Consider the following 144,179-nt stretch of genomic DNA (forward strand, 5'->3'; position numbering starts at 1 on the left):
TCTTTTATGGAAAATCCTTTCCTTAGGATTTTTTTCTCCCGAGAAGCTGGGAGGCCTCAGGAACAAAATGTAGACAATGATTATCTGCTGCTGTGGAATGCAACAGGTGCATCTGTGATTGGTCTCATCTGGTTGTTTTTAATTAATGGCCAATCACAGTCAGCTGGCTTGGACTCTCTGTCCAAGACACAAGCTTTTGTTATCATTCTCTCCTATTCTATTCTTAGCTAGCCTTCTGATGAAATCCTTTCTTCTATTCTTTTAGTATAGTTTTAATGTAATATATATATCACAAAATAATAAATCAGCCTTCTGAAACATGGAGTGAGATCCTCATCTCTTCCCTCATCCTCAGACCCCTGTGAACACCGTCACAGTAGGGCAGGGACCATCAGGAACCCAAACTCCTCACCTCTGATTTTAAAGGGTAATTTCCCATCCAAAACACAGTCCTGCCTCCTTCACCTTGCTGTTCCTTCCCCTCAGTCCTGCAATGGAAGGGCTCATGCAGACTTGGAGTAGGATTATGATGAGCTGATCTTTCTGAAAACAAAATAGATCTTTGATTTGAGTAATAAAAATGGCTGCTACTTCCAGCAGCGATAGAGCCCTGGGAATGAGCAAGCAGAGAAAGGAGAGATGCTGGGGCTGCCTCTCTCCATAGTGACTTGGATTGTGGATGGACTGGGCAACTACAGACTGAAGTGTGGGTGAAAAAAAGCCACTGGAATGAGTGGCTCCTTGGGGAATGATTTGGACCTTCACAGGATGGCTGTAACAAGAGGGGCTCACCTGAATAACAGCTTTCATCTCCCTTTGATGAAGGAAAATAATGTAATATCTGAGGGGGAGGCAAATAACAGTTATTTCACCTCCCAATTGTTAATCAGCACCTACATTATTGACCTCCCTCAGTCACATATAAATAATTTCTTTTTTGTCTTCTATCCTCACCTCTTACAGGCAACACAGAGACCCTCCTACCACAATATCACATATTTAACACCTCCTCACTTACTTGAGGAGGTGTTTATGAACAATAAACGTAATCAAATTTATTCTCCCGGGCTGGCCCTCCCTCTTATTTAGGACTAAGGACATCAGTGTTTCTTGACACCTTTGCCAAACTAGCAGCACTTTGCAAACTTGAGAGAGAAAACTTTGAGCTCCTGAACATTATTTTTTGATGGAAAGTGTTAACAACCACAGCAGACCACGGAGAGCAACACCACAGAAAATAAACATGAGCGGCAGGAAAGAGGAGGAAAAAAAAACCCCTCTAGTGTGATTCCTTCATTGGCTTTGCAAAAACTTGCACTTGATACGTGAAGAGCTCTGTCTGAAACCATTAATAACAAAAACAATCACTAAATGAAAGAGCAGCCTTGCAAGCAGCCATCCATAAAAAGAAAGCCAGTTAATTAAACAAACCACAAGCTATCTATGGACTGTCTCTCTCACTTTAAAGTCCTCAGTGCAGAAAAGAGAAGAAAAAAATCTCATCAAATGATATAATCATAGAAGCCTCAAAATAACTCACACATATTTCCAGATAAATCACTCCTGAAATACTAAGTGCCTAGAAAAGCTTGGAGGGAAATTGCACCTCAGCTGCAATTCCTGTGTCTTGGAGGGGCTTTGGAGAATACTGGATCTTCTATCTGTTCACTAAATGTTTATTCCTATTCCTTAAATTGTCAATTTTTAATATAAAACTTTAATTAATCTCTGGATTCATTTCACTTAATGTTGCAGGGCCATTTCACTGTGTCTCAGAAGGCACTTAATTGGAATTGAAGGCTCAGGGTTAGAAACACAACATTTTTCCCTTGCCAAAACTTTGCAGAGCTTTGTGGGAAGGGCCAGGAGCCCCATGTGAATGGGGAATTGGCTGTGTGAGGATGGCTAAAGGCACTGCTGACCCCGAGCACATTATGGCCCTGATGGAACAGATAGCAGTGAGCTAATGGGACTCGATGTGCATTAATTTTTCTGAGATTATACACAGCCATGAGATGCTTTCATCAGCCTCTGTGGGTCACAGCAGCTGGTAGGAGCCTTAGCAGCATCTTTCCATTATAAGGCTATCATTGATCCAGAATCTAATGTGAAGATCAATTTGGATTGGAATCAGAACCCAATATGACAATGATTTCAGAGAGGATAAGAGATAATTTACTCCTCCGGGTGCCAGAAATCAATTTTTGTTTTTCTGAACAGACCCAGCGGCCAAAAATGAAAGGGGGAAGAAGAAAAAAAAAATAAAAAGAAAATACCTGAGGATAATGTGCAAATAAAGGATTACAGTAATCCAATCTGGAGGTGATAAAAGTATAAACCTGGCTGCAAACCCATCTGAGGTAAACAAACATTTAATCCCAGCTAAATATCTGTGATAATGGCAGAAAGGCTTCATGTTATTTTTGATGCATTTGGCTAATACGAAATACAGCTTTGAATTCAAAGCAACTCCTTGCATTTCTCACGTATTGCTTTGTGGCAGTGAACACCTGGGAAGTTTCTGGAGAGAGAGCTGTTTGTGTTCCAGCTGTGCTGGGCACATGGACACATGTGCATTAAAGGGCTGGGATCCAGACTCACCCAGATGCCCTCATTGTGAGGTGCCACAAGGGTTTTTGAGGCATCCCCACACATCCAGTGTCCTCCCAGGGAAAGGGAGGATGCCCAGCTGGCTGCCATCCCTCCCTTGATTTTCTGTGTGCATCCCAACCCCTCTGCACAGGAGCAGGGACCTCCCATGGTATTCACAGAGCATCCCTGAGGGAGGAGGGAGGATGAGGAGGAGTCCATCTTATCAGACTGCTAATTAATGACTTTATTATACTATATTATTATATATTATATTACATTACATTGTAACTGAATCTGCCAAGCACTCAACTCCAACACACAGAATCTCATGACTGTCACCTGGCAGTCCACACACACAGACACTTGGCCCTGACAGGACAAGGAAACAAAACACCATCACTGGGTAAACAATCTCCATATTGTGCCACAGACATCTTTTATGGAAAATCCTTGCCTTAGAATTTTTCCTCCTGAGAAGCTGAGAGGCCTCAGGAGCAAAATATAAACAATGGTTATCTGCTGCTGTGGAATGCAACAGGTGCATCTGTGATTGGTCTCATGTTGGATGTTTGTAATTAATGGCCAATCACAGCCCAGCTAGCTCGGCTCTCTGAGCCACAAACCTTTGTTATTCATTCCTTTCTATTCTTAGCTTAGCTAGCCTTCTGAGAACCTTTTGTTCTATTCTTTTAGTATAGTTTTAATGTAATATATATAATAAAATAATAAATCAAGCCTTCTGAAATATGGAGTCAGATCCTCATCTCTTCCTTCAACATAAGACCCCTGTGACCACTGTCACAATATTGCATTCTACTTTGGCATAACACAGGCACAGCAAATGAGATAAGAACTGTCCTTCCCTTCTCTGAGGCTCAGAAAATGTGAAACCCAGAAATATTCTTGGGAAGTCGTGCCCTGCTTTTCTCTGTGAAGGGAAATGTGGCTGCAGGTGTGCAGCACCAGGAGCCTGGTCCTGAGCTCCCCAGGGTCTCAGGGCAGAGACCTCCTGCTCCACACAGGCACTGCCCAGCCCCACTCTGCTCCAGCACACAGCCACACTCCTGGGTCTGGGCCTCTCCTGAGGGGCCATGGAGAACTGAAGGGACTTCTGCTCAAAGTTGTTGGCAGAGCTGAGAATTTTCTGCTCTCTCCAGGGTTGGCCCTTAAACGCTTTTCACTTTTATTAAGTGCAGATGTACTGCAGAGATGCGAGACTTAGTTATCTACAGTGAAACTGGAAAGAGCTTTTTCTTCTTCTTTTTTTCTTTCCTTTTTTTTTTATTCCTTTTCCTCCAGACAACCACAGTGGAATTAGTTTTATTCAGATTTGGCTGTAATTGGAGTGAGGCTCTCACTGAGTCTAATTTCAGCTGGAACTAATTATAGGGGGAAAAGGTCACAAATGTAAGATGGCTGCATAACTATGTTGGAAGAATATTGACATCATATGGTATTAACTCTGCTCCTGTTAAGGCCATAAATACTTAGAATAAAAACAGCCATTAAGAGACAGAACAAAATGTACCTATTTCTTCTTATTATAGGGGGAAAATAAGGGAGGGAAAAATCTCTAAAGGGAGATTTAATAGCATACACTCAAGAAGTGCTGCACACACACACAAAATAAATCAAGAAATAGAGATCAACTCTCTCAGATGAAATACTGAGCCATACTAGAAACAACCATCACTGTTACATCTGGAATGAGTCCTGCTCAAAACCTAACAGGAAAAATACAATAAGAGAAGCAGCCATATGGAATTGCCAAGGCTGAGAACCAAGTTAGAATGGGCAACACTGATTCCACAGGATCATAAAATATTTGGATGCTTCCCTTCCCTATGGTTCCCACCAGAGAGGAGAACCAGCAAGTGTGACAGGGAGGGATGAGCCCAGACCCCATGGAAATTGTCCTGATTCACCTGACCTTCAGATGCTTCAGGACATTTCCTGTGAGCAAAGTCCCAGCCAGGACTCCTCACTGGGAATTTTACAGATCTCATGGACATTCCTGATTTATTAAATGAAATTCAGCATTTTTTTCTCTACATATGTTTCCTTGTAATCAACACACCACCAGTACAAGCAGAATAACTTTCAAATGAGAGTAAATTATGCATGCAGCCTAAATTTTGTCTGCTCTGGTACTTAGATGACAGAAGCTTAATATTAAATGGGTTACATGGTCTGCTTTAGCCCCCAGGCTGAACTGCAGGGATGACCTGAGTCAAATTAATAAACACAGAAACCTGCCAGACATCTCATGATGAGCTGCACTGCGATGAACCTCTGGAGGCTCTGGAAGCAGCTGAAAGGCATTGCTCAAACATCAGCTGAAATAAGTCAGTAATTAATATTTTACCTTTCTCTCTCAGCAGCCCCACAAGTGGGGTTGTGCAGTCAGTGGCTCTGCAGGGTCTCACCAGAGCTGTGTGACACAGCACCAAAGGCTCAGCCTCAGTCACACTGTGCTTTATGTGCCTTTATTCTGACTTTATTCTCCCCTCCCTTCAGCCTGAAGCAAATTCCTTCTAAGCTGATAGAAGAGCATGAAGACATGATGAAACCAGTCTGCCCTTGGCACAGCAGTGTTTTCCTAAAGGTGTTTATTGTGTTGGTGAAGGATCCCATTCCTCTGGTCACTTCCCACCACTGAATTCCAGCTGATCTCTGATTTGCTGCCTTTCAAGCAAGGCCTTCTCAGTCACCATCTACTACCATCAGCTCAGCACACCTTCATTTTGTCTCTCCACAAGGAATGGAGAGACGAAGTTCTTCTCAGAACTCATCCTTCCCCCAGAAAATGTTTAATAAAAAGAAAGGACACAATGAGCAGCTTTTCAGAAGTACCACACCAGACTCAGAACCAGATCATCATAAAAGAAATGCTAGAAAAAATGGAAAGTCAAGACCAAACCCTTCATCATGAGAAGGAAGAAAGCATTTTTATCCATACTTTGCTCTCCAGTCATTCTACTTGCTGGAACATTAGTTCTTCAAATTGTTTTTAATTACACAGCCTAGAAATAAATATGCACCCCTATTAGCATGCTCTCAGGGTGAACACAAAGGGTTCTCACTTCCATCCCAGTCAAGGCACCATTCCAAGGTGATTTATACTCTCATTAGAGGCTGTTGCCTTTCCTATGTAAATTTGTAATCAAATATTCTAAACACTTGATGATAAATACCTTCAGTGGGTACTGTTCACAATCCTTCCCATAGCCCCAGGGCTGCAGGAGCCCTCACACACACAAATACACACATGGAAATGCACAGAAACAGCCCACACAGGAGCTCTGCCATGCTGGTAAATCTTATAACAACTTTGGGTACACGAACCCACCCTATGCCAAACTGCTGACAAAATTTTTTCTTTTTTTGCCATGCTTAATTTAGCAAACTCTCCTCTCATTATATAAGTTATTAGGACAAAAGGAGCATTAATTAACTTACTGAATTATTGATCAGATGTTGCAATGATACTTTATCATTTTACTAATCTGTTCCAGAGTGGCTCTTTTAGAAATGTTTCAGAGTGAACCAACAAGTTAATACAATAATTATAATCCTTTCACATCATTCCAATATTTTGCATTACTCTGTGTTGTTTAAACATCCTTTTAGTGCAAAAGTCCAAGGGAGAACATTTTTCCTACATATAACAAATCCTTTACTGATACACTTTAAAATACTTCATGTACCATCCCTTAAGATTTTCTTTTCATTTAATTTCTGAACAAGTCACTTGGTTGAGATTCTAGGCTTGGACATCCACAGAGTGTTTGAAATGTGGTAAATATTGTTATAAACTTTATTTGGAGGGGAAAACTGAAGAGAATCAGGTGGGTTAACCTGTTGCCTTGCAGCCAGCCCTGTTTTCTGCCCCATCTAATCTTAGGGCAGGACAGAATTCAGGAATATTAGCATGCCAAACTCTGGAAAACTTACACTGAGCATATCTGGGCATTACAGAGTTCCATAGAAACAAAAAAGGAAGAAAAAGATTGCCTTTTTTAATGGCACAATACAATTTGTACAGAACTTTGCTGACCAGGTTTGACACTTCTCACTCTTGACTCTCTGCCTCTGCATGCAATTGCCAGTCTTTTAAAATTCCAGCCTAAATGATATAGGTAAGCTTTAGAAAAGATTAAGCTGAAAAATACAGCAGGAATACAGAATGAGGACAGGTGATTGATCTTTGAGTGGATATCCAACAGTGCAATGAAATTCTCAGGCTGGTTCTTCTTTATTTCAAAATGGTTTTGATTCAGAGGGATTTTATAGCAGCTAAATCATGCAGTTGGCACAGACTGTGCAAGCTTTTCAGCATGTTATAGTCTGAAAGATGTCACATTTGGCAGAGGCAGCAAAGCTCCATGAATTTATTGTTGTTTTCCATTGAACACCAAAATCCAGGGCACTAGAAGCAGATACAGCACAGGTTTCCATGCTATTGTGTGGAGTCATCTGCCATCCTGACCAGCACTAACCTCTGGGGGGATGCTGTGCAATTTTTTTGGCAAAAAAAAAGCCAAATGGGACAGCTTGAGGCCAAAGCAGTGGAGCTGTGTGGAGCAGAGGGGGACCATGGCATGCTCAGGCCCTGCACCCCAGCAATGGAACTGATTTGCAAACCCAAATTCTACAGGGATGCACCCCAAGGCTGCTCTCTAAATAACAACCTTCCTTCTGGGAAGAGAGCTTTCAGAGTCTGTAGGACTTCTCAGAAATGCCAAATAACAGATATGTTTAAGCATTCCCAGAATCAGAACCATGCATTGGCTGTTTAATTACTGCACCTATTTATTATGGATTATTGCCTTGCTCGGGGTGGCCAAGGTGCAGTTTTTTTGAAATTTCAGCTTGAACACACTGCTAATTAGCTCTGTACTAAGGTGTCTAAAAGCACATGAAGATCAAAATATTACCTTGATATTTTCTTCTTCTGTCCTAAACCATCAATAAACCACACCAACTGAAATTTCATCACAGCTTTTTAATCTCTACTAAATCCCAAGTGAAACCCAGTCCATTTTCAGTCAACAGTAGAGCAGATTGTGGTCTACAATTGTGACTAGGAAAAAATAAATTGCAACGAGAAAAAAACTAGAATGGTGTTAAGAAGCCATTTTTCTTTTCCACTCACTTGAGCTAATTGAAAATATTGCAGAGAATGCTTGAAAACTATATAATGATATATTCAAAACAACAAAATAACAACCCCACTTTTTCATAGACCAAGATGTTCCATGTAAACAATCAACAGGAAAAACACTTTGAAAATTTATCAGGAATCCTCTGAAATGGATATGACACAGCTGCCCTCTCATTATTTCTGATGAATCTACAAACTCAGGAAAGGAAAAAAAAAAAGCTGCCTTTTAAGATTCTGGAAGCATCCTCTTTTAATAATTAATGTTGGAAGCTATGAGAGATGTTTAAGAAGCTTTTTGCTTCTGTTTTCCAATTCTAAATATCTACTCAGGAATTCAGTACCTCAGCAAGTACATGGCCACCACCTCAGCAGCTGCACTGTGAGAAACTGCTGCAAGAAAGTTCAAAAGAGTGCTCTGACCCTCAGTTTAACCTTGCAAAGAGTCTCTTCTCCCTGCTGCTGGATATACAAAAGCAGCATTAATAGAGTTCGGGGTGTGCAATTTCTCTGTGCATCAAGAGCATTAGGAAGGTTTTACTATGTACATCACAAATAGGTAAAGCATATCCCACATCCAAGTTTCTCATTATGGGAGATATTATATTAGATTGTTATTCACCACAGGAGAATGTCACACTTTTCTGTGTACTCTAGTTCAGCACTTTTCTAATTTCACGGACCTCAATTTACATTTGTCAGTGTCTGAAGCTGGGTGATATTGGTCTGCTCAGGAAATGAGTTAAAGGGGAGAGAGGTCTTTCACCTTTTGGGCAGTGCCATACTTTGATGATGCATAAATAAAGCACAGCACAAATGTGTCAGCAAAAAATGGACGTCCCAAAGCCCTTTGATGCAAAGGATGATGTTTGCTGGAAACAGAAGGTGAAATAGGTAGAAACTGGGAGGCTGAAGAGTGGATATGAAGAAAACCTGGCTGATGTCCTAGCAGAAATCCACCTTGTCTTTCACTGTGGGTGTGCAGACATGGAGGTTTCAATAGATTACCAATGCTGATTAGTGAATGTATATGGAAATTATATTTCCAAGTTCAGTGATGTGAATGCCAAAGAACTGGCATTCCCAGTGGCCCTGATCCAAAGACCTGTCAGTTGTATTTTTACTACTTTAATGGGATTCAGATAAGCCCCCCAGGAGCTAATCTCCCATAAAGGGGCAGCTGTGTTACCTCCACTGACAGGTTCACACTTCCAGAGCAACCGCACATTGACACCTGTTAATTCAGGTGAGGAGAATTTACCAAATATTTTGTTCTAAGCATTCAGAAACCTTTTCCTAAATCTGAATAACAGGGTTAAGATGAAAATCCTTGGCTGTTTAATGAAATTTATCCAATGAAAGTGTTTGAGAACTCTGCTGATTTTTGATGCAGCTTCATTGACATCTGTGGCGGCAGTTTAGACTCAGCTGAGGCTAAACACCATCTTCCCCAGGCATCTCTACAAACTTATTCTTATTTACCCTCAGAGCTTTGACAGAGGTTTGAATGAACCCCAAAGTCCAACATCAGAGCTGACATGCCCAAAAAAATCAGCCACATGTCAAGGGTGAGCTACCCAACAGTACAGGGCACTCAGTCTCACAGTTGTAACCTTCACACTTCAGCTTTTTTAAAATCTAAAAAAAATAAAATATTTTTTACTTATATACCACATTTTCCCCTCTTTTGCACAGCAATTTAGACTTTGCAAGAGGAAGCAAAATTTTAAACCACGCTCAAAAGTCAGAATAATAGTCAGTGAAGCTTTGAGGGAGAACAATTAATTCAATAAACCCAACCCACCAAACAAAACCCTAAAGTGTTAAAACAAGGCATTTGAATAGTAACAACTGCTAAAATGAGCTCTGAAACCTCCATGCAACATGAGATTTTTATTGGCAAACAATTAAATCTCTCTTTAAGTGCACTTTCTCTGTAAAACCTAATTTATAATCTTATCAGGCATGTCTCTCAGAAGAATTTGCTACTAGTCTGTGTCTTTATCTGCACAATGCAGAATGCTAACAATTGTCTTGTATGTTTGTTTCCAATGTCAAAGACTGAAATTCCAATTTAAGGTTCTGGCTGCTTTCAGAATTTGATATTATTTTTAAAGTGCTGTCACTTTTGTTCACTTGGAGTGTCAGACAAACAGAATGCAAGAATAAAAACCCTGTGTGAATGGTATGAGAGGAGGAGAAGGGCACTGTTTGCTGTAGCTCTCTTGCTGTTCTGTCATTTTCCTGGTACACTCCAGGGCCCTATCTTCTTTCAGCCCGACTTGTCAGAATTTAACTTTTGCAATGAGCATTAAGGTGCAGGGAATGGGAGCAGGGTGGAATCAGCAGTGTGGAATCAGCTCTGGGTGCTGCACCAGGCAGGAATTCTGCAGCCTGGGGTGGATCTGCCCTGGCAATCAGCAGCAGCTGAGCCTTTCCTGCCCCCAGACCTACGCCAGGCTGAGCATTTCCAACTGCAATAATAAATAACAATTTCAACCAAACCCTTTTAATTCTGAGAACTCCTAACCTAGCTCTTTTTTCACTCTAGCAGAATTCAAAAGAGAACAAAGAGGGTTGGTTTTTTTCAGCAAGCAAATCATACCACTCCACATTATTATTTCCTCCACTCCCCCCAGTTTAACTTCTTTAAAAAATAGAACCACAGTAGTCACACACAGTACTGGCCTAGAGAGTATTTGTTTCATTTAACTTTTTTTTTTTTTCAATCCCACATAAAATTCTGCTAATTCTTTCAACATAAATAGGACACATTGCTATTCCAAGTTTTCCCTCCCCTTTTATTTAGCTCAGAATACCTGATGGTTAATTCCCAGTTGAGATAATTAGTCCTTGGTTATCACCAGTTATTGTCACCTGTTCAACTTGCAAATGTCTACAAATTTGAGTTTTCCAATTAGCAGCATAAGATCCCTATAGCATACAGCTAGAATGTACTTTTTTTTTTTCCACAAGGCAAATCACTTTTCACTTACACACTTTGCCTATTGAGTCTCATTTGGTAATAGTGTTTTAAAAATTATAGTGTTTTTCACAGAATAGACTTGTCATTGCCCTACCTCCTATCAAGCCCAGATGGCTGCTTCTATGAAGGAGAGAAAAACAGAAAAGGGAATTAAATGAAACCCTCTCCCTAATAAGTATCCAAGTCAATTTAAATAGTTTCATTTCATTTTTACATCAGAGCCCTGCCCTAGTATTAAGGCATGAAGAACATTCTCAGTGTGCTAATAAGCCCCATGACATGTTGAACTGACTTTTCAGTAAGTGGAATAAGCTGTAGTTTATTTTTAACTTTTATGGTAGGTAAACTGCATTAAAGGCAGCAGCCCAGTGCATTAGGTCTGGGTTGATTTCCAGCTGAACATAATAAGGTGGCCCTCTGATTAAACCAACACAGAATAATGGTTGGAATGTGGAGGAGGCACCTCTGGAAGCACCGTTCTCAATCCCACAGCACACGGTAACAGATCTCTCAGCATCTCTGCAATTCCTGGGCTTTGTTTTCTGCAGGGGATTTATGGTGCTCCCAGGGAGCTGCCCAGGCCACCTCCCAGGAGGAGTTCTGTGGCAAGAAACGAGCTCCAACACCTTTTGTGGGAGTAAATCATAGAAACTGATCACATCTCTCACCTTTGTACAGTTCCTCTGTAAGTCTGAGAGGGTTTCCCAGTGCAGAGCGTGCAGACTGCAGGCCCGGAGAGGTGAAAAGGGTTCTGCCATCGGGGAAACAAATTCCTCCACTTCACAGAGAGCCTTGGGGTCAGAAGAGACTCTTAAAGGCCACTCAGACCAACCCCCCTGCAATGAAAAGGGACATCTGCAGCCAGATCAGGCTGCTCAGAGCCCAATCCTACCTGGCCTTGAATGTGTGCAGGGATGGAGCAGCCACAGCTTCCCTGGGCAGCTTGTGCCAGGGCCTCACCACCCTCACAGTAAAAGAAAATCTTCCTTATTTCTTGCTCTGGATGTGCTGAGAATGGCCAATGCAATCCATGAGTCCCAAACAGAAATGGCAAGGAAGAATCTCTCTTCAGAGATGTGTGCAGCTTATTATTAAGATTGAAACCTTTTCTGTAACTCCCCTGTTCTGATTGACTCATTACTCCATGTTTGCACATATTCCCCCTACATGGGGATGTCTGTGAGGATATTCTTGTGCTGCTGGCTGTAGCTTTGAGACAGGTTTGGTGACAATGACAGTCCTCTCTAAAAACACTGTTGGCTCTAAACAGAAAAATTTTAACGGCCACATAATTATACCTAGCTGTGTGAGATTAGGGTGCATGGAATAGCATTTACAACATTAAGATAGACAGGTACTGAAAGGCAAAAATGCTCTGTTCTGTGCCTAAAACCAAACAAGCCTGTTTTCTTACATATCAAGAGTTCTATCATCATTATGGTGCAAGGCTTCCATACCGTCAGAGTTTCATACCTCCTCAATGTTTCTCATCAGTAGTTCCTCTAAGCACCAACTGTTCTTGGTCCTTGCAGCAGCCATCTGACTCCAGGTCCCACCAATCCACTCTTTTATACCACTGTTCTTATTGGCTACAGGTGTGGCCTGTTAACATCAGGCCTGCTCCTAATTTTTAGTAATAAGGTCCAGCTGCAACTCACTGGGGGATAAGATTACATTCTACATCACCATCATACTGTATCCCCCTTAACAACCCAGTGAAAGATTTTCTAAAGAATACTAGAAAACAATTTGTGGTGTATTAGGAAAAAAATATTTTCTTCCAAGCCTATACTAATGACAAATCACAATGCTGCTGGCTGGAGCAGGTGTTAACAAACTCACCTGCACTCTTCTCTTGTCTCTGGGTCTCTGTCTTGGGACAGGGACCAGAGATCAGACTCTCAGACACATTTGGGCATCAAATTCCTTTGAAATTGAGTTGTTAGATTCCTAACTGTTTTTGAGAAGCTGGGTTTAAATGAGGATACAGTGTCTGCTTATTGCTTTGTGTCTGGAGCCCATGAATCAGGCAGACTCACACACAGTGGAATAGGATTATTGCTTCATGGCTTGGGCAGGCAGGAGCAGCCACAACCCAGCCCTTGGAGATCCAGGCAGCAAGAAATTCATGAAGATTTAAAGTAGTTAAAGGAGTTTATTTTCCAGGTGGGAAATCCAGGTGTCAGAAGGAAAGCAACTATAAATTTTCAACCCAGCTTTGCACATAAAGTGTAAAGCCATTTGGAGCACACAGAAAGCTCAGTATGAACTATGGCTGGTGCAAGGTATGGTCAGTGGTTTTAAATGATTGATAGAGCTATCTCTGCACTAAAGTACTAAGGTTGGAATAGAAGGAAAAAAAATTGAGAGCTGCTATAATGGTGCTTTATACCGCTTTTCTTCCTCTGATGGTCAAATAGAGTTCAGCTGTACCAAATGACTGTTACTTTTACCAGTGATACCTATGGTAGCTCTCCATACATCTACCAGAGCATTACATTCCAAGAAACACAACAATATGACATGTGGAGATGGTTTTAAAAATGTCTGATTTATTATTGTTTCTCTAGAAAATAGACAAGGTAGAGCATATGCAAAGTAGCTTAATTATTTCAAGAGGAAATGCATATGTGAATAAATATTTAATGCTGTGCTTTATTCCTATTTAAACACTCCAAAGGGCTTTATGGAATGTCAGTGAGCCATCTTAGCTCCATGGATTGATTCCCTTTCACTTGTAACACCTAGGGGTTTCTCCCCAGAATATCCTGTAAAACATTTTGGTGCAGGAGGGAGCTCCGAGCCCTTACTCAAACAGCAGCACCCTGCAGGCACACCAGAGAGCTTGGGGCAGTCACTGCTTCCCTCTGCTCTCCAAACACCACAACCAACACCAGATCATCTTAATATCATTTCCCTGAAAGCTTCTCAAGGACTATTCTGCATGACAAAGATGTGGACAAGTGCAGAGGGAGCAGAGCCTCTGAGGAGCCCTCCCAGGTGCTGACTGCATTTGTACTCAGCTCTCAGATCAGTGCATTAGCTGACTGGCATTGCTCTTGCTGAGAAAAGATCAATGAAGAAAAGATCAGCTGAAGAAAGATCGATGGTGACCAGACAAACCATTAATTCATAAGAAAAGAGACTTTGCTTGGAGAAATAGGACATTTCCCTGAGACTCAAGCTCAGACTTGATTGTTCCCATGTCTTACACGCTGACCTGAATTCTCCCTGCAATAAACTGCCAGCCCTGCAAGGACAGGGTGAGAAGGAGCCCCTTGCTGCACTGAGCTGCACACAGACAGAGCAGCTGGGAGGCAAAACAGGAGAGAGGAAAATCATAGACAGTCCTGCCACATGTGCAATGGAGCCCTGCATTTTCACAGGTGGGGATTCCTTACATGCTCCTGTAACAAAATATAGCTATTCCTCATAACTTAGAATTGGGTGTTCCTTCTGTTTGGAGGTGTGCAGGCTCTTCTGCAGCTGTCAGATCTGAAGGATGTCTTGTAAGAGCCTAAATGAGAGATGCAGGACTCCAGGGGCCTCTCCAAAATGCAGTTTATTCCATCCAAGATGTTACAGCAGTCCAGGGCTGTGGGTGACAGAGCCTGTGCCCACAGCTGTCAGCTCCAGCTGCAGGCAGGCCTGGAGACCCTTTGGTTTTAGTTACAATGCATTATATACTTTTCTTTGCTGAGCATCTTAATACAGTAGACCCAATCTATACCTTAACTTTTATCTATAGCCTATCATAACTACTGTAATTACCATATTCATGTTGCTATTCTCCAATCACTAAAAGTTAGTACATTACAGTTTCAGTCAGAAGCTGCTTTTCAGTTTTCTTGCAGTGGAAAATTCTCAGATCTCTTTTCTACTTGCAACTTTGCTGACTTGTTTGCCTGTGCTATCTTTCTGCTTGGTAAAAACATCTTGTTTGAGGTGGGTTTATCCTTTGCTCTAAGCCATAAAAACCCCCTCTAACTAACACACCCTTTGCCTCCTTGGTTATCCAGTAAGACTGGCTCAGCAATTCTTTTCTTCTATATCAAAACTTGCTTCCATCTCTATTCCTTCATCAGATGCTACATTTAAAAATCTTTCTGCTAAGCACACATATCTGTGAGACTTTCTTGTCAAACTTTCTTCCTTCCCAACAATGTCTGGTTTCTGTTTGAGTGCTGTCATGAGCATCTCACTCCTATTTGTGGGGAATGAATGGAGCTGCACTGCTGGATCAGTGCATTGCTGGAAGAAGTTGTGTGTGGGCACTGTTCTGTTTAGTTCTCTCCCACTGGCACTCCTCAGACTCTAGATGGTCATGATTCTCAGATTGCCTGGAAAAAAAACCCAAACCCAGCTCTTTCAGTGATACATTTTTTCAACCCCCAAAAGATAAGGAATAACTCAAGTAAATAAGAATATATGACACAGTTTGTATGAGTGTATATTCCCAACAGCATTCTGTGGTAACAGAGACATGAGGTGCTCAAAGAACACTCCCAGGTGCTGATAAAAGAGCTTTGATGTTGTTGAGACATTAAAGGAGCTGTTAAAGAGCAGCTCACCTGTGGATATTGCCAAGGAGAGGTAGCACTGCTGTACTGATCATATTTTAAAGCGCTGCTCCGTGTGAAGCATGAACAGCACAGCAGCTGCAACCAAAGTGTCCTGCTGCTGCCATGGGAGAAAACAGCTGGAGATGAGAGTAAAACCTCAGATGGAGCAAAGTTCCAGCTTTTCCAGAGTAAACAAGGAGTTCTGCTGTGTTTGTTTGTGCCTACTGTTACACCACCCTCTCTTGGAAGTTGCCCAGGTTCACACACTGTCACTGTCACTATCACTGCCACTGCCACTGTCACTGTACTGCTGGCACAGGGGAGAGTAGAAGTGGGTCGCTTGGGAGGAGCCCCTAAAAGGTATTTGAAGCTGTGTTTTGGTTGAAAAAAACAAAAAAAGGATTTTGACAGAAAAGCATGCAAAACTCCCCCACTGAAGAAGCAAATAACCCCCACTGAAGTGGTAGTAAGTAAAGATGTACACTTAGCAATTAGAATTTTCCAGAGCAAAAGAATAATTTCAAAATAATGCCTGCCTATTTCCAGGATGACAAGAACCAGGTTCTGGAGCACTATGAGCTCAGCCTGATGGATTTAACAAAAAAAACCCCAAAACAGAACATATGGCACAAGGCATGATCCCATGTAAAGCCACTGTCCTTTGCTGATTGTGCTGGGAACCAGATCCAAAATCCTAACCTAGTATTTATTTAGGATGGCAGGCTGCTGATTATTATAAAGCAATCTTTGGATACATCTTAATATCTACCTGGAGCCAATAGTCACTGTCTTAATGGACTGCCACATGTACCCAATGAAACTATTAATTAAATGAAGCCTCAGTGACTTCTGTGGTTAAAAGGAAAGTAACCTGGTTTATAAATCTAACCTTAAATCACTAGGTAATGGCTTTCCCTTGCTTATTCGATTTTTGCTACTGTCATCAAAAGAATAAAAAAAAATCGGATTAAATTTGAAGTATTGCTTTAACAATATGTTTCAAAAATGCTTTTAGAATATCTAAACCTTCCCCATTGTTTCCTTTCATTTTGAAGTTTCACGAGAAGAATGGAAAGAAATAATTCAGTATTATATGAAGACAGTTCAGAAAGCGCATAAATGTGTCATCCCAAATTCTCTTCCTACTGCTACCTTTTTCCTTAGAAATGTGGGGTAAAAAATCTTGATATATGAAGAATTCCCTAAACAAAAGATAATTTTAAAATGTTTTTTATGTGATATATATTTGAATATATGTGATATACATTTGAACATATAATGCAAGTACCTTCCCCATGAAACAATGAAGGATTGGGCAGAGTTAAGGGAGACCCATATTTGCTAAAAAGCCAAGCTCTATATTTTCCCTCCCACAGCCCTGCTGCCACTGTTCTGCTGTCTGCAGTGACCCTGGTGCCAGCTGTGTGCCCCAGCTGGGCACTGGACCCCAGGGGGAGTTCTTGTCCCTTGGGGAGAGCAGCAGTGTCCCAGGGGAGACTTAGGGAGAGCAGCAGTGTCCCAGGCACCTCAGGGAGGCACTGGGATCATCCTCACAGTGGTGTCAGTGTGGTTACCTCAGCTACTGACAGTCTCAGATTGCTTTAATAAATGACTTTTGCATTTTGGGGGAGCTGCTCCCATTATGAGAATGGGTCTTGCTGGTGAATTTGAAGGAGGAGAATACACAGCTTTGCTGCCTGTGAACTGTCAGAATATGTTTTGCTTTTGTTCAGGTTTCAGCAGAACTTTGTGGGTGAAATCCAAACCTCTTTCAAGGCAGTCGGGGTTTTCTCATGGATTCAAAGAGGCAGCCCTGCTTTGTGAGGATAAGCTGGAGCTCCATTTTGCCAAACTCCACATGACCAAAATACATTGTTAATTTACACCTGCCTTTATCATAAATATGCCTCATTTTACTTTATTCTGAATCACTCCCCTGAGATTTTAACTTACATATTTATTACTGATTCAGAAATATCTGGCTAAGAATGACAGCCAACACAATGGCCAACACAATTTAGACATCTGTCATTTTTAAGCAGAACTCTAGAGAGAAAAGCACTTAATAAAGTTCCCATTGTTATAGATGGGTAATGAGATGGTTGGCTCTCACAATTAAGGGGTGAACATTCTGTGTATGTTAAGAGAAGTTTTGTAGATGTAGAGTTATGTTACTGTAATAAGTCCTCCCCTTGCATTGTTATCAGGGAACGGCCTTGGTACTCAGGGCATTTGGGAGGGTTTGCTGGTTACTGTGGTGATATCTGACCTCAAATCAAGGTGTGAGAAAGTGATTTCCACCCCTGGACAGAAAGGACTCTAGGAGAGGCTAGAGGTATAAAAGGTGGAGCATCCATTTTGAAGGAGTGCATAGTCACGAGGGCTCCCAGTGCTGTAATTTTTCCTTATTTAGTCCTTTTGTTGTAGCTTTTGTTAAAGTTTAATAAAATTTTAACAAGTGAGCAGTTGTTTCTCACACTGTGCTTCCTGGGTAAAACTCCAGGCTATCTAATCAACGTGGCTTTGCACTTCTTGCAATGAGTTATTTCCATGCTCTGGGCCACGAGGATGGGGAGGGGTCTTGTGAGAAACAACTGCTCACTTTGAAAATTTAAAAAGGTTTATTAAACCTTGACAAAAATACACCAAAAGGACTACATAAGGAAAAATTTGCAGTGCTAGGAATGGCCCCTCATGGATACCACATAGTTGGTTCATCTTCAGGATGGATGCTCAGTCTTTTATAATCCTGGGGGTTGCTTCAGCCAGCCCTGGCCCCTCCAAAGTCTGTCAGTCAGCTCTTCTGTGCCATTTATCAGTGCAGACTGCTTTCTTGTAGCTGGATTGGATGGCAGCTGTTGTCATGCCCTGCCCCAGTGACATCTTCCATCCCCAGCTGCCCCATGCAAGGCACACCTGTGCAGCTTCTTCTGCCTGTCCCAGACAGCCCAGGCTGTCTGATGGCAACAATGCAGGAGGGGGAAAGGGAACTGTGGGGAGAACGGAGGACATCTAAACTACAATAACATCACTATACATCAATAAAGCTTCTTTTAATATTCACATAATAGTTATTTTTAATTGTGAGAGCCAATTGTCTCATTATCCATCTGTAACAGGATGGGGACAGCACCCAGGGCATGCCGGAGAGCAGGGACATGGGGAGGCTCAGGCTGTGTTCAGGGCAAGGTTCTGCTTCCTCCAGAGGTGCTGGCACTGCCCAGGCTCCAGGGAATGGGCACAGCCCTGAGGCTGCCAGAGCTCCAGGAGGGTTTGGACACCAGGGATGCACAGGGGGCATTGCTGGGGGTCTGGGCAGGGACAGGGGTGGGGTCAGTGAAGCTGTAGGGGATTGCTGGGGGATCTAAGGGACAGGAGGTGGCTCAGTGATCCCTGTGGGTCTCTGCCAGCCCAGCCCAGTCTGTGCTCTGGGGCTCTCTCAGAGGTTCCCAGCCCAGGCCAGGCTGTGCTCTGTGGCTCTCTCAGAGGTTTCCAGCCCAGGCCAATGTGCTCCCTGGCTCTCTCAGAGGTTTCCAGCCCAGCACAGGCTGTGCTCTGGGGCTCTCTCAGAGGTTTCCAGGCCAGGCCAGGCTGTGCTCTGTGGCTCTCTCAGAGGTTCCCAGCTCCCTGGCTCTCTCAGAGGTTTCCAGGCCAGGCTGTGCTCTGTGGCTCTCTCAGAGGTTTCCAGCCCAGGCTGTGCTCTGGGGCTCTCTCAGAGGTTTCCAGGCCAGGCTGTGCTCTGTGGCTCTCTCAGAGGTTTCCAGCCCAGGCTGTGCTCTGTGGCTCTCTCAGAGGTTTCCAGGCCAGGCTGTGCTCTGTGGCTCTCTCAGAGGTTTCCAGGCCAGGCTGTGCTCTGGGGCTCTCTCAGAGGTTCCCAGCCCAGGCTGTGCTCTGTGGCTCTCTCAGAGGTTTCCAGGCCAGGCTGTGCTCTGTGGCTCTCTCAGAGGTTTCCAGCCCAAGCTGTGCTCTGTGGCTCTCTCAGAGGTTTCCAGCCCAGGCCAATGTGCTCCCTGGCTCTCTCAGAGGTTCCCAGCCCAGCCCCAGCTGGGGTTCCCTGTCAGGACCCCCAGCCCATCCCTGCTCCGGGCAGCTCTGTCGGTGCAGCCCAAGAGCTGAATTTGTGTCAGACACTTCGCAGAGCATCTCACTACAGCACCCAGTTTAATTAGCATTCGGGCGATTCCTTTTGTTGTCGGTAAACAACGGGAAGGTTTGACAAGGCAGAGAAGAGAGCGCATTTGCTGCTTTCATATGTCACTCAAACTAGACCATCACCTTTCCCAGACTAATACTTCTTTACACGAACTTGTGCTAAATAGTGTTAGATTTCTATGCCTAAACCTGGCAGGTTTTCCCAGGGTTGCATCTGATATCAAAATCAGGGTTTATTAACATTACAAAGAGCACCGCTGTCCTGTAGTGCCCCTTTTATCATTCTAAGCAGCTGCCTTGAGGCAATGCGTTTAACCTTGGGAAATGGGAGAGGAATGCTGGGAAGACAGAAATCTTTGACAGCTCGAGCCTTTACCTCCGCCAAAATCTGCCCTCCTTCAGCTCGCACACAGAAAAGAAAAGGGAGACCCTTATTTGATGTTTATCTATTCCTTTCACTGTGCTTAAAATCGAAAGAGAGGGTGGCATTTCCTTACAGTGATCTCCCATTTGTGCTTCGGGCACACTGGGGATGAGAATTTTCCTTTTTTCTACCAAGATTCATATTAGAAAGACAGAGCTGGTGAATAGGGGGACACCAAAAGTAACCCCAAATCATTTAACACAGTGCAAATTTTTAAAAAACAGAATTGTGCAGGTTATCTTATTCCTACATGTTTTATGTCTTATAAATTTCACATTCCATTCACTATTTCATCACCTGTTGCAATAGCAAAGGAGCTGTCAGTGGCTCAGTTATAAGCCTTTATTTGTCAGGGTTTAGGGCTTAGCTGTAAAAATAGAATTCATTTTGATGTTTCACATATCAATTCTCACTTTATACACATCTTTTTCTTTCAGAAGCTCCCAAAGCATTTCCTAAGCTCTACATGAATATAACCTTTGAAATGCAGCTAATTCTGGTTTCTGGTTGGCCCTTGGCTTATTGCAAAACACCAAAGGAGTGAGGATACAAATTAACTATCAGATATTAAACAAACATTTCCACGTTTAAATGTTGGTATCACACCTCTCAAATAATAAACAAATAACCCACCTAAACAAAGCAAAGAAACAAACAAAAAAAAAACTCCAAAAAAACCAAACAAAAAACCCTCCTAACAACAACCACAAAACCACAAAAAAGAAAAACACCCACAAAAAATGAAAAAAAAACACCCCAAAACCCAAAGCCAGAAGTCCTCTTTTCCCCCTCAAGTTTCTGACAATAAAGTATATAATAAGCTGTACTCTTCAGGGCCAAATTCAGGAGGGATCGTGTGCACATCATCCAAGGATTTAATGACACCTCTGCTGTTCTGGGGTGTATTTCCATGGCACTATGCACTGCTTTTCCCCCTCAGCAGGCAGCCCCAGCCCAGGCAGGAGGCAGAGCTGGCTCAGCTGCAGCAGTCAGGTGTCTCAGAGCAGAGCAAGGCTGATCAAACCTGGCATTTGAGCCCTCTCAGCTCAGGGGACACGGGCCGTGCTCCCTCTCTTCAGAGCCGTCTCCATCTAATGAGATTTTGCTCTCATTCAGGTGAATTGCTCAGCTGCTCTGGCCATAAGCAGCTTAATGTTTTACTTCAGCTGGATGAAAACGTTTCATGCAGCCAATTCCACTGTGACATGTGTTAGTGGTGTCTGGATTGTGGCAGAGCACAGCCTCATTCTAGCTCTGTCAGGATCCTGCTCGCTCAGGGCTCTGCAGGGCCACAAGTCCCTTTGGAAATCACAGCACTGAGACATTGGCTTCACAGGGAGGCAAGTGTGGGCCTGTTTGTGTTTGCACCTGGAGCTGGATTCTACCCTGCACACAGTTTATGCCCTCTCTGATGAAGAGGAGGCAGACTGTCAAACCAGAACTGCCCTGTGCAAGCAGTGCTCACCTTCTCTTGCCAGGGAATGGTCCAGCTGCTAAGGAAACTGCCCATTCTGACCAGCCTGGTGTGGGAAATGATGCTCTCTTCCAGAAATTTAAAAGGTTTATTGAAACCTTATCAAAAATACAGCAGAAGACTGAATAGAGAAAATATTACAGCACCAGGAGCAGAGGATTTTCCCCACCATGTGCTCATCCACACAATGGATGTTTTGCCTTTTAACCCTTTAGCCCCTCCCAATGTTCTGTCCATGGACCCCTTCTTCACTGTCCAGTGGTGGAATTTATTTCCTTAAATCTTGATTGGAGGCCAGGTGTTACCATAATAACAATCCCACCCTCCCAAATGTCCCAAACCCAGGCCACCGCCTGAAAACAATGAAACATAACTATAAATCTATAAAACTTCTCTTAACATATATACATAATAATTGCTTTTTAATTGTGAGAGTCAACCATCTCATTACCCATCCATCACACAGGGGACCCTCTGCAGTCCCCCTGAGCTGGACCCAGCCTTTGGCAGCTGCCCCACACTCTCACCAGGCCTCATCACCAGGTTTCCCATGGCACAGTCTCAGACATCCTGGTCCTTAAAATTATTTAATCCTGGTACAATAACTAAATAAAATCCCAGCTCAAGCTGGTGCCTGAGAGGAGGAACCCCTTTCATCCCCTCACACTTCTGGTCTCTCTGTCCAGCTTACATTTCTATGGACTATTAACAAGCCCAGCTCACTAGCAGGGGAATGTTTCTGCTAAATCTGAAGTCCCAACAGCTGCAGTGTATTAAATATAATTCAATATTTTTGCAAGTAGCAGATTACTTTCCAGCACCCTGCTAAATCATTCCATACTCCTGGTGTGTGTAGTTCCAACCAGCTAAGTTATGGCTTTTTCATTACCCCTCTTAAAATCAGGTCTGCTCTGAGTTTGTACATCAAAAGTGATGTGTGTGTGCATAAACACTCAATGTCTATAAGGATAACTTGTTGTCACTGTTGTAAAAGTGTATCACTGATTTATATACCAGCAGTGCATTATAATAAATATTTACTGTTTTATTCACATACTCATATAGCATATAAACAAAATATATTTAAGGAAAGCTGAGGCTATGAAATTAAACATTTGAAAGTTGTTATTCTGCTTTCTTTCACTTGTCTTTTCAACCTTACTCCAGCCCTTTTGATGTGTAATATATCTTTTATTTGCATCATTTCACAGTGCTGATGTCTCATTCACAGAACCCACATTTGTTCTCCAAAGGCACCTCAGGTGCAGTGATCACTGCACAGGGACAGCTGCAGCCTCACACCTAGGGCCAGTTTTGCATCAATTACCTTGATAAACACAAGGATCACATTGTTTCTTGCTATATGGACATCAGGGCCCCCAGCCTTGCTTTTGGTCCCCCATGGAACCTGCTGCTTTCTCTTAGTATCAGGCACTTTGAGCAGCCACTGCTGGGACAAAGATCAGGAACGCGGTTACTGGGCCAGCAACTTTCACTTCAGCATTTTATGGGGATGAAAATGACTGTGGGAGCCTCAATTAGGGGTGTCCTTTAGCTTTCCCAGGTTTAATTTTGGTGAGGCTGCCATCCCCCTGCTCAGGGATGCTGCTCACATTGGCACCTCCATTGGTGGCACTTGTCTGCCCGGTCAGACACGGAGCTGTGCTGCTCAACGAGGAGCAGGGCTTTGAGCCTGACATTTGACACATTATCAGGATATCTTATTACCACTTCAGGGATGTGACCAGACTAAAATGTGGGCTCTCACATGCATATGTCAGGATTCCTGTTCGTGCTGTCATTATGTCCAGAGTGGAGTGGTGCAATTCACGTTTCTCTTTTGTAAGGGACAACGTGTCTGTGTCTGTGTCACATCCTTCCTAACTTGATTTTTACAGAGATTTATGGCTGGACCCTACTTCATGCCCCACACATTCCAGAAATATCAGTTACAGCAGACTGGAATATTGTGAAGGAATTGAATGTGTAACAGAGCAGAACATGCAAACTTCTTTTCCCTTTTCCTATTTTTTGTGATTTTATGTCTGTCTTACACACATAGTTGGTCAAACTTAATTTGAAATCAGTTGTCTCAATGGCATTTTACTAAGACCAGGAATGAAATTGTTGTATTTATTACATAGGCATTTCATATATACTTTAAGTGCTTTAGTGATAGAGCACAGTCTCTTAGGATTGAGCACTTCATTATCATAGCCTCTTATCAAGAAAAGACATTTAAAATTTTAAAAAGAAATGAACTTTCCCATTCCTCCCTAAATTCTAGGCCCAACTTGCATGCCTGGTTCTTGAATTTAGAGAAAAGTTTCAATTTCGGGAAAAGTAATTAATTTTGTTGCCTCTAACCTTGCCCTCTTTTGATGGAAGAGTTAAGATACCACTGTTTTAATTCTTTGGCAAAGCGTTCCTTTGACTAATCTCTGATTTGGAAGATATTGAGCTTACATTTTCCTTTGTTAAATCTCACCTCATTAATCCTAGCTCTATACCTTGTGACAGTGTGAAACAATGGCTTTCCTTCTTTGAAGATGGCAGCTCTGTAATACTGGGAGATAATTAACTATATCCCCCTTAGTCATTCTTGGACCAAGAAGTGCATATTTAGTACTCATAATCTCCCCTTATTAATCCCCTTACAGCTCCTGTTACTCATCCTCCAAACATCTCTGCTCTGAGCAGCCTCCCAAGCACTAGAAAATAAAGCCAGTGCTCCAAAGGCAGGATTTACAAATGCTGTGGACACAGGGGCTGTTTCCCTTCAGCTGGACACACCAAACTGGGCCTGGATGTCTCTGCTCCTCCCAGAGCTGGAACCCAACATTACACAGCTTGGTGAAATGCTTTTGGTCCAGTTAAAAATTCCTCCCTGCTGCCAATCAGGCAAAAGTTTTTCCCTCCAGGAGAGCCTTTTCTTTGGGAAGTTCAGTCAAGAGCACTGTGACAAAGAAATACCACTTTCCTGAATAAGGGCAGATTTTCACAGGAAGGAGAAATCCTGGATAGAAAAGCAAAATTGAAATTTGTGTTTTGATGGGGAGGAGCGAAAATGACACTAATTTGTCTTTATTGTTTAAGTAACTTTAGCAAATAGGAGTCTAATTATTAAGCACTAGCTTGGATGCTAGGAAGGTACCCTTAAAAGCTGGGATTCACTGCAAACAGAATATTGGACCCTGCTGCCATGTTCTGTTATTCCAAAGGATTCATTTAGCGTTGTTTGTGTTCTGGTATGGGCTGGACTAATCAACACCAGGCTGATTGGGAACTGCTGGGCTCAAAGGTTAATTAGCAACCAGTTACAGGTGATGCTAAATTGGAGGAGCTGGCTGGCGTTCAAACCCCAACCTGCCACTTCTCAGGGACCCAGAGAAAGCTGACAGTGAAGCCAGCAGGAACCTCAGTGGAACTGCAGGAGTGCAGAACCCTGCAGCCTTGGAACCACCTGATGTTGCACCTGTGGAACCACCTGATGTTGCAGCTGCTGGTTCAGAGGCTGGGCACCAAGTGGCTGGGGAAGAACCCAGGGTGGCAGTGTGTTCCAGATTGCAGTGCAAGTTGTTTTCCATTACCATCTGTAAGGCATATTATCTTTTGTCAAGTGGGCAGTTTGCTTTATCTCTCTCTTTGAGTGACCACATTCACACCTCCCTCAGGAGGGAACATCTGCTGATAACAGCTATTGAATGTCACCGCATGGCTGATAACAACTATAACATCCCATTGTGAGATGTGAGCCCAGAGGGAGGAGCCAAGCATTGCTGCCCAGATATAATCCAGAGGTTCTGAGACACCAGCACGGCTTCTCCACGGGATTCCCCAGAGGAACAGCAGCTGCCTCTTCCACTGGATCTTCAGAGGAACAATACATCCTTCTCTACAGGATCCCTGCTCCAGCAGAGCCACCCCTGACACTGCAGGAGGGCTGCAGCCACATTTCCAATTGGATTGCTACCAACACCCTGACCCACAGGGTGTCAGGTTGGGTTCTGACTCTGTCAGTGTTATTCCAGTGCACTGCATTGTTTATTTTATCCTTTTTTTTCCTTTTCCCTATTAAAGAACTGTTATTTCCTGCTCCCATATTTTTTGCCTGAGAGCTCTTTAATTTAAAATTTATAGCAATTCAGAGAGGTGGGGAGGGTTTACATTCTCCATTTCAGGGGAGGCTCCTGCCCTCCTTAGCAGACTCCTGCCCTTCAAACCAAGACACAGTGCCAGGCTGGGTGGCACCCAGCAGAGGGGACACCCTGTGCTCAGGGTGTGGGAGCAGCAGCAGGGCCAGCAGAACGAGCCAGGACATTATTCCCTGCTGCTGGGCACTGGCGGGGCCTCACCTGGGGAAGGACACACCTTGCAAGGCTGCCCAGGACAACAAGGGTGTGAGAAACTGGGGAGAAACACCTGAAAAATGACCAGAATTATGTGGCCTCTAAGGAGAGACTCAGGCTTGCTGAATTTGGCGTAGAGGATGCTGCTAATAGCAGCCTAAAACTGTTTTAATGGAAATTGCAAAACAATGGAAGCAAACCTCAGTGGTGCCAGATGGTAAAACAAGAGTTAACAGCTACAAACTGCAACTCATGGGGCTCCTGCTGGGGATTAGGAGAAATTTTTTATCTTTGAAGGTTCTGCAGCACTGGAACAAGTAATCCAGAGATAATGGAGACATCATTGTGGAGGTTTCAAGGCTTGGCCAGGAAAACCTGCAGCTCTCCTGACCTGTATTAGCAGTAGCTCTGCTCCAAGCAGGAGGTTGGAACACATAACCTCCAGAGACCTCTGCCAATACATATTTTTCTGATTCTCTGTGTCTACATTAGACTTACGGGGAAGGGCCTTTAAAATTACCTTTCATGGGTTCTACAAAAGGAAGATCAAAATGACAACAAAAGAATTCTGCCCCAGGAAACTGAGCCCTGTGGCAGTTCAGGCCATGGCCAGATGTGTGTGTCTCAGCTAGAGCTTACCCCAGTCATCATCTCCTGCTGCTGATCATCCTCATCTATCACTCAAATTCTTCACTCTCTCTTGGAAAATGACACCATTCCTATTGGATAATTTAAATACCAAAGCAGTTTCCCTAACCTGCTTGTGTGGGAATGAGCCAGGTTAAAACCCCCTTGTTATTAGGCATGGTAAATTAGTCTAGATCATTTTAACAAAACTGGGCAAGAGAGCAAGCACACATGCAGTGATGTCGTCAGTGCCAAGGGATTGCAGCCTCTGGAGGAAAGGGGAGAGCAGCAGTGAGCTGGATGGAAAAAGTGCTTTACTGCACTGAGCTGCAGTTAGAGCAACACACACACCAAGGAGCCCATGGGCAGGACAGAAGGCTTTGGTAAAATACTTGAGGGATTGTGAAGTCATTGTATCACATGAAGCAGCGCAAACAGCTTTTTGTGCCTCCCATAACCTCTCTTTTACGTGGAGAATTTCAAACGCTTAAGGTACAAATGGAATAAAAGAGGTAATAGGTATAATTCATGAGGCATGTAAATTATTTCTGCTCATTTCCCAATCAAAAAGTGTGGGGCTGTGTTGTGTGTGTCAGGAGGGAAATTCTTGACCATCCTGGAGAGAGGTAAGAATGGAATCTAAACCAAAGAGGAGGTTATAAAGAAGGGATGGGGATCATTGTTACAAAAAACAACTGGTTTATTGAACTGGTGCTATTGAGACATCCTTCCATCTGCACAGAACAGGAACCCTGAGCCTTACTGAGAAGATGAGTTCTCTGTTGGGTCTTAAAGTTTATGCTTTGAATTACTGCTTCAAGAGAAGATTCATGAAACAAGGCACGAGTCCAAAAGGAAGATCTGCCTGGAAGGTTTTATTGCCCATGTGCAGTTAGGGGCTACCTGGAGGTCCTTGTTGTGGTTTGTACAGAAAAGCTGTGGCATGAGCAGAGCGTGAACAAAGAGGTAACAGACCCGCTGTTAGGAGAATTTGGTGGTGTAGATTTGCCCATTTATTGATGATGACACCACATTTTCATGGTTTGTCAGGAAACAGGATGGCAAGATCACGTGGATCCTATTTGAGGTGAAAACAGAATGGTGCAAGAAGGGAGAGCTTGCCCTGCAGATAGAGCATCTTCCCTGAGATGAGGCCAAGCTTCCCAAAGACACCCAGCACGAGGCAGAGGACTGGGAGCATGGCACTTGTGATGGGAATGTTATTCATCAATCAAAGGCATGATCTGAAGTGAGTCCCAGCCAGCAAAGCAGCAGGATAAAGGAAGGAGCCATGGCTCACCAGGCAAGGAGATGTCTGCTTTGGCAATAAAATACCTGGGAGGGAGGAGCATTCTAGATCTGCTCCCAGCTGGCTCCTGTTGGAACAGAACAGCTGACATGCTTCCTGGAGCTGTTTCCCCCTGCCAGTCGCAGCACAGACTCTTTGAGGATGATGAGAACCAGCACCACAGGAGAAGCCAGGCTGGATTATTTGGGGATTTTCTGGCATATGTGCAAGGTGGCTAAGAGAAGCATATTCTGATGGATTACTGAGAGCAGAGAGAAATCCATGGCATTTATAAGCCTCTTTCCAGTTCAAAAACTCTCAGTGATGATGGATGAGTGCTCCCTTCATGAGAATTTCCCACTGCAATGAGTAGCATTACCTAGGCTCCTGGGCCACTGCCAATGAGGATATAGCCAGGGTGTCTCTTTTTTTCCTTTCTCTCTGCTAGAAGGAGCTGTAGCACAGCCAATTCAGTCTCTTACACCACAGGGGTTACAACACAGGCAGTACATGCTCAATTCTTGTAGATCTCTCAGGAGATGGTAAAGTTTCAGAGACAAATTTTTGGAACTAGGAAGAAATTCAGGCTTTGAGGAGACAGTAAGGAATTAAAAGACTCCAGAGGAGGGTATTGCTGGAGAGTGTTACCAGTAAAGACCCAAGATGCACAGATACTAAATTAATCACGTTGTCTCAGAATTGTGTTGTTTAGACGTGTGCCATGAAAAGGCATTTCAGGATGAGACAGAGAGGCTCTGACTGTGTTAAAGCAGGGGTAGCAGCAGATAAAAAACCCCTGATCACTTTTGGCCACAGGTCAGGTTTCAAAATGCTGTTGGGCCAATATAGATTGAATATTAAGACAAATTTTTATTTTTTTTTAAGAATGACATCACACTTTCAAATGTATTTTCACTTTCCAGTCACTTTCTCACACTCCCCTTGTTATCATCTGATAGGAGTTCAATACATTCTTTATTAACTTAAACAAAGACTAACATCTTCCAGAACATGTGTGGCATTTGCAAGATTTTAATTCTTCCTAATTGGCCCAACTGATTTTGTTCCACTTTTTCAGTGGCCCTGATTCTTTAAGTTAGATGTCTGCATCTATCCTAGTACAGCAATTGCTGTTTCCCCTTCTTTGTTTAACTCAGATCTGAGTCTTTGCTTCTGCTGCTTTACCACTGCTCTGTCCCTATCCCTGTGTTCTCTCCACACCTTTTCTATTCCACTGCCAGTTTTCCCTATTCCAAACCCACAGCCAGGTACACTCCAGCATGATCACCCTGGCATAACTCACCATTCCCCTCGTTACACCTGGGGTGCCACATTTCCTCATTTTCCCCTTTCAGGTTCAGAGACAGAGCTCTGACACAGACTCAGCCTTCCTGTGCCACTCCATCCTGTGTTTAGGAGCAGAAGGCCGTCCCTGTGCTCTGCCAGCTCTCCTCAGAGCCCATGATACATGCTATTTCCTTTAGTATCTCGTTACATGTGTCAGCAATGCCTTGTTTGGCCTGCAGCCACATGGCAGCCTGACAGCCTGGGCTGCAGTTTGGCAGCTCCTGTGCAGGGCACAGCTGGCAGCAGCTCTTATCCTCCATTTCAGACAATCAGCTGGTGCTGGCAACGCATCATAAGCTGAGACTAAGCACTAACTGTGCATCCTTTTTGAGCAAAGCAGAAATGGGAAAATCATTCAGGGGTTCGTTTTCTGTCCTAGTCTTTTTGGCAGCCCTTTCTTACTGATGGCAAATCTGATAAGCTCCTTCTTTCTTTTTTATTTTTTTTTTTTTTTTTTTTGTGCCCAGAACTTCATATAGAATGGGCTTTCCTCCTTGTCCCACTTGTTGGAGATGCACAATGCTGAGGAGTACGTGAGGGGCAGGCTGCTCATTCCATGTGTGAGCATATGCTCTGCCTGCTCAGAGCACACAGCAGGCCACTGGCAGGGACACAGGAATTAGCCCCCTGCAGGAGGAGGGGAAGGCTGTCTGTCAGGCTGGCTAATGTCCCACTTTACTGCTCCATGGCAGAAACTGTGAGGAGCAACTGATGTGAATATGAGATCGAAGGACAGAGGAGACGAAGCAAAAAGAGGAGAAAGCAAACAAAAAAACCCCAGCAGCAAAGCAAAACAAAAGGAATTAAAATCATGAAGAAATTATTTGGAGAGAATGCTGAACAGCACCACACCTAGTTCGTTTAGGGATGATTTCTTTACCTCTGTTTTTTATATGCTGGTACTTAGAGAACTGAGCAGGCAACACAGGGGAAGAGGAAATATGACTGTCATGCAAAAGAAGGAGATAATGAATAGTGAGGATGAATTCAAGCAAAGGAAAGTGAAGAAAGGTGGGAGTTCTGGGTACCTATAGCTGAGACTACCACTGCACTTTACCTAGAGAAGCAGGCACACTGAAAAGGCCAGATAAGTCAGGCCAGGCTTGTCTGTGTGAAAGTGATGTTAGAGTGAAGATAAGGGGGTGCTGAGGAAGCCAGGGGCAGGGTGACAATGCAGAAAGGCCTTGGATCCCTGAAGGCACAGAGCAAGCCCACAGGTGGTGGGTGCCAGACTTATAGATGTGATGTGGGTATAATTGGTGCCCTTAGACAAATAATTATTCATCAGTGCCAGCAGGGGAATTGCAAACTGGCCCATCACTGAGAGGCACAGGGAACACATCTGAGTGATCTGAGTGCCTCTCCCTCTGCTGGTGAGCACAGACCTTCTCCAGGCAAACCTGCACAGGGAAATGCCCCTGGAACATCCATTGCTGTAATTAAAGTGGATTCTGAGACCCATCCCCACAGGCAGGGATATGTTTACACACCGGATAAACAGGTTTATATACCTGATAAACATATAGTTGTCTTCACTAACATCACTTCCACACAGAAATCAGATGAGACTGTGGCCTTTAAAAGAGAAAACCAGTGCTCCTCCACCAGGACAAAGAGGAGCTGTAGGGTCAGCCCCAATCTGTCCAGCTGCTCTCCTTGCAGCCCCCTCACAGCACAGGGTTATCCACTCCTGCATGGGGAGGAGCAGGGAACAGTCCCACAGAGTCTGTAAATGGGGTTGCAAGGCAAATTGCCAGTTTTGGAAGGAGCTTGTTAAATATTTATCCCTTACAGAAAAGTTGTGCTGTGGGATATGTTTCTCACCTTGATTATTTCTTACTGGAATTGAACCACATTTGCTCTGTGCCTTGCTAGAGGGATGCACCTGAATCCCTGCAGTGTCACCCTGCAGTGACAGCAGTGGTCAAAAGGAAGACTTTAATAGGTATCTTTTTCATCCTATAAGTTTTAGACACATGACACTGCTACTAAGACTTGTTTTCTCCAATATAGATTTGTCTCATGTCCTTGCCTTCCTTCTCATCCTTTTCACGCCGTGCTTTGTACAGGGTCACCTGTGTAAGGAAAGAAAAACAAGGAGTGGATCAAGGGCAGAGGAACAAATCCCCATGGTGCAAGTTCTGCTCTGATGCCTGGCAGGAGCACTGCAGAGCATCAGTGTGAGGACTGAGCTGGAAGAGGTGATGCTGAAGCCATGAAAATCCATGTTTCAGCATGGATTCATGACCAGACACCTGGGATTGATTGCTTCACAATGTTATACCTCACAGAAATCAAGGTGTTGCTTCTTGAGAGCTGCTGTTAAAACTTCCTGGTAAGTTTTTTCCATGAGGCAAATTAAAGCAGACGTCCTATCTGGGTAATGCTCAGGAGTTCTGTTGGTTAGGTCATTATGACAAAGAGTCCCAAAATAAGAGAGTTAAGAACTTAGCTAGAAGGTGTTTGATTTAGCTGGCCAGGTATTCAGCCTGACCCCTCAAATCCACTGCCACTTTTACACTAACTTTTATTATTAACTTATTATTACCAGCCTGGTGTAGATGCACACACACACACAGAGTGCTGTCAAGCCATGTTCTCCAAAGATGTGCAAACGCCCAGGGCCTCTCAGCCTTTATTTTGTGAAAATCAGTGCCAAAAGGTGACAACTACAAAGATGTTAAAACAAAACAGCCCCTGTAAGCACAGCATTCATTTTAATCTCAGAAGGAAAAGATGACAAGACCTGAAATCTTTCTCTGCCTCAGTACAAACCAAGTGCCACAGGGAAAACCCAAGAGCAGAGCTGGTATGAACCTGCAATACCTTGTGGGAGCCAGGGGTATCAGGTGGAAGAAGCAAGATCATACATTCAATCTACATCTCCAAAAGCCTGTATATACCTAGATCTCTTTCAAAAAGATATATTTTTATCACTTTGATATTTCACTTGCAATGAGGGAAAAAAAAGAAACTTCAAATTATTATAGATCTAATGTTCTTTCCCAAATCCATCTAAAGTCTGAGATCATAAGTGAGCTTTTCTAACTCAACAGAACTCTCTTGAAACCTTAATTTTGCAAGATACTTAAGAATGTGCTTAATGGTAATCACCAGCTGAAAGCAGTGGGACTACTTACATGCTTACAATTAGAGGGAATGCTTAAGCACCTTGCATAAATTGAGACCTATTATTCTCAATAGGTATTGGGAGCCCATTGGGAGATGAGTTTCTTGTGGCATTCTGCAATTCCTCCTTCCCAGCTGTTATAATATATACTTGCAAGCTCACAGATTCTGAAATACATTACTATTATGTCTGTAGCTGCAATGAAAACTGAGCTGGAGCTTTAGAGTCTGTTATTTGTCACTCTGATTTTTGTCTGCCTTGGCAGAGAATTGTCTCTGAATTTTTTAAGTATTTCCACATCTCGTAAGGAAAGTAGGGCTTATCACATTATCCCACAAGAATTAAATATTTACTTGTGTTTTGGATGGTAGATGCAGTCAACAATATAGGAATTGAATTCTTCAATTAATGGCAAAACCTTGCGATTGTTCAGTGCCTCTATGAAGACCTCAGCAGTGTGATCAGGACGTTGTCTATCATTTCCATCACTCCAAAGCACACTATCTGCCCTGACAAGCAGAACTGCCATGGCTCAATCCTGCCACTACTCTTCCTTGACATTTCCAGGGAATCATCAAGGGATACTCTGAGAGCAGCTGCCAACATGTCTTTGACAGGCCACTCATGTTTTTTGGATTTCTTTCTCATTCAGCTCTGCTTGTGCCACTTCAACCAACTCCAGACATCAGTCTGGGTTGTAAATAAGTAAACTGAAAAACATCAGGAAAATCTAAATGGATCAGAGCCTGACAGAAAGAATGCGTTTTGAAGAACCTGTGCATGGTGTCACAATTCACCCATTTGGGGTGTTGCAGGTAGAGCAGCAATTGGCACTGGTTCATGCTGGGCATCACCCTGTCTCTGTGCTGTCAAAACCATCAGGAGAAAATTCTTCATCTCCAGCCAGCAGAAAGGCTCTTCTTAATCTTCTCAGATGATGGCCTGGCTTGTCTTTGTTCCAGGCTGATACACTCTAATTCAGTCTGCTTGGGTCTGATCCAAAGTTCTGGGGAAGGCTGCAGCTAAATCTGAGTTCAGTGGGCTATTTCTGATGAGGCAAGAGTGAAAGACAGTGCAACACTCCAGATCTTCCCATCTGCCACTGTCTGCCTTTCTCTGCTCAGAGTTCTGTCCTTTAACTGAAGTAGGCAGCACCTGGGAAGATTGGCAATTTTTGGAAATATGTTTTTTTTTGTCATGGACTGTGATTGTGCAGGGCTGGGGGAGCAGGCTCTGGGTCTCACAAACCCCAGGGAAGGAGGCAACGTGCTGCTGGACACAGGGCACACAGAGGTGGGGGATTTCTGCACCTCACAGCTGCTCTGTAGGAAGTGATGACATGACTGCAGATCACTCAAAGGCTTCTTTTTCTCATCCATCCTGGATAACAAGTAGTGATGAATTCTGGGCTGAAAGTTCACGTTCACATTAATTTATATTACCTAGACCAGCACACCTGGAGATATCACTCCACCCCAGCCAGCTCATGGCACTGAGCATTCCATTGTAGCCCTGATCCTTGGAGTGGGTAGGGCTGGTTTGGGTTTTACAGGATGGAGGCTGCTGTAATTCCTTCAGGCAATGAGGCATCCCATCACCAGAGCCTGGTGAGCAACAAGAACCTTGCAGGGCTCCTTGGTGTGTGTCCTGTGTCTCCTGAGCTGGGCCAGGATGTGACCAGCAGCAGGGAAGTGTAGTGCACAGGTAACTTGTATACCTTATCTGTGCAGGGGGAACTCTTACAGGTGCTAAACAGCAGCAAAGGGAGCAGAGCAGGACTGAAAATCTTCCCTTGTTTTAAAGTTAACAAAGCCTAGGCGAGGAAAAAGCTGTGCCTCATACTGTGCTGGCTTATGTTACAGCAGAGCATTCCAATCCATTGTGGATTTAAATGATAGGTGTACTCTCTGTCTCCAGGTATCTCCAGCACATCTTAGAATGGGGAAGAATATCCAACTGTTTGTGCTCTGCCAAAGTTAACTATTATTGCAGCATGGAGATATAATATTAATTTTGTTCCAGTGAAATTGGCTGGCATATGTGTTTCTGTGAGCCAGGCAACAGGTCATTACTGAAACAGCAAAACAAACCCTAATTCACCATTCCTGGTCCAGCACATTGCATTTAGATTTTAAGATCATAACTGTTGGATACCTCTCCTGCAATGATGTACAAGATCCACTCTGCCAGAAGCTATATTCTTTCATAAAATGACTTTTCTGTATCTTCCTTTTCCAGACCCATCTCAATATAACAAAATTTAACAGTCCTGCAGACAATGCCAAATATCTTTCATTCATAATTAAGGTGAAGGCAAGTGGTAAAAATCTCTAATTATCTTTTATGTCCTATTTATTCTCTAGTGAATTATTAAGTAATGATTTATAGCCCAAATTCCACATGTGTACCTGCTACTTCAGGGGGAAAAATATCAACCCTTCATGCTCATTCAGCTAATGGGCATCACTAATTGAAAAAATGTTCTTTGCACATATCACTAACTTTCCAATCATTTACTTGTAGAGAAGTTTGAAAACTAAAAAGTAAAACAAAAAGAGAAAGATTCAGTGGAACTTTGGAAGCTGGGTATGGTGCTATCTAAATTCTCCCTCCCCTGTGCAGGCAGCAGGCACAAATCAGTGACTGAAATATTCTGTCACCTCATATTAGCTTCTGCCAAAGTAGGAGTTGTCAGGAACAACAACTGAAGTTTGAAAGCAAAGGTTCTATCCCATGTATTCCAGTGCTCACTGTGCTCTTTTCTTTCTTTCTTTCTTTCTTTCTTTTTCTTTCTTTCTTTCTTTCTTTCTTTCTTTCTTTCTTTCTTTCTTTCTTTCTTTCTTTCTTTCTTTCTTTCTTTCTTTCTTTCTTTCTTTCTTTCTTTCTTTCTTTCTTTCTTTCTTTCTTTCTTTCTCTCTCTCTCTCTCCTTCCTTTCCCTTCCCTTCCCTTCCCTTCCCTTCCCTTCCCTTCCCTTCCCTTCCCTTCCCTTCCCTTCCCTTCCCTTCCCTTCCCTTCCCTTCCCTTCCCTTCCCTTCCCTTCCCTTCCCCCTTTCTTTCTTTCTTTCCCCTTTTTCCTTCCCCCTTTTTATTTTTCCCCATGTCTTTTTTTCTCTCTTTCACATAATTGAAGTTTTTCTGCAAAAGAGGTTTCCCTCTCAGAACTAAGGCTGCCTCCTGTGCTGGATGAAAGTCCTTGCAAGAGTCCCTTGCAAGGACTCCATCCTGAGCCGCTGCTTTTGTATAAGGAAAGATCCTTTGATAGTAGCAAGGAAAATACCTGAGCACCACGAAGCCAGAAAAAGCAGAATCAGAGACAACCTGCTGCAAGAGCTACAGTACCAAACTCTTTCTTCCCTGTTTTTATATTTTTCATTTCTGTTGTTTTCCTCCTAGGTTGTTGTGGTTTAACCCCATCCAGCCTCCAGCCCTTCAAAGCCGCTCACTCACTCCCCGCCAGTGGGATCAGGGAGGGAGTCATGAGGGTAAAAACTGGAAAACCCCTGGGTTCAGATAAAGACAGTTTAATAGAAAAGCAAAAGCCTTGCATGCACACAAGCACAGCAAAGCATGGAATGAATTCCCTGCTTCCCACAGGCAGGCAGGTGTTCAGCACCTCAGGAGAGCAGGGCAACATCCCATGGAAAGGGAACCTGGGATGACAAACTCCTTCTCTCCAAACATCTCCCCTTCCTCCTCCTTCCCCTCACTGCATATCCTGAGCATGATCCCACAGGGTCTGGAGCATCCCTTGGGTCACCCGGGGTCCCCTGTCCTGGCTTCCAGGCAGCCCCAGCCTCCTCTCCAGCATGGCCCCACAAAAAGCAGGAAAGGCCCTGGCTCTGTGTGAGCCCTGCTCAGCAATGACAGAAACAGCTCCATGTTATCCACCCTGTGCTCAGCACAGACCCAAACACAGCCCCACACCAGCCCCTGCAAAGGGAATCCCAGCCCAAACCAGCACACAGCCTGAACTTTTCCCAGTGCAGGTTCTGCTCTGTGGGCTAAGGTCAGAAAGCTTGGCTCTCTCTGAGATGCAGTTTTGTATCTTCTTTTGTATACCCTAAAGATAAATTTTTTGGGTTGAAAATACAAAATATTTCTATGTGCTGACAAAGCAAAGAGGAGCCTCAAAATCTCAAACCATTTTGCCTTTCTTTCCTAAATCTCACAGTCTTTGGAGAACTGGTTTATAATTTTTGGCCTGTCCTGAATGGCAATATTGAGAATCAGTCCTAAGGACCCTGCCCACCCTTTTCACCATTCCCTGGAGCATCTGTGCAGAATAGCTGGGGTGGAAATAACATGAGGCAGACTGGGTGCTTTGCATACTTGCACCCCTCTGTATCTACCCCTGAATATTAATTAGCATCTGATAATTGTTGTGTGAGCTGACACAGGCAGGCTAGTGGAGCAACCACAAACTCATGGCTAGAAGGCAAAGAAAGAATTGATTTCTGTTCCCTCATGGGCTGGGGGATGCCCAAAGCAGCCCTGGGCAGTGGAGACAGAGGCACCTCCAACTCAGTCCAGAGGCTCCCTGGCTGCTGCTCACCTGGGCTGTGCCCACTCCTCCCAGCATGAGCTATGCACAAAGCAGCTGTGGGGGCTCCTAAAGGATTGCTGCTCTCTGCTCTTGGGGTTTTAGCTGCTCACAGTGGCTCCAAGATGGGTTGGAAAGTCTCTTTTCCCAGTCTGGAAGTCGAAGGAATCAGAAATCTTCATTTCTCGGTCTCAAGGTTGTTTATTGTTCCTTATCTATAAAATTCTTTCTCTTGTCCTGCCAAGGTCCATTCAAGGTCAGACAGAGGCACTCTGACACCCTCAGGGCAGTGTTATCTTTTATACTAAAAACTACGTGTGCAATGTTTACAATTACTTTCCAATACCTGTCACCTATGTTAGGCAGTGAGCTTCTACTCTAAACCAATCTGTCAGTGCCACCATCACAGCAGAAGATGGAGGCCAAGAAGAAGAAGGAGAAAGGCTGGACACGCCCAGTTCCCTCCATCTTGTCCCCTGAACTCCCATTCTAAAAACCCCAAAAATCTATATTTCACCCTGTGATAAATTCACTATCATTCTACTTCAACTTTTGTGGCTTGTAATTCTTCATATAAAGGTTGGTAATTGTTTATCCACGGGTCAAGATCAAAGGCACAGGGGTCTGGGGCTCTGTGCCAAGGTCCCTGAGCCCCCTGGGCAGGGGCTGGAGCCCCCCAGGGCAGCCAGAGGAATTTCCTGGGTTCTGACACTCAGGCAGCCCCTGCAGCTGATATAATGCCAATCCATGCTCCTCTAGAGGAGAAGCACAGCAGAAGTTTGTCCCATCTAGCTTTGTACAGCATGACTCCAAAGCTGTTAACCAGCTGTTGCTCTCACTTAGATCTTGTTTTTCCCAGTGTATTTGGCTGCCATATTCATGCGCCCAACACTGGCCTCACAGCCACTGTGGATTTTGTGCTGGAGGATGTGATTATGACCTAAATGAAGCCTGAAAAACTGCTCTACACTGAGAAGAAAAAATAGAGGAGCAAGTATTGCTTTGCCAACCCCTTCAATAAGAGTGTAAAAACAGACTATAAAATACACAATATTTTTTTGACCCTAAACTTTATAGTAATTTAACTTCTCATTGCTGACACTTTACAAGTGACTTGGAATAATTTTCAGAGAGGAGAAAAAAAAAGAACTAAAGTTTAAAATTTAATTTAAAGAAGAGAATTGCTCAGTTCATAAAGTGGCATACATTAACCTCATTGTCTGCTTCAGGAGTGTAACCTCTAAAGTTGATTCAAAGGTAACCTGAATCCCCCCTGTGAGGACTATTCATATCCATTAATTGTTGCAATACAAGACACTGGAGGCTCGAGCTGGTTGCCAGTTCTTGAGCATCTGAAACGTTCTCTCAGCAGACTGCAGGACAGCACTGGGACTCATTTAACTCTGACTTTCACATTCATTTTGCTGTGCTGTGAAGAGCAAAGACAAAATCAATGTCTATCAGTGATTATGCAAGGCAAAATATCTAGTGATATTGAATACCAATGGCAGTGGTGAACATTAAACTTACTTAAGGATTGTGCAGTTGACAAAGCCATTTATTCCAGTTTCACTTAATTTTCAATGACACGAGGAAGTTTAGAAAAATATAACAATTACAATGAAAATACTGGATTGCAGTTCCTGGCAAGCTAGACTTTAAATCAACAAAATGTATGGTATATATATGTAATTTTGCAGTGCACAGGTCAGGGAAGGTTTGAATCATGCAAGGACTGAATCTCTGCAAAGAACATTTTGTGACCAAGAAACTGGCCTCTGTCACACTGCATTATTTCTGGCATTGGATCACCTCTTTGTGCTTCAGTGCTCAGAGGATGGGCAAAAAACTGCAGATAATGTGACACTCTCCTACACCAGCACTCTTCTCTCATTTTCCCCAATTAACCATGTCTGAAATCCTCATTGTGGAAATCAGACTTTATCAGATTGCATCATACAACTTAAAACTTTGGAGTTATAGCAACAGAGTCATCACAGGAGTTTCTACTGAGAGTTGTTATGAACATTGTTGAGGTTTTCCCCTGAGATTCTCATAAAATCATTTTTCTTTCTTCCCTGGAATTTCCCTGTTATTGTTCCAATACTATTGCTCATGTCCCACCTTTATCAGAGCTCTTAAACCACATTTTAATCAGAACTTTAAAATCACAGTTTACATTTACCCAGGTAAAAAGATAACTGATATTCCAATCCAGCTCTCATGTAAACCACTGTCATCTAATCAGATCTATTATGCTTAACAGAGTCTTTAATATTGAATTTCAATGGAAACTATTGTCTTTTATCCTTCCCAATGAAATTTTAAGATAACAAATACCAACTCAATAGAAACAATATTTTGAGAAGAAAATCTTGACAATTCTTTAGTCTTGTTTTACCCATGGCACATAAAGGAAGGTGGGCAGCTTTCAGACATGAATTGGTGTGAAAATCAAACATGTTGTTTTTAGGAAAATGTTTAACTAATCCTCCTATTAAAGCACAGGGAACAATCTCAAGACAGGAGAACCACAGCAGCCAGTTTTGGTTGTCTCCAGGCACACACCAGCAGAGATGCTGAGAACCACTGAGTGTGGCCGTGTGGCCAAGAGGTTTTTTTCTTTGTTTTGGTGGTTTTGTTTTTTAGTGTTTTTTTTTTTGTTGTTGTTGCTGTTGTTGTTTTTTGGTTTTTGTGGTTTTGTGGGTTTTTTTTTGGTTTTTTTTGTTTTGTTTTGTTTTTCTGTAAAGGAATCCAGTACAATCAAAAGGCCCAAATAAACCCTGAGGAAGTGAGTCCTTCCTAAAGAAAAGACTAAGCTCTCAACAGTGGTGAATGCATGAAGAACCACCAGCCAAATAAGAAATGCCACTAAAAGGCCCTAATAAATTGTTATGTCTTTGATTTTCTTGTTTCTCAAGCTGTAAACAGCATTCACTGGCTTTGACCTACAATAGAATCTTGCTCATAAGATGCAGAGGAAAATGAAATGAGACTCACACAAACAAAATCTTCTTAAAGACATAAGCCACAGAGGGGACAGAATTTCTCTCCTATCTTCAGTTTACACTTTGTCTTTTTATTCTGGCACCAACATTTTTAACTAATTGCATTCTTTCCCTGATGAAAAATTCCCACTGAATATTTCTTTCTGTTCCAATGATGCTCTTTGTAAAAGTTTTTGCATCTAGCCATAAAAGACCAGCAGATTTGATCACATTAATCTGTGCAGTTAAGCAGACAATAAACACCACAGAGCCTTTTTTGTCCCACAACTGCTCCATTGTTTGAGGGAGCATTGTTTTCCAGTGCAATGTGTGTGCTGCACGAAGGCTGCCCCTAATCCTGGACTGTGATCAGCCCTGGCAGAAAATGCATCTGGCCCAGCTGTCCAAGCCCAGAATGCCTTCAAAGTGTTACAAGGGTTACTGTACAGACCCACTTAAAAATTGAGTTTAACAGGAGCTGAGTCAGAACATCCAAGTACAGCTAGAAAATGACAAAGCCAATGAAAGCAAAGAAGGGAAGAGGCAAAGGCTGACACTGGGATAATAATTAGCTATATTCAGGGAATGATACATCTACATTGAAATTGCTGGCCACAGTTATTTGATGTTAATGCTTTTTAATTGCTCATTTATTGGTAAAGCATGCTGATATGAATGCCTCTAGTTCAGACACTCAGACACAAAGTGCCTTTCCTGAAGTGACAGTCAGTCCCAGAATCAGAGCTAGGACCAGCTCTCCTGCCTCCAAATGCCATGGCCAATTAACTGCACCACAGCTCCCCACAGGAGCAGAATCTGTGCTCACACAGGATAATCTGCGTGCATGCTACTCAAGGAAATTAAAGTGCAGCTATAAATCTCAGCTAGTAGCTGCTGTCTGGCCAGCTGCCCAAATTAAGGCCAGAGGTGTCCTCACTATGAAAGAAAATATTTGCTGCTTGTAAATTGATTTTTGTTTCTTCTTCCAAAGGAAAAAAAAAAAAAAAAAAAAAAAGAAAGGCAGCCACACATATCCAGCCTTCTCAATTTAGAATGTCACACTATACAGCCTCACAATCATTCAGGTGACACTCTGAGTTTATCTCATGTGATGCATTGTGAGTCCAAGGGACACACCAAGGACAGTTCAGTGACATGTTAATTATATCTCCAGCAAGAAAATACAGGTTAAAAAAAATGCTGTGTGGGGATGTGTATCCCTTTAGAAGGACAAGAGACCAAGGAGATCGTTCTTTTGTTCTTCTCTGAGAAGAACCATTACACACCTCTCACTAACCAAAGAGGTAACAACCTTGACAATACACACTTAGCTCAAATCCACTTGCTGAAAAAAGCCTGGAGAGTGTCAATAGAAATATATGTACAATAATTACACTGATGGTCCTGCTCTGCTCAGCTAGGGCTTTTGAAATGGAGATTAGTGGCTGAAGATGATAATGTTCAGGTTCAGGATGTGGCTTTTCAAAAAGTAGTTTTGAAAATGAATGCAATGTGAAACAGGTTCATTGGTTCAGATAATTTTGAATTATATCTCTTCTGTGAAGGGAGCAATTGGACTCAACTTCTGTTATTATTAGTCAGAGCACTTATGCCCCTGCTGCTGAAGAAAAGTTCATAAACTCAGGTTTCTCAAGATGGATGAGCCATAATGTGCTTATCAGAAGTTACCTACTGTTTTATCTTTCATTATACATTTGCAGTGTCTCATTTTTCTGTTGCCATTCTCGGCTGTTAATGAAGATGGCCAAATGGATCATGTCAAATTGTATCCCCATTCATATAAAAAATGCAATATGTCACCACAGGAGAAAAACAAGTCTAGTATCAGCTTATCATCACTGTTACTATAATCTGTATGGGTTTCTGCAAGTGTCTTTATCAAAAAAGTTTAAAATGGTTCTTCTGGCATCATCTGGAGAACTATATTCTCTCACAAGCATATTTCTGTCCCTTCCAAACTGATGACAGATTTTTAACTACGAGCAGCAATAAAACAAATTTATTTCCAGCACACAATTTCCACTGAAAAAACCTTCCAAGCATGTAGTTTCCCTAATGTTTGACTGTCATTCCTGCATCATAATGCAGAGGGAAATGTACTGTATCATAATATATACATACCTGAGAGGATGGCTTTAAGCTGCTGGGTCTGGGGGTCAATCACACTTTATCTGTGGCAGCAGTGAATTTGGGTTGCATTGGGAGACCTGTGGGAGGATTTAGGCTCAGACTTGAGTGGTTTTCCTGTCCTGAGCTCTGAGTTGCTCCTTAGGTCACCTAAAGGGATCCCAGCTCTAAGGGAAACCAGCTCAGTACCTCCAGCAACATCTGCTGTACACCAAATGTGACATAAGGGAGAGTGCTGCCCTGAGCCCCATGGCCAAATCTTGTATCACATTAGGAAGGTATTCAAGAGACAGCAGCTGATGCAATTATTGGTATTATTAATTTAATAACCTGTCCTCCATTTCAGGCCTCCCCACCAATATTACTGTGTTCTTTGCAATGCACATCTTTAAAAATCCATTTGTTTCATTAGGAGTCCCCCCAGTGAACAGAGCAATAATACTAAAAGGGTTTGTGTATTGGTACTTACCCTAAACTACTGCAGCTTTTGCTGAATGAATGGGGAGAGATTTGGATGTGACTTAGGAAATTAGCTTTAATAAATTGTCAGTCCCTCATTTCAGTGAAATGTTTGCCAGAGATGAATATTTGCTATCATCAGTACTTGCTCCACATCTCAAGGGCAGAACTAACACACACTTCTAACTCAAACTGACATAAATTGCAGGAAGAATCCTTTCAAAAATGAAGGGCTGAAGGCCATGCCATAAAATGCCTCTCCTACTTCCTGCTCTCTGTTTTTCATCTTCCCAGCAAGGTGAGCTTTCTGACAAAACCTCCTGTGAGTGCAGCCAGGAATGCAGAAGAGAAAGCTGAAGTGGGAGTCACTGCCATTCCTGTTCTGGGCTGGTTTTGCTGGGTAGGTGCCCAGCCACCCACTGGGTTTGAAAATAGCACAGAGCCCAGGCTTCTTGGGCCTTTTCTTAGTACCAGAATGGAATAGCCAAAATGTTCTAGCCAAATGCTCAGAGAAAGTTACCAAATTCTGACAAATTCCTGGCTTTTCTCTGGGGCTTGAGAGCTCAGGGTCAGTGAATTACAGAGCCAGCCAGGACACACAGACACATCTCTGTCTCTGCAGGAAACAACTGGATGCCCATCACTTGTGAGGCTCCACAAAGAACAGACAGCTAACATACATTTTACTCCATCCACTGGTTATTTGCACATGGATGTAAGATTGTTCACTTTGATAAGAGTTGGCTCCTGAAGGGTTTTGGTTTTGGAGACCCTTAAATATTCCCAGTATCCATTATCTGATGGAATACTTCCCTCTCACTTCCTGCTTATTATCCCAGTAACTTTAACCCTACCAGACAGTGTTCCAGCATAGCTAATCCCATTTTGACATTTCACACTGTTTTCTTCACTCAACTGGACAGGACCAAAAAATATATGGATTTATTTTTCCATATGCTAGAATGCCTGGAACACTTTTGTTCAGTGAAGATCTTGGATATACCCTTGCAGCCCAGGTGTGGAAGCTTTCTCTCCCCTGACTGTCAGGTGAAATCTCCCCAGGACAGGGCTCCCAGCACATGTACAGTCCCTCAAGTAATTTATTATCTCATGTATCACATATGTTGTGGCATAAATAAAAATCAACTTGGACATTCTCAGAAGATATACTTAATTTTTAACTCTGCAGCTTTAATGGTGGCTGTATTAATATGCATAACCAAGGATGTAACCAGTTATTCACAGAAAGGAGTGTTATATTCACAGAATATCCAGAGTTGGAAGGGACCCACCAGGATCATCCAGTACAACTCCTGGCCCTGCACAGACACCCCAACAATCCCACTCTGTGCCTCAGAGCATTGTCCAAATGCTTCTGGAGCTCTGGCAGGCTTTTAAAAATTGAAACAAAGCCTAAAATTATTAAAATTCTTAAAATTCAAATTAAATAAATGTGGAAGTTGATTTCTGCTAATCTGGTGTGCTGTGACCTTAGCAGCAGGGAGCAGCTGTGGAAAGGAAGAAGTGGAAGTAGGTCTTCTAAGCAGGACATAGCAATGCCTCTCCTTCACAGGAATATCAAAAATGTATTCAAATACTCAAGCATTTGTGCATTGTTTGGCCAATACTTTCCCTTCTTTGTACCAGGAGTGCAATCCTGTGCTGGAGGAGGGCCCCGGCAGGTCTGTGGTGCTGTGGCTGCAGTAGCCCCAGGGCAGGGATGTAACCCTGGAAAGGTCCTGCTCAGCCCTCACTGGGGCTGGGTTCCCCTCACAGGCAGGGACAGGCTCAGCCTCTTGGCCTCTTTTCCTCTGAGGAGCTCTTGGGTTGTTAGGTTTGCATTTTGCCCTCTGTGATCTCAGTTCCTGCTGTTCTCAAAGTTCACATTCCCACCATGAAGTGCTGTGTTTGTAAGCCTTTCTTTAGGCATGGATCAGAGATTGGGTTTATTTTTATATCTGCCACGAGTTCCAGGTTGCATAAACGTCTGCAGGGGCTTTTTCTCTCAGGGGAGTCTTCTCTTTCCATTTTGGGAAGGATCTCTGTCTATCATCCAGCACAAACTCTGGATCATTTGTAAGCACACTTAATATCTCACAAGGTGTACTGACCTTCAGCTGGGCTTTTACACAAATACAAATCCAACAAAGGTGTCATTCAGGCAGTTACAGGGGGACAGAAGTGATAGAAGAAGTAACTCCTTGTCTTATTTTACATAAAAATAAGGTATGCACAAATACATTATTTATTTCTTGAATCACCTGTAAAATGTACAGTTCTTGTTTGTGCTTTGCATTATGCACCACCAATTTATTTTCATTACTGACAGAGTATTTACTTTTGCAGAAAAAGTGCTTGGTACAAAAAGAAATAGGCAAATGGCTTCTGGTGCTGTATTATTGTTTGTGAAGCTCCAAAACACAAAGCAACAAGAAGGAACTGTTTTAATTTGCAAAGAATTCCTTGAGTGATTACTTTGTTTTCCTGCAATTTGGATCTGCCAGCTTGGAAATGGCTATTTAAAGGTTTGTGAGGGTTGTCAGCATCATTTAAGAACTGCATAGCTTTACATTAGTGGTAGGTGCTTTCACAGTCAGCTCGTATCTCGACTGTTTAAATCTCCTACTTTTACTAGGCAACACAGATACCTTGGGATAGATTTTCCACTTGGCTGAGGCTTGAAATCCTTTTCTGGTGGTGTAAGTTGCCCAGTAAAATGTGTGCCTATTAAATAAATTGCACCCACAGTTCAATGAATGGTGCAAAAATGTATATCCCGCAAGGTTTTAATAATTAAAAACCCCTTTAAACTCCAAGCCAGCTTATTGCTTTTGAAATCCGTTCACTTTCCCTCATGGATCACATTTTGATAAAATGGACTTTTTCATGCGTAATTTTAATTTTATTTTGTTGAAGTCACATTTTCAGCTGAAGTGGTTGAAAGGGAAAAGGTTCAAAGCAGCTCCAGCCAGAAGTTTGCAATCTCAGTGATAAGGCCATCAGTCTGTTAGCATCACCTTCAAGGACTGAATTGTTTTGTGCTGCTGGGGAGGGTGAATCAACACTCAAAACAACATAAGTCAGTGAGATTAATATCTGTGGAGAAAGGACATTTCTCCTAAAGGCAGGAGCCACACCTTTTGGGTTGTCCCAGGGAATTCTGGTGACTTGGAGGAGTTTTTAAAATGGCCCTTGTGAATATTCATGGTTCATCTCATTTCAATGTATGAGGCACCTCAGAAATTTTTCCATGCAGTTTCACCCTATGAAGGGAATGTGTACTTTTGTGTACTTACAGAGCATCTGAGGGTATCTGAAAATACCCACAATGCAGATTTCCCTGCATTTAAAGATCCACCTGCAGGGTTCTTTAAAACTATAAATTCTTGAGCACTGTCACTACAGGCTTTGATACTGCCTGTCATTAATTCTTCTGCCTTTTTCAAACACCTCAACCATCACTTTATTTTTGTTTTACATAATACTTTTTCAACAGGATGTAGCTCACATGAACTTACCATCTACATTAAAAAAATAAAGAAAAGAAAGAATTTTTTCTATATTACCTGATAATTTTTTCACAGACTTCAGCAGAAGGAGCGGAACCCAAAAAACACATATGGAATCTGGTAGCAGCTGAGCTTCCTGGGGCATTCTGAGGTACCAGCTATTGCCCAAATGGGCATTAAAAATCCTTTTTGATCCTCAGGGTTTTCTGATTTAATTATTGTGCCAGCCATCCCCCAATGCATAAAAAAGGGCATCTTGTTTTTTGTCTATTTGTTTGTTTTCCTATGAAGTCACAGTTTCCCTTTTGTCATAAATAATGCTATGGAGCCATTTAATGGGGGACGAGAATGTGTGCATTCTTATAGTTACTGAGAATACAATAAATTGAATATCTTTGTACAGAAGAACACTGACCTTCTCTTCAAATCTAAGCTTCACTCAAGAGGATTTGCCAGACCAGGTCCCATTTTTATGCCAAATTGGGGTACAGGGGCAGTACTTTGTGATGTGTGTGTGAGGCTGAGGTTCGACAGCACTGGCAGCACAGGGACACACGTGGTATGCTTGAGAAGCCTTCAGAGATGATCTCCTGCCTCAGAATGCAGCTGAGAAGAGATTTTTATATGCTTTGTATTGGCTGTAAGCAGCAAAAAGTAAACAAAATTGGATGGAACTTATTTTAAGGGGTTGCAGGAAATTTGTGGGAGCCCATAATGAAAAAAGATGGAATGGACAGGGATGTTTTTTCCAAGAGTCCCATTCAGCAACAGCAGGCTGGAGAAGGGACTGCACCAGCTCTGTACAAGGCAGAGCAGGCACCTGCTTAGGTTCAGCTTGTTTGATGGAGAGGACATTTTGGCCAGCACTGTTTCCCAGCACTTCACTCCTTGACCTTTTCCTTGGCATTTTTATGTGCTGCCTAATGCTCTACAACACACAAGAACAGGGATCTCATTCCCTGCTTGTGCTGTAACAACAAGTTTGCTGTTTCTATTAGATCAATTCATAATGTAAAATATAACTTATCTGTAAAAGGTTGGCTTGCACTGTTTTTGGGACTGAATTTGGGTGCAACATGCAATACAAAGGTTTCTGTGCCTGGAAGATCTGTACCATGTCTTACTGTAGCTTCTGTATACATTTGTCTACAGTGAAAACCAAAATATTTTATTCCACTAAATAGTGGAGTAAAAGTGGTTTATTCCATTAAATAGTGGAGTAAAAATAGGTTAGTAAAAGTGGAGTATTCTAAACAAGAAGAGACATAGAAAGAAAAAAATAATAATAATAATAATAAAAAAAGCAATGGACCTCAATAGTCTAAAAGGCTGGACATTGGTCACTGTTGATGTGTAGGATACAGTGAGTCATGAATAATGAATGCCAGCTTGCCCAGCAATGCCCAGCACCGTTGTTCTGGTCATAATAACAAAATACCAGAAATGCCAAAATAAATCCAGGCCAGTTTAGGTTTGAAACAAAAGGGACCAGGCATTTTTCTTTGTTTCTTGGCAGCAGATTATTGCAATGCCTTCCATGTCACTGTCCAGCCCAGGATGCCTCTGCAGTGGACACAGCAGCAGAGCAAGGCAATCAGGGCATGGCAGGGCCTCCCATATCCCTGCAAAGAGGACCAAATTTGGGCTTCCTACACCACCAACCTCAAAGAAAGCGTGAGCACCTTCAGTTCCTGGGGAATAATCTGTGGAATAAAAAGGAAATGGACAGACCATGTCCATTAACTCCAATTAATGCAGCAAACCTCCCCTGGATCTTTTCCATTTTCAAGTCCAGGTGTGCAGCACTTTCCCTTATCAGTCTTTCCTTCAAGCTATTAGAAGGAGTCTGTATCTTTCTTTCCCCACAAATGGAGATTCTACACAAATGTGGCCCACAGCAGGAAACTATACAGTATGGTATAAAGGAACCTTTTATCAAACTTAAAAGGATTAATGCATTTCTTTCAGCAAAAGCTCTGCATGTCTCCCAACTCAAGCAGTTTATAAAAGGAGAAGGATTTTTGTTTAAAATACAGGTAAAGCCCAATTATCCAACATGAAACCTCAAGCTGTTTATTTGGGATCAAAATTGAACGAAGCAGCTCTCTTAGTACCATGGCCTAGAATGTTAGTGCATGCAATTTGTGGACAAGGAAACCACTGGAAAAAGAGAAAGATTTTGGTGTTTAACATCTCAAGCCAGCACTGTTTGCAACTTTTTGGGCCAAGGTAACTGAAGTGCAACAAAGGACCATGCCCAGCAGAGCCTGTCATGATTTCAATTTTCATAACGAAGGATGTGAACAGCCCTTTTCAGAAAATCTTTTACCAGCTGTTTGTCACTGGGCTTTTTAGAGCAGTGCAATTAAAATTCGAATTGATTTCTTGTCATTGTTACAGGACCACAGCCCATGGAAGCTCTGGGTGTGACACTGCTGCCTCTGCAGAGCTGATGGTGCTAGGGGTGCTCAGCCTGGAGAAAAGGAGACTCAGGTGTGACCCTATCACTCTCTACAACTCCTTGAAAGGTGGTTTTAGTCAGGTGGGGTTGGGCTCTTCCTCCAGGCAGCACTGACACAACCAGAGGACACAGTCTCAGCCTGCACCAAGAGAAATATAGGTTGGATATTAGGAAAAAAGTGTTTTACAGAAAGAGTGATAAAGTTCTGGAATGGCTGCCCAGGGAGGTGATGGTGTGTTTAACAAAGCCTGGATGTGGCACTGGGTGCCAGGGTTTAGTTGAGGTATTGGGGATGGATTGGACTCGATGTTCTTGAAGGTCTCTTCCAACCTGGTGAATTCTGTGATTTGTGATTCTGGGATTTGTGTTTCTGTGATTCTGTGATTCTGATGGTGGATGTGCAGCTCTGTCACACTCTGCTGTCACAGCTTCAGGAATTACTTCCCCAGCTGCCCTCTCTGCCCCATCTGCATTTCCCCACTCCCACAGCAGAAGGAAATGCTCAGTGCTCAGCCACTGCAGTTCAGAGGCTGATGTTTAACACAAATCTCCCATTTTGGCTGTGCAGAGGAGATGTTCTGACTCAGGAGCCTTGGTGATGGTCTAACATTGGTGTTTGCTTCACTTTTCCATCCTGAAGGTGCTCCCCACAGCAGAGGCAGATACACTTTCTCCTCAGAAAAGCAGCTCCCAGGCCATGATGCTTGCTCAAATTACCAGTGAAGGTAATATTCTGAATAACACACTGCTACCTTTTAACTTGACTCCTAATAAAATTGAGGATTAAATCACAATTACATTAGAGAATTATATGCATAAAGAGCCGTAACCAGAGAGTTAAAAATCCTGCATTGACATTGAATCTAAAATTAAAAACAAACAAGACAAATTGTAGCCTGAACGGACTCCTACATGATTTGGAATTTCAATGCATTACTTTGCTGTTAATCAAAGTCCCTTTCTTTTAACCTCAAGTGTTTGAATATCTCTCCTGTCTGAATGTCACCACAAGGCAGCTCTGAAGGTCGAGCTGCACCCAGCCCTGCGCAGTGTGTCCTTTATCAACCTGTGCCACTTGTTCTTTCCAGGCAAAGGCAGCACTCAGCACAACTCACCTCCTTGAAAGAGATTTTGCTTTTAATACATTCCAATTAAATCTGGAGGGGGTTGACAGGCTCTGTGAACTCCCCTTGGAGAGTGCAGGGAGCACTGGGAGCTGGGAAATGCCACTATGTGTACCTGGGCTGGGTGGCTGTGACATGTGTAAAGCAGGATCCCATTTTGCGGTTGGACTGAAGGAAATTCTCCCTCAAGAGGCATTTTGTTGATAAGCAGATATACAATAACGTCAATATTTTAAATTAAATGTCAAATTGGCCCAGAAGGTTATGTTGCCAGCAGTACCAGGGCTGAGTATTGCATTTTCTAGGGCTGATGGTGCTCAGCAGGAGTGAATATCAGCTTCCCTCTGAATCCCAGCCACAGTGCTGCTCACAAGGAAGAGAGCAAGAGATGGCTCAGCTACTGCTGCCCTGGCCCTGCCATGGTATGTGAGAATAACAGAGGTGCTCCCAGAACTGGGTGTTAAACTGCTTGAGTTATTTCAAATACTCTACCAACTTTGTCTGGTTTTCAGACAAGGAAAGCAACCCTCATGCCAGGAAATTTGAAATGCATGACAGAGTGGGCTACACCATCATAGGAGGGAGACTGGGAGCTATATATAAGAATGGAAAATGTAAATAGTTTGTGCATATCCTGCTCCAAACATATTTCAAGCTACTCTCTTCTGTCCCCCAAGTAGCTTGTTAATCAATCAGTGACCCTCTTGTTCTGTTAGTCTGCAGATATTATTTGAGTGTCACCTCAGTTATTGTGATTATTCACTGTCCCCAAATCTCCTACAACCTTGTGTGCCTCATCATGGGCTGCTCCTCTCAGTGTTCAGTCAGCAACCTCATCACTCACCACTGAAATGTTTTATGGCAGATTCCTGATTCCAGAGATGAGGGATGGGGAGGGCAAGCCAAGGAAAGGCTCTCACTCAGATCCCATGTTACCTTGCTTTGCCTTGTCCTCTTGGGGCAGGAAATGCACAAGCAACTGTTTTTCCCCTTTTCTTTCTTCCTTTATTTAATTAATTAAATAAATTTAATACAGTTTTTTAATATTGACAATACTGTACAATGTAACATGTATAGGTAAAAAGTGACCAAAGTTTTGTACATTTTCTTAAAAATCTTTCTAGATCTAAAATGAAAAATCTGTAACTGATCTTTCAGTTTCCTTGTCATTTTTTGTCAATTCCTTATCATCTGTCATGACCATAAAAGGGGAAAGTAGATACTAAAAACTGCGAAAAATCTTAATTATGGTCCCTACTGTAAAGTATCTTTTCAGCTTTTCATGGTGCCCCTTAGATATCCCTGTTTAAAATGTGCTGATAACTGCATTAAACATGGCAGGGAGGTTTGGGGAGCTCAGGGGTTCCCTCTGGGTGGTGACTGTGGCACACCAAAGCAAGCTGAAGACATTGGGTATTTTTCTGAGAGGCATTCAGAGCCTGGCATTACTGTGCCCAAATCCAGTTTTGGATGTTCTCCTAGGAATTCAGAAGAGGTTAAAGACAGTGAGTCACTCCCCACCTCCCTGTGCCTTTTAAAAATCCTGGATTTTGTAAGTAACAGAACCATAAAACCAATTTGAAAAATCCTGACAGACAATCCAGCAGAACGAGGCAGAATTGGGAAATATTTGTTTGCCAGTGTTTTGTACATTTATCTTAAAAATCTTTCTAGATCTAAAGTGAAAATCTGTGACTGATCTTTCAGTTTCCTTGTCATTTTTTATCATTCCCTTGTCATCTGTCACGACCATAAAAGGGAAAAGTAGATCCTAAAAACTGTGAAAAATCTTAATTATGGTACCTGGATTTGTTCCATGTGTAAAGCATACAAACAGAACGAGCTCACTCAGGTCTGAAACCCTTGTCTGCAGTGAAGGCTTTTATGCAGTGAGGTGCCATTATAATTAAAGCAAGCTCCTTTGGTTCTGCACAGTCTGCATTCAGGGCCTCCTGGAAGGAGCATTTAGTCAATTAACTATTTTATTAACCAATTGATTTTTCCTGTTAGTCCTTAACCTCTTTGTACCTCTTAGGAATGGTTATGAAAGCTGAATAAATTGGCTTCTTTCACCTCTAAAAGGCAACAATAAATAATAAAACAGGTTGAACAAGGTTTCAGTGGGGAACCCAAACACGAAGAAAAACACCTGCCGTGTATCATATAATATAAAATACTAACTGCTAGGAGCAGCACAGCATTTCAATAAATCACATTGTCACACTGACCTTTATTGATATACTGTTTCTCAACTTAAAGGATTGGTCCTGGTGCTTTAGGAGATCTTTTGTTGTGAAGGACCTGCAGATTCATCACGTAACAAAAAGATTATTTGCTCACCATGGGGTTCACTAAGTCTATATTCTGAGCAGAAGCAACCCCGTCAAATATTTTAGGGACAGTTAATGTTTGGAGATTTATTTAGCATCACAGGAGAACAAAAACACGCATTCCTGAAATAAGCACAAAATATGATTTATATTATCACTTAGTACAAAGTGGAGAAAAAAGGCAGAATAAAGAAAGGCAAAGCTCTTTCATTTCTGCTAGATAATAAACAGCTTGATTTTATGGAATGTTACACTACCTTGAAACTCTGCAATGACAGTCCAGTGTTGGAAAATTAAATTCACCACACTGGCTGAAACCCAGCAGAGTTATTGGTTCCTCTGTCCCAATGGCTGGAATGGAAGACTAAGAGGGTGTGCAAAGAACACATTTCTGCAGTGACAGAAAATTCCTCACAGTAAAAAAAACATATGTGCTCCTCTAAAGAGCATTCCCTGCTCCAACAAACACAGCAGAAAAAATCCTGATTCACATCCAGAGCATAACAACTGAACTTGTACCGCCTGTCTAAAGAAAATCCAAGTTATAGTCTGGAGATTCTTCCAACACAGAGCCAAGAGTTGTAGAATATTCTGTCCTATACACAAGATTTTGCAAAAATTATGAAGGCTAATGTTCTTCCTGAGGTTTCTTCTGCCTTAAAATATATGGATATCCTGGGAACATGTGTTCCTGCTACTTTTAATGTTGACTTATGCTGGTTTGAATAAAATTCAGACTCTGGGTGCTGTAATCCAATGGGGTGAGAAGTTCTATGGTTTTGTAAAACATGAACAACAACAACAAAAAGATTTGTGTGTCTCTTACTGAAGAAGTAGCTTGTAATTTCTCTGTTTTTATGTAGCTGTGTAATGAAAAAGAGGTTGAAAGCTAATCAAGAATACATTTAAAGAGCAGCCCACTAGTGTAATTCAGTGACTGAGCAGAGGTCTGTGAAGAGAGGTGAGGAACCTGCCCCTGAGTGAGCCCTTGTGCTCTGACTCCTTTCCTCCCCTGGTCCTGATGCTCTTGCCCAGAGCAGGAGCAGGACAGGCACTGATTGCTGCTCCTGTATCAGGAGCCAGTAGACTGTCCCCACTCCTTGCTGTAACATCTCTTTACAAATAAACCCATGGATGGCTCTTCAAAAAGTCACCCAGCTCTGAGGAGCCCCTTTAATGATGCTGTTCCCCTGCTCTTCCTTCAAAGGGAACTTTGTTAAATTCCACAGAGCAGTGCCCAAGGCTGAGCTGACGTTCAAGTGATGCCTGGCTGCATTTTCTGTCCTGTTTTTCCCCCTGACAGCCTCTGCACTGCAGGCTCTTGGCACAAAGGAGTGCTCCCACTGCCCCTTCCTCAGTCACTTCTGATGTTCCAGGAGCCCAGCCTTCCACCTTTCCCCACTCTGCTCATCTCCACCTGCTTTTCTAGGAAAAATTCTACCTCTTGCTGCTTTCTTTGCATCTCTGCATCTGAGCCTTCCTATTTCTGCTCCTCATCCCACCAAACTGCCAAGGCACCTCATCCACTGCACTGAGGCCACTGGTGGTCACCCCCACCTTCTTTCCTCAGTCCAACCTCCTCCTCACCAACCATAAATCTCACAAGGGGCTCTGGATGATGAGGACAGGGACAACAAACTTTGCATTTAAATGCAGAATTGAAATGCCACCACCATATGGTGCAATGAGATGAAAGTGAAGTGAGATGTGCCAGGGCAGTGCCTTTGCTTTCCCAGAATATGCCACCAATGATGCAGACAGGCTATTCCCGTGCTGGCACTGCTCCTCTGGGGTGGGAACACACACAGGAGCTGAAGGCAGTAGATTTGTTGACACTTTTGGATATACCTGTCATGCACGCTGCCTCCCTGGCCCCAGGATTCCACAGGAGAAACAGGCCATAATAAACCTGATTGATTTGTGTTTGTCACTCATCCAAGTGGCTTTCACTTTGGTGTCCCTCAATCTTGCTTTTTCATTTTCCTTTGGAGCCACTGAAATCTCACCTTCCAGAGAATCCAAGCTGTTGGACTTGTCATCTGGTTCAAAATGTCTGCACAGCAGGAACAAAATTTACTGTCCTCTGTGCAACCTGCCTTGGTGGCTCTAATAGAAAACACAGCAATCCCTCTTTTATGCTCTGCTAGGAAACAATCTGCCTTTTCTTTTTTTTCTTTTTTTTCCTAGGAAGGGAAAAGTTTTTGATAGAATTTTTGCTAGCTTTATATAAAGCAGAAAATCCTCAAAATCCAGCATGCAGCCAACAGCACTCACTGTGAATTTAAATCTTTGAATGTCTTTTCTGTAGTTTCTCCTCAGATTCAAAATCTTAAAGCAAAACTTTAGTCTTTTAAATTGCCAGGGCTAAAATGTGACAGAGCAATTACATGACTGGTGGAGCACAGTGTGCAGCTGAAGTGTTAATGTCATCACCACTAATTTGTTTTTGTCTTTTCTCACCCTAAAATTCCTTGCTGTTGTAATGTATCACTAGTTTATCATCTTGTGTCCCTTAATCTGCAAAACAATCTCATTCCTTGATACAATTTTTCAAATGTGACATGTTTTTCAGAAATTTTAAGGTCCCTGAATTTTAAAGGAAGAAATAGATTTCTTCTTATCCTCTTTGTTTTTTATTGTTTGGGTTGGGGTTTTTTGTTGTTGTTTTGTTTTGGGTTGGTTTTTTTGGGTTTTTTTGAGGGTTTTGTTTTGGGTTTTTTTTTTTAGTAGATTTTGTTCTATAAACCCTGTGTCTTGCTGCTGCCAGCCAGAAAGGCCCCACTGAGAGACCCAAGGTCACTGGCAGCTGAAGACAGGCACTGCACAAGTAGTTAGGATGAAAGAATATCCCACTGGGCTTTGGACTTACAGTTTCTTGGCTCTTGTGACTTGAAATAAATGTCTCCTCTCTGTCTGGAGCCACCAGCCATATTCCCTCCCTTGTGAAGCTCCTTGCAGCCAGATTTACACAGGTGAAGAGGATGAAAACCTTCCTCATTTGCTTTATCTATAATGATATATTGACTTCCCTCTGTTAGTAACACTGTGAATATTTTTACTGGCTTCTGCAGAGCCTGGAATTTCACACAAATATTTTAGGAAATTTCATCTCAACAATTTGTTGTAGAGATTTAGGGATATGCAAAATGTTATTCAGAATGTGCTTTACTTTTTAAAATACTTCAGATAGGATTTGGATTCGTTCTGGGATTTCCCACCTCATAATTACAGAGGAGAGAGACTGAAGTGAAGAGATCTTGTGCTTGGAGTCTTTAGAGTGCAGTCTAGGTTACCTTTCAGGCTTTAGTTCTGATTTCCCTTGTGATCTTCTGCATGTTGATTAAACCTTTCAGTCCCTATCCTTACAAATGGGATTAAAACACATCTGTGCTTTATTTGGATGTTACAAAAACCTCACTGATGAGTGGCTACTGTGCCAGCTTGTAAAAATCAGAACAAAAATACAAATTTATCAGCAAAAAGAAACATCCTGAATGTTTGCAACATGGGACACTTGCAACCATCTGGGAGCAGACCACAAAACTTTATTCTTTCAGAATAATTTTCTGAACTGCCTAGTCAACTCAGTCTCCTATGGTTGGAAAGAAATAAGGAAAAACTCTTCATAAAAGCCTTCACAAAAACACATCACGCTTTTAGCTAAAAGCCGTCTCTGACCTCCTACACTGCCCATCTGTGAAACAAGCTTGGCTTATGCACTTTAAAGTCTAAAGATATAGAAAAAGAAAGGAAGAGGGACTGCAGATAACCTGCTTAATTCTCTCACTTACAAAATGAAAATGTCCTCTGCACCCTGCTTTAACCTCCTGTCTTTAACAGACATTCAGCAGGGAATAGACTGAAGTCAGTTTGACTTTAGCTATTATTAATGGTATCTTGGATAAAATCATTCACCAAGCAACCAAAGAGTAACTGGATTTTGGCTCTCCAAAGCAATAAAGTAGAAAGCCATCATGGAGATCTGCTGCAGAAACAGGAATGGACAGAATGCCTGATGTTCCTCTGAGCTGACAGGGCTTGAGCAGGGATACAATCCTGGGTGATGGATCCATCTGGATAGGAGACATCACAAGCCACAGCCATCAAATGCAATATCAATATGAACTTTTTTCCATGGCATGAGCAAGGGTGCTCAGAAGCCAGCTGTCAAAGCAGAAAACTGCAAAAGCTTTCTCAACACGAATATTTCACATTTAGGAATCAACAGCCACACAAGAAATTCATTTCTGCTCATTCATGGGATCTGAAAGAAGGAATAAGTAAAAAAAAAAAAAACCAAAACAAAACCTCTCTCTGTCCTTTGGGTCCTGATGAAAAGTGTGCTTTCTTAACAAAAACCTCAAAACTGTGTCTGCTTCAAACAGAAATCTCAGGTTTTCTGAAACATCAAGGCAGCAGTCAAAGTGAGATCCCTGGGAGAGACAATGCACGAGGTCAGAATGCTGCAGCCTCCCAATTTCAGCAGTGGAAATAAACAGAGCATCAGGTATGCCCTACACCAAAAAGGGCAGAATTAAGGGATTATTAGTCCCTGGCTGTATCAGCCCCTGGCCTTCAGAATCATTCACAATTCACCTGAAGTTAAACTGCTTGCATATAAATAGGGAGAGGATAGAGACACGTGCCTTGAGAGTCTGAATGAAGTGACAAAAAACAGGAATTAGCATCTTGCTAGATCACCAAGTGCATCTGCTTTTAAAATGTACAGGGACACCTCTGGCCCCTAAAATCATGCTGCAGTTTCTCCCCACTGGTTTCCTAAAGATCTCGGAGGTGTCTTGACTTTTGTCAGTTTTGTTTTTCCTTTAAACAACAAAGGACTGCAGCAGTAAATTCAGACTTTTGTGAATTTGTTACTGTTTTTGTTTTAGTTACAGTGCTCCTCTCTCTCCTTGGCAGTTGCTGTCCTTGCCTTGCTACCCATCCGCCTCACTAACTAGACAAAAACTGTAGATACACAGACCTTTGATCTTCCCTCTGTTCCAAGCAGCAGCAACACACTCTTGACTTTTTAGATCATTATAGGGAGATCACTGGGAAGAAGAGGAGATTAAAATGAGCTGTTGCAAAGCAAGCATTTTACTGTTCAAACTGCACTCTGCCTGCAGGCTGGGAATGCCCCAGGAGGGATGCAGCCCCAGGAGAGCAGCAGCAAAAGTAAACTGTCCCCTCTCTGGAGAGTAACTCCTTCTGTCGAGTTCCATGGACTGAAGAGCGTGGCTGTGGTGATGAACCACCCACTGAGACAGACAGCTGGCAGCCTGGGGGGATGCTGTGGCCCCAGGGCAGCTCAGACTGGACTGGAGGTCCTGCCATGCCCCTGTGTCCTGGAGAGGGCTGTGAGCTTCCTCTGAGAGGGGCAGCTGGTGCGTGCTGTGCCTGGAATTGTGCCATTGCCACACTGGAGATCCTCCACAGAGGGGGATGTGGGACAGCAGGGCAGCCTGCACACACCTTTGGACATGTGTTACATAAATATACCCACAGATGCTTCTCAGAAATGCTCCTGCAGAAACAGGAATGGACAGAATGCCTGATGTCCCTCTGAGCTGACAGGGCTTGAGCAGGGATACAATCCTGGGTGATGGATCCAGCTGGATAGGAGACATCACAAGCCACAGGCATCAAATGCAATATCAATATGAACTTTTTTCCATGTGGGATGTGGGACAGCACGGCACATATCTGCACAGCCTGCACACACCTTTGGATGTGTGTTATCTAAACATGCCCACAGATATCTGTGCAGGGCAGCCTGCACACAACTTTTGTTTAAAATAGGCTAGAAACTGCTTTAAAATAGTTAATAGATTGTTAAGCATGTACTGTTAGTTTGTTTATTATATTTTAAAAGGGATTAAAAGGGAAGTTATAGGAAATGTGGCACCCAAGACACCATAACACATCTCGGTAAAGTGCAGCACGAGCCAGCCTGGACAGAACTGTAATGGGAAAATCAAGCACCTTAAACCTTCATGCAAATGAAGGATCCAAACAGAAACCAATCCAAAGGGACATAAAAAGGGGGATCTGACCCAGGGAAGCTGTGCTGCTTTCCCTGGAACCTTGGGGGTAGCACTGCAGCATCCTCGGTGGGAATGCTCCTGCCTGGCCCGCAGGCCCTTTGCTTTAGGGCTGTCTTTTTGTTATAATAAATGCTGAAATCACTTTAGTACAGGGATTCTGGTCCCGTTTTTGACACCTTTGAACGTGTATTATCTAAATATACCCACAGATATGTGCAGCCAAGTGAAAGTTCTCTGCTGCTGCTGCAGGAGTTCCTGCAGTCCTTCAGGCAGCCCCTGGTAGGACCCAGTGTTTCAGCTCTAGGATACAGCACTGAGAGGTGCTGCTCTGTGCCTCTGAGTGCATCACACCCTAAAGCTGATCCTCACAGTGTAAAACCTGAGCTCCAGGTGCAGGAGTGATGAGGGGTAGGATGGTCAGGATGGATAGAGACAAGAGATCTCTGCAGCCAGGTCATGGAACCTGGGGTTCATTGCACAGGGCCTGGGTGCAGGGCCCTGCTGGGAGCTGCCAGCCACAGCTCAGAGCAGGCCCGAGAGAAGAGAGCGGGAGAGAGGGTGAGAGGGTAAGAGAGTAAAAGGGTAAAGCATAAGGGAGTAAAAAAGGTAAGAGAGCGAGGTTCCCATTACAATACCATAAATTTTCTTCTGTGTTGAATATTCTGATTCTCACTAACCAATCTAGTACAATATACAAATTCTATAGTATTTACATACAGCCTATAAGAATCACTACATCACCATACTGTGTTACATTTTAAACCCTAAAAACTCCTCTTTGGGCCCCTTCTGCCAAGCTGTAGGGTCTGCTCCGACCCTCGGGCCTGTCTGCAGGCAGAGGGAATTGTTCCATCAAAAGGGGATTACCTCCAGCTGGCCACACCATTGTTTTCCAGTTGTTCAGTAACTGAGGTATCTCAAAGCTTGCTTTCATTTCAATCTCGCTTATAGTTTGTATATTCTCAAAATCTTTTGCCAGACAATCATATTTATAAGACTTTCCTGTTTCATCTTCCCCAGCAACTGGAAAGAATTTTGTACAAATAACAGATTCACACTGATCAGAAGTAAGTGGAACTTGGGACCTTCTAAAGCTGAGTGGAAAAAATGGCAACTGGTGGCTCTTCTAAAGTGCCAACAAGGCTAACGTTGGATCTGAGAGAAATGGCAGATTTGTCTTTACAAACAATCTGTGGGTCTGCTGGTAGATAAAATCAGCACTGGGAGATAAAAGAAACAGTGGGAAGGATTCCACAGATTGATGAATGGAAAAAGATATTTGCTTTTACAAATAAACTTTAGGTTTGCTGATAAATGAAATAAGACATTGAAAGATGAAAGAAACAATAGGGAAAGAAAACCCCTAAATTCCATAAGAATTACAAATTAAAAGGGAGGATTGTACCTTACAGGGAAATCTTTGGTATCAGGCCTATTGGGAAGTCTGAACCTCTCAAGTACCTCAGCCAATGGAGAAAGAGAGAAGGGAAATGTGGCTGGAAATTGGGATAAAAAGGGAGGCTGTGTCCTCCAATAGTTGGAGAGATCCCAGGGGAATGCCCCATGGCCTCTCCCTTTATTCAAATAAAGGACTCCTCTGTCTCCTTTTTGCACATAAACCTCTGATGTTTGTGGATTAATTTTCCTAACAGATCCCTGGAAATCTTAGCTCAGACAGAGATACTGCATTCCATAAAATCATAAAGAAGTAGAGGCTGGAAGCTCCAGCAGATTCCCTGCCCACCCTCCTTGCTCAGAGCAGCAGCAGCTGAGCCCTGCTGTTCAGGGCAGTGCCCAGGCACCCCCTGGCACCTCCAAGGATGGAGATCCCCCAGCCTCTCTGGGCAGCCTGCTCCAGTGCTCAATAACAATTTAATTACAGCCTGCAAAGTTCAGAACAACTACCGTCCTCACTTCATTTTCTGTCCTTACCTTTGATTTCATGTTCTGCCAGATCAATATAAACCTCATTTGGGTCCTCTGCATTCATCTTCTGTTCCTGGAAGTCAAGGAACTATTTTCCTGTGATTTCCCTTTGTTTATAAGAGAAAACCCTTTGGCAAACACTGGTTGGGCCAATACATAGAGGCAATATAGTGTGACCTTCGCCCTAAACCACAAATGTCTGAGGAATATGCTCTGAAATAAAATACTGAGAGTCTGTGGTGAATTAATTCCAATTTAAAACACACAAATACACATACATGCAGGTAAACTATGTTGGGAATAGGAAGAATAAAAATAACATAAGAAAAATGCTTAATACACACATTAATCTTACATGTATTAAACTTCACTAGCAAAAGTGGTCCCTAGAAGCCCAGTGGATTATTTTGATTTGTAAAGTTACACATCAAACAAAGTATTTCCAAGACAGAATTCATAACTTTGCCATTATAAAGTCAGACCATCACTCCAAGTTATTTTATGCTTTACTGTGGGAAAAGTTTCTCTTTCTTTCTTGCCACAATAGCCAAAAGTGTAAAGAATTGTTCTGTCCCTCTAAGTCAACCTTTATCCACATCTGACTTTTATTGTTCTTTTGCAAGTTTGCTAAACTGTTGCAAATCTTTTGAAAAATGCATACAAATTCACTGCAGACAATTACATCTGACAAATCAAAAAAACATCTTTATCACCTCTGGACTGCTCTGTATCTCTCTGTATGTGTCTGTCCAAATTCCTCTAATGAGATTTTGGGGCTGTGGGTATTCTATGGCCAGTGATTCAGTTCACTTCAATAGCCATCAGATGGCTGTGAGTATCCTCTGTTCTGTGCTGAACCTGGCTAAAATTCGAGATGATGAATAAGGGCAATAAATCCCTGCTCTTTCCTTGAACATTATATTCATTAAAAAGACAAAAAATCAGTTGAGCAATGATGTATGTTGCCAATGTACCCAATCTATCAGGCATTTGACTCTGCTCTCGACTGTAAAGATAGACTGAGATCAATTTTCTTCCTGTCAGCAGCTCAAGTAGATGATTCTCATGCCTTCAGTTCCATTCAGAGAACTCTGCACTGGGTTTGTTAATTCTGATAAAATCTGCTCTAATTTTGTGAATTCGGATATGCTTAATCTTTGTGAAACATCCCTGAAGGATGGCAGAGAACCACAATTGGACTGAGATCAAAGCTGTGGCAGACATCCAAGCTCAGTTTGATTTGAAGTGACAAACTGTAGACCCTAAGACTTGATTGTGGCTCCAGCCCTTTGGGATGCTGCACGGGCTTCAGATACAAATCCTCTTCATGCTTTGATCACACTGCAAACTGTTGCATGAAAATAAACAAACTGCTTCCAAAAAAAGTCATATTAAACTTCCATTTTGTAAAATTATGAACAATAGTACTTTTCTGCCAGAGGCCACCACAGGAAGCTGCTTTCTAGTAGCAGCTCTATGAGCCCTCACCATGGGCACAAAACCCACTTGTGAGTTGTACTGTGACCTTTGGTAAAGTCCTGGACACTCCAAAATATGTCAGCAAGGAAATCCATAAGTCTGTTTGCTTTCTCTGGAGGATGAACAGATCCCAAGCTGCTGGAACCATGGCCACTGTCTCTAATTCAAGTGAGAAATACCAGTTTACTCCTGCTGAGGCTGTGACCTTGTGTAAACTGTTCCAGGGCACAAATCAAACCCCTCAGAGCATGGATGTGTTCTTCCACGCAATCCAGATCATCTCAGGCTGCACAATTAAATAGGTCAACCTCAGCAGCTTGATAAAAGACTTCAAAAAGATTGTGTCATTATGGCTTTGATGTTTTGCAGACCTGAACTGCATTTGTAAGTGAATGCACTGGAAGCATTAGCTGAAGAGTGCCTATAATGGCAAGCATGAAAACCAGTAAGAGAGTCCATAATAATACCCCCTTGCCTTCAAATGGAAATGCTTTCTCATTTAGATAGGAAATTGCACTCATAAACCTTAGCTAAGTATGACCTTATTCTTCTTAGTGTCTACCACTGTGGATAGCTGTTATATAGAAAAGGATTTTAGATCTGCAGGTCTTTAGAGTCACAAGTGAAGCTTATTATTGTATCCACTGCTCATAAAGAAGCATATAGATTTTGTGCTGTAAAAAAAGCTAAGTCAGTGCTCCTTGGGTGGCAAAAATATATGTTAGAAGAAAATAATCTTGTACAGGCTGACATGTAATGTAATAATTCTATCATAATCAGAGGAAATATGCAGACTCCTCGTGGGACTAGTTTAAGTTCAGGTTAAGTTAAGATTTAAATATGGAAGCTGGAAAGCGACTTTTTACAAGGGGATGGAATGCCAGGACCCAGGGAATGGCTGCCAGTGCCAGAGGGCAGGGCTGGTTGGGATCTTGGCAATGAGGAATTGTTCCCTGGCAGGGTGGGCAGCCCTGGCACAGGGTGCCCAGAGCAGCTGGGGCTGCCCCTGGATCCCTGGCAGTGCCCAAGGCCAGGCTGGACACTGGGGCTGGAGCAGCCTGGGACAGTGGGAGGTGTCCCTGCCATGGCAGGGGTGGAAATGTGGTTTTTATGGTCCCATCCAACTCAAACCACTCTGTGAATGTATGATTCTGTGATTTAAGCATTTCTGTAAAGGATCCTTGGTTCCTGCAATTTACAATTTCAGCAGACTATGCAAATAATTTACTGTCCCTCATTTCAATATGATTGGCAATTAAAGTGATATAGGACATCTTCATGGTGAAAATTATGTTATGGAAAGATGGATCACTCCTACAGTCATGAGCAGTCACAAATCAGTCTTTGGTATTCCCTTTGTAAGTTAAAAAGATAATTGTCCACCGCCTTCCTTGAAATACACTTGAGACTTTATTTCTGGTTCCAAAATGAGACTGAAGTAAAAACCACAAATTCCTTTAGCCAATAGTCACAGAATCTTTGCAGCCCAGCACCATCCCCCTGTTTCCAGGACAAGGGGACACTTTTGGCACTCTGGGACATTTGGAGTGGGTTGGGTCTCTCCCTCACCCCACCTTGTCCCAGCTTTTTTATCTGCATGGGGGAGAAAAGAATTGGCCTTAACTAGTGAGTTTAACAAAAGCATGTAGGAAAGCTTGGGAAATGTGAATACTCACTCTTTATTTTGTCTATCTGTCCTGTTCCTGTGGCTTGCCACAGTAAAATTGTTGCTTGAGATTGCCTTGAAATCCTTTTAGCCCTTTGGTACTTACACAAAGGCAAGTTAAGTTCAATGACTGCTAGATTCACCCTGGCAATTCATCCTGGACCCTTCCATTTGGGAGCATTCCTTTCCTGGAATCCAGCTCATCACACAATAACAACCAAACAACTTTTTCTGCTTAGCCATAAACCAGATCCTAGTTCTTCACTGCAATGGGCCCTGCAGGGATATTTCCACCCTAAAAGCAACATGAGCAACTGCAGAATTCTAAATTAGAAATTATTAGCCACTAGGGGAAGTTTAGAATCCTACTTCAGTGACACAAGCTTGCTTTGTAAGACTCACATGCTTATTTATATAATTATAGATAACACCCTCTACTAGGAAATGGCATTCTACCATGAAAGTATGATATTTCTTTCCCAATATTACTATATATATATATATATATATATCTACACATCTCCTAAGCAGCTGCCCCAATATTGTCAGCAATTTATAAAGGCATAAAGTAAAATAGCTGGGTTTTTAGCTTGTACATAACTTACAAAAATTTTGATCAATACAGAAATATAGAAAGGACTTGAATATTCAGATTATGAATTGCATCTATTGGAAATGTGGTTAGCCAGCTGCAAGGCTCCAGAGTCATCAATTTCAATATGAAACAGTTTATGCCCTTTTCCAACCAATTTTAGACAAATAAAACTGGCAGTAATTGGTCTTAAGTAGCAGAAAACTTTATTTTAAAGGCAATTACAGCCATCAGCATGGTGTCTCCAAAAATCATCTGTGACCTCCCTGAAACTTGGTTGTTGTTAAAATGATTCCTCCCATTGCAAACAGATACACTGATTTCTGTCTGTCCTTTGTGGCCTTGTTTACTTCAGGAATATTTGCTGAATTTATAGTGGTGCTGACTTACTCCCACCATATTGATGGCATCAATTTTTGCAAAATCAATAACAAGTTATTTAAAATGTGTAGCTCTCATCCACTACTACCTAGTTCTTTATATTATTTTAATGGTGACTTAGAGCTTCCTTAATTGGTCCTCATCTTCCAGCCCAACAGACAGGGATAAATCATGGAATCACTGCCCCAGACTTGTTCAACACCAATTATAAATGTCTGTGGTGGCTGCCCCGTGTTCCATCACTGACTAACTTCCAGGGGCTGACCCTTCACAGAGCCCATTCCTCTGCCCATGTTTTACTGAGAAGTTTCCATGTGGATGTGCTTCATCTCTCCCTGGAGAGACCTGAACATCCCCAGGCTCCAGCCTGCTGGGGGACAGTGACAGGAGATGGAGCAGATTTGCACTGTGAAAGGACATCTCCAGTACAAACAGACCTGGGAGACACAAAACCATCACAGTTTCAACTAAAGCCTTTTTATAAATTAAACATTCTGGAGTTCTTTATTCAGCTGAAGTTCATTAAGTACACAGGAGTAAAAGCTTCTGTATTGAGACTCAGAATGGCTCACCTGGAGACAGATCTGTGTAGGACAGATGTCCCCTGTATGACTCTGCCAAAGAGCATTGAGAAGCTTTACAGTCAAAAAAAGGTCAGAATTTATTAAGATAAAGGTAATAAGAAGAGCAGAAATTAATGTTTGTAAGTAGCTCTTCCTTAGTTAATTATGTCACTACAGGTGTATCCTTGCCTCCCAGTTTTCAGATTAACCAATGGCTTACAAATTTTGGAAGCTCCAACCCATCCCCTTTAACCCTCTGTAAGTTTCTCTCTGTCCTTTCTGTCACCTGTACCTGCTGTCTGCTCTTTTCAGTCTCACTACTTGATCTAGAAGCTCACAAGTCCTAGTTGTGATCCTCCCCATATCCCCTCCTGCCTTCCTCCCACTGGGGTCTCTGGAATTCTAGAATTATCCAGAACTGGAAATGGAATTCTCTCTGCTTTGGACATTCAGCTGCCAACAGCAAACAAAACATCTACTTGTTCTTCCACAGGGCTCACTTGTCCCATCCCAGTCACTGAGGAGCAGAACACAAAGAAAGAACAAATGAATTTAACATGTTCTATCCAGCATATCCCTAAATACACAATCAGTTCAAATGTGAACCCTTGCTCAGAGCAGCACCACCAAAATCCTCCTTGGTTTGGAAGGGAAGGTGAAGCAGCAGCAATGACACCTCTGTGCATTTCAGAGCACCTCACCGCAGCATTTAGATGATATCTGCATTTTGTTCAGACATGGACCAGCAAAGTTTACTGAGATATTGGTAAAATAACCCCCTTGTGTTAGAGCTATACACAGGCTGAGTGTTCCAAAGGGAAAGCAGAAGGAATCTCCACAGAAAAGCCTCAAAAGGATGGTTCAAGAGCAAGTCCTTAACATGATGTGGTGCAGACACCAAGATATGTCAAATAATTTCAATTCACATGGCCAAGGAAGCACATACATAACATTTTGGTGCTAACTATAATATACTAAATTCTTACTGCATCACACTGCTTCTGGCTTTCTATGCTCATGATGAACTTAGTTAATTATGTTACAAATAACATTGAGAAATATTCAGAATAGCATGTAAAAAATGCAGTAATTTGGGATTCTAGTCATTAAGGAATCTCTACCCTTAGTGATTGCTGTCATCATGGATGATCTAACAACCATTTGAGCTCTGTATTTGCTGAGAATAATCATAACTCTTCAGGGAGAATTTATCCACTGTCTAGCAACTCTGGACCTTTTGACTCTGCCCAGAGGCAATTAGGCTCTTTATAATGGCATCAGGAGAATCCCAGGAAGATTTTTTTTCCCTGTGTCTCTCTATGCCATCTCACCCTCCATCTCCTTTTTCATTCAAGTATATGCTAAAGAGAGAAAATATAATCACATTATGACTGTGAAAATAGAAATAATTCTCCTAAATGGCAGGCCACCTATCTATTGCAATAATGTGACAGGAGCAGAGGGGCATGGATAGTCTGTGGCTGTCCTGGAAGCCAGGATTAAGCTACTTTTGCTCATTAGACATCTGCATAAACTACCAATGTTCTACAGGGCTTTTGAATTCACACACACACACACACAATAAGCAGAGTACAAATGCATTTGCTTCTCTTCCCTAATGTTGCATCATTACCATAAAAAATCCAACATGTTATTTTATATAAAGCCATAAAGATGATTAACTGGAGCACTAATTCTCCTGCAGACAATGAGCAAGCTTTCAGCTTCACAATCAGTCCCACAGACACAGAGATCATGGAAGGGAATGAGATTTCCATAGGCAGACTGAGAGTTTTATTGCTGTGTTACTTTGTGGTTGTATCTGCCCCCAAACCCAGCCCTGGTTCATGCAGCACTAACCCAGGATGAAATCCTGCTGCATTTCAGTCATTTTGCTGCTGCTCAGACTGCAGGAACATTGGTCAGGGTAACTAAATGTACCCTGACATGTTTAAATGAAAGACTTCTGAGGCTGTTACAAATGCATTTTCCCATCAGAGTAAGAAGGAAGTGTCAGGAGCACTTTATTAGATGCCACACACTCAAGCAATTTGGGGTTGGTTTCCAGAATCTCTGCATTTGCTGCTTTCAGTTGGGCAAGGAGCTTCCCTGGAACTATGCACTGCCCCGCTTCCCTCCCACTGCTGCTGCAATCTCTCTCTTCTGAGACAAAGCTTTCTGTCAAGACACAGATGTCTTATAACATCTCCTGTTTCTTATTGCAGAACAAGAGCAGAAGTTCTGGAGGCATTCTAAGAACACAATAATGCTCACTTTATTCACTGGCACATTGTGTTTTATACATACTTTAAAGGAAGTTCATTTTTAATACTAGCACTAATTTATCTTGTTTGGTCATCTTTCAATTTCAAACAATTTTTTCCACTTTTTTTTCCCATTATATCTTCTATATATAAATGATCTGTAGAGTACAAATGAACATTAACATCATGAGCCAGCATTATTTTAAAATCAATATTGGAAAATATAGCATCAAGCAGACACTTTTAAAGACTGAATCCTCTGGTATAATTAGCACAGCCCTGGGCAAGTAAAACGAGATAGATGACCTAGACAGAGGGGGATTTTTTTAAAGTGTGCACTGGAATATATTAATGACAGATTAGTCTTGCCTAGCACCTCTCCTGCATCTTTGAGGAAAAGATACAACAGAGAGGAAAAACTCTTTGGAAATAATTACAATATCATATAGAACAGGCACTAAAGGAAAAAACCCACAGATTTGTATTAAATCCCTGCAGGATTATTGTGATGTTTTGGACACCTGAATAGCAATTACTTCAATCACTGCACCATTGTCATGGCTCACTCATCCCTAGCTGCAGAGACCACAGGGGACAAAAGCAGGAGCTGCAATCTCTCCAGCCTTGCATGTTCCTAGTATTGAGCAGTCTGGGAACAAGTGGAAGGACTGGGATAGACAAAGATACAGGCATATTCTGTCCCTGTATTCTGGCAGATATATTCTTATTTGGTGGAAGGCTTTAAAACTATTTTGCCACACTGAAATTGTCATTAAAACTCACAAGGACAGAGCTCATCTGAGACACTGCTTAGTTTAACTGAGCCTTATTTACAGTTACAAGATAAAACAATTGCAAGGCTGATGCAAGAATTAAAAGTTGAAAATCTGCTCTATCCAGTTTGAATGCCCCCTCTATAGTGATGTTAAGTACATTTATTTAATTTTTTACCTGTGGTTTGACCTCCAGACTTACAAATTGTTTTGTTTCAAGACATGTGCGGAGCAGTCTCTTTTTAAGGTGAATAGAGTTTAATGTGAGGAAATGACAAAGATATCTAAATATACAAAGTCCTTCTGGTAGCTTGGCACTGACCCAAATGAAACTTTTTGGACAAAGCATGCTGGAAGTGACAAGTACATGAGCAGGACTTTTTGTTTACCTCCAGGGCAGCACAGACATTCACAGCCTGAAGAAGTTCCTCTGGTGATAACATTACAACTCTGTGTTGTATTTAATCCTCACATTAATAAGGCTCTGAAAAAAAATCCTGAATAAAGACCTTGCTGGGGAAGACAGGCAATAACACATCATTCAAAGGGCAGCCAAGAAGGAAAGTGGGCAGTGATGGTGAAGAGAGTGTAATTGGATTCCCCTGTACCTGTCAGAAAGCTGCTCAGTTGCTATATATTTAAAACCCTCTTCAGGTACAAAGCAGATCACAGGGGACATCCACACCTGAATGTTATCCACAACTTAATGCAGAACAGAGAATACAAGTATTAATTTCACAAAGCTGGCAGGGAATGGAATTACCCAGGAAGTCCCATCCAATCTAGGTTATTAAATTAGCATATCTAGAAACTTCAGGAAGGGAAATGTATTTTACAAAGTGATCCAGAGGCTGGGGAGGTGACTCCCTCTGTCCTCACCTGCCTCTCTTATGTCCACTTGCAGTGGCACTAACAGAGATGTTTTACCCTGCTCTCAATGTTCATACTTAGGGCCAGGAGTGCAATATTGCTGCACTATGGCAGCACCAGTGCAGCACTGCAGAGCTGCCTTGCCAAGGGCTGAGCTCTTACAGGCACTGGCAGTGTCACCCATACATGTGAACATTCCAGAATTGATCTCCCTTTGAACTCAGGGAAGCTGGACCAAATATTATAATTTGGTTTTGATTCCTCTCTCAACAACAAACTGATAAAACCCACAAGGACTCACTAAGCCTAAGGAGTTACATTCTCTGTTTATTTTTTAGCATAATAATTTTACATTTATCAAGTTTTTAACTGTATGCCATAATAAAAGAGAAGAGATATGGCAAAGCTTTTGAGCATCAAAATCAAATGTGGTATTGGTAAAGCAATTTCTGTGAAATTTGTAAACCATATATTGCCTGGAAGAGTCTGCAGTTGATAGTCATTTTGGACCAAGTCCTTTATAGCTGCTTATTCTAACGTGGTGTTCCAGCCTGTTAAAATGTCATATGGATAAAGAAGTAAATTTTGACAGCTGTGACAGGATTATCATTGCCAAGGAAATCCTGGTACTCATATGTTTCAGTTCATCTATTTTGCTTTGTCTCTGGCCTTGCCTGAACTAAAAATTACCTTCTGAGACAAGAAGAGAACAAAAGAAAGGACCAAAATATTGTTATGCTTTTGATGCTTGAAATTATAGGAATAAGAAGAAATCTTTTAAGGTCATTATTTAATGCATTGTTCAGATTTGGAGGGAACACTGGCTCCTCTCTTCAAGGCTGTTGCCAACATGGATTTTATGTGGGAGTACTGAGTTCCAGGGGGTTTGCTCATATCTGTGTGAGAGGAGAAACCCTGGAAAGTTCCTGTGGCATCAGCCCCTCAATCTGTTCAGCCATGTGCAAAAGGGACATGGAAAACCCCAAATGGTTCTTGCAGCATGCTGAACTTTTGCACTGGAGGAATTGCCATGATGGATCCACCCAATTTCAATATCCCATCTCTGGTGAACACCAGTATCCAAACCCACAGAAACTGCAAGGAGACAAACTCAGTGCTCTGATTCTCCTCCTCTCCCAACAATACAGAAGTGAAATAGCAGGAAAGACAAAGAGGGACAATAACTGTTATTTGTGCTGCCATTCATATTCTGCCTCCCAGGGCTCACTCCTGAAGATTTCCTGATATAAGGAGCATGTAAGTTACAGCAATTGAAATGTTGATTTATGGGACTGAAATACCTTTCCCAGACACACAATCTCCCACTAAGTATCAGTTCTAGTAACTGTGGTGATACTGATGTAATTCCTCTGAGCAAGTGGGAAAGGGGATATAGAGGCAGTAAAGTGGTAATAAATATTTGATTCAAGGTTACCAAATGCTTAGCTTTAGTCTTAATTCATGACAAGGCTGTGTTTAGAAATATGCAACATCTTAGGAATGTTCTTTCCTACCCAGCTATTCCATTGCATGCAGCCATATATTTTTGGAACTAGTAAGATGGCTGTGGATTTGTCATGACAACTTTCTCTGATGTGTTTATACTGACACAACTAAATGGACTCTTCTTTTGTCTCCCTCACTTCCAAAACTGCCACATCCAGGTATTTGCAAGGTCTCCAAATCTTGATTCACGTCTCAGATTTGGCCTTCAGAATTTTACTCATTCACCTGTTCTTAAACTGCCATCATTTATACAGTAACAGTGTGGGGTACAGCTCAGTACCTGCCATCAGGTCTTGTCTTTATATAAATGGTAAAAAGACCTTCCTTTCCAAAACCATCAGTGTGAGCCCATCCACTGCTGGTATCTGTTTATTCACATAGCAGCAGCAATTTTGTGAGATGTGCACATGTCTAACAGTGATATAATGGCACAAAAATAGGCATTGACCACTGTGTTCTCTCTGGCCAATCACATAAAACACTACAGAGGATATTCTTCTGCCTTATGGCTCTTTGAGAATCTCCTGTAGGTGAGCCTTGTGTTTCAATGTATAATTTACAGGCACTGAAATGCTAATGTTAACACCACTTTGCAGCACACTCCCTTGAGCCATGTGCTGTTTCATCAGAGATGCCTTTCCTGACACTTTCCTGAGCCACTTCATAGCCTGTTTTGCCTTCACCCTTTCCCTCTCCCCACTCTTTCCTGCAGAAGATCAGAACAAACACGATGCTCACACCCTGCCATTTCTCAAGCAGGGCCTGAAGAGCAGCCAGCAGCAACAAAAAAAGTACTAGCAGCACTTGGCCACTTGTGAGATCCATGCCCCTCTCAAGCAGAAGCAGCATTTGCCCATTCTTTTGTTAGAACAGCCCATTTCTTGTCTAGCTAATGAAAATGTTACAGCTGACAGTCAGAACTTAAATAAAAAACAAAACAGAGAAATGCCTTAAGGCAAGGATAGCTCCAGAAGTTCCTTTATTTGAGCTGACTGAGGGTCAAAGCTGCCAAGGTATTTAGGTACCCAAACCTGGATGGTGTTAGACATTAAAAATACTTGAGTGCTTCTCTGAAACTCACCAACAATCCTGGTGTGCCAAATTCTTAAAGCATGAAAAATCTGGTCCCCAACAGGCAAACAGCCTCGTGTGTGCCTGGTTGTACAGGCAGTGGAACAAAAGTTGCTGTATTGTCACATCCATTATCTGTCCCCCTTTAATTGCACCAGGAAGCCTTGCAGCTGCTTTCAGCATCCATTCCACACCTGCAGGATTTCCTTCCCACCTTTCCTTCCCACCTGTGCTGCTGCTGGGGGTGGCACAGCTCAGCCAATTTGCATTTGGGAATGCATGGGCAAACAGGTGCACTCAACACCAATTATGTTTTGCAAGGGTGATGCCAAATGCTAATGGGTTTAGCTCTGAAAAAACTCAACCAAGCTCCTTCCTACACTTTGTCTTTTCACCTGTCCTGTGCAGAAATGCAGAGTAGCAAAACTTCAGTGAGCTAATTCTCACAAGTACCAGGGGGCTTGTACCACCTCCACAGGATGGCAGCTCTGTTCAAGACTCTTTTCCCTCTCCCTTCAATATTTTGATTTTTGACATTGTTTGCATCATGTAAAAATTATATTCACTGAATAGTGAAACTAGTATGCGCTACACAAAAAGCCTCAGGCTGTTTGAAAGATTTTGCAGCTGAAACATTGACAATATTCTGCCAACGGTCCTTTAAATACTTGAGTAAAATACAAACACAGATTAAAATCCTTGAGAAAGCCATAATTATACATTTATAGACAATTTTTCTCTTTGAAGATTTTAGTACCCACACACCTCCACTTAATCCTGGTGTTTTTACAACAGCCAAGTTCATGATACTGCAGCTAAGGTTTTGTCAGCACTTTAATTATTAACTTGTTTGTACCATGACTACAAAGCATCTTACTTGTCTGAACTTGCTGCTGAGGCTTCAGCTGTTTTAGTGGTTCCTCAGATGAACCCTGTATCTGTACCTTGTGATCTCCCAGCTCTGCCAGGAATAACCTCAACACCCAAAGCCCACTCTGAAACCCCCCTGAACCTGGTGTTGTAGACAGCTCATCAAGAATCAACAGTTAAATCTTTTAGAATGGTCATTACAGCCAAAAATAACCAGCCACTGACTTAATTTCCATAGACACGAGAAAAGTTTTTGCTTTGATGCCATATATTTTTAATGGTAACATCTGCACAAGTTCTGCACCTAATTTTTTGTGTATTTTGTACTCTTTTAGCCATACTTTTCTGTTGTGTGCTTGTAAAGCATTATTTTAGGAATATATAATTACTAGAAAGACTGGAGGGATTCAGAAGTTCTCCTAGTTGATCAGCTTAATTACTGCAAAGTTTTAAGTCAAGTGTAATTAATTAGTAGCTGTTCTGATGAAATTTTAAGAGATTTAAGGGTCAAGCTACTTCTGCTGTTAGTCAAAATGCTCCCTGCATTGCAGCTGGAAGGGGTTTCTAAATCTCAGAAAGGATCTTTGACAAGAGCAGCATCACAGCACCCAGGACTCTGAAGAGGGAGAGGAAAGGTGGGAGAAGCAAGAACTCCTCAAGAGCCCTCTGTGAGTGACACTGCAGTGACACAGAGCCACAATGGGACAGATTCCAGACAAACAGGTTGCTTCCTATTTGCATCAAAGTGCCTGAGCTAGTGGGAACTAATTCCAGCAAGGTGTTTCCATTGTTTCTGCCAGAATTATCAGTCAGACATAGCTTAGACAATGGATTTTACAGCTTTTGGACTTCTGTTTGTCTCTTGCAGTGGGATGCAGTTTTTATGTGGTTTGGGCAGCTAATGCGGGGTCAGATTTACAAATGTGAATCAGCCCCAAAACACAGGGGAAGTTCTCTCAGAACTGAAAAATGTCTGAATGAATGGGTTGCCCTTCAGGTGGAACTGAGGAGCTTTTCTACTTCTCTTTGTGCCTTAATCCCTTATTTTACAAAAAACCTCAGCATGTCAGTATCACCCAGCCTTCCTTTCCACGTGGTGACAGTTTTGTTAGAATACATGGAAAATATACTGCTGTGGCATTTTAACTTCTTTTTCCTGTCCTCTCTTGTTGGCTAATTATTTCTTTGAGGTTAAATGAGCTAATTATGCCTATATCAGAGCTCTTTGAGAAGCAAGAATCACTTTCTGTTGTTGATAATTAAATGAATTGAGCTTGATTCTTGGTTTTGGATACAGTTCTAGGCATTTTTCTTCCTTGTACAGAGTATAAAGTAGTAAAAATAATTGCAAGTTATGTTTTGTTGATGACAGAATGGAGGCAGCTTTTCAACTGTGGTGTAAAAGGTTCTGTAAATTGATTTAAATTAATAAGGGTGATAAGAAGGAGAAAAGAAGGGGAATTGTACCCCTTGTACTCATTCTTGAACAGCTTTAACAATCTTACAAAAGTTAGAGAATCCACCAAAATTTCACATGATTAGGAGGGGGATATTATGTGAATTCCTTTCACAACAGTCATGTGACTATGCTGTAGATATTTTTTCCTTTAATTTAGTTTTTTTCCCCTTTTTTTCTTTAGATATTTTTTTCCCTTTAATTTCACTCCTCAAGCCCTGTGCATGTTTTTCCCTGTGATACTTGGCAGTGGAACTCCAAGGAGCTGCAAGCTCCTGTGCAGAGGTCAGGTATGCTGCAGGCAGCACCTATTCTTCTCCTCACTCTGGAAATAGTGCCCTCTTTGATCTGAGAGATATTGTCTGCCAGCACAAAAACTGCTTCACTCTTCATGCTAGTTGTGCTCTGACTGCCTCCTGACCAGGGGATCTCACCTGTATCCAGCTGCACAAATTATATATAGCACAGGCAGGGAGAGGGGGCTACAGCAGGGCCTAAGATCAAACCTCTGCATTCAGAAAGAGCTGAGAGCTGCAACAAAACATGCAGCTTTCATTCCAAGTGCTTCCCTGAGCTGGGATCCAGCAGCCAAATGCTGGAGGCTTAATTAAATGTGTGTGTATAAATCCTCTCTCCTAGGCCACTTTAAAACATCTTTATTTCACCCAGCCTGGTTGGCATTGCCAAAGCTGTGGACAGAGAGGGGTGAATGCCAATGTGGGCATAATCTCAGTGTGCACTGGGGACATCTGGAGAATTCCCTTTCTGGGGGTGAGGGGGAAGCAAAGTCTGCAGGCACTGGTGGGAGTGGGGAGTGGGATGGGCTGTGCACCCACCTAGGAGGGAAAACAAACCTGGAGCAAGCAGGGATAGGTCCTGACTGAATGAAGGTGTCTGGGGCAATAGGAGCTCTGGAGGGAGGAGCAGAACCTTGGGATAACCTTTTTGGCTGGTAAGAAATAAATGCTGGCTGGGATGGAAGGCTCTGGCCTGGCTCTGTGCGTAACCCATGCACAGCTTTGCTCACTGCTGGTTTGCCACAACCCAACACCCCCACGCCTGCAGCAGCCCAGTGCAGAGACCCTCATTCACTGGCTGTGTCTGACATAATATTTATCTCCTCCTGCAAGAGTTATTTAACTATTTCCAAGCCTAATTTATACTATTAAATCTCCCCTCTCCTCATTTCAACCCCAAATCTGAATATACAGAACCAAGGTGTGTACCTGATATATGATTGACATTACCTGACTGGGAGAGCTTATGCTGTGGGGATAACAAGTGGAACTCCCCAGGAATAAACCTCTGGCACTTTGGGAAGCCAACTTTGTATGAAATTTTCTTTCTTTTCCCCTTTCCTTCCCTTTTCCCTTTTCCCTTTTCCCATCCTTTCCTCGTTCCTTTTCTTTCTTTCTTTCTTTCCTCTTTCTCTCTTCGTTTCTTTCTTTCCTTTTTCTCCTTTTTTTTCTTCTCTTTTTTTCCTTCTCATGAAAAAAAAAACCAACAAACTTAGAACAAAGAAATTTTCTTTCTTATGTTGCCAAGGAATGATTTAACATCCAGCTTGAATCTTCCAGGTGCCACAACAATGCAAACTGTGCATGAATTGGCAATGATCACTTCAATCCAGGCTGGGTTTTGGTGTCAGTATTTGACTATCTCAAGCTGCTGTACAATTAGATCCTTACTGTGTATTCTTAGTCTGGGTGGGAACGTGTTCTTTTTTGACTTCTAAAATCCCTAAGATTCTCTTTAACATCTGACACCAACTTTAAGGCAATTAATGCTTCATTTGCAGTTTCTTCTCCTGCATTTACATTTATCAACTGTAGAACTAGAGAGAAATGTGCTTCTCTAGATTACAGCTCTGTCAGGACAGTTTCAAACAACAAAAAAATCCTGTGACCCTTTCACTGGGGTGTGCTGTCATGTTGGTGTTTGCTTCTCTTCAGGAAACAACCCATGTGGAATATAGAAATGTTTATATTGGCAAAGGGCATTAGGAAAATAATGATTTTAAAAGTACCAACTGCAAGAGGGTGGTTTTTGTGGAAGAGTTCTTCAAAATCCTAATAGCAAAAGCTGATGGAATATAATAGAAAATAAATATTTCTTTTGTATGCTCAAATCTAGGTTTGCAGATAGACTCTTTATATAGTTACATTTCCACCCTTATTAAAAATATCAAACTTATTTGCATGACAAAGATATTTTCCTTCTGCTAAATTATTCTAATGGGACTTGGTAGAGATAAAAGTAAACTGTTAAAATATTCTGCATGGCTAAGTCTGCTATCTGCAGGTAATATTCATTCACTAAGATAACATTTTTAGGGTTTGGAACCTAGCTTCTTGAGGGTAAAAATAAGCCTTTATCTGTCCTTCAGGATTATTAACAGTAAGTGATTTCCACATTAACATCAATAGCAATAATGAAGATGTCCTTTTCAATTCATCCCGGGGAACTTTGAGTGAGAACTGTTATTTGGCTGGGCTTCACTCTTTAATAGAGTCCAAAGATAATTGGGTATTGAAAATTCCATCTAAATCAACCAAATAAATCTTTCGGTTACCAAATTAATAATTTCATTGATGCCATCAGCCTTCAATTTTCACTCCATTAAATTCCTAAATTCATCTGAGAATGGCACAGCAAACAAATTAAAATGAGTTTCTTATAAAAATGAGAATGATAAGATTATGCCTTCTAAAAAAGCAATTTAACTCCAATAAATTATTTTTAAATTATTAAATGAGGCATTGCATTAACTATAAAAGAGGAGCATAAAAGGGCACCAGCCTACGGAAAATAAGACATCTATAGACCTCCATAACCTTGGACAATTATATCTGTAATAATTGGCTCATAAAACTTTATGGCAACTTGTACAATGTTCCTTTTTCCTTAAGATAGCATTGTGATCAGCAGGATGATTAGGCAGAGAGGGACAGAGCCTTTTCTTTCTTCAGGAGCACATGGCTAAATGTTTCCAAATAGCCTCTTGTTGCTCTGCTCAACACAGAGCTCTGGAGCAGTGTTACCTGCTCTGGGTGCAATATTAAATCACATTTAAACTCCATCATACTGCAGTAAGGCAGCTTAGTGTCAAGGAGGAATTCAGGATACAAGACAAGCAAATTCCAGGCCTGTTTTCTTTAGAATATGTGCTCAGTGCACTGAAGGTTTGAACCTTTAAATGTCAGGTTCAATATGTTGTCTCCCTTTTCAGTTCTTCTTCCATCAACTTCACAGAAGGCCGAAATTCTGAGGAATGAGCAAAAACAAAACAGCAAGAGACTGCAGTAACATCTTGATAGCAAAGTAGAGTGAATAACAGATGGATTTTATCTTTATTCCAAAAAAAAGGAATAAACACTGCCTCCTGCTCAGGGGAGGAATACCATCAATAATGCACAAAACCCAAAACGTGTGTGGAAATCTATAAAATCAGAGGGGTTTGGGAAAGCTGCAAAAAGCAGGCCTCAGAGACAACAGAACTGTGATTGGAGCTAAGCAGTAGCCATGAGATTGGTCAGCAGGAAAATTATTTAAAAAGTAGAAAAGAAAGGACAAATAATAGAGCAATGGTCTGTGTATTAACACTGGTCTGGAATAACTCCCTAAGCTACAGAAAAGTTTATCTAGTGAGATATTAGGAAGTTGTAAGCTTAATAATGGAGCTCTGTGCATTGTGTTTTAAGGCTTACAAGCAGGTATTGTATTCAGAATAAGAAAACATTGTTTTAACCAAAGGGATGTGTGCTTATAGTGGTTGGATGGAACTACTGTCAATGTGCTTTTGCTTTGTGTGATTGGGTCAAAAAACTTATAAAGTAAGTTGTAACATGGAGTTCTTTATCTGCTGCCTGGGATGTGAGCTGGTGGCATCTTCCCATTGTCATAACCATGGAATGAGGGTGATGGTGAAAAATCAAACAGCTCAAGGCACGTTCCACAGCAGTTTGTGATTTGTACAGAGCCCGCAGATGGTGATACATGTGGAGTTGAGCAAAATTTCTCCCCTGTCCTGGGCCTGGGGTCTGTCCAGGTGGATCTGAGGCTGTCCATGGACAGCTCAGCCCTGGCTGCCCTGCACACACAGCTCCTCTGGCAGACAGGTGCAGCTCGTTCCCACATCCTGCCTGTCCATCCCAGGGATGCAGTGAGCACCAGGGGCAGATAAAGCTGCACACTCCCCTGGAGTAGCCAGTGCTGCCAAAGGCAAGCAGGCTTTCCTCTGATTCCAGGGAAGCTCTGTGCCTTAGAGAGGGAGCTGTGATGAAGCCAGATCAACTCCTTGTTTTCAGGAGATAACAGGCACAGAGAGCCACTCTAAACCACAACTCCTAATGAAAGCCTTGTGGGCACATGTTAAACCCTTCCCGAAGATCCTCTGCTTGCCTCCTCTCACTACAATGAGCCAGCCTTCCCTCAATCCAGAGATGAACCCCTGCTGATTCCAGTAATTCTTGCTTCTATAAGCTAAAGCCTTTTGTGGTTTTCCTTCATTCTCCATTCTGCACATTCCAGCTAAATTTAAAATGAAACAGGTACCAAACCAGGCAACATTAAAGAACCAGAGGCATGAACTCTGTCCAACAATGTGAGTTCTGTTTGAATTAATGCACTACAGGGTTTAGATATCCCCGATTTCTTCACCTTTGATTTCCCAGTGATGTCCAGAATAAATAATTGCCTTATTAAAGGACTTCTGAAGCCAATAGAGCAAGGTAAAAAACACTGAAGTCACCAATTCAGCCTTTGATTCTGTCTGACAGAAAATTAAAAATGAATGAGAAAAAAATTAATAATAAATGTATTCATGGCCTTATTGGGATTCATGACTCTCTTGCCAACATTAAATAAGTTCAACCAATTGTTCCCCTTAAAGTGAAATAGCATCAGAATCCCAACTGTTCAAGCAGTATCAGTATTTTCCTTTGGTGCAGTAAATTTAAAAAAACCCCAAATAACAGAACACTGCCTCAATTGTTAAAATCCTGAAGTTAAGACCCACCCCATCTGCCAAAGAACAGGAGGCATTTAATGTCCAAAGCTGTGGAATTAATACAATTAATAAACCCTTCTCAAGTGCCAGCTCAAACACACAAAGTTATTAAACTGTGTCAGAATAAAACAAAGTCTGGTCATGGAAGATGATAGGAAGGAACTCAAGGGAACTTTTACTGGGATGCTGCCTTCATAAGGCACAAAAATGCAGATTTATGGTGCAATGTGAGGATCCTTAGGAGTCACAGGAACACCTGGGACAGAAGGGCTCTTCTCCCCCTTAGGTGTGCAGCCCAGCTTCAGGAGGGCCAGCTGAGATCCCAGCACTTTGCTCTGGCTTTTATTCACTCAGGTCCTGAAAACCCCCAAGGGCAAAGACAAGGCCTTGTGTTGTGAACTTTAATTGTCCATCAGGTGGGAAGACACCTCTGTGTGCCAGTTCTGAGCTCTTGGTTCCATTTCTGGGCACCATGAACAGCCTGCTCTCATCACAGCTGAGCACCAGGGATCTGAAATGTTATGAGTAGAAAAGCTGCCCATTGTTTTTAAAGGTTGCAGAGTTCACAGGTTGGGCTAGTTGTTGCCAGGGTGGAATTCTAACTGTTTGTTATTGTAATAATCTGTTGTTTTCATTAACTACCTGTCGTTGATGGTTAAGAATTCCCCCTTTTTTAGAGTATCACCCTGCTGCTTCCTGGAGGATGGCACCCAGACGGTGAAGAGGAGGAGACCTCAGAGTTACCATGCAAATGACATCCGGGTTGGCATGCAAATAAAAGAAACCCCTCACCAAACCTACAAAACCCCCTAAAAACAACAGGCCAACACGGAATTAAGTGATCAAAGTGTCTAGATGTCTAGACGTGAGGAACAGAATGCAGTGTCCGCTAAGACCCTTTTTACCCCTCACCCTAACCTGAAAAGATGTCAGCTGGACCTCAAATGTAAAACTGAAAAACTGGGACTCTCCTGATGCTCTCATGAGGAGGGAACTTCCAGCTCTGCTTGCAGACCAGTGGACACAGCTGCACTGTTCTTCCTTCTCCTCCGTGCCACTCCTGGGAGCAGCAGCAGCGTGAGCGTGACCCGTTGGTTCTCCCCACCCGAGCTGATTTTTAATAAAGGAATAAAGAGGGGATTATTTATTTCATATTTTCTCCTACCATATTTATTTCATGAAATTCCTCTGAGCCCAGCAGCCTCCTCCTGACTGTGCCCAGCACCAGATCCTCAATCAAGAGTCAGCGCAACTTCATCTTGTCCCACCCTGCAGGCAGCTGAAGCAGTGTTTTTTTCACCCCTTCTCTGACTGGTCTCACCACTATTACATACAATGATCCCCAAACAGTGACAGTCTGACAATGAAAAAAAATATCCCTTAAATTACCAAAATTTGAGAGGAGAAAGCTTTGCCATTTTCAATGCATATCTGGGAAAATGAAGGAAAATGAGACTGAGGAACTTGTAAAGGATAGCAGACAATGAAAGGTCAGTGGCACTGGGTACAGTTGTGAATGATGTCAGTGTGACATTCATCAGGAAAGCACAAATTCCATTTAGCTCAGGGGCTGAAGGAAGAGCTTGCTCACTAATAGTCATCCTGCTGTGGGTCAGTGCAGGGTGAGAGACAGCACTAGAGCAGCCCTTGCCCTGCATGGGTGCACAAAAGGCTCTCAGCAGAGCGGGGTGGGATGCTGTGTCTGCCCTGCTCTGTGCTGCACTGCTCTGCAGAGAGGCAGCAGGTGAAATAGGGGTCTCCTCGAGCCGGGTCTCATAAGCTCTGAGACCTATTTCATACCCAAGGTAGCTCAGCTACCTTAGAAGGCATAAAATCAGCAGGTTGGCTTCTGTGGTACTGTTGGAAACAAAAGGTTTTAATTGAAGGCAAAATAACAAAACTCTTTACAGAGAAAAACCAAGCCAGGTGCAAGAGGTTCTTGCCCCTGGTAAACACCTCACAAAAGCCATTTTTTTCTTTGTTTACTTTTTTTAGTAAATTGTCCAGGTGGGACTTTTTGCCTTTTGTCCAATTAGCTATCCTTAAGTTTGAGGTGAAGTTCCCAAGGTCCTATGAGGTGTCGTTTCACCTAATTGAGGAGAGAAACTCCTGGACTTATTTCCTTTTTAAGGGGACAAAGAATAGTTTTGTCATCCCATACACAGGAGCACATTCCTACAAGCAGGATCCATGCACCCACCAGCTCTCCTGCAGCTGAGCTTTGCAGAGCCATCAGCCATTCCTTCAGCTGGAATAGGGTTGGTTTTCCTCCCAGTGCTGTGCTTTGGGTTCAGCACGAGGGCACCGTGGCTGACAGGTGAATGTTTGAGGTCAAGGGTGCCTCAGTTTCCCCCTGTCTGTCAGTGAGGAGGGGCCCAGGCTGCAGGAGGGAGCAGAGCTGACCCAGCCTGGGCACAGGGACATGGCAGAGCACAGAACAGCATGGCCAGTGTAAACTGGGGACATTGGTGGCACAATGGGTGTGAGCAATTCCATCCTGTGTCACTTGTTTTTAATTGGCTTTTACGCCTCTCCCTCTGCTAACGCCTTTTAGCGTTATTATAATCATATTTCACTTTATTCATTTATTAAATTGTGTTCTCAGCCCATGGGTCTGATTGTCCCTGTGCCACCAGGACTGTGTGTGAGGGTGGTTGTCGCAGACATCTTTTATGAAAATCCTTTCCCTAGGATTTTTCCTCCTGAGAAGCTGAAAGGCCACAGGAACAAAATGTAAACAATGATTATCTGCTGCTGTGGAATGCAACAGGGGGATCTGTGGTTGGTCTCATGTGGATGTTTCTAATTAATGGCCAATCACAGCCAGCTGGCTCGGACAGAGAGTCTGAGACAGAAACCTTTGTTATAATTCTTTCTTTTTCTATTCTTAGCTAGCCTTCTGATGAAATCCTTTCTTCTATTCTTTTAATATAGTTTTAATATAATAAATATAATAAATATAATAAAATAATATTAAATTAAATATTAAATATGTTTAATAAATAATATTATATATATTATATATATAATAAATAATATTAAATTAATATTAAAATCAAGCCTTCTGAAACATGGAGTCAGATCCTCATCTCTTCCCTCAACCTGAGACCCTGTGAACACGGTCAGAATTCCCAGCTTCAATCCATCCCTGCATGAGGAGATATTATCCAGCAGCGCTTCCCACAGTGCTTAAGAGCAAAGCAATCTTGCTGCCTCAAGGATGGGATGACAAGCTACATACCAGAAAAAACTACTGATTTATGGGGCTAAAATAAGTAAATTTAAATTAGGATCTGTAAATGATGGGCAGGAATGTCTAATAGAAGAAGCCTTTTAATGTCATGCATGTTCCCATGTTTTAATTAATAAATACCATTATCTACTATTATGCTTTCAATGCACTTGTTTGGTTAGGTTTGACATTTTATATCACTGTATTTACTGATTAGATCCAGAGTCAAAGGAAAAGGAATATAAATTAGTTTTTCTAATTACTGCAAGGCTATATCCACTGCCAGTCTATTTCCAAAGTAATTTCTGTGGCTCATTCCCTGGAAACCGTCTTGAAAAAGACAAGACTAAAACAACTCTAAATCTTTGATTGGGGAAGAAAAAGAAAAAAAAAAAAAAGGCAAAAAATCCTGGCAAAGTCTGCAGCTGCACAGCTGGTGAGAAAACTGATTGTCCAGAGTCCAGCACCAAAGCCTCAACTCCACATCACAGGGTACCCAGATCAAGTGTTCTATTAATTCACAAGAGGCTGTTATGGCCCTGCTCATTCAGGAAAATCAAGGAATATCTGCCCTGGTGCCAAAGTAAATTATAGTGCCAGAAATGAATGCAATGCTAAATTAGCAGCAAAGAAATAAGGTAAAAAATGTATCTCTTTTTAAGAAAAAAAAAAAGCTTTCTGCAGCTCAGAGTAACAATAAAGAAATATTTGTATACAAAAAAATAAAGGAAATATCTTTGCTGAGAGAAATAGATTCCTTATCTTTATATAAGTGGGTTTTCTGTCTTTTTATTTTGAAAATTGATTTAGTGTTTGGCTGTTGGATCAAATTGATTAACAAGATAATTCCAATAACTTCAGTGGCTTATTCACAGGGATACCTTTAAAGCTCATGTAAATGTATCTGTAGATTTCAATTGGTTTTGGATCAGAACTTGTATGCAAATTTGCAGAGTGATACAGAATGTGTCTCATTGGGGCACATTAGCTTAAATATTCTTGTCAAAACCATACCCCATCTCCAATCTATAAAATTAAATAAGAGCTCATAAACTTATAAATATGTTTATTAGTCTTTCAGAGACAGGCACAGACTAGTAAATATTTCAAAGTCTGCATCCCTCTAGCCCCAAGGGTGCCTTCTTTAAAGAAGTCATTGATTTTTGTCATCAAAAAACAAGTATTCAAGTAACAGTCTCAAACACAAGCTGATGGTAAAGTACCCAGGATTCCCAAAGGTGCCATCTGTAAAAGGAGCATTGATTTTGACCTTTTGGGTGGATTTGTCTTTTTTCCAAGTGTTTTATTATGTGCATCAATAACAGGCAAGGCAAAGGCAAAATGAGAGAGAGAAAATATAACTTTTTAGAGATGTGCGCTTGGACTTCTGCCAAGAAAATATTTTTGTATTCAAGCATTCCACTGTTACCAGCTCCTAATCAAGAACAAAAACAAAACAAAACCTAAACCCAAAATACTCCTGAAAAATGTGATTGTTTAGACCAATAGCTAGCTATAAAAATATTCCAATTATTTGTTTTTGTCAAATTCCTGAGGACTTAGCATCGCTCATGTGTGGCTTTAGTAAACATATCCATATCCATTACCCTTTCCCCATATGAAAGTACAGCTCTTGATTTAGGAGGGGGAAGCTGGGACCAGATCCAATTGTCAGTTTTTATTAAAGAGAATCTTTGGAAGCAGCAGTAAAATCAGCCCACAACCCCACACTGAGGGGACACTGAATTTGCCCTATGCATATTGTGCAAATATTTATTTTTCTGTTAATCCCAATTAGTGTGGATTTAAAATATGGATTTGCCTGGCTCCCCTACATCTCACACAGGGTTAGGAAAAGCTGATATTCTGTCTGTGCACCAGTGGAAATGCTGTGTGGTGTCTAGGATGCTGGGAAGAAGGGCAGCAATGTTAAAAAATAAATCTGCTTTATCTCCAGCACTCCAGATGAACAAAGCAAAGGAGGCACATCATTTCAGTGAAAGTGGGCAGAGGGCAGAATATTTGGAGAGTATTTCATATGTAAAATGTTGAAAATAGCAGGTCACATCCAGCAGAGCTGCTTATTTCAGCTCCGGACTGGTAAAATCCTGCCCAGTGTGACAGGGCTGCCTTTATCTTCCCCCAGCAAGGCAGCCAGAGACACAGTGGGGGAAGGAGCAGAGAAAAGTGCTTGTGCTGGTGCCAGAGAGGGTTTGGCAGGGCTCAGAGCAGCAGGTGGAGCCATGGCCCCCAGCCCTGGTGGATAATGACAGGGAGCACCCTCAGGTGCCAACCCCTCCCTGGGCATCAGCATCCTGAGCCCAGCACAGCACTCCGGGCTGCATTTCTGCTGCCTCCTGCACAGCACATTCTGCCTGCTTTAATGGGCTGCTGCTCACTGAAAGGCTGTGCAACCTGCATTCCCAAACTGGGAAATACAAAGCTGTGTCTGGTGTCAGGTACATACGGGCAATGTGTGTATTTGTGATTGCCATATGTGTGGAGACAGACCATGGGACAGCTGCAAATTCTAGTAATAACTGAGGAATGTAAAGCATGGAAGAAGGCCTTTAAATCTACCTTTCATTCACAATTAACCTTAGTTGATTTAGGAGCATTTGAATTAAAGCATTAAGAATGCTGCTTTTTCTTGTAGTTAAGCCTTAAAGAGGTCTTCAATAATAACCTTTTGGAGCATAATTTTAGAATATTGCTTGTATCCTTGAAACTATAGCTTTGGAATATATTTAAAGAAAACATGCTTATCTCACACCTTAAAGCAGAGAAAAAGAGCTTGAGAAAGGAAGATGAACATCAACTCAAGGATTTATAGTTTCGACCAAGGGAAGCTGGACATCACTGTTATGAGATTTATAGATTTATAGTCCTTGTAATTAAAAGTTGGACCCACATCTGGGGAGCTGGACTCCACCAGATGGGATTCATCTTTCTTCTTTCAGAAACTGGACCATCACAAACTGGGGATACTCCTTTTGGGATACATCCTGAGAAAAACTATATCACAATAGTGTATAGAATTGTGACGTAAAAATTTGGAATAGAAACTGCTGATGAGTAAAAATTGGAATAGAAACTGCTGAGAAAGCTGATGAGTACCCTTATAAATACCTGTAACTCTCAGCTATGGGTGTGTAGTTGGAGGGAAAACTTCCCCCACTGTACCCAGCACTGTATTGCTCATGCTTTACCATATTAATTAATAAATTGATTGCTGTTTGAATATTGGTCTAGTCAAGCTTCTTATTTATAACAAAGCTCAGTCCCAGCCATGGCAATATTCTGCCACAGCTATTCTCATGTATCCAGAGCCACGGTGAGCAAAGGGAAAGAGGGATTGCATCCCCAAACGTGGAGTCATGAGAATAGAATGTGAGGTTTGTCCCATTAAAGGAGCTGCATCTGTTCCTCACTCTCCCAGCATATGCTGCTTGTGAAAAATGAGGAGTGTGAGCTGCAGCCACAGAGCTCTGTGCTCCAGCTGGGAAGGTTTATACTTGTATCCCTTTTCAGCTCCTACAATGCATTTAACTAAGGGCAATTTTGCACATTAGCAGGAATTCTTTGAAACAAAACAATCCTTTCAGCGAAAATGAAGAGGCTTTGAAAATGATTGCAAAGTGGATTAGGATCACTTATGGTAGATGGCTGTTGACAAGATATTGCTTGTGATTACCATGAGCATACATTAAAAGGTGCCAGAAAGGAAGCTCATCACCGAAATGGTAGAGACGTTTCAACATATGTTCTAAGAAAACATTTAATGTCAAAGAATTTCTGTCATTTCAACAAGAAACTTCTCCTTGGCTACGTCCCAGAGGGTGTTCAAAAAATCTGAGAGTCAGTCACCCACAGGATTCTAATCCACCCTGGGAAAGAAGCAATTGCACCCTCATGCTCAGTATTTGCACACAGTCCTTTCCTGTGCCACAGATAAAACAGTTGTGGTGAATATGCTGAATATTAAACACCTATTGCTTTTGCTGTTTCATTCTTTGTAAATCGGTTTTGTATTACCAGGTTCTCACCCTCCCCTGTGAATGTTTAGCTAATGCTCATGGGATCTGCAACAAAGGCTGAAGAAAGTTTAATGCAACATTTGTTCCCACACCATTTACAAATTTTGAAAATTGTTCCTCTAGGAAGACAATTGCTCCACTGTCCTTTCTCACTGCTGTCTGCCCTCCAGTTTAAATGAACATAAAAAAATTCAGCTGTTTCACAAATCCCTTAGTCCCTCTATATATTCAATTGCATATGTATTCTATATAATCAGGTGAGCAGAAAAAAGAACCTGCTTGGATTTACCTGTTTCTACCTCTGCAGGAAAGTGTCCCTGCCACCACTGCACAGATAAAGGAATGTAATAAAGCATCTTCTTTGGGGATGGGCTTGGTTTGATATTGGCATTTTCAATTCCTTTATCTCATTTATTTTTAGCACTAGATGATCTGTCTTTGTCAGATAATTCCCACAGCTGCCTTCCACTGAAGAAACCAACAGCAGGAAGTCAGAAAAGGAGGAAAACAGTCTCAGAGGAGAAGTCTTTATGCAAACCACTGTCCCTCAGCATGCTTCTGCAGTCTCACTCCAGCTCCACGGCTGGGCTTGGGCTCTCTCCAAACCACAGCTATGGGCCACGCCAGGAGTCTCTGAAATCACCCTGATGCAAAAGTTCATAGGGGAGAATTATTCCTGCAGCTGAGCCCATCCTTTGTGCTAGCTTAGGCTCTGGGTTAAGTTACTCACTTGCACTTTGCTCTCTGACTTTGGGTCTGTATTTGTCTTCCTGCCCTGCTCCAGGCTCCTTTCCATTGAGGTTCCATCAGTCTGGCAGCTTTGTGTGCTGGGCACTGCCACTTCCTTTCTCATAAAGCACTTTTATCTTCATTTCTCTCTCTGTCCACTTGACTCTCACTCTTTTTCTACTTGTTTGGTGGTGTTTTGTTGTTTTATTTTTTTTCCCTTTTGTTCCCCAGAGTGGCCTAGCTGTTTAAGGGGATGATGAGGGCAGGACAGCAGGCTTTGCTGTCACTCAGCTGTGGAGCACTCACTGAACTTCAATCAGTTCTGCTCAAGGGGCTGAAGGACACCAAGAGATGAGCCAGGCCTGGACAATAAAAGAATTCTGAGGCTTTGTAGAGACAAACATCCTATACATTGTCCTTACACATTTCTGTGGTACACCAGCACAGCCTGCCAGGCTCTGATAACAAAACAACTGCTCCCAGGCTGTGCCAGAGCCCAAAACACAGCGGTGCTTTCTGAAAGGAACAACAGGGGGACACAGAGCCTGGGCCCAGGACAGAATTAGCAGAGTAACTGTAATTAGAACTGTAATTAGAACAGCCCCAGGCCCACAAGCCATGGTTATTCTGGACACACCTGAGCCACAAAGCCGGCCAGGGTAAGCAGGGCAGTGGATTTAATGGTGGCATGGACCCTGCTCTGTTCGGGATGCTGTTGTGAAAAATGCCAATCACTTGTTTTTAAATTTTTAAAATGTTTAATGATAATAAAATGGTTATAAAAATAGCAATATAATTAGAGTAACAATAATTGGGTCAATTTGGATTAGGACAATATGAGACAACAGAAACAACGAGTTACAGACACTCTGGGTACCTTTTTCTGGGCAGCGTAAGCCCAAAAAAGGACCCACACCTCATACATGATGTATAAATTCCATTTGAACACAGGATTCTGTCTGGTCAGTGTCAGCTTCTTCCTCTTAATCCTGACAGCATCTTCAGAGCTGAGAGAGGCAGAAAGAAGTTCATTTCTCCTGATAATGGAGCAATAAATTCTTTTTCTCTGAAAGATTCAGGTGTCCTGAGGCTGCTATCTCACTGCCAATCCTTTCTTTAAAAAAAGTGTCTTACATAGCATAGTATCTATTTTACATTTTGTTATAACCTAAAACTATATTTAACTCACTACTTAAGAAAATTAATACAGCATAACTTTCTGACATAACACACATGATATTCATTTTAACATTTGCAAAAAGCCAATCATAAAATAGGCGTTTTTCACCGTGTCATTGGCACAGCCAGGGGACAGTGCCCAGTGAGAGGCTGCCCCCAGTGTGGCACAGCTGTGCCCAGCCCTGCTGCAGGTGACACTCGGTGGCACTGCCAGGAGGGAGCAGCAGGTGCTGAGTGCGTGCTGAGCTGGGCTCAGCTGGAAGCCACTCCTGCAGTGTTTGAGGATCGTCTTGCATATCCAGCACCGTTTAACCAGGAATGCAGGAGCAATGAAATGATGCTTCTTTCATCTGTTTCAGTCAATCATTAATAATAACATTTGTCTGTCTCCCTTTTAGGACAGGTTCAATAATATTGCAAATTTAGAGTAAGTGTCTATAAGCTATAACTGGAGCAATTAACGAAATTCAACTTCCTGTTGATTATAATAATAATAGCACAGAGCTGATATGCAGAAAGTGATTTCAACACACAGTTTGGTCTGATGAAAGACTCTGATAACACAGTGGTGGTGTTAATAACAAGCTTATTTGTGAAAGGTGTGTGTTTTGAGATCTCAGGAGACAGCCTGTTATCTCCCTTATTGATACCCCAGAGATTCAATAATACACTTGCTGTCAATACATGTTTACAACAGCCTACATTTCAGAGTCGATGACGATATTCAGAGTAGATTAAGGTATTTCACACATAAAAATATCACACAGAACACCACAGTTTGGTTTTGACTTATCATTACTTAGCAAAGAAGTTAAAAGCAATGTGGTTGTTAAACACCTATCAGTGTATATCTCCATATCTATATATAAAATGTATATATATGCAGTGTTAAATTTAATAAACTCTCACGGACAGGCAATTTAATGTTGCTTTTTTCCATCTTAAGGAAAGCAAGACAGAGATGGAAATACTCTCTAAAGAAGCTTTTGGACAACTGACAGTTTGCTTAATATAGGGACCAGTGATTGCAATAATGCTTGAAAATAAATGTCCTCTTATGCATTTTTTTCTGTTTCAGCAGTGACCAGGGATGTACTGTGTGGGTAGACCCTGCCCTTTCCAGAATAATCAGAGTATGAGAGAGGAAACAGAGTGCAGGCAGCTCCAGCAGCAGCATTCCTGTTGACATGGTCCTGGAAAATCAATAGGATGCACAAAGCCTGTGTCTCTTTAGGAAGTCAAGGGCTGCCATCACCACCCATCCATGCAGTGTTCAGCTTGCTGCACTTGGAACACAAAAACCCCACTTTAATCTTCTTTCCCTGAAGTTTAAACTAATAATGTGCTCTGACTCTTGGCTGGGAGAGGATAAAAACAAGCATGTACACTCTCTGTGGGTAATGAAATACTCTCAGACACTCTGGAGGGTCATGTTATTGATGTCACAGATTAAGAATTCATTCTCTCAAAATATTTCCACTTTTCATGGCCATAAGACAATAATATCTTGTTGGATATGCACCTGTAGTGAGTTTAAAATTAAAGAGTCAAGCCTTTGTTCTTTCTGCAGGCACAGCCTGAACTGCAGTGCCTGGTCTCAGCTCCTTCCTAATGAAAAAGCTCAGTCTGCTGTCATTTTAAACGACGACAATGGAAGTGGGAGGCTGGAAAACAAAGGCAGACAAAATGCATTAGCAAGACTGCCTGCAAAACAGTTGTTAAAATGAAAAGCTTTTTCCATAATTGAAGAGTCCTGGCTGGTATTTCCATGGAGGGAATAAAAGAGAGGGCAAGTGCAGAGACAAAGGAAGAAGATCTTCATTAGGAGTATTGTCTAGCACATGGTTCCTCTAAACAAGAACTTTCTAAAGGATTGACATTTCCATTAAAAGGGCAGGCAGTTTGCTATGCAGTGACATTCAGTTTTAAAGGCTCAGCTAAGAAGCAATTTAGAGCATGAACAACAGCTTCCAGTGCCACCTTCTCAGTGCTTGCCTGGCTCTTCGCTGGTGCCACCACGTCCACATGAACAATAAGGAAATGCCACTAACACCAATAAAACCCGGGGAGAAGCTGGGTTTGGTGTTAAATCCCCATCCATTTCTGCTGCTCAGCAAGTGGGGATGGGTGTGGGTGGCATTCAGACCCACCTTAGGCTTCCACAGAGGTTCTGGTGGCAGGACTCTGTCATATTGTGCTGTGACAAACCCTACTGCAAGCAGCAGGCAGCAAAATACCCCTCCTGTGCCCCTTGCCCTCTAGGAAAAGGGCACAGGCAGGGAGCCAAAGGCACCCAGCCCTCCCAACTTTGTGTTTCCCTGCTCCCACTCCTCGCCTACACTCAATGCCACTCTGAATCTGTTAGCGCCACTGAGAGTCTTTTAAGGGTTTTCATCATACTTAAGAGGCAGGACAGGGGAGCTCTAAATTAGCTCCCCAATCAACTTTTTAAGTAAGGCTTAATAAGCCTACTGACTTTTCAGGAGTCGTTTAGTGCCACTTCCCTTCCCTGTCTTGCTGTGACACTCAGCAGCACTTGAGAAGTGACTGTTCTTGCTTAAATGCTGAACTGGAAGCTGATTTAGGTCTCTTCTCTTTCCCACTCTAGCAATTCACAAGGCTAAAGACAGTGGGGGAAAAAAAAAAAAAAAACAAAAATAAATAAAAGGAAGAATTACCTGAAGAGGGAGGAAAAACCCATTTTGCTAAATTTAGGAAAAACTCCAGCTTTTTACCAACTCATTGTCTCACCTAACCTTTGAAACAATGGAATTTCTCAATATTGTTAAGGAAATAGTAATATAGAACTGTCATCTTCCTTTTATATTTACTTTTATCTTAAGCCTAATGGGAAAATGGCTGGAGTTCTACAATCCTTTATAAGTTTCTTGAATTATCTTGTGAGCAGCTTGCTGCAGTTCTTTTTATTAACCTCCAGACCTTACTATTTAACCACAAATAGATTTAGGTCATGCATATTGAATTGTTTTGATAACAGTCTAGTGTTTAACAATAAACTCTTCTCCAGAAAATTAAACAGTTCCAAGGCTGTGCTCTACAAATGTGGTTTTGGAAAGAGCACCATATGACAACTCAGATGGGCAAAGAAACCACAGGACATTAGCAATGCTCTGTGCAGACTCTCTCTGAGCTGAATAATTACTTAGGGTGGATTATGACAGAGATAACAGAAAATAAAGAAATAATCAAGTATCAAACAGCCAATGCCAAGCAGCTGGCTATTAAAAAGCCACCAGCAAGTAAAATGAATACTTGACTTACAAGTAGTTTAGGACCCTGAGAGCCATCCTTTTCTATCTCTAGTACGCCTTTCTCACAACTTTGATCATCTGGTGTCCTTTATGGAACTTTATTGTGTAAAGACGATGTAATATTTATTGTTTACAAATCAGCCCATCTCAGATTCGCTTTTTTTTTCCTTTCCTTTCTATTTACCACAACATCTTTTTTTTTTTTTTAAATTTATGTATCTATCCACTGAAATATTTATGCAAGTTGAGTCCAGAGGGAAGCAATCTTGTTTTTGCAGATTGTAGTTGGTGCTTTGAGACGACTTGGCAGAGTGAGTAAACACAGAATAAGAGAATTGGTTTTGTGCGTGCTTTCCTCAGGCGCACGCTCCCCTCTCTCTGGAATATTTGGAATTTGGAATTGCAAGAGGGCTCTGAAGCAGCGCTGCTGAAACCAACAGGAGCGAAGCATTTGAAACGTGCTGGAGATTTTTCCAGATATTTCTCTTTTTGTTCTTGATCAAAGTTGATAGAAGCACAATTTTTCTCAAATGTAATAAATGAATGAGGTTATCTGCTGCGCTGATCTGAAGGTCAACCACTTCCTTTGATATGCTGTTCACAGCACTTGATTAAAAATGTGCCGTGTTGGGATGTAAGAAAGAAGAAGGACTTGCAAAGATTAAAGCCTAAAGATGGGTTCCTGCACAGTAAACACAGGCAGAAACCCAAGAATCTTGGTGGGCAGTGAATGATATTGGACTGCAACACTCAGCTGGCCTTTTTTTGCCACAACTTTGTCAGTGGGATCTTCTCTGGTTCACGTGAACCAACAGTGCAGGTTTCATGTGATGGAGCTTTCTGCAGCTCTGGACCATCAGCAGCAGCCCAATTCTCACCATGCAGGTTCCTCTCTGTCCTCCCTAAGGACAGCAGGGGCATCACCAACCAGAGCTGGGCACTGGTGGAGGGTCCCAGTGTGATCTGGAGAGGGACAGAGCTGCTCTGTCACTGTGGAACTGCCTGACACCTCCTGTGGCTGGAACAGCAAACCTCAGAGCACCACTGGCAGCCTGGCATGGTGAGGTGGATGGAACAAATGGCTTGCACAGGAAGGCATTGTGAAAATCAATGAGGTTGTTTTCTTCTTCCACAGATTTCCCATAACTAAAATTTGGGCTCTAAATTGGTGAGTATCAAATACAGTTTATGTGTTAACATAAATATCCTTGCTAATATGGACCGTCTTGATTGAAAGCCTCACTAAACTGCATCTGTGGATTTTTCTTGACCTTGCAGAAACTGTAAGCTGTAAATAATAACATCCTCTCTAACTATTTTAAGCAGCAATATTAGTGCTTTTCTTGCTTTGTTTTGTTTTTCAATCTCTTCCTCATCCCTTCTTAAGTATTTTCCTCTTGCTTCTTTCTCAAAATTGGCTTCACCCATCGACCATCTCTGCTGCTAGTTGACTGCTTCTGGTTAATCCACACCTGATTCCACTTCTGTGTTTATGAGCCACCAACAGCTCCTTTACCTTCCCATTTTTAGTCAAATGTCAGATTACTTCCTTTCAAACAAAACCAAAACCATTCCTTTGCTTTCTCCACTGCCCTGGGGATTATTCACTCTCCTTCCCAACAATCAAATTGTTGTCCATTCACCTTTCTTCTAACATATGTAAAGTGCTATGAAGTTCTGTCATTTGTTCACCCACAGATTTATAAATTATCCAGTACTTCTTTTTCATTCTGACAGCAGAACTACCAGAAAATGCTTCACTTGTTTTCCACCTCAATTCAGTAGCCTCCATCTCTTCTCTCATTTTTATGATGTCCACACAATACCCTTTTAATTCACACAAATGGATGGATATGGCAGGCATTCAAGCAGCCTCCCTGGGAGAATTCTAACTCTCTCCTATGGCCAGAAGAACAAAAGCAGGCAGCTGTTGAAAAGGTCATCAGGAAATAGAAGCTGCAAAAATAGCCCCAACATTTAACCCATGCCAGGCCTGCCTTCCAGCCCCCTCTCTACACCTGTGGCACACCTCAAATTTGGTTACCTTCATGATATGGACAAGTATTCCTGACTGTAACACTTCTGGTGAGAAGTTGCCTGATATTTACACCCTTACTCTCTAATTATTTGAAGAATTCCCAGTGTGTGACTTTTTCCATTCACTTTTAGCCTTTATTGCCCCAACTGTGAAACCACTGACTCAAATGCTTTTGTCCCTGTACTCAGATACGTTCCTTTTGCCTATGCTTGGCAGAATTTGGTAGGAAAAAACCCAACAGGTTAAGGTCTTTAGAGCACAATCATCTTTTTTTTATATCTGAAGATTTCATCTACAGCTTGGCCCAGCTCCTCAGTTGGTGTGAACTTGCTTCACACTTCAATCCATAAACTGGGGCTTTTCCCCCATTAATAATAAAACCTTCCTTCAAACAAACAAAAAAAAAAAAAACCTAGAGAAAAAAAATAAAGTCAACAGTGCAGAGAAGCAGTAATGAATGTCAGTTTACATGCTACAATATTGTACCTTGCCATATGTTCAAGTAGCTTTCCTTGGAGAATTCCATCTCCCTCACATGACCAGAAGAATGAGAACAACAAACTGTTGAAAAGGTCATCAAGAAATACAAACATCACAGATGGCATAGGTGAAAGCACTGTGAAAAAGCAGAGTACAGAAAGAATGTGTAGGAGGATCTTCCTCTAATTGGCAGGACTGAGCTAGAAAGTGCACTTGTACACTGCCTTTATTAATATTAAAATGGCTATTGCAGGGGTGCCTTACAATGTTCTTGCCAACTGGTCCTTTTTCTAACAGAGAGATGAAACAACTTCCCCTGTCACTGGCATTCCATGCTGAATGTTCCTCCTTTTCAGCAGGATTTAAGGAAAACTGAGTAACAGAGTGATTGCAGAGGGGCACCATGGTTTCCTGCAAGGATGTTCTCTCTTCACTGAGAACTCACTCTCCTCGCTTCACTCTTTGAAATTTGCCTTAGAATTCCAGGTTTTACAGGAATTTACAGTACAGGTGCTGTCCCAAGCAGGAATAAACACATTTCTGGTCTCCCTGTGTCCAGAGACCCTGCACTGCCTGCTGTCTCAGAGAAACCCATGAACAGCATCAGGAGCTTCACCAGTTTGCACGGAGACTCTCTGGGATCAGGTGATTTCCTTGCATATTGCAAGGTCATGGAATCACATTTCATCACAGCCAAAAAGTGTGTGGAGGAAAATATTCATGTGCCATGACTAAAGCAAAAGGTGAGTACAGACAAAGAGCAGCTGGCTGGAATTCAACTTGGTAAAACTAACCCACAGAATGTTTTCTGTAAATCTCTCTCAATTATGTAATGCATTTTTGTTTTTTTTTCAGAGAGCTTTCAGCCTCAGAAAAATAAAAAATAAAATCAAAATACCAAACCCTCCAAAACAGCTCCAGATAAAACCAATCCAAAACCCCCCTAAGAACATATTGCTACAACAGAGCAGGTGCAGGGTACTATCAAAAATTCAGCAGTTCTCTGTGTTCCAATTGTATTGTTCTCTTGTACATAGAAAGGATTGTGATAGCTAAGACAGACTCATACAAATGGATGTAGAGACTCAGCACAAAGCAATTAAGGAGCAAATTTCCTATTTCTACCATAGTTAAATGGTAGAGAAAGAGCATGGAATAGTATGGACAGAGCAGCTACACAAGAGCAATACTCCACAGTTTTATTCTACAATTCAGACTTGACAGAACCATTCCTTTTAGGTGGTACCAGCACTAATATTATAACCCAGAACTGGAGGGATACCAGCACAGGTCTGGCATACTTATCTTCAGAATAAGTCATGCTCATCTTCAAGGGCAGGGCTGGATGGGGTATTCCAGGAAAACAGTTGAGGCAGGAAACACTGGGAAGCACAGTTCCTAGCAAAGAGCTCAGAGGGATGTGTTTTAACACAGAGGGATGTGTTATAACCCTGCACACAACTCTCCTCCATTGGAAATTTAGAGTGGAGGTTTCAGCCCTTCACTGTGAAAAGAGAGGGAAACAATGTCCTTGGAAGAAAGGAAAGAATCACAGCATCACCTAAGGACAGAGCAAGATCATTCAGGCTGCATCTTCCAGAAGTGGATGGCAATGACTCCTCACACTGGGAAAGAGAATTGCTTAGCCCAGAGACATTCTCTATTTGCAGGAACTAATCACAACAAAATTGTGATAATTTAACAACTATTCTTTTAGGAAAGCTGTTTAATGCTAATGGGCTGCTCATCAGGATTGTTTTCTTTAAACTGAAAGCCTAAGAAAGGCATAGGCCAAAAGGAGAGCCATAAATAAGCTTAAAAATCAGCCAGATTATGCAGCAAACCAGGAACCTTAGGATAAACCTTTCAATGAAGCATATGTAGTCTAACATTAAGAGCTTGGCTGCACAAGGGAATTACTGAGCATAACTTATGACATGACTGTGATACTCACTGGCATTGCCTCTCTAAATTCCTAGGTGGGAATACAAAGGGTTTTGACTTCACATAGCCTGTGCAGTATGTCAGCCCTGCTGACACAGTTATCCTGTCCTGCTCTGTGCCACAATCCCCTCTGCAGGACGTGCCAGGAGCAGGGGGGTGTAGGAGTGAGGGGGCAGGATGGTCAGGATGGATGGAGAGCAGAGATCTCTGCAGCCAGGTCGTGGAACTTGGGGTTCATTGCACAGGGCCTGGGTGCAGGGCCCTGCTGGGATTTGGGGTTTATTGCACAGGGCCTGGGTGCAGGGCCCTGCTGGGATTTGGGGTTTATTGCAAAGGGCCTGGGTGCAGGGCCCTGCTGGGATTTGGGGTTTATTGCACAGGGCCTGGGTGCAGGGCCCTGCTGGGATTTGGGGTTTATTGCAAAGGGCCTGGGTGCAGGGCCCTGCTGGGATTTGGGGTTTATTGCACAGGGCCTGGGTGCAGGGCCCTGCTGGGATTTGGGGTTTATTGCAAAGGGCCTGGGTGCAGGGCCCTGCTGGGATTTGGGGTTTATTGCACAGGGCCTGGGTGCAGGGCCCTGCTGGGATTTGGGGTTTATTGCAAAGGGCCTGGGTGCAGGGCCCTGCTGGGATTTGGGGTTTATTGCACAGGGCCTGGGTGCAGGGCCCTGCTGGGAGCTGCCAGCCACAGCTCAGAGCAGGCTGAGAGAAGAGAGGGGGAGAGAGGATGAGAGGGAAAGAGAATAAAAGGGGTAAGAGATCGAGGTTCCCGTTACAATACAATAAATCTTCTTCTGTGCTGAATATTCTGATTCTCACTAACCAATCTAGTACAAGATACAAATCCTATAGCATTTACATACAGCCTATAAGAATCACTACATTACCACACTGTGTTACATTTTAAACCCTAAAAACTCCTCTTTGGGCCCCTTCTGCCAAGCTGTAGGGTCTGCTCTGACCCTTGGACCTGTCTGCAGGCAGAGGGAATTGTTCCATCAAAAGGGGATTACCTTCAGCCGGCCACACCATTGTTTTCCAGTTGTTCAGCAACTGAGGGATCTCAAAGCTTGCTTTCATTTCAATCTCGCTTATAGTTTCCATATTCTCAAAATCTTTTGCCAGACAATCATATTTATAAGGCTTTCCTGTTTCATCTTCCCCAACAGTGGGGATTCCCTGAGTGGGAGTGCCCAGTACCTGTGGCAGCAGCTTTGGGCAGCTGTTCAAGAGACAAGGGACACTCAGGGGCTGTGCTGTGGCATGGGCACAGCTGGGCACAGCCCCTCTGGCAGCCCCTGCACTCTTGGCTGCGGTTATTGTGAGAAACCACTGCTCACCTTTTAAAATTTAAAGGTTTATTAAACTTTATCAAAAAAACCAAACAACCAAACTAAACCAAACAAAACAACAAAACAAAACAAAAAAGCAAAACGAAAACCAAAAAACCCCCAAAAGGACTAAAAAAGGAGAAATTGTAGCACTGGGAGTCCCTGTGACTACCAGCCACGTGCTCCTCTTCAAAATGGATGCTCCACATTTTTACCTTTAGCCCCTCCTAGAGTCCTGTCAGTTGATTCCTTCTTCACTGTCCAGGGGTGGATATCACCTTCTCACACCTTGATTGGAGCTCAGGTATTACCACAATAACCAGCAAACCCTCCCAAATGCCCTGAGTGCCAAGGCCACCCTCTGATAACAATGCAACATATTACAGTGACATAACTACACAGCTACAAAACTTCTCCAAACATACACATTATATTTACCCCTTAATTGTGAGAGCCAACCATCTCATTACTCATCTATAACAGTTATCAACACTTGCTAAGTGGATTAAGTAAAGGGTTTCTAACTGTGAAATCAGAACACCCCTTTAAGAGTTAAATGAGCACCCAGAAGCAAAGGTATTGCAGAAGAGCATTATAGGATATAAATTCTTTTTAGCTTAAAATATGCAGAATACCAGAAAGAAAAAGCGAGTTTAAAATGCCCATATCAAAAGAGAAAGAGAAACCAGTTGGAAATAACTTTTCCTAATGAGTAAATCAAGTTTGCCATAACATTCATGTGACCTTTCAGGACAGTTACTGTAGGTGAGGTTTGGTCACTGCTCTAGAAGGCCAAAGCTTGCAGAAATAAGAAAGAAAATGTTTTTAATCTGAAAATGTGGGGTCTCTCTAACTTCAGGCTCCCTGCCTGAACTTCTGGAACTTGAAAGAGAAAGAACATTTTCTCACATTCCCTTTCATTTCTTTCTCCCCTTTTATTATTAATGAATGGTTTCAGAAATGTGATCACACTTTATGTTCTTTCCCTGTCTTCACCTTTGCACACTTTCACAGAAGCCTTCTATCAGAGCATGGCAATTCATTTAGCACCATCATTAATTGTTTACTGCATCCCCTGGATCTGACAGAGAGCTTTCCAAGGGACCACTGCTGTAAGAGCTGAAATGAGGGATGTGGGACTGCAGGGGCTCTCCAAAATGCAGTTTATTCCATCCAAGATGTTACAGCAGTCCAGGGCTCTGGGTGACAGAGCCTGTGCCCACAGCTGTCAGCTCCAGCTGCAGGCAGGCCTGGAGACCCTTTGGTTTTGGTTACAGTGCATTATATACTATTCTTTTGGTTACAATGCATTATATACTTTTCTTTGCTGGGCATCTTAATACAGTAGAACCAATCTATACCTTAACTTTTATCTATAGCCCATCATAACTACTATAATTACCATATTCATGTTACTATTCTCCAATCACTAAAAGTCAGTACATTACAGTTTAAGCTAGAAGTTGTTTTTCAGTTTTCTTGCAGTGGAAAATTTAGAGACCTTTTTTCTACTTGCAACTTTGCTGACTTGTTTGCCTGTGCTATCTTTCTGCTTGGTAAAAACATCTCCTTGTTTGGGGTGGGTTTATCCTTTGCTCTAAGCCATAAAAACCCCCTCTAACTAACACACCCTTTGCCTCCTTGGTCATCCAGTAAAACTGGCTCAGAAATTCTTTTCTTTGACATTAAAACTTGCTTCCATCTCTATTCCTTCATCAGACGCTACATTTAAAAATCTTTCTGCCAAGCACACATATCTGTGAGACTTTCTTGTCAAACTTTCATCCTTCCCTGCATTTCCTCAGCTGCACCAGAACTGCAGAGCAGCTCTGGGTTATCAGCAGGGCTGACCATCCTGGGGATAGCACAGGCCAGGTGGAAAGGCCCCATTCCAAATGGGAACAGGAAAGGGTCCCAGGGAGGTTAAACAGCCTAATAGTGATGGGGTGCTAACAAGATACAAGCATGGAAGTGCTTGGGGTAAATTTGTGTCCTTTGCCCTTTCTTAAAGTGTTGAAAATGTCATGTGTGTTCCATGGCTTCTTTAACATCACCTCAGTGGCCTTGGAAAGTTTTTAAGCAAAGCAGGCACCTCCATCCAGAGTGCTGGCTGAATTGTGGTGCAGAAATGATCTTCACTCTTTATCAGGGAGCAAAAGAAAACAAAGAAAGATAGTGGGACAGTCCCCTGGTCTGAAAATGAAAGGAAAGGATGATTGAGAATATTAGGAATAACAAACAGTGAGACAGAGTGGGAAATCTATCCACTCTGAGAACCTGAAATCAAATACAAAATAAATCAGAAGGATATCAAGAAATGAAATATTAGCACGGGAAAACCAAATTTTATGGCACTGTAAAATACACACCAAAAAGGAAAAAAAAATATTCCCAAGCAAGGGAGAAGGCTGGATTCATCCTCCTGCACCTGTGGAAAACAGAGGCACAAGAGCAGAGCAGGGAGCCCTGGAGCTCCTGGGCACTGTGGGGTCTTGGGGGCTTCAGCCCAGCCACACCAGGCCGCAGATGGCAAACCAGGGGCAGGGGCTCCTCTTGCTCTGCTCCCTCTGGGTTTGTGGTGAGGCAAACATGGAATACATGGAATAAACATGAGCCAGTGCTGCTGATCTGGGCAGAGCCTGACTCAGGTGGGCAGTGTCTCACACACTTAATTTTCCCACTCTAAACCAGCATGAGGACAAGGGTCAGGCTGGGTTTGGCCCCCAAATCCCAGCACACCCCCCACCCAGGGTGCTGCTCCATCCTCATTCCAGCAAAGCTTTGGAACAGAGCCCTTTGTCCAGTGGATTTTAGGAATACAAAAACTCTCCAGTTTAGGCATTGGACAACAATGGGACTTAATCAGAGTCCTAAAAATAAGTGTGCTCATTTCAGTTTCCGCTGGTTGGAAGCGTGTCGCAGACATCTTTTATGGAAAAATCCTTTCCTTTGGATTTTTCCTCCTGAGAAGCTGAGAGACCTCAGGAACAACATGTAAACATTGATTATCTGCTGCTGTGGAATGCAACAGGTGCATCTGTGATTGGCCCATGTTGGTTGTTTGTAATTAATGGCCAATCACAGTCAGCTGGCTTGGACAGAGAGAGACACAAACCTTTGTTATCATTCCTTCCTTTTTTATTTTTAGCTAGCCTTCTAATGAAATACTTTCTTCTATTATTTTAGTACAGTTTTAATGTAATATATATCATAAAATAATAAATCAAGCCTTCTGAAACATGGAGTCAGATCCTCATCTCTTCCCTCAACCTGAGACCCCTGTGAACACCGTCACAGAAGCAGGAGGCTGAAATGGGGACTTGTGAGCACAGAAAGTCTTACACAGACATGGCAGGAAGGGTTTAACCAGCTGTGCTGCCCACAATGGTCAAAAACCCCCAAAACATGCAGGCTGTGCTTGCCTGCCCTCTCCTCACATGGAGACAGGGGAAAGGCTGAGAATGGACAGATTATTGTAATGAAATGCTCCTTTTTTCACTCAAAAGAGAGCCACAGGGGAAGATTCAGAGCAGCATGGCAGGATGAGGGGAGAGGAGGGGAAAGTCTCTTTGACATAGAAAAATGTTGTTGCATTTCTCCAATGAAAAAAATATTAATGCTTCATTTCTAGCCATGTGGAATACAGACACAGCAAAATGTATCCCCAGCAGTAAAAGGCACTGCCCTATTACCCTCCCACTGTACACATTTAAACCAAAGGGCAAATAAACGTTGGCAAACAGAAAAGTGATGACTTACAGTACTTTCTTTGCTACAGTAGCTGGGAGGAGAAAAAAAATCCCCCAGAAAGATTAGGAAGCAAACATAAAACTGATCTTGAAATTCCTCTTTGTTGATGCCCCAGGGCAGGTACTTTTTCAACATTATACCTATTTTTGAAAAGTACCTGCCTGTTGGGGCACCTGTGCTCCTGAAAGCTCATCTGTTTACAGACACAGAAACACTGACTCACTCCGCAGAAAAGTATAAATTAACCAACACTCCCCTGATTAAAACAAATATTAGACATACAGAAAGTCTTTGGGAAATCATCTGCTTAAAAATACTCTTTAATTTGCAGGCACCTGAATTTTAACCCCAGGAATGATTCTTCATTTTGTGAGCTGACTAAACCTCAGGATGGAAAGCAGGAGGAGAAGGATTAAACTCTATCCATCTGCAAACTAGATTATGCTTTGCCTTATAGGTTTCTTTTTGCTTTCCCCTCAATAATTTTGGCATTCACCTGATAAATCTTTTTTTTTTTTTTCGGTGCCAAATAATATGCTTGAATAATATTATTTTTAATGGAGATAAGATGTTCTCACTGGCATAATTGCTCATTCTTAGGGAAACTTTCCTAAGATTACCTTCCTTCCTACCTATTACCGTTCTAGCCCCAAGCAGGAAGGTATATTTTATTTGAAGTTTACTAATTGTGTTTATTTCAAACCCATTTGGTTCTTACCAAAGCCACTGAGGTCCTGCTTGCACTTTAAATTTGCAGGTTTACTGTAAAGTGCCAGACACATTGAGATGAATCAAACTCATCTAAGCATGAATGAAATGTACTGAGAAAGTCCCTTCTGGCATCATTTCTGGGATTAGTAATTTGTGAAATTGTGGTGATGCAAGGGAACAGCATGAGAAAGCCATTTCCTTCCCCTTTGTCCAGTCTAAATGCAAATCTAAACTTTCTTGGCAGTTCATTTGCATATTAATGCATATAGTATTCCACTCCAGAGATCACTTCAGATTCTCTAAATTAAGTTGGGTGGGTGGGCTGAAGGAAAGAGGTCATTTTTGTCACACTAGCACAAATATCCTTAGATACTTTACCAAAAAGGCAGAAAGCAGGCAATTATTTCCCTTGCCTTATCTCTATTTCAATTTTTCCAACTGGACCACTGAGGGGATGCAGAGGATAAATAGCAATGGTTGACCAGAAGGAAGGAAATGCTTCATGTCACTGAAGAACAAACATGATGAAATTAAGAAAGGGTAAGAGTGCACACCAGTCTAATTAGCATTTCTTCCTAGTAGCTTGGGAAATGTCAGCCACCAGTTGGTGGCAAAATAAAGATGTAATGTGAGTAATAATGAATTAAATTGTGGCTATTTGCATTGAAATGTTAAGATAATGATCTGAAATTACTATTGTAAATATTCCCCTTGACAGTTGAAAATTGGACTTAAAGCTAATAGTACTTTGGATGAACTTTAAGCCATGAAATCACTTTTAATGCTTTACACTCCTTTTGGCTATGACAGCGAGCTTCAGAAAGTTAATTTACCTCTGTTTTGTTCAAGCTGTTTGGTAATTGATGCATACATCATGGAGGTTTTAATGAACAACTACAGGGACTATTTACCCCTCTCACTAAGTATAACTGAAACACTTGATTACAGCTCCTGAACCAAATAAACCAACAGGCTCAAGCACAGCAAACACTTTTGGCTGGGTGACTGCAGGAGCAGACACCAGCAAGGATCTGTTTAAATGCAAAGGAAAAGGCAACATTTTCAGAAACTTCTGGAACATTTCAGGCTCATCCTGCATTAGCTGCAATTTATGGTTTTTCTGGTAGCATTTTAGGGAGGATTTACAACCGGGGTGCCTACAGCCAGCACTGCCAGGGTAAGGCTAGCTGGCAAAATGGAAATGCAGCAGATATCCTCAAACATCTGCTGTGCAAATAGCTTTCCAGTAATAGTGCCTTTAAAATGAGGGCTTATTTCCAGACTATAGAGTCTAATTACATTGTAACGTTATTTTTTGCCATAAGGCGTGTTTTTATTTAAAGACAGATGATGTAAAAGCTTTAAGATCACACAGAACTACGTCATGCCCAGTAAAAGTGCTGTTTCACAAGCAAAAGAATGTCTTTAGCATGACTTTTAAACAGCAATGAGGCCTCTGTGCATCTGAACTGAGATCTGCCTGGATCTCTTGGATGTCCCTTGTACTCTGGTGGCATCACTGGAGGTGTGACCGTGTTCACAGGGGTCTCAGGCTGAGGGAAGAGATGAGGATCTGACTCCATGTTTCAGAAGGCTTGATTTATTATTTTATGATATATATTACCTTAAAGCTATACTAAATAGAAGAAAGGATTTCTTCAGGAGGCTAGCTTAATTAGAACAGGAAAGAATGATAACAAAGGCTTGTGTCTGGGACAGAGAGTTCGAGCCAGCTGGCTGTGATTGGCCATTAATTGGAAACAAGCACATGAGACCAATCACAGATGCACCTGTTGCATTCCACAGCAGCAGATAACCATTGTTTGCATTTTGTTCCTAAGGCCTTTCAGCTTCTCAGGAGGAAAAATCCTAAGGAAAGGATTTTTCATAAAATGTGTCTGCGACATGGAGGGACCCAGCAGTGGGTGCACTTCAGTCCTGTGTTTGCAGACAGAGCTTATGGGGCTGGTGAGATTCAGACCACTGTGTTCAGTATATCAATTCCTCAAATCTGGAATGAACAGTCAAAACTGCCTTTTTGACCTCCCCCAGATGTCCCCTTCAGCCCAAGCTCTGCCCCTTCCCAGATGCCACTGAACCTTCATGAGGTGCCTCTGTGGGTCCCTGTCCCCACCCTCCCAAAAAAGAACACCTGGAGGTTTTCTGCACTGACTTTGCCTCTAAACTTCCTCCCTTTCTTTATATGCAGCAGCCACTTGGTTAACCATCCTCCCTTAAGATATGAGAAATATATGTTTTATAAATATATGAAAAAAGAAAAAAAAAAAGGAAAAATGGAAAAAAAAGGGAAAAGGGAAAGGGGAAAAGAAAAAGAAAAAAGGAAAAGAAAAAGAAAAAAATAAAAAAGAAAAGAAAAAGAAAAAGAAAAAAGAAAAAGAAAGAAAAAAGAAAAAACAAAAGAAAAGAAAAAGAAAAAAAAGAAAATTAAAAGAAAAGGAAAAGAAAATAAGAAAAAGAAAAAAGAAAAAAGAAAAAAGAGAAATAGGGAGCTGGACACTGTTAGTACTTTAAATGGATTGGTAGGGAAGGCCCTGCAGTCTGGCCATATGCAGCTCCAGGTGCTAAGCTCTTTTTGTGGATCTGTGCAGCTCCTGCACAGTGTTCTTAACTGGGTTACCAGAGACCAGATGAAAAATAAACTCTGTTCATTTCATATGTGCCCTGTTATATTTAGGGATGTAAGTAAGGAGTAATACTGTCATTGTATTTGTTATGAATTATCCTGCTGCAGGAACAGTTAAGAAACATTTTCTTTTCCAGGCCACATTCAAAGTCAAGTGAGTCACTACATTTCTGGTCTTTCTCATATTTCATGTTTTACTTTCGTATTTTAGTTCTTCTGTATTATTTTTTTTCTGGATAGATAAAACATATTCTCAACCTCTAAGAAAAAAAATCATAATTTAGGCAGCACAAAGGCTTTCTCAGTGGACAAATATCCCCTATTTGCTGTGCCATGCTCTGCATCCAGTGCTGGATAAATCTGCACAGGCTCTCACAGCTTCAGGGAGTTAAGAAGAAATTCAAGGTATGTTGGAAAAGTACCAGAAGAATACAATGATATTCCCACTGGTGTGAAACCAGTAACCATCCCTGGGCACTGCTCTCAAAACTGTGAAAGCCTAAAAATGACGTACAGGAAACAAGAAAGATGGTATTGAGTGTGTAGAAGCTTGGAGTCCACTGTAAACATTTGGGTGTTGGTTTCTCCTCAGTCTCAAGGTCCTGCATGGGGGGTACAATTAATTTCCTGTAATGGATATCTGTGCCAAGAACGAATGACTGGGGACTCTGAGTGATCTGTCTTGGAGTTATTCAGTGATGGGGCCCAAGGCAGATCTGTCTGGGATTTGGTGACATGAAGGGCAGGGAGATGAACGAGGAGCTGGGATCAGGAAGGCTCTGCCTGGGTGAAATCAGCCCTGCTGGTCTCCTTCATTTCTTCTGGATCCTTCCATCTCTGGTCTCCTTCACTTTTTCTGGATCTTTCCATCACCATTTGCTGCTTCTGGACTCATCTCCATCATGCCCAAAAGAGAAGCCAAGAGGCTGCACATCTGCTCATAGCCCTGATGTGGGGATGAAATGCTTCTGTAACAGACTTGCTGAGGATCTCACTTGTGTCAGCCCTGTGCTTATTTGATGAGAAAAGCAGAAATGGGAAACGCTGTAAATGTGAACACAAGTTTGACCATGCACTCCCTAAAGCTCCTGATTCCCTGTTTTCCTCCTAACATTAACAGCTTTGGACAAGGGATTGCTTTGATTTTTAAGGGAAGGGAAGGAGGGGAGGCATGGGGGGAAAGAAGGTTTCTTGTTTACAGTGTTGCTATTTAAACAGTTCCAGTTAAGCTTTGAAAAGCACCTTCCTTTCAGGTCAATAAAGTGGCTGCAGGCCAAGTTCCCATCTGTGCTGAACTTGTGTTTGCTGGCTGGAGACAATTTTCTACTAGGCCTGTTTGAAAAGAAATCAGTGCAGTGTGATAACTGTCTGCTAACACGGGCCTGCATGGAGACTTTGAGACTCTGACAGCCCAAAAGTTTCAGTCTCACAATGTTTTATATCCTGTATTCTAACTGTGCCCACATACATCCTTACAGATAAGGATGTAAAAACTGGGATACTCAAGTTGCATTGTATTTACTCAATAAATCCCAAAGCATACCAGATAATGGTGTTCTGAGGTGGGGAGAGAATTTGGGGCGACAACACTGCCCAGGAGCCCTAAAAGCCAGAGAAAGGTGTCACAAGAGAGCACCTCAGCAGCAAACCACAGAGCTACAGCAGCAGAAACACAGCAGAACTAGCGATGCCATGGAGAGCTGATGGGACATTTTGGAGGGCTGGAGACAAGCTGCCTGAAAGCCTGGCCTGTGGGACCTGTAGGCCAGGCTGCCGTATGGAATGAGCTGCTGCAGAGGGTGGTACAACTGCTGCAGGAAAGCACTGCCACAGCTCCATCTCTTTGCTATTAGGAGAAAAGGTCAGGCACAAGCTCCTTCTGCTGCTCCTGGCTGTTCTGAGCAAAGGCCATGGAAGGAGCCCATTACAGGCTGAGAGTGAATTGCTCCAGGCTCCTGAGCTGCAGCGCCAGTAGGGAGGCACGCTGCTAATAAAAATGGTCTGGGAGGAAAGCATTTAATTTCTTGGCTGCTCCTACCCTCATTTTCAGATGGAAGTTGATGCTTTAAGAGCTTTAGAATTCAGCTCTGATCAGGAAATGAATTTAGTTGTTTGAAAAGCAGCTGTTTGAAATAGCTTTGTTCCTCCTTTACCCTCAGTGGAGTTTGAAATCAGCTGCTGATAGAGAGATACAAGTGTACAATCCTCTGATTTTTGGCTGGGTTTTTTTTTTCCTCTTTTATATAAATTCTAATCCAATGTCCTCTCTCATTAGGAAGCCATTTCATCAGGCTTGATGCAGCTGCAGTGCCCATGGCTCTGCCAGCCAGGTGAGTGCCAGGGAGCCTGGGCTCACCTGCCCTGCTCTGCTGGCTGCTTTGGGAAACCACTCCATCCCTTCTCCTCCATCCCCCCATTTTAGGCCACCAGCTCTTTGGGGAAGAGGCTGAGTTTATCTTTTTAATGTGAAATTATGTAAAAATAAACACCTCTAACATCAGTATTCTTATATCAGGAAAATTAATATTATGAAATAAAAAAGAAATCTTACATTTTGGTTCCCAAATATTATGTCAGTTGAGGAGCAGGGCAGGGCTTGGATGCTCATACTTCATTAGAATCATTATAACTCCTGGGTTATTCAAATTATGGGAATCAGAAAAATAAAAACTTCCACAACCTCCATCCCTCCCTTTTAGGCCACCAGCTCTTTAGGGAAGAGAGTGAGTTTACCTGCAGTTTTACCTTTTTGATGTAAAATTATGTAACAATAAACACATCTAACTGCTACACCAGGAAAATTAATATAATGAAATAAAAAAGTATTCTTACATTTTTGTTCCCAAATATTATGTCAGTTGAGGAGCAGGGCAGGGCTTGGATGCTAATGATTCATTAGGTTCATTATAACTCCTGGGGGTATTCAAACTACGGGAATCAGAAAAATAAAAAAATTCCACAGACACTTGAAGAGTTTGATTTACAGCTTTGGAAGAAGCTTAGATCGATGTAAAAATACAATGCACAGAAATTAAGCAGAAAAATCATACTTATGTTTCTCTAGTTATAAGTAAGAATATACCTTAAGTAAGTGAGAAACTATTAAAAATGTAGTGAAAAATTTATAATGTAAGAGTGCTGTTATATAGAATAAGACTTTATAAGTTATAATAAAAACATATGTGTAGATGTGAGACAGAAACCCATTAAATGAAAGTTTTCACAGGGCAGCAAAATTAAGTAAAAGTAATAGGTCAGAAAAGCAAAATAAACCTAGCAATGCCTGTCTATCAAGTTAGAAAATTATATATTACCTTATAACCAAGAAACTTGTGGCTACTCTTGAACTATAACCAACCACTAACTCCTGTAAACTCTCACAGCCTCTGAGACTGATGTTTATCTGATCAATAAATCATTTTTAACCTGAAAATAATTCCATCCCTTCATTACTGGCAACGATAATGATACAAACTTCAACTTTTCTTTCACCATCCCTTAGGAATTCCTGGCTTCCTTCTTCCATATCCTGCCCCCACTGCTCACACAAGCTCCTCTATCATCCTCCTACCACTGCCCCTTCCAGCTGGTCGCTGCTTTCCTGCATCAAGAGTCTGAAATGTCCTTGTTAGCTGCTCTTGCTGGGTGTTTCTGAGGGCTGGGATTGCCAGTGCAAAGGAATCCCACTGCAGTCACAACGCTGCTCTCAAATCCTGATGGAACTGCATTATTTTTTTGTCTCATCCCATAGCTGAGATTGATGGATTTTAATGGGCCCCCTTATTGATCTTGTACTTTGCATCAAGCTATTTTACTGACCAATTTAATTTTAAAGGGGTTCTCTAAGATTAAGGTAAATTAGTACATTCCTTGCACTTCATAAAAGCTTCAGAGGCCAAACATTGCCATGAAAAGTGCTTACATTCTTCTGAGATTATTACTTTGAATATTAGAGGGTTTAAGGGATGTGTAAAAGTTTAAATGAGCTGCATATAATAGGACCCTCTGCATCATAAAATAAGATTCTGAAAATCAGACTGTATTAAGAAAAAAGAAAGCTTAAGTGAACATATAAAAATAGTTTTTTATATTTTCTTCATGGCAGAGTTTAAGTTATTTGCTCCCAATTTTAGTACAAATAGATGTGTGGGACTAAAGCAGAACACTTATGCACTTCAGTGTAGGCATCCCACAGCTAACCTATTTCCCCAAAGTGACATAAAAAATCAGCAAAAGGAAATCAAGCAGTTTTGTGATATCATGCAGAGGAAGAAGTATTTCTGATATGTTTAACAAAATTAATTAGAATGGGACTGGAAAAAATCTGCTGCTTAAGCAGGGATTCTTAGATGTTCAAAGTAAATTGTGTTTTTCTTACTTTTCATGCTTAGCATAAGTATTTCCTGTCTTCTTGCTTCCAAAAACATTAATGCCTGCATCAACAGTGGGTGGCAGGAAGAGGAAGAATTTCATCTAAGTCATTTCAGACACATATTTTACTTCATGTCTAACACTCCATTAAGTGCCAGAGCTAATACCTTAACTATAATAGCAAGAAGGTAGTTATTAATCCAGGAAAGTAGTGAATTGGGTCATTCTTTACTTTTGTTAAAAACAGAATGTGATTTAAAAAGCTTGTAGGGCTTCTCTTCAAAATTGTTACATTTTTCAGAAAGGTCCAAGTAGATAAAGCAAAAAGGAACAATAGAAAAAAGATTAAGAAAAAAATTTTAAAGATATTTAAACTGCAATTTATGAGACCAATGGAAAAACCATTTCATTTCCAACTTTGTCTTAGGCTTTGTTTTTTATGAAAGGATGTTTAAGTCCTTTCAGCACTTGGCTTTGAATCAGAACTCTGAGATTCTGTCTCCAGCCCTGCTATTCCTTTGCTCTGCATTCTCAAACACTGAGTTCCATTTCTGGCCTTGCCTTTCCTTTCTGCTTTCTCAATAATTCACATTTTGCCAGAGCAGAGCACCTTAGAGCAGGCAGGAGGAGCAGAATGTTTTGCAGAGATAATCAAAACTCTACAACTTTTGTGAAAGTTGTGATGCTGGTATGTTTATTGTTACAGCGCTGGGCGCACGCGGGAATCGTTCCCCTAAAATGGCATGTGTACCTCTGGGAACTTCAGGTCCCTTTTTATCCCCCTCTCAGATACATATGCATGTAATTTCACAGTAGGTTCACACATATTCATTTTTACGAATTTTGCATGACATTTGCTGCTGGTTCTTCTTTATCAGAAAGAATTCTTAGGTCAGGTTGACCGGCTCTCACCGCAGTCTCTCTGTCTCTCTCTATCACTTTCTGTCTCCCCTCCCTTATCTCTGTCCTTCATTGAAGCAGTTTCTTTTGAGCTTAGGCCTTGCAGTCAGGCTACACAGACACAAAGATGGACATTTCACCTAAATCAAAATGGATTTCTATCCTGGAGAATTCCTACTCTGTTTCAAGAGCCTCGTGGTGCTGCTGGGCTTGGCAGGGCTGCCCCAGGGATGCACAGGAGCAGCGACTCAGGTGTGGGACCAAGGGTGCACAGGTCTCCCCTCTTGTGTGATGAGTGATGGAGGATAAGGAGTGGCAGATCCAGGATTTCAGCCTCAGATAATGACAGGCTCTGCAGCCAGGCTCCAGCAAGCTGCTGATGGCTCTGCACAGCCTCCCAGTTCAGCCTCCAGGCTCTGTAATAGCTGTTTTGGCTGATGTCATTCACATTTTACTTTAGAACACATTATTACACAAGAACAAATAAAACGCTAAATATTTCAGCAGCTCTTTCCCGGCACGTTAAACAATAAACATTTTTTCCATTTTGCAGGTGTACGTTGGCTTTTTGGGATATGCAATGTAAGTACACATGAACTTTGCTATTTACCACATCCTCGTGATTACAGCTTCCAAGCAAATGGTAAAGTACAAATAGTGCTACAAATAATACTAAGCATCTTTTGATTTCAAACAGCTGCTCAACAATACAAGCCGGGTGCTTACCAAGTCGCAGAATCTTATTTTCTTTTCAGGTGATAAGCTCTCAGCAGAGGAATTTTTGAGACCTCTGGAAAAAAAAAAAAAGTTGTAATTTTGAAAATTAAACGTAGACTGCCATTTATAAAATAAGCCTTTCCACACTTCTTTTCTAGTAGTCTTTCAATAAAAAGTCATAATGACAAGACAACTCCCACCAACTCTAATACTGTATTTCTGCTGTGCTCTTTCATTTACAATTTCAAGTCCTTTGAATTTCCCCATCTCCATTATTTTCATGTCTTGCTGCCCTTCCCTGCTTTCAGTTTCTGTATCTCAGAGTTCTTCCTAAAGGCTGATAATTTTCCTTTCACTGTAGCTGAAACTTGAAGGTGTTCAGTGAGGACAGGAGAGTGGATTTCCAGAAGAGGACAAACACAAAATAACTCTGTCTAGACATACCCTTCCAAAGCCTCATTCAGAGGCTTTACAGCCCTGATGGACTGTCCCTCTCTGAAATTAACCCTAATTTATCCTCCCTGCCTCCACAACCACCTGTGCCAACGAGCTCCACAATTTCACCACTGCTGAGCAAATGTGCAGCAGATAAACACAGACTTATTACTCATGTTAGTGCCATCTCTGAGCTTGTCAGTTCAGGAATGTGTCCTTAAATGCTTATGGGATATGCACATTAGTCTGACTTTATAATCTAAGACATGCAAATTGCTCTTTATAACAGTGTAAAACCCATTAAGCCAATGGAGTTTCTCATGGACGTATGGTCTGCCCACACAGATTGAATTACAGGTTCAGGGCTATAATTGCAGCAAACAGCACATAATTACTGGAATGACACTCTATTTGTTACCTCTGAGCACTGAGAATATTTCCTATACTAAAATGGTTATTCATAAAGATGGTACAGTTCCCTTGCAAAAAAAAAAAAAAAAAAAAGGAAATAAAGTGAGGAGCTCCACGCAAGCCATAGCCTATTTTTAATGCTTCTATTTGTCAGGAAGTGACAGAGGAGTCAAAACTTCAAATTAGTAAAATAAGGTAAAAATGTATATGAAACTTCAGTAGTGTCTGGTAGTTGCATTGTGCAATTGTACTCATCAAAAGCCATCCTGACAGCTTTTTCATTCTAAGTTAAAGGAAAGTATAATGATTTGTTTATATTTGGAAGTTCTAAGAATTCTGTGTACATATTTCATTTGACTGTATCACAAAAGAATAATTTATTGCAACTACCTAACAAAAAGCTCCCAAACCTGGCTGTTTTAATACCTCACTCATTTCCTTCAGAATACCTTTTTTATATTGCCATCAGATTTCCTGTCTGCAGCCCTGCTGCTGCAAACCTCTCGACTGTGACAGACCTCAGCCTACAAAATGTGAAAGGGAGAAGGGCACGGGGCGAGCTGGTGCTGGGGCTCCTCTGCTCCTCCTCTCTGGGGCACTGCCCCATGTGAACATTCCCCCCACAGTGCTGGGGATGCTCTGTGCTGTCACACTGAATTCCACTGGGGAAAAACAGCATCCATCCAGCTCTCCCCTTGGACTCCTCTTTTCCTCCTCTTCCTTAGCACGAGTAAAGCACAGGAGCTGTAAATGCAGAACAAGGGTTGCCTGTGACGGTGTTCTGGGGTCTGAGGATGAGGGAAGAAATGAGGATCTGACTCCATATTTCAGAAGGCTTGATTTATTATTTTATGTTATATATTACATTAAAATTATACTAAAAGAATAGAAGAAAAGGTTTCATCTCAGAAGGCTAGCTAAGCTAAGAATAGAAAGGAATGAATAACAAAGGCAGCTGTCCCAGACTCTCTGTCCGAGCCAGCTGTGTCGTGATTGGCCATTAATTAGAAACAACCACATGAGACCAATCCCAGATGCACCTGTTGCATTCCACAACAGCAGATAACCATTGTTTACATTTTGTCCCTGAGGCCTCTCAGCTTCTCAGGAGGAAAAAAAATCCTAAGGAAAGGATTTTACATGAAAAGATGTCTGCGACTGTTGCCTTTTGAAAGCTCATTTTCTTAACCTCCACCATAAGACATGCTTGCTAAGGACTTCTGGGAAAAATGAGTTTTAGAGAACGTACCTGTATGTCAGAAAAAGTCTACAGGGCTGATCTAGGAATATATTATTTTATTTTCTTTTTTTAATGTAAGGATTACAGTGACTGTAAGCCAGGGAAGGAGAGGTTCGGTGTCTTTACACTTGCTATGTTATGACATAAATACAGAATATGATGCATGCCTAATATTAGCTTTGATGGCAAAGGAAAATTCTGAGAACTCTGAAGAGGAAGATTTGGTTTGTGGCAGGTGAGCAGAGCTTTCCCTGCAGCCTCCTCATAGCCTGGCTGGGGCACACAGGGAAAAATTTTCCTTTCTGACTAAGCTTCTTCTGCAAGAGGGAGGACAAGAGTGTTAAACAAGAGTTCAAAGGCAGCTTTCCAAAAGGGCTCTACAGCTCTTTCCAGGTGTGTGTGGCCTCAGTGGCTGGCCCTGCCCTGGCAGGGACATTGTGTGGCAGATAAGGACAGGAGGGAGCTGATGTGCTGCAGAAACGAACTCAGATACAGACAAGATGATTGTACAAACTTCTTGGGGCTTTAGCTGGTCACAGCGACCCCCAGATACATTAGAAAGTCTCTTTTCCCAGCCTGGCACTCGAAGAAGGAGTCAGAGCTCTTAATTTCTCAGTCTCAAGGTTGTTTCTTGTTTCCTATCTATAAAATTCTATTTCCTGTCCAGCCCAGGTCCCTCCAGCAGGACAGTTCCAGGCACTCTGCCTGCCCCCAGGGCAGTGTTATCTTTTTATAACTAAAATCTACATGTACAATATTTACAATTACTTCCCAATACCTATCACCTGTGTTAGACAGTGAGCTTCTACCCTAAACCAATCTAAAAGTGCCAGAAGGATGTAGGTTAGGAAGAAGAAGGAAAAAGGACAGGGCATGCCCAAATTCCTCCATCTTGGGACCTCATGCCCCCATTCTAAAAACCCCAAAAATCTATTTTTCACCCCGTGACAAGCTAACTATTATTCTACTTAACTCTTTTGACTTCTAATTCTTCATCTAAGGTTGGTAATTGTTTTTTCCAGGGGCTAAATCAAAGGCACAGGGGTCTGGGGCTCTGAGCCAAGGTCTCTGAGCCCCCTGGGCAGGGGCTGGAGCCCTCCAGGGCAGCCAGAGGATTTCCTGGGTTCTGACATCTCCCCCTTCTGCTTGAACCAAAACCATCTCTTTGGCAGCCCTGTTCATGGCCCACAGCATGCACCGAAAAAGAAGAATCACAAGCCACATTGTGCTGAAAGGTCCCTTCCCCATTCTGTGACGGGTTTTGCACAACGAAAGGACAAATGATCGCTGCATTCCCACTCTGCAGACACAGGGAACTCCCCCTATGCCTGTGAGAGAGCCCAAAGGTGCAACCAGCTCCTGTGTTTGTGCTGGAGGTGTCCTGCTGCACTGCAAGAAGCTCTGTAACTCCCAGTGACTGGCACAGCAACAATTAATTCTGACATGCAAGGTTTTCTCACAGTGTGTGGGCTCCTTTAAAGCATTGGTAGTGATTTGGAGAATACAGAGCCATGAAATAGAGTGCAGCTGTTTCAGTTGCTTTTTAATGGTTAAAAAAGACAAACAAATTATAAGTCTTAAGTGACAGTCTATGGAGATTAAAGGTAATTTACCTTCCTCAAACCTTAGGTTTTAAAAAATATTAAACAGCAGCTTTGATACCACTCTCTGAAATCAAAGAACAATAGAAGCACCTGGAACCCTGCTGATTAAGAATACTGATTTCCCAGAACAAGAATTAGAGGCTGTAATTTGAGTCAGGCTGTGGGTTTGATAATGCTCATGTGTGAGTGTTGTTATCAGAGGCCAGGCTCTGCAGCTCAGGCCAGCTGAGGGCTTTGGTGGGGCAGGGCATGGAACAGCAGGATTGGGGCAGGAGGGGAGTGCAGTGCAAACATGCGATACCCAACTGATACCACTCCTGTGATTAAAAACATTATAATGTAAAACAATCAGGGAGAGTTTGCTTTTAATTTACTTTTTAATCAGCTTTGTTTTAATCAGAAAATTGTATCTAGCAAAGCTCATTAAATGACATCTATAAGGAGAAAGGAAAAAAAAAAAAACCTAAACCCAAACCTTACCACTGTGTGAGTTGTTTTTTTTGTAACGTTTAGGGTGAGTTTATAGCCAATGAGAAAGTTATCAGCAGGGAAGGCCCATGGAAAATGCCAGCTGTGGCACAGGGCTGGGTGCAGCTCTGCCCTTGGATTAAGCTGTGCCAGGGTCAGCTGTGGCTCAGCTATCAGCAATGCCTTGCCCATAATACATAACTGATCACTCCCAATCCTGGGACAACACCCTCAGGAGCCAAGGGAAGGATGCTGCCATGAAAATTGGTTTGCTGAATAAATATCTTTACTCCCTCCATTAGTTACCGTCTGCAGGATGAGACCAGTCAGATTCTAAAACTTTATGTCAAAAAGCAGAGAGTGCAGAAGAGCCAGTTCATCATCACTAACCTTGCAATGTTCACAATAAAAGTCATGATAATCCTTCCATTATAAACATACAAATCTACCAGTTCCCAAATCCAATCAATTAATTGTAAATAGAATTAGAAATCCTCATTTAGTAATCTGGATGCCCAAATTATAAAAATCAGATATACCTATAAGCACAGTTTAGTTTCACACAGGGTTTCTATTATATGCTATTGTAAGAAATTAGCAATTGTATTTAAATATATAAATGATAACTTTGACAGTCCAAAGGAAAAAAACAATGTGATACACCATGGAACTGCCAAAAATTATTTCCTTTCCATTAACATGGCTAAAAAAAATCCATCAATCCATCAATCAATCAATCAATCAATCCATCAGTCCCTGAGTTATATGTAACCATATGTATTTTAGCAGGTTGATTCAGAAACTGCCCTTGAGAAGGTTAATTAGCTGGATTGTTGCCTGTACTTTCAGTGTGGGGTATTTTGAGGATTTCTAAGCTAATCAGGGTTTTTTCATTGATATCAGTTAAAGGCATGCTTGCATATACCTGAAAATTTTATAATGAAAACATTCAAATGGTAATGTTTTGTACATAAGAAATTTTACCATTTTATTCAACCCAAACATATTCTATATTCCGTTTGGCAGGAAATCCTGAGCCAGGAACACAAATTTAGCAATAACACAGCAGCACCAAAAGGAATATTGGAGGACATGGCATATGAAGTCACACTGACACATTCTGTGAGTGCTGCAGGAGCACACACCAGGTCTGGAAAGCAGCACTTGAGGGCTGCTTAGCACTGGCAGCAATAAAAGATATTTAATTGAGACACAGAACAGGGTTTTTTGCAGCATTCAGGTGAAGAGTCTCAATGATGCTTGTGATGCTTCAGACAAAGACCTATTGACCCCTCCTTGCGTTTCGTGCCCACAAATTAGATTACTGTTCCTGGTTCATAAATATTTAGGGAATCTTGTCCTCCTTGTGGCTGCACATCTATTTATCTGGTGATGTTTCTGAGGCACACAGGCACCAGCAAGGCTGTAATCTCGTAAAAATACCATCAACATTTCTGTTTGCCCATGTCATTTCCCAAGAACTTTTCCCTTTGCTCCCACAGAGCAGAAAGTGGGGCAATACTGAGTGTACATTCAATCCTTCTACAAAGTGCACATGCAAATTGGATAAGTGCAATTAACACAGAGCTGTGACCCACGATCAGAAATTCACCACTCCAATACTTGGCTCTGGATATTTAACCTCACCTGTCTATGTATGTCTATATATTTGTATATCTATATATTCATAATGTATCTATAAATCTATACAGATATGTATATTTATATTTTTAAAAAATTGTATGCATGCCCACTTTTAAAGGAATATTTAACCTCACGTGTTTGTGTGTATGTATATCTATATATCTGTATATCTATATATCTGTAATGTATCTATATATCTGTAAAAAGATATGTATATTTGTATTTTAAAACATTTGTATGCATGCCCGCTTTTAAATGAATCACTAACAGATCCAAACAGACAACTGATCAATACTGATAGATAAAATATAGGAATTTTATTTACATTTTGGCAAAAGAATGAAATGTATAAGACATATATTAAATTACTCCAAAGATCATCATAGCCAGCTGTGTACAAAAAACTAAAATTAAATAAAAGTTTATGGTAAAATCCTTTAAAAGACTGTAACACTGGAATATTTACCAGAATACTCTCTGGAACAGTTGCACCCATTTGAAAAGCCAAGAACAAGCAGATTTACATTTTTTAAGGGTCTAAATGGGTCAGACTACTTCAGTACTTCTTGGAATCAACAGGCTGCTGTTTGCCACTGCTGGATCCAACTCTCACAAAACTTCATGAAAAAGATGACTGTTTTCTGCTCTTGACATCTGGATTTATTCTTCTGAAAGTGCATTTCAAATAGGAAAGACCAAGCTTTGCGAGATGTGTTAATGTACAGCAAATATATATTGAAGAACAAAATATTGCAATTCAGCTAACCAAAGGGAAGAAGCACTGAGATGATAAAGCAATCTGCACATCTCCTGGAGCTTCATTAACCAGTGCTGGAAAGTTCTCACATTCTCTGTAGGTCATGGATTGAAAGCTGATTGAATAATGAGGGAAGATGCAAAACAGAGCTAAAAGAAATAGAGGAAAATTAGGCTTCAGAGTGACTGAGAATTAAATGTTCTGCAGTGGAAGGGAAAAATGTGGCAGTTTAATCTCCAGCAGCAATTAGTTTTGTTCATAATGAAGAAATACATCATATCTGAAATCTGGATCAAAAGATCACTTAGCCACCTCTGTAAGTTCAAATCTAAGTAAGGCTCACAATTTCATTGGGACTTCTTAAAAAATAAAACCGTCATAAAAGCCCAGCCCCAAAAGAACCTGAGTAAGCACATGAACAGATTTTTAGGGGTTTTTGCTCTTTTTTACCTAGCCTTCTTTTTCTTCCATATATTGCTGGAATATATGGCTCTAACTTATTGCACTGAATTTACCAACACTGAAGTATCACACATCATGAATATCATGTTCTTAAAAATGTCAAAACATATTTTCTTTTCATAAAATGAACCATTTTAGAGACAAAAATTAATAATAATTAATTTTTAATTGTTTAATCCTGCTGTGCTAGAAAAGGAAAAAAAGTTTTCTATACATGGCCACAGATGCACAGGATGTTTCTTCAGTAAATTAATTTTGATTATAAAATGGTTACTAAATGGCCAAACCCACTCTTGCTGTTTCCTTCCAAATGCAGGCTCTGGCCACTGCTGGCACTCTAATTATCATGGTCCATGAACAGAACAAGGCCAGAAGGAAAACAGACTGTGGTTTAAAAAAAGTATCTAAATATAAACTTCCCCCCACCCCAGTTAGATGTGTTAACTAGTTTCTCTTTAAGATATTCAAATACCCTTTTTATGACCAGCTTTTTTTTTTTTTTTATTAAAAATGCTCATTAGTTAAGGTTTTTGACAATATCATACATATAGAGTTCCCCTCTTTGCAATTTCCTCTGCAAGTTCTTCATTTAATAGAGAAACCAATTTTTAACAGCTTGTATTTTGCTATTACAGAATTCCTAAATTTCAACTTGCCTCATTGGAACACCCTGTCTGAAAATAATAGTTTAACTCACAAATAAACAACTCTTCAAATGAGTTTGCATTGGGATGGAGGAGTGTTTTATTTTAACTGATTTCTGCCTGTAATTGAAACCCTTTCTCCCCGGTAAATCTACTTTTGAGATAATCGTATTGAGCAGGAATAGAGGACCACAATAATGTTATTCTTCTGGCCTTGAAAGACTATTTAAATCTTTTCTACAGCATGATATAGGCCAAATTGGATTGGGTGGTGTGTAGGGGGATTACCACGTGGCAGCACACGCCATCCCATTAATCACACTCTAACCTTTCAAGCTGTTCAGCACCCTCTCCTCGCTGCCAGATTTCTCAGCAGAGTGTGAGGAGCCAGATGGAACCTGGTGGTTTCTGCTTCTTCCCTACCCAGGGATTTTATCTCCTCCACTGTTCTTTAAGGTTTCCAAGATGGCAATTGTACCTCTCCAGAGCTGTGCTCAGGAAGGTTTTGGAAGGTTCAGTTTCTCAGGCTTAGAGCCATGCAGCTCCTTGCCATGAGAGCTGGATTGAGAACCTGGTATTAGGCAGCCTCCAGACTTGTTTCTGTTTGGCATAGAGAGAATTTACAATCTGCTGTTTTATTAAAAATGGCTCTTATGATGAGGAGAGGAGAGGAGAGGAGAGGAGAGGAGAGGAGAGGAGAGGAGAGGAGAGGAGAGGAGAGGAGAGGAGAGGAGGGGAGGGGAGGGGAGGATCAAAAGTAGAAATGCAGCAGGGAGGGTGAGCAGAGGGGTTATGCGCTCATACCTATGCAGCTTTGGCAATTCCTCAGCAGCTGTTCTGTGCAAATGGCTGTGTAAAGGCTCCTGTTTGAAGGGCCCACCCCAGTGTGTGTGGGCTCCCCACACTGCTGAGGAGCTCACCTGGGGCTGGGGGCAGCTCTGGGCTCAGGCCAGGTCAGGCTGTACCTTCAAGTTTAATCTAAAGTGTGACGGTGTTCGCAGGGGTCTTAGGATGAGGGAAGAGAGTAGATCCTACTCCATGTTACAGAAGGCTTGATTTATTATTTTAAGATATATATTACATTAAAACTACACTAAAAGAATAGAGAAAAGGTTTCATTTCAGAAGGGTAGCTAAGCTAAGAGTAGAAAAAAAAAATTATAACAAGGCAGCTGTCTCAGACTCTCTGTCCGAGTTAGCTCTGCTGTGGTTGGCCATTAATTACAAACAACCACATGAGACAAATCACAGATGCACCTGTTGCATTCCACAGCAGCAGACAACCATTGTTTACATTTGTTCCTGAAGCCTCTCAGCTTCTCAGGAGGAAAAATCCTAAGGAAAGGATTTTCATGAAAAGATGTCTGCGACACTAAAGAGAGAGGAGTTTTGGAGTTTATTCTCCTCTAGCACCAGCTGAGCAACTTTCCAAGATCATGATTTTCTACTCATGGAGAATTTGGCTATTTAGATCCTATTTACAAGCCTCCATTTACAATTCTATCTTTCTTTGGATCTGCCCCCAAAGCCATTTAGTACAACAGAAGATTTCCGATTCCTTGTGTGGATTGTTATTTTTGATCATAACCTCTGCTTGGAGAGACCAGGGAGTTAACTGAGAAAAATTTTCCTGGTGGAAGAGAAATGGGAATGTTGAAACAAAACGGGCAGCCAACTCTTTTTAATTTACACATAACTAAAACTAAAATGCTACGTGGTGTCTGATTAGTAAGAAACAAATTCAACCAATTATAAGACATGGTGTAAATGTTCTTTCCCTGATTCCCTCGAGCAACTTGCTCCTGGTGATTAATTGCAAGAGCATTGCACATGTAGACAGACTTAAACCCGTGCATAATCTTATGAAAAATTGGGTTCTGAATTGTGCAGAGGTCAAATTACTGTTCAGACTAATGATTTGTTACATATTTGCTCAACTCCAGTTTATTGTGCCATGGCACCTAATGGCAAGGACCTGAATTTATATGTTAACAGCAAAAGCAAAGATTTTGAACAGAAACCTGTAGGAAGTAGCATTTCCAGAGCTGCTGTGCACAGTCCTTTTTTTATTTAAATAGATGGGTCAGTGACCTCCATCATCAGCGTGCCTGGGCTCAGTGTTCCACTGTGCAGCACAATCCCTTGATTGAGAAGAGCTATTAGAAAATTCAGCTGGCTGAGAAATCTGACCTGCTGAACACTCTTAGGTACTTTATAATCAAATAAATGATCACATATATTCTCTGCTGACAGCTTATGGCTGTGATTGCAGAACTGGTGGATTTTGTTAATGTGCCTACAGCTCTTTAATGAATTGTTTCTTCACTTTCTGATTTGACTTTAACAAATTTATCCTACTTTAATATTTTTCAGGACTGTAATCAAAGTCAGTGTTCCGAATTTCAGTACTGCAAATTTCTCCCACAATGTGTTCCTAGAATTCCCCTCATAAGAGTTTTTTTTTAACATTTGTAACTCATATATTGCATTTGGAACTTTTCTGGTTTGGTTTTGGTTTTGAATGTTTTTTTGGGATTTGTTTCTGTTTTTTAAATTCTGGATTGTCACAGATGAATTCAGACTTCACCTTTCAATTCACACAGGGTTTCTCAAATATATATGAATGTAAATGAGGCAATATTAAAATATCTTCTTCTGATCCTTACACATTGATTGCTTTTCTATCCCTTTATTTGCAGCAATATTTCAAAAAGCATATAATTATCAAAACTATGAACCATGAATTTATTTGAAGTTGCTGCTCCCTGTTTATAATTAGGCAAACTCTATTTAGCCTGAGACATAGATTTGCTGTTTGTGCTCTTACCCTTGCAGCATCAGAGTACACAAAAATAGTCAAAAGCTTTGAGATTAAATGGCAGTGTTACCTTCTTCCCCAAAAGTGCTGGAATTGTGAATGAAGCTGAGCTGTACCTCTGGGCTTCATTTACCTTTGTCTATGATGCAAGCAGGACAAGCGGAAAGTCTTGCTTTAAAAGACACATTTGGCTGCTATAGAGCAAACTGATCAAAGATATATTAAAAGCTCCATTCTATTCTTGTTAAACATTATGATTTACCACTGGAAGGAGCTAGAGTAATGATGTTGAATCACTGAAGAAACAAGCACAGGGCCAGCAAAATGGTTAAAAAATCTGTGAGAAAAGGAAAAAGAGAATCGGTATCTTACCTGAGAGAAAGGTGGAGTCAGATATTTTCTGAGATGCAGAGAGCTGTGGTTCTGATTTAGAAACTTTTATGTATGAAAAATGGGTCGTGTGAAAAGCAAGTCTGATAACTTTAAAATGGAAATTATTTTCTTCTGTTAAAAAATAAATTATGTGGGTGGAAACAGAGGGAAGTTAGCAGAAAGAGAGAGCCACTCTGATGGAACAGATTGTCTGTCTCACTCGGTGAGGCTACCAGGTCACACACAGGGACTGTTACCTTGGTGAGACACTGATTCACTTTATTAAGCACATTTCCAGGTTGTTTGTTTAAAACTCAGAATTTTCATTGGCAGGATGGAAATTGGCCAATAACTTGACAGGAATAGAAAGTTTTTTTCCCTTTCCCTTTCCCTTCCCTTCCCTTCCCTTCCCTTCCCTTCCCTTCCCTTCCCTTCCCTTCCCTTCCCTTCCCTTCCCCACAGGATAAAGCAGTGATTTCCACTCCTATTCCAGTTTAGGGTCAAGCAGCAGGGAACCTGAATGCCCAGCAGGGTGTTTATTCTCTATTTTATTGTAAAGTGCAGCAGACAACAGTTTGGTTTAGGCAGACTAGTTTTGATACATACGACTTTAGAGGATGGTCTTACTAATGGCTTCAGCACAGAGCACGGATTTATTTTTACAAAACCTTCTTGATTTCAGCTATTTTCCAAACAGCAAATCCTCAACAAGTGACAGAAGGCAGAGCTGCCCTGGTCAAACGTGGGCTTCAGAGGAAGCCAAGAGGGGAACAGGTGACATTCCTGGGACACTGGGGGCTCCTTCCAACAACTCCTAAAACTGCTACCAGAACTCACATTAGCTATGCAATTAATCATTTGATATATGTTTAAGATCGTGTGTTTTGTGTTGTTTTTTGTTTTGTTTTGTGTTTTTTGTTTTGTTTTGTTTCCCCAAAGGCTGGTGTTGCTATAACCTGACTGCAGCTGTGGTTCCCAGAACTGTGTCATGTAGGAGAGCCAAGACCTGCACGTGCTTAATGAGCTCCTTCAAACTTGCTTGTGTCTGCTGTTAGGATGGCACAGCTCCTGCCTTTGTTGTCTGACAGCATCCTTAGGCAAAAAGGCTCTGAGAAAGCATCAATCACCCAGACTGCTTAAAATCCTGCTGGTCTCATCCAAGAGCCAGTGATGAGCTACACACCTTTATCCCATCTTAATGTTCATTATTGATGTTGCTGTAAAAGCTGCTTCTCACTGAATGATATGTAGGTGGTGAAAAGAGTTTTATGCTTTGGTGAGGCAAACAGTTATTAAAAGAAGAGAAAAGCCTAGGTGATGCCTTATGATTTAATGAAAACATCTTTCTTTTCTGAGGAATGGTGCAAGGGGTCTAACCCACACACTGCAGCAACAAATCATCTTTGGCTTGGCAGGTCTGAAGCAACCCCTGTACAAAGAACCTGCAAGTCATTCCCTGTTCCCTGCTCTCTGTTGCTGCTTGTGCAGCCTCCCTGTGCACACACAGCTCTTTGTGTCCTACAGGCCAGCCCTATTTTGCATTTCTGGCCTTACCTGCTCACCACAGCACAGTGGGAAGGCAGCCCTGGTGCTCCTAAGGCTCTGTCCCCACACCAGCATCCTCTGATCCACTCCAGTCCCTCTCCTGAGAGTTCTTCAAGCACATTTTGTTGAAACTGCTCTTTTAAATCAGAGTTTTTGAGAGCTGCGAGTGCCCCCCTGCCTTTTAGAAAGATGTTCTTGCAATGGTTGGGATTGCAGGGCTGTGGCTCAGGAAAGACAACTCTCTCACAAGTCCTTTGGTGTTTGTTTATTTATTTATTTTGTGTTGATCCCTTTTCTGTCCCTGTAATTTTCAAAAACCTTGCCCTGGAAAGCTGCACCCAGGTAATTTCTGTCTGGGCATTGGGTGGGGTGTTAAACAGGCTGTTTGTTGAGGTGGGAAGGCCAGGGAGGTTTCTGTAAGATTCTCTTCTGATAATCCTCTGTAACATTAGCCTTTATTTAATGGAACAGAAACCTGAAAGCTTTTACCTGTAATAGTACAATAAAGAATGGCTGGAAACCGTTGATTCAGAAATGTATCCAGTTTGGATTGTGGGATTCATCAAATGACCTGTAAACAACACTGACCTCATTGCCTCTTCACCATTTACTCTCTCCTGAGTAGCAGTAGCCAGGTGAAAGCTCTGCTAGCTCTCCTGGAACCAAATCATGCTCACCATATCACAGATAAAGGCTACAGAAATACAAAATCCTCTAGGAAGCTTCTCTGGGATACTGAGCTTCCTGAAGGACCATTATTAAGGCTGTAGGAAAACCACATTATTCCTTGTCTGAAATTAAAAACAAACAAAAAGCCATTTCAGCTAGCCCCTAGCTCAAGATTTTAAATATTTTGAAATAAAAAAAAAAAAAGACAATCAGGTTGAAATTATTTGCAAAAATGTTTTACTTATAAGTAGTTGCTGGTCGGGATGATGCTTCCCACAAAGAGTTCAGAAACTTAAAATTTATGCAGCCCCATCTACTAATGAATAAAAAATGCACCAGAGTTTTATTTATATGATAATAACATTTGATGCAGAAGGAGCAATAATTCACCACTGCCTTTTTTAGGCATTCATTGGAAGCAAAACAAGCAGTCCTTGGTAGGCAGCAGCATTTGAGTTAATTCTGAAGCACAGTCTCCATTCTAAGTGTGAAGGTAAGTACTGAATGCTGCTGCTGAAAGTGGCATTTTTTACATGGACTTTTCCTGCTGCAGTGCTGCTTCACAACCTGGTTTTACCAGCAGAGAGCTCCTGGTGGGGAATGTGGCTGTGGTGCCATCCTCATTCACCCCTGGCTGCCCTGGGCAGGGCCAGATGCTGGGTTTGGGTGATCCCTGTGGGTCCCCTCCAGCTCAGGAGATTCTGCAATTCCCCAAATTCTGCAATTTGGTGGTCCTTGAACACCAAATACCATTCCTTCACTCATACAAATACTGCTCAGGAGTCATGAGTGGCAGCCAGTTCTGTAGATTTAATCTGAAAAATTTCATCTGCACAGAAACAGAGTGCGTGGCAGGAATTTTGGAAATCTCTCATTTCTGTTCAAGTATCCAGAATAAAAGGGGGGAACCCCTCAGAGTTAAAGGAAATGAGTTTCCCACCAAGCCAAGGTGCCATGTGATTGACTGACTGTACATTTAGAAGAGACATGCCATTTCAACAATTAAGTTGAAATAATAGTAAGTGAACATGCCATTTCAACAATTCTCAAGGCAAAGAGAACCATTCCACTTTCAGGTCCATGTGGGAGAAAAAAAATCCATGAGTAATTAATTTTCTATAATATATTTCTCATGCTTTATTGAAAATATTACAAATACCCACGTGCTTTTTTGCATTACAGCATTGTGATGCACTTAACAAATTCTCAGTAGTGTAAAGAAGTCATGTTGGATGTGTTTTACCACTTACAATTATTTTTTTTTTGAAACTTGAGATGACATACAAATATTTTAGGAGATGATTCATTGCAATATAAATCTTTATATCAGCATTCCAGCATTGGGAGGGAGGCTGTTTCTCTGAAGGAATGAAGTAAAAATAAAGAGCATTTGCTAAATCGTATTTTCACAAATGCCTAAGTTTATTAGCACAGCTCATTAGTTTTGTGACTCAGCTTTTATGGTGCCCTGGAAAGCTCTATTGTTGTTCAGTAATACAAATTACCATGCTAAGGCTCCTCCTTACTACACAGCTACAACATGGTGTAAATTCATGAGTAAGTTTCACAAATAAGTCACAGATTTTACCTCATGTCAGTGAGTGACCCATTTCTCACAAATCCAACCCAGTGCTGCCCTTAAGAGCCAAATCCCAGCGCTGGTGACATCTGATAGGATTGACTCCACTGTGTCAGTGACAACACAAATCTTGCTGTGTACTTGAGCAGATTTAGGATTTTTTCTTCTTCTTAAAAAACATAGACAATCTGCTAAAGAAGTATTCCACAGTGTAAGAAAGAACTAGCAAATGGATTTTTTATCATTTAAAAATAAAATTGTATCAAACTTGAATCAGCATATCAAATATTGGATTATTGCCTGATATAGGGATATTTAAAATCAGGCTAAATCTAGAGATATGCAAATTCAGCAACTCCTTGCAGATGAGGTGAGCAGTGTCCTAGAAATGTAAAGGGTTTGGGTACCATTCATAAAACTCATAAGACTGGGGAAATATTTGTGATAAATTCCCCACTGCAGAGTTTTTAAGTAATGAGCAGCACATTTATCCCATTATAACTTACCTTCATGCTGCAGAAGACATTTGAAAGCTGACAATAATGTGAACCTACTGTTGGAAAAAAAGCATGGATGAGGTTTCACATGGCCTGGGATCCCACTGATCCTGGCTTATTGAAGACACTTGATAATTTCTGTTGAATCAGTGGGTTCATAAGTGTGGTTTGTGTTGCACAATAAATGAGGAGTGCAACTGAATTTCCTTATTGGACCCGTTAGATGGAACACATTGATTAGTATTATCTTTTTGTCACAAGGCTTATTGCTTGAGAAACCCTTCTTTTATGAAAACAATCATTCTTGCCTGTAATCTGTCTAAAAATTCCTTTTGACCTTGTGCCTCAGTGACCTCCTTTTATGGTTTTATTGAAAATTGAAGCCCCCCACAATCCATCAGTTCCTCAGTCTGGATTCTGCATCCAGGGAGGTCAGTGATGGAACCTCCATGCAAAATTAAGAATTAGATTCATAGGTTTATTTTCCACTCAGATAAGTATTTTAAAACTAAATAAACTTACCATGGTAAGCAGCTTGGAAAATGAAATTTTAGTTTGCTGGAAAGAACTGAGAACATCCTAGACCTGTTTATTACCACTAATATTTACCTTCTTGAACAAAGAAAGACAGTCAATATTGCTTTCATTATGTCCTCTGCATTCAGCCTCCACTGCTCCCTCTGTGCTTCATTTGAAAATGGAGCAAAATAATTGTTTAAAACCAGGAATTCCTGAAATCAGAGAAGTGACAATTGCAGGTCAGAGCCCTTGCTCATATAACCTAAAACCTAACTCATAGCTCAGCACCAACAAAATATTCTGATTTATGACCTTAATTGGAAAAGTTGGTACTTTTTTGTTTTTAACAAACAAATGCATATTTCTTTTACTAGATAATTATTGTGGATGATTTGTCTATAATGAGAAGTAGATTATAGATATCTGTTATTATCAGGTTTCAGCTGTTCAACTAAGTTTTTATTCAAATCAACATTTCATCACTTTCAATCGTATTCTCTTAATAAAACTCACAAACAAACAAAACTCCCAAACCACCCCACAGTTGTAGTCTGTAAAAGATATTTGTAAAAAAGAAATTGAATAAATTTTCTGCTCTTAAACTTTTTCTGACCAAGTTTTAAGTGTCTCTGGAGTGCTTCACAGGTGCAAAGAAGAGCAGTTGCTGTTATAGAAGCCTGACAAGAGGGTGAAAAGATTTCAAGCAAAATTTTGCACCTTATTCTTCCTATTAAAAGCAGTCAGGAGTTGTAGGGGTAGAAAATGCAGCAACAGCCTTTGGGAAATATTGATAGTTTCTCTCTTAGGCATCAAAAATGCCCTTTTACTGGTTGCAGTCATCTTCATATTCTTGAAACCTTGGAGTCAAACCTGCTGATTTTGCTGATTTGAGTCAGCCGTATGTGTTGGATGTCAGAATTAATTCTGCTCCAGCAGGATGCAGTAGATTATTTGGGGATCCACCAGATTATTCAGGGATCAGCCAGGTGGTGCCACAATTAAAAGCAGAGAGCACTGCAGCCCTGCCATGTCTGCACTCCCACTGCTGCTCCTCCCCACATCAGGATGAGTTGTTGGAAATCTTATTGAGAGAATGGGTGTCCCCTTCAATAGTTTTTTCTAATTGTAAGGATTTTTTCCTCATTTGGAAGAAAGCAAAGGCCATTGGCTGCCTCTGGCCTGCTCTAAGGAGCTGTTTCAGGAGCATTTTCACCACAGTTCTACTTGAATGACAACATCACTTCACGTAGAGGAAAAAAAGATTGCTGTTGTTACCAGGCTTATTTAGTCATGGGAAATTTCTCTGGGAATATTTTTTTCTCATTACTGTACACACAATTGGCAAAGTCTGTCTGTGCAAGACTTCCAGCTCAATTTTGAAAACCCAAGAGGTTTGAATAATTCAGATAATCTGCGAATAAACATGCTGGCTTTGTGGCACTTATCTGAGTTGCCAAGCCTTTGGAGGCTTTGTCATCAAATTCTCATTTACCAAAGAGTTAGAAGATTTGTTAATGTTATATAATTTATCACTCCACTGTGCTGGATGGTGCTCTAAGAGCTCGGTTTGCTTTTCACAGAATTGCACCGGTTTTAAGGCACAGCAATTTCCAACCTGAATGGCTCTGAGTGGAGCATCAGGCCCTTGGTGTTTCATGTGAATAAAACATCAGTGCTGTGAGGCAGCAAACTGCAGAGCAGGTCACATCCAGGCCTGCAGCTCTGCTGGGCTGCTGCTCCTCCCACTCTTTGTTTCAGGACCCCTTTCCACTGCTGGAGCTCAGTGGTCAGAGCCTGCAGGCGAGTTCAAGTGGAGATTTTCATTGCTTTTGCTCATTTGAAAATAAGGGCAGGAGACTGACACAGGTAGAATCACTTTTCTTTTTATTTTTTCTGGGTTTTTTTTGATCATATTTGGATAGCCAGGCACAGCCAAATTGTAGAACTCTTTAGGCATGTGATTGTGGGACTAATTTGTGACTACAATTACTTCCCTTCTGTTAGCCAGATGGGTAAGTAAACATTAAAATGCGAGTATAGGACACACAACTATCTCTTTAATCACAGTTTCTGCGCTTCTAAAATATCTAAAAGTGTCTTCAACAAGAGCAAGAAGAGCCAAACACACTTAAACCAATTTTATATTAAATTCTGAAAATACTGAAGTTTTTCATATGTCACAATACCTATTTTTGAACCAGTGCTCAGTTTCTTACTTCCCTAAAATTCTGAACGCTGGTGGTTTGATTGGTTTAAGATAACATTTTTGACATGGCCAATTAGCCAGCATAAATCCATTTCCTAATACTTTACAGAAAGCACATTATTTTGTGAGGCAGAATCATTCAGAGCAGAATATTGCTTTAGTTGCAACCCCAGTTATCTCATCCGAGCCAGCTGTGTCGTGATTGGCCATTAATTAGAAACAACCACATGAGGCCAATCCCAGATGCACCTGTTGCATTCCACAGCAGCAGATAATCATTGTCTACATTTAGTTTCTGAGGCCTCCCAGCTTCTCAGGAGCGAAAATCCTAAGGAGAGGATTTTCTATAAAAGATGTCTGTGGCACAGGGGTATCATAGGTTGCTTCCCTTCCATTAGAAATCTTAGATTAGATTAGATTAAATTAGATTCTGAAGCAGCTCAGGGCAGGTTGGGCAGGTCCCAGCCAGGCACAAACAGAACTTTCCTGTGCCTAAACAAACCAGCATTTTCTCAGACAGATGAATATAGGCTAAGACCAATAGCTGTCTGAAACCTACACATGAATCAAGGCTGGGGTGTTGTTATTAAGCAGAATGTTATGAACAGAGGAACAAATCCTGTCCTGAAACTGTAACACAGATTGATAGATTCTCCTCTTTTTAATTAGCTGCATGTTATTTATATTTCACAGGGAAAATTTAGCAGGTGCCAAAAGCTGATCACAGCTCCTTAATCTAGTCCATTCCTACACGTGCCTTCCCTGAAGCCTCTGGGTTTTGTATCCTTGCAGTGATTATTCAAAACTCTCCTCTCTTAAACTCTCTGTCCTGTTTGACTTGTGCCGGGATTATCTTCCTGTCCCCCCCCCCCCCCCCCCCCCCCACCTTCCACCTCAATTGTATCTTGATTATAAAAAAAGAGAAGTAAGCTTTAAATATCTGCCAGTCCATTTGTATTTTGTGGTATTTCAGCTGAGTTTGCTGTTTGTCCCATGTACAGTTTCCGCCACTGACTCCCAGAAAACCATGAGAGGAGTTTCCAGGTAAATGAGTGCAGTTTATTGTGTTTGGTGGATAGGTATCATCCTTGGAATTTTGACATCAGGCTTCTTAGAGAGTGGAGCTGCTGCTAAAACAGTTAAATATATGTGTATGTAATATGTTTAAATATATAAATATATATATATATATATAAATATTCTGCTGCTAAAAGTTAAATATATGTGCCTGTTATCTTAGTGAATGAGGGCTTGTCCTACATAAAAGCGAATATAGGTTTTGTAAATAAATGTAACTGAGGAATAGGCACTTTTTTTTCCTTATGCTTTTGCAAGCAGAAAAAATGAACTTATATAAAGTGAATTCAGGGGTTTTTTTCCTCATCCAAACAGAACAGGCAGAGCAGAGGAGCAATGCATCTGGCAGGAGGATCCATGCAGCTCTCTCATTTTATTAGTGGCAGAACCAGGATTATTCATGTGTACCTATTGAGCTGTAGAATGACTCTTAGACACTATTTACATAGATTATTTACTTTCCACATTTTTTTCCAATTTTTGTCTGGTCCAGAGCATAATTTGAAATACCATCCCATATTCCTTAAACTGCACCAAAGCTTCCACTGGGTGGCATTTCCAGCCATTTCATCTTAAAAAGGCTTTCTGATCTGAGCAGTTTTCCTGTCGTTTCTGGAGCAGCTACTGACAAACCAGAAAACCCCACAAATTAAAACACAGAGCCCTGCACACACAGCTCTCCCCAGAGAAGGCATAAAACAATAAATGATGCATCAAGAGATATCAGTCACACTGCTGGATGTGCTGCATACAACAGGCACTGACAGTTTGCAGATCTGTGTGGGACAGAATGTAAAATATGGATTTGGGGAAATGGCACTGGAGGCACCTCTTCTCAATCTGACACAATTGTCCTGTGCAGCAAAATGATTATAGATTACAGTGTTACATGAGAAATTAAGAGAAAGCAGTTCCTATTTTTTTCTCTAGTTAAATTCTGGGATTTCTCCCATTATAGAAGGTGCATGGAGTAAATAGATTGTTTCCCAGCAGCTCCTGAAAAACACTGTGTAGAGGGTTTTTTTACTTTAATCAGGTTTTTTTTTACTTTTTCCAAATGCTTGCTTATATTAAGCTACTGCTTTTCAAGAAAAAGCAGTTTTAAAAATAAATTTTCCAAAACAATCACTAGGTTTTAAAATTATGCATTCGTATACTATGAATTTTTTTAGCATTGAAATGTATTAGGAGACACAAATACAACAATAACATACTGAAATTCTTTCACTAAAGATAGGAATCTCAGCAGTGTTTTTTAGCATCAGATCCTTATTTAAACACCCAAGCAGAAGCAAATCCTTCCTGACAGGCTGCTGCAATTACAGATGCAGTGCAATTGAAGAGCTCCTCTCGTGGAACTCATTTGGAGAGGTGTTGATGGCCCGTGTGACAGGCAGTGCTCCCTCTGAGGAGGCTCCAGCACAGCTCCAGAGCTCTGCTCCCCCTGGCACAGGGGACACTGAGGCATGGCCATCAGCTCCCTGACATGGGGGGACATCAGTGACACCCCAGGCATGGCCTTGGACACCACAGGGAGCTGCCAGGTGAAATAAACAGGGCAGGAGACTTTTTCTCTTTTTAATGCCTTTATTAAAAGTGATCAGCTTTATTAAAATGCCTTCATTAAGGGTGATCAGCTCAAGGTTGGGAAGCTCGACGCGCCCGCGGTTTCACCATCACCGCTTTCAGGGTAATTCTGAGAAGGAGGAATATGCAGCTTTGTTCACTAAAGAGCAGAGCTGGGGGTCCCGTCCTCACCAGAGCAGTGAGCATAGCCCCGGGTTTCCCAACTTTTGGGTGGCTCCAAGCTTGGGGTCTTGGTTCCAGCTGAGGTCTTTGCTCAGGGTGAGGGGCGACAAAGGTTCTCTGTCGCAGACATTTCTTGGGAAAATCTTAAGATTTTTTCTTCCTGAGAAGCTCCAGGAACAAAATGTAAACAACGGTTCTCTGCTGCTGTGGAATGCATCAGGTAGATTTTTGGTTGGACCATCTTAGATGTTTATAATTAATGGACAATCAAGGCCGAGCGGTCTCAGAGTCCGGGACAGCTGCCTTTTGTTATCATTCTTTTCTTTTCTATTCTTAGCTTAGCTAGCCTTCTGAGATGAAACTTTTCCTTCTATTCTTTTTACTATACTTATAATGTAATACATATCATAAAATAATAAATCAAGCCTTCTGAAATATAAAGTCACATCTACGTCTCTTCCCTCATCCTGAAAACCCCTGTGAACACTGTCACAGTTCTCAGCATCTCTGCAGGCTTGGTACTCTGTTCCTCACATCCAGTGTCACTCTAATCTCTTAATTCTGTGTTGGCTCGTTGGTTTTGGGGTCTTTTTGGTAAGTTTGATGAGGTTCCTTCCCATGGCATGCTGGTCTTGAGGCCGTTTTGCATCTTCTGTCCCCTCCTCTCCCTGTTTGGAGACAAGGGCCATCTTAGCCCCAGGCAGGCCCTTAGCGATACAGAAGAAGCAGTTGGCTAAAACAACCTGTGATTACAACAACAAACAGGTAGAACTCCGCCTTGGCAACAGGTAGTCCAACTTGTTTTGCAATTCTTCCTTTCCCAAAAAAATAATTGGCAGATTTTTTGTTTATAACACCAAGCAGGGCTCTGGGGTTAGGAGGTGGCTCTGGGCTGGCCCCCTCTCTACTGCTGCTCTGCTCCTGTGACTGAAGAGATTCATGGCCATGATTGGAAATTATTGCTGAGTGATGACAGCCAGCCCACAAACCTCTGCCTCCCTCCCCTCTCTCCTCCCATGAAAAATGCCACTGTGCTCCCATCACTGCAGCCTCCTGCTCATTGACTCCTAAATGCTTCAGTGCCATCTTCAAAAAGCTAATCTCCTATAAGTGAGGAGATATCTTTATTTGCAAACTTGGTCCTGTAGAAATTTTAGTTGTGCAACTCCAGAGCCTATTTTTCAGACATGAGTTTAATGTACCTACCCAAAATCAATTCTGTCTCAGAAAAATACTCTAATTACATTTAACTGCCATGACTGAATTTATTGCTTTTACAGATAACATCATTCACACAGAGCGTGTACTTAAATGGAAGAATAATGTCTCCTGGAATAATTGTTATGATATTTGAGGTAAAATACAGGTGACCATCTGTCACTGAAGGAGATTTTTAAAGCTCATTCTGCATCTTGATCCACCCCAGTCTTTTCTGCCTGAGGTAGTAATGGCAAAAATGCAATAGTGATGCATCTATTTATGCATCAGTCATGTTCCTTTTCCTTGTATCACAGTGTGCTTTCTGACAGCAGGATAGATGAATTCCAGTGTTTTTTCAGCCTCAAACAATAACATAGAAATGCATTTCAAATATAAAAGCCATAAGAGTTCTTAAACATGACTGAGGTTTGGAATAGGTGTGAAGATAGTTCTTCAGAATCAGCGTAGGTTTCATAATCCAGATATTTCTATTCTGGGCATTAACTATTTTTCCTGTGCCTTTAAAGTGATTCTTTACAATAATGAACAGATTTCAAATGTGCATAAGAAGCCAGGTTAGCTCGAAGGACAATGGCTCTCCCCAGAAGAGTGGATCAGTGCTGGCCAATAAAGGCAGCCACAAAAATCTACAGCATTTGTCTAATTTTCAGACTGGTTCAGTCCTTTGTCTCCTTTCTGTTTCTCCACAGCAGGCACATGTCAGGGCCTGATGTGCATAAATAGGGCTGGAGGTGCCTGCAGAGTCCATGTGGTGCCATTGCTGACATTCCTCAGGAAGCCAAGGGGACACATGGCCACAGCTGCCAGCCACAGCTCCACCCTGCCAAACCAGCCCAAGGAGCATCCCAGCCAGCTCCTGGGCATCACAGCAGCCTGGCTGCTCAGCTCCCAGGGATTTGCAAGAGATCTGCAAGGTTTGCCCTCTGGATGGATCAAAAATATCTGTATCAGTACAATAGCACCAGGGACAATGACAAGGGCCACCTAAGCCACTTCCCCTTAGTGGAAACTCTCTGTAACTTTGCAGGCTGTCACAATACGACAAAAAATGAACACAGTGAGATGTTTAAGGCAAAAAAGGGGGTAATTTGTTTCTAAACTTCAATATTTATAAAATTCCAAAAGTGACCATGGATTGGAGGATGAAATTGCCACTTCTCCAACCACACTGGTCAAACCAACAGTCTATCCGCTCTCTCCTCCTCCAGAAAGAAACACAAAGCAATCATTATTTACATGAGAAGTGCATTAAAACTCCATTACGATGATGTAAACAGCAGAAGGTTTAAAAAAACTTAAAAAACCAGAGTGACAGCAGGCTGCTTCTGAACTTGCAGAATAATTTCTACACTCAGACAGGTCCATGTCCCTTCCTCACAGCTTCATTGTTCCTGCTCTGGGAACCCTCATGTGCATCCCCAAGCAGGCAGCTCCTGCCCAAGCTGTGTTTGGGTGCAGGCAGAGGCAGGGGATCCTTGACTTTGTTAAATATTCCAGAACTGAAATCGTGGCAGATGGCAGAACTGAGCAGCCTGGACAAAGACAGGCTCTCACAAACTCTGCAGGGAGGGTTCAAGCATTGATGCCTGCGAGTAAATTCATCATTCTGCAAAGTGCAGCTTCCCTTCTCATTCTCTGGGACGTGGCAAATGACCCTGTTGGCACTTCCAGTCTCTTTCAATACCAATTAGAACATGTTAGCCTAAACTGAAAGCATCTCTTTGAGCCACTTCAGCACAATCTGTAGGAATGTGCATGTCTGTGCCCTTTCTTGCTGTTCATGAAGCTTCGACTGTAAATATTACGGATACTGACACATATGTTCTGCAGCTTGTAGGCATCTCCATCCCCCCTCCCCTTTAGGGTTACTGCACTTGAATTCCTTCCATAACTGGTCCTTGCACCTCATTTATGTGTTTAGTGAGGGATATTGGTTCCCAGTGTTACCTTCCCTTCTATGCCATCACTGAAACAGAGGGAAATGCCTAACTTTCTCCTCCTTGGTTGTCCCAAAGAGAAAATCCTTGTGGAAAAGGAAGAGTGCTATTGTGTTATTTCTTTCACATTAGCCATGGCTAATGAACTAATAACTAGGCAATATAAGCCCTCTTATTGAAAATACACTTATGAATGTAGAGCAGAAATATTTGGATATTTTTCACGTTGAGTAACTACCAACAGAAACAAAGGGGACTTAGATCTACTTCAGCACAGAGTAACAGAATCATTTAGCTTGGAAAAGACCCTCAAGATCATTGAGTTCAGCTGCAAACGTGCCCCTGAGCACCACACCTATAGAACCAGGGATGTGCCAGGAGAGTGGGCAGGGAAAGGGGAGGCAAAGCCCCGGCACTGCCCCCAAACACCCCAGGAAAGATGAAACAGTGTCACTGACACATTTTATAAAAAATCCTTTTGCCAGGATTTTTTCTCCTGAGAAGCTGAGAGGCCTCAGAAATGAAATGTAAACAATAATTTCTGCTTCTGTGGAATATAGTCTGGAGATGGTTTACCAACAGGTGCATCTTTGATTGGTTCCATGTGAATTGTTTTTACTTAATGACCAATCATGGTCCAGCTATGTTGGACTCTCTGGTCAGTCACAAGATTTTATTATTCATTCCTTTCTAGCCTTCTGAATCCTTTCTCACTATTTCTTTTAGTATACTTCTAATATATCATTTTCTTTTAATATAATATATGTAATAAGATAATAAATCAGCCTTCTGAAACATGGAGTCAAGATTCTCATCTCTTCCCTCAAACAGCACCACAAGACAGTGTCCTTCTGCCACTGAATTCCTGCCTCTCTAGACAGGGTAGCTGTTTTAGAAACCCCAAACTAATAGATTTTCTGAAAGACAGAGAGTGCCCTCCAGGCTCCTGCCAGTGCAATATCAAGTGACTCATCACCCAATAAAAAGAGAAAAAAAAAAATGAAAGATGCATTTTAAACAACTAATATTTCCTTTACCCACTTTCTTTCCTATTTTCTTAAGGGAGGAAGAGGCATTGGAATCCCATCATAACTCTTTTTATTCCCACTGAAAGTTCTCATAACTTGTAATATGCTGGCTCATGCATCCCAGGCAGTTTATGGCAAAGGAATTCAGATTTTTCATTTTCCTGTGGGAATATACAGCCTCCCCTGCTCAAGAGCTCAGAGTGTGACCCTGAGGTGTGATTCTGACCCCTGTGAAGTCCTGAATTTCAGAGACCTGTGTCTGTTTCACTTCTCTCCTCGCTGGCCTCTCCCACCCAGGATCAGGATGGGGATCTGTGTAATCCCTGCAGGATTTAATGAACTCGTTACAGAAGGGAAATTGAATGGCTCCTGTAGCACTCATGTAAAGAACAATAAGAGGAATAAACATCACAGCAGATGTTGCTTCTCTTCCAAGCGATATTCAGCTCCAAACAATCTTCTTTGCCATTAATGAAGAAAAATACAAAAGCAGAATCTGGCAGTTGAGAGGAAGAAACAAAGGAGTGCTGAGAGAGAATTGGTTTGTTCTGAAGGGGCATTTGTGTGGTTAGTGCCAGGGGGATTTACACTTCTCAGTTTCTGTGTCACAGCTGACTTTCTTTGCTAAAATATATTCACATTTGGTAGGTGTGGCTGTGAACTACCTGGCTCTGAGCACAAGTTTTTCTCATCTGCCACACAGAGTCACACTTTGATTTTCAGAATGAATCATATAACAGCTTCTTGACTGGGAAGGAGATTCAATAGAGAAAAGCCACAGCTGTTTGGGCTAAAAAAAAATCTCAATGTCTTCTCAATGTTTGTCTCTGCTCTTCTTGTGGTTTTGTTCCATTTTTAACCTCCTTTTTTATGACAAGGCAGCATTATTGAATACTGATGAGACAAAACTCAGTTCTCTGCTAGGAAATACATTTTCCAGTCATTTTATGGGAGCCCTCAGTGTGTGACCTGCAATGTTCTGGGTGCTGTTCCAGGCTGATGGATAACACTCTGCTGCTCTTTGGGGTGTAGGGGACAAGGTAAGAGAAGAGCGGGAGCTGACAATACCTACCATGATCAGGCTTGCAAACTTTTGTTGTCAAAGCTTTCCTCTGGCTGTAAATCTTTTTCCATGTGGAAATGACTTTAAAATACCAGGGAAATGTCCTCCCCTTAAGGAGCTCTCCCTGCTGGAGCTGCTGTGGTTTCCACAGAGGCTGGGGCACTGCAGGGTGTGCCAGACACCTCCAGGGAAATCTGGGCCATGGTTTCACCTGCAGGGTGGTGGGCACAGAAACCCTGTGTGTGTGTGCAACCACATCCACAAGCAGAGCAGCAGCCTGAAAATCAGGGCACTGGGATGGGTCCCTGAATGGATTCAGGTGAGCACAGCAGCCTTAGTTGTTAATAAAATTACTGAAGGGTGAATTGAGCTGTTTGGAATACCTGCACAAACTGCTCCTCCCGAGATGGGTGCCTGAAATAGCACCAAAGCCACAAGCCCAATAAAATAACTCTCCTGTTTCCACATGGCCCTGCCCTAAGCCTGCACGTTTCAAAGGAGGAATTAAAATGACTGTGGTGCACAAAGCTTTCCTCAGCAAGGTTGCTCATCCCACATGCAATTATTTATTTATGGATGTATGGCTTCCCCAGAATACCTCCCCGAGAACATTTGAGTTATCAGTTCTGCAAATCAATAAAACACATCTGGTAAGTAAAACTTGGATGGTCTCATGCTGTGATAGCTTTTGTAATACTTCCTGCATTCATTATTAATGGTTCATTATGGAATTAATAATTTAAAGTTATCTCTGATAATTTTAACAGTTCCCCAGTCTGATATGTTTTTTATATATATATAATTATTATTATTTTATTTGGGTATAACTTTGTGTTCTGAGACCAATATCCTTCATATATTTTCAAGGCTTCAGGGACTAATCAAAATACAGTAAAGCTCAGGGAAAATGGATATATAAGTATTACTTAATATAAAGAAAATCTAAGTTGTGTGTGAATCTCATTTAATATTTTTTCTTTCTTTGAAGCCTTCTACTTTTTTCTGTATCAGTGACTCACTTCTCATATTCACTTTACAGGTATAAGGAGTCTATCACTTTTGGGACCTGAATAAAGATGAGCTTGAGAATTTTACTGTTAGAATCAAATAATGAATATCCAGCAGTTCCTGGAGCTGAGGGTGGTGGCAGTCCAGGCAGGAAAGGGTTGGATTTTCATTACCACTATCAGCCTGTCACTGGAAACACAGAAAGTTCATTCCCAGGTGAGTTCAACAACCAAATCCATGCTGCCAGTGTCTTTAAAAGAAAATATTTTGTCTAACATACAATAAATCCTTTGGACCCTGAGGTACAAAAGGCAATTTTTGTGTAGAAATGTTTATTAGAACCATCTCAGAACACTTGTTCCAGAACAATATTTTGTTCTCAAATCTCGAGGTAGCAGAGGCCACAAGAAAGGAAGGTTTTCCCTGTGCAATAAAGGTAGAAGTTAACATATTTTGAGTCAGAAATAGTTTTGCTAATAACCTCAGTAATAGCAGGTCTTTATTGCTATGAATTTTTGATATTTCTCTTATCTCCACATTTTGTTCGACAGTAAAAACTTGCAGAGCAAACATTCTGCATGTTATAATGACATGTAGAACTGCATCTCTATTCCCTAGTGAGAGAAATGTTTTTATCAGAAATAAATTATTTTATTTCATGTGCTTTTTATACTTCTCATTTTTCAGTCATGTTCCTTTTTGTACCATTTTTATATATTTATCTGCCTAAAATTGCATTGTACCAAACAGCAGAAAATATTTATATTTAAGAATAAGAAAATTTTTGATTGCTACCTGTGCTAATATTTTAAATATATTCTTTATATAAAGACAGGATAAAGAACGGAACTGAGTTCCAAAGTTGGTGCCAGCTGGAGCCAGTAGTGGGGGAGAAGAACTGCTGAGAGTAAAGGTATGCAGGATTGGAGGAAAGGAAGATCTGGATAATCCCAAAGTTTACAGTTTGGAAAGCAGATTTCTGTCTGCTAAAGGAAGAATGCTAATTTTGTTAGTCTATGTATCAAACAGCATCCCTGAGAACACTGGAAACAAATTTCATTTCACTTTTGAAGCTCGCACTGAGAAGATTTTTAATTTTTCTTTAGGTATTTTTTAGGCAGAAAGATTCCTACTACAGTAACTGAAGCCTCCTGAGGAAAAGTCCTCCAGGTTTCTGAGCAGGAACTTTTTGTAGGCAATTGTACATTGCTCTATAAAACTCTGCTGGGCTGAGGATTCTCGTCAGAGCAATGCTGCTAGAAAACCTCCAGGGAATCTGGAGTAGGAAACATCAGTCAATATGAAAGATTTTTTTAAAAAAAATATATCCTCGAGTTTAGAACCTACTTCACATTAGAAGTATCTTCTTTTGGACAATAAAGTTCTCCATCATTTTACTCACCTGCTCCAGAAATAAACTGGCAAACATTGCAAGGGAAGGCACTGAGAAGGGAGCAATAATTTGGTGTAAAAGCAGCTTTTATTAAATTCCAAGTATAAGAGAAACTACTGCAGTCCTTAAGTCTTGACCCCATTGTTGTACAGGGCACAGGTTTCCCCAGAATTAATTGTTGCTTTGAGCCCAATAACTGCTGAGTAATTAGAGCTTTTCTCTTAGACAGTGTTTTAATTATTTGTGCTGTCCTTCTTTGAAATGTGTCCAACCCTTCGATGTCCTTCTGCAGACACAAGAAGCAGGCACAACATTCACAAACGGGTTTTTCAATTTATCAAGACGGAAAAAATATGATATTTTTCTTGCAGTCTGATGCTGTCCTGGCTGTTATGCCCAGGGATCATGTAAATCTACTCAGTGTTCACTATTTTGCTACAAACTCATGTTTTCACAACCATCAGGATTTCCATATTCTTAGCAGGACCCTTGTTTCCTAGGACAGGAAAATGTCCTCTCCTGTAAGCAAGACCTATATTCTTTGTCACAGACCTGCAATTTGATGTTTGAAATGCTTAATTTTGCACGCTTACCAGAAGATCCAATGTTTCATTTTGGGCACCTCTCTTCATTTATTGTACTAGTATTTTTCTCAGTTATTGTGTCTCCAGACATGCAGGTTACCTCAACAGGCACTATCTGCAGCTGGGTGAGAAGTGCCTGGTTGGATCCACATTGTCTCTGTTGCATGGAAATATTTGTGACATTTTGTGTTTCCCAGTTTGTGCCCAGGTACTGTAAGACACACGATTTTGCCTTTTATTTGGTTTCAAGTTGTAAAACCAGGTGACAGACTGAAGGTGGCTGATAACAAACCTGTTACTACTCTCCAGCCTTGGGCAGGAGCCCCAAAGTGAGACATCCTTCATACCATCTTTAATGAATCACCTGTATCAGTGAAAAACCCCTCATCTCTCACTCTGGTTTTCATCAGGTGCTGGAGAGCTGCTATAACAACACAGTTTGCTCAGTCTGGATCCATCATGTGTGAGGGATTAATCCTCTCAAACTGTGTTGGATGCATTTTGACAGACAATACCTAGCTAATTTAAACCCAATGTTTGAGTAAATCAGGACAAAACATTTCCCTGCTTTCCTGTTAGCTGAATTTCAAGCTGAGAGAGGCTACTTTTTATCTCACCATTGGATCTGTCAAGCTACCAGATATCTGCATTTTACAATGATAAATGTGTGAGCAGGAGGTTGTTTTGACCCTTACCATCTTTTCAGAGACATCAGTTTAACACCAACATGCATAAGGAGTTTTATAGGTCCTACACTGTATCTGTAGCAATGGGCTTTATATGAGTTTGGTATAAATCATGTTTCTTCTGTCCATTTATGCTGTTTGTAATTAAGGGCCTCATTAATGTTGTAGCATATGTTGTTTAGGATGCATAAGTAGGAATACTGAAATGTGTTAGAATCCAATTTGAGGCTCAGGGCTTCAAGCCTGAGGAATTTTCACCAACATTAATGGGAGTCACACATATGAAAGCATTCACTGAGTTACAAAATTCATTTTCCTTCCTCAATGCTGTCAGTAATTCTTAAGAACTCTAATTTCTATCAAACCTGGCCACAATGCACTAAACATAATCCCTCAGCACAGTGCAATAATTGGAGATAAAGTCTTTCTGAAAGCAACATGCTAATAAATCTTTTAAAGATTGAGAACCTTGCAAATATCTAACTTACTGTATTATAACCCAGCTGGTGCAAATCTTTCCCTTGAAAGTGCTTTTAGTCAGTTTGGGGTTGGTTTACATTTCTAGAGGAATGAAATTAGTCACAAAAATTGGTTGTTCCTTTGGAAAGTGTCAATACCTTGTGAAAAAGGAAACCATGTATTTCAGTCAGAGAGCAAAATCTGCTGTGCTTTGACATGGCAGTAAAGATATAATGGAAATATTCTGTATTTTCTGACTCTCTGCCCCGAGCTGGACTGTGCTAGCACAGCTGGAGAAGGCAGTGAGTGTAGCATTGCTAGCAATGTTCATGAATTTTATTTTTTAAATAAAAGGGGATTGTTTGAATTAATAGTTGGTGTTGAACTTCACGTGGAGGGCTCCAATTCTCTATAGGATAAACCCCAGACTTGTCTCTGAATGGCTGTGTAAGAGTGTCGCAGACATCTTTTTATGAAAAATCCTTTCTTTAGGATTTTTCCTCCTGAGAAGCTAAAAGGCCTCAGGAACAAAATGTAAACATTGATTATCTGCTGCTGTGGAATGGAACAGGTGCATCTGTGATTGGTCTCATCTGCTTGTTTGTAATTAATGGCCAATCACAGTCAGCTGGCTTGGACAGAGAGCCTGAGCCACAACCCTTTGTCATCATTCTTTCTTATTCTATTCTTAGCTACCCTTCTGATGAAACCTTTTCTTCTATTCTTTTAGTATAGTTTTAATGAAATATATATCATAAAACAATAAATTTTTTTTGTCACCAAAATTAAGCCTTCTAAAACATGGAGTCAGTTCCTCATCTCTTCCCTCAACCTGAGACCCCTGTGAATACCATCATATAAGAGGAAGCAGTTTCCCCCAAGAGCCCTTCCTGCTCTGGTCCAGTGGCTCAGCTGTGGCTCAGAGGATGCTCCTGCATCCTTGGTGACTCCCACTACTGCCAGGGGAGTGCAGCTGGGAACCAAAACCCTCAGAGGGAGCTAAAAACCAGCACTGGTGGAAGGGGCGCCTCTTCCAGGCACAGCTGGATGTGAGGGGGATCACAGTTCTCTCTTAAAGAGTTAATTTAATTTGTTTTTTCAGAAATGTGAGAGGCACAGCCTGGGAAGGCAATTCCATACAGCTCAGGAAGCTTTGTGGATGTGATTTATACAAACATTTAAATTAAGAACAGTGAAGGTCATAAGCATTATATTTGCTTTATATATAAATGTCATGTTTGGTCTCTCAGACTCTGACATGAGATCCTAAACTTGGAGCAAATCAAGGTCTGAGTATGGCCAAAGCTGGTGTAAACTGGAGAAGCCTCAAGGTCTGTTTTGTTGTTTGGGGATTTATCACCAAAGGGGTCACCAATTATCACCAAAGGGGTATCAGGGGCAGACAAAGGTGATGCTGAGCCTGCATCATCAGAAGCCATGAAAAGGCACTTTATTATTAGAAATCCACAGTTCTTATAGAAACATTGGTGGACCTAAGATCTGGATTGGCCTTTAGGAATGTTCTCTCACATGTTGGTGAAGAAGGGACAGCTCCTCATTGTAAACATCTTTAATAAACAGGGATTGCCTGCCAGGTGCACAAATTGAGATAATAATTGTTTTAATTCTTTCTCTGAGCTTTCTCACAGCTTCCCAGGAAAATCCTGTGTCTCTCTGTTCAGAGGATATGTGATTATCACAGGGATTGCCAAAATTTAGAGGCCCTGTGCTTCCTAGGAGTCATTTACACCCCAGGGTGCATCTCTGGAGTCCAGGTGGCTGGACAGGAGCTGCAGATTAGCCCATTACATCTCTATTTTATCTCTCCCACACACTCTTAGGTGTATCAGATTATGTTATTTAAAATTATTTGCCTTTGACAATACTGCATTCTGAAAGTATATTTATAGAAATGTTATTAAAGAAGTGAATCTTTCACTGCTCAAAGTATTCTGTGATGCTATTTCCCCCTAACAATATCAGAGTGGAGTGTTGGAACAGACAGCTTTATAATAAGATAGAATGTAATTGATATTGCAGACTTGCTTGATAGTGAAAAATGAGACTGTCACCAGCCTCATGGAAAATCATTTTGGTAGAACAACCTTGCAACTGAAAGCAAAGAAATAACCCAAACCAGACAACTGGTGTCTATTAAAATTAGTTCACACACTGCTTTCACATTCCATGCTGGTTTAACACTTAGCTCTTGATTAGACCATCTTTGATCTCATTTTTCATTATCAAATCACTGGACATACTAATGTTTCTCTGAAAGACCAATAGTCTGAAATAATAAATAAACCAGACACTTCTCAGGACAGAATTCAGCCCATCTTCCTTGTTTTTAATAATACTTTATTCTGTACCTGCTCCTATTGTTCTTTTTTTCTTTGCATCTCTGCTCACTTGCACTCTGAAGGGTTTTGCATAAATATTTCATTCTATTTTTATTAATTAATAAAGAATTAATTCAGTGAGAAAAATGTTATAACTACCTTCAAACATGTGAGGGTTACTAAAAATCTAGAGGAGAGACATTACTTGCAGTACTATCTATTGGCTTTTTACTCTGAGTAATGGTATAAATTAAAAGGAATTACCTTGAAGGTGAAGAGATACAAGACATGTAGCAAAATTACCTAAACCAGGAAATATATTCCAAAATGGCCAAAGCAAGTCCCCTGACATGAATGTTTCTGCAGCATCAAAGTTAATGCTTCAGTCATCTACATCCATTTTCAGATGGGCTTGAAAAGCAAATGAGGACTAAGTGTGCTCCAGAGGAGCTTCTGCATTAGTGGGACCCTTCCATTTGAAAATGGACCTGAGAAACAGAAGAAGAATAAATATGCTCTAGAGAAATTCCTACATTAGCAGACCTAAGTGGTGAACTAAGCCTCTTCCACCTCTAATTCCTGTGATTCCTTGATAGATCTGTAATTAAGCTGTGGATGCGTAAAGTGCTTTCCAATGAAATAAGATACAGCATGGCCATTAGTTAGTCAGCCTCTCATAGGCTGGAGATTATTCTATAAGGGCAAAATGAAGATCCAAGTCCTGAAAGAATTTTCCTCTTTCTCTTTGAAGTAAAGTTGATAATTTTTAAGTGATATCCAAGACATCTGTTCAAAAGATGGAAGACTGGAACCTAGTAAAAATTAGCACCCCATTTTTTGTCAGCATTTAAAATTCAACTTTTCTCCAAGGCAAGCAGCAGTAGCCAGAACTGCAGTCCAAGGTGTCGCAGACATCTTTTATGGAAAATCCTTGCCTTAGGATTTTTCCTCCTGAGAAGCTGAAAGGCCTCAGGAACAAAATGTAAACATTGATTATCTGCTGCTGTGGAATGCAACAGGTGCATCTGTGATTGGTCTCATGTGGTTGTTTCTAATTAATGGCCAATCACAGTCAGCTGGCTCAGACAGAGAGTCCAAGACACAAGTTTTTGTTATCATTCTTTGCTATTCTATTCTTAGCCAGCCTTCTGATGAAATCCTTTCTTCTATTTTAGTATAGTTTTAATGTAATATATATATATCATAAAATAATAAATCAAGCCTTCTGAAACATGGAGTTAGATCCTCAGCTCTTCCCTCATCCTGAGACCCCTGTGAACACCATCACACCAAGGTAATATTTTCCTGTGGGCAATGTTTTCAAATATCAGCATCTTGGATTAAACACCTTCCTGTGGAGTTGCCTGACCAGATTTTCTTGCATGGCAGCTGGTCTTGCAAAATCATCTTCCCACTTTTCAAATTCCTATGAGTTGAGAGGAGCTCAGATTTGTTCCCATTGTGAATCCCAAGCACAGCACTGTGCCAGCTCCTGAGAGGAAATGAGCTCTACTGTGACAGTGTTTGCAGGGGTTTTCAGATTGGGGAAGAGATGAGGATCTGACTCCATGTTTCAGAAGGCTGATTTATTATTTTATGATATATATTACATTAAAACTATACTAAAAGAATAGCAGAAAGGATTTCATCAGAAGGCCAGCTAAGAATAGAATAGGAAGGAATGATAACAAAGGCTTGTGGCTCTGTCCAAGCCAGCTGACTGTGATTGGTCATTAATTACAAATATCCAACATGACACCAATCACAGATGCATCTGTTGCATTCCACAGCAGCAGATAATCAATGTTTGTATTTTGTTCCTGAGGCTTCTCAGCTTCTCAGGAGGAAAAATCCCAAGGAAAGGATTTTTCATAAAAGATATCTGCGACATTCTACCTCTGCTGGAACCAGGAAGGGGATTACAGCCAGTTAAAAAACACCACCAAAATCAAAATAAATACATATGTGTAACACTTTTTCTTTATTTCTTTCCCATGCATTCCATTCTGGCCTGGCATTCTGGCTGTGATGACATCCTGGGTTGAGCAAATGTCACCCAACCTGTCAGGTTCACCCTGATAAACCTACATGCTGCATGTTTAATAATTCCTCACTAAGAGCTCTTGCTGACATTCAGTGTGATTGAAAACTCATTTAACTTTAAAATGGAGCTAAATACCTAAATATTGACTGCAAAAAAAGACAAAGGAGAAGCACTGTCTTAGTGATTTTTACACCAGCTTCATCTGATTTAAAAAGAGTAAATTTTGCAGGATTTAGTCAGTCATGCAGACAAGTACTATTTGCTG

This window comes from Melozone crissalis, unplaced genomic scaffold (assembly GCF_028551555.1).
Source record: "Melozone crissalis strain CALT ecotype California unplaced genomic scaffold, PUWL_Pcris_2 ptg000007l_1, whole genome shotgun sequence".
NCBI lineage: Eukaryota > Metazoa > Chordata > Aves > Passeriformes > Passerellidae > Melozone > Melozone crissalis.